The sequence below is a fragment of the Fringilla coelebs genome (assembly GCF_963513975.1).
Source record: "Fringilla coelebs genome assembly, chromosome: 3".
Taxonomy (NCBI): Eukaryota; Metazoa; Chordata; class Aves; order Passeriformes; family Fringillidae; genus Fringilla; species Fringilla coelebs.
The window spans coordinates 96,753,232-96,897,410 of NC_140030.1; the positions used below are offsets into that span (position 1 = coordinate 96,753,232).

Below are 144,179 nucleotides of genomic sequence, written 5' to 3' on the forward strand. Positions count from 1 at the left end.
ATGAAAATCTATCACCCTGTGAGATACAAGATTGCCATAAATAAATGTTGGTCTATTCCCCTCATTTCTACTTTCCATGAACAACACTGGAATGTGAAGTTAAACTCGGTGTGTTCTAACCTTGCATTGCAAATAAGGCCTTCCTGGGGCTCCTGGACACTGCTGTCACAGGCACCTGCCCAAGTGTGTCCTGGAGAGAGGGACACAAAGCCGCAAGATTTCTCAGCAGGATGGTGACCAGGAAGAGGCAGGGGTGCCATTCCTCAGCAACAGCCATGGCAAAAAACTGGATGTGGTGTGGAGAGAAAGCTAATGAGAACAACCACACTGGCTGTGCAGAGAAGAGCATTTGAGGGTCCTTGGACATACTACAAAGCTACATGAAACAGAAAATAGTTGAACCTTTATGTGCATCTTTGCAATAGGCAATGTCCCAAATTCAGCCCGATCTAAGAGTTAGGTGAAGGTTTTTTGATGGGTCACTAACTTCATGACACTGTACAGGATAAACTTTGTCTAACCATGAAGGACCTTTGGCAATTTAGATGACATAAAACTCTTCCCAAAACCTTTTTCATCTCTAAACCTTTTTCCTGTCACCAGTTCTCTGAAAGTCCCTAAGTGTGTTGTTCTGTTGCAACACTCCTGGTTCTATTAGTGGTGTTTGCTGTTGGGATAATGTAAGGTAACTCCAATTATCCTTTACTTATTCCTGCCAGTAAGAAAACAACCTGCCCTGCTTTGTTATGCTGCTAGACTGGTTACTTATGGTTGCAACAATGGTGCTGTACAGGACATTCAGATAATCCAAGGTAAATCCCAGGACATCTTGAGGAAACCAAGACTATCATGGATGATCAACTGGGTGAAATTTTGTAACTAAGGATGCATGAAATGCATGGTGGAGGTTTTCTAGCAATAAAATTCTACAGAAAAGATGGGATTTTTTTTTTTTAATGTGAAGATAACAGATTATGGACTTTGTAAATTTAAATTCAGTTTTCATTACCTATAAATGAAGGGTCCCAAAAGCTGTTGAAACTTGAAACTGTCTGAATGTGTATTTGAAGTTCAAGTTAACCAGTTTAACTTAAAAGAATCACACATGGTCTCTTGCAATTTAGGTGCAACACAACTTCCCAGAAAGCCTCAAGTAAGCTTGTGCCAGTTTGTGCTTTAAAGTGAATGTCGGCTTTGGAAAAGCAGATATCTAAGATATCTGATTCTAAGATATCCAGATTCTAAAAGATATCTAAAACTGGTAGTGTAGTTTTCCAAGTTTTAGGTGTGATACAACTGAATTTTAGAACAGGACCTTAGCTCTGGCAGCATAATCTGAGATCTTTCCCTTGAGCTTGATTATTGTCCATAAAATTCTGTTCTTATTTCTGTTTAACAAGACTTAAATTTGAACCTTTGATACATAAACCTATTTAACAGCGGGCTTGCTTAATGGACAGAGTAACTTGAGAGGAAAAGGCTAGCACAGGAGTTTGGGCTCTTGAAACATGAGGCAGAGGTGATTGCAGCTCACCCTCCCCGTTTTAATACAGCTTCTTGCAGCTCTTTGCTGCTAAAGCAAAACTGTCATTTCTAAAACGTAACAGCAGATTTGCTGATGGTGTTTCCACACTGTTGCTCTTCAAGATTTATTTTAACAGTGTTTTGTGGCTTCTGATACTGCAAATGTCTTGTCACTGTTATAAATTATCAAATCAGCAGCCAAATTATAAAAAAAATTAACAAAGATTTATTAGATCAATAACAAAATAGAATTTCGAAAAACCCACCACAGCCAAGGCAGCATCATCCCTGGAAGTTGGCGCTGGGTGAACCTGGATCCAACTGACAGAGTGCCAGCGTCTCCTCAGTGGTTCACCCCGACTGCTTCATGCAGCCAGCTTATATCCCATTTATTCTGCCTGAGGCAGAAATGACAGAAGGTTCTTTTGTGTCCCTTCGCATGTAGAACTGGGACCATATAGATACAAAAGTCAGTCCAGGTGTCCGGATGGCTGTCTGAACTTCCTCGGAATAGCCTTCTTTCACATGTAACAGAGTGGTGCCAGTACTCCAGATGGTAGATGCAATCTCCTCCACGTACAGGTTCTGGTGAAAGGCTCAGACATTCCTGGGAAGTTGACACTCATGGCCTGAGAAGGTTTCATTCTTAAGCTAACGGACTTGATATTAACGTTGTCCAGTTGTCCTGGAACCAATTGAATAGAAATAAGACTCTGTTCCCAGCCAGGGTGGTCAAAGACATGAGTTAGATTTTACAATATTTTATATACACATATATATATAGCATGAATTAACTCTAATATATATAACATGTTATATATATTAGAGTTAATTCACCATTTAGCTGCAGCCATAAATCAGCCTTATGAGATAAGAGTCTCAGTGCAAGGTAAGTGGAAGCACTGGGACAATTATAATTTTTTAAGTGTTCCTAACAGAAGCCGCCTACATTAGTTGCTCTTTATTTAATAAATGTTTTACTAGTTTATCTTCAGGAACATGGAGATAGTGAGAAAGCTCTGAGGGAAATGACATGGACTTTTTTGAGTGACAAAAGATACCTTGGGGTACAGAGTGTTGAAGATCAATAAATAATACAATGTTTTTCTCACAACGTGCTTTTGCAAATATGAGTGAAGTTTGAAGAATGTGACCCAAAAAACTGTCTCAAAAACTAAATACTGATTGCTGTTGTTCCAATATATCTCTGACTAATTTAATAGACTAGGAGTAAATTCTTACCCACTTGTGGCACAACACATCCTCTCCCTTTGCCCAGTCAGCAAGATTTAATGTGAAGTAGAGAAAAAACCACGAAGAGAAAGGGAGTTTTGTGAGGAAGAACATGACCTCAGTGGCATCTACTGCTTTATTTAAGCTAAAGGGATCCCTGGAGCTTGTCTTCTGATTCCCATTAACTGAAGCTCTTGTTTTTTGATGCATGGGTCTTGGAGCTGTCATTGGCTGGTGATTTCTGAACATGGAAAACTTCCTGCTTGGGCCATTACAAAGGAATTCAATATCCTGATGTCCCTAAACCAGCCTGCAGCATCCTCTTTTGGTCTGGGCAAATGTAGATTTTTTTTTTTCTCACTTCTCAAAGTAACCCAAGTGGAAACAGAAAGAACTTTGGCTAACTGGAAACATGTAAATTTACCTATATTCAGCAAAGCAAGTAGTTGGACATTAAAAAATAGTGATTTTCTTAATTCTTGCACTCCAGGTTCCATATTTTTGTTGCAGATTAAAGTGTTGGTCAGTATTCATAAAGAAGGTAGATTTGCTTTATAGATCAACTAATCTAATAAAAGAAGAATACTTTTATCCTAGTTGATATGCTGCTGCAGTAATTTCCTATGAGATACTTAATATTGTCCTAAGCTACTCTTGGTTACAGATTTCTGTTTGCTGGTATGCCTGAAGAAAGTGAGGGGAACCACTGGATTGTGTAAAGTACTATGCAAGACAAGTTTTCTGACACGTTTTGAAGGGGTATTTAAATTATGCTTTTGCCTGACATTTTCATGGTAGTTGAGAAAAAGCATGCCCAAAATTTGGGTTTACATGGGCCTGTGTGGTTTCTGACTAGCTAAACAGAATAAACAAAATTTTCCAGCTGCTGGGCTGTCAGTTAAAAATTCAAATCAGTGTTAACACTGTTGCCTCCCCTACTTTTTCCTTTTCCCTCCTTTTTTTTTTTTTAAAAAAAAAAAGTCAGTCTCTAATAGTTTTCAGCATGGGGATATTTAGAAGGTCAATATATTCTCCCAAAAGCTGTTTTCTCTCTCAACCAGGGAAAACCAAGACAGAAATACAATCACTGAAAACAGACATTTCATTCATCCACATGCAAATTGCCATCATAAGCCATGCTTGAGTCTCACAGGAAAGACTGGAAGTGACACAACCTCCAAAGCAAAACTGGGAGCTCAGTCTTTTTCTGCATAACATGTGCTGTGAGTGATTGAAAGTTGTTCATTTTTCATCTCTCTCTCTCACCAACCAGCTGCTGCGTGTCTCATTTCCTTGGCATTTCTGCTTTTTCCTAATTCCGGAATTGGAGAGTTGAATTTGTCACTTTTTGGCTCCTGCTGTACAAGCCAGTGGTCAGACTCAATAAGTGCTCCAGCTAAAACAGCACACTTCACAGGCCTGGCTGCACTGCTGGATGAAATACCAGAACTGAAATTATTTCCATTACACAGAACTGCTGTCTTATGATAATTCTGTTGCACATTAAGTCCCAGGATTTGTGAAAGTAATTCTGTGGTCAAAGCAGTGGAATTTATTCCTATTAGTTATTCTAGTTATTATCTGTGGGGGTTTTTAAAATATTTTTTGTGGGTTTTGGTGGGTTTTTTTGTTTTTTTTTCTTTTAATTTCACTTCTCATTAGAATCATATGCCCACTGGAGAGACAACTTTTACAGCTATACTGTTCCTTGTTCATGTTCTGAATGACATCTTTCAGTGAGAGCTGTGATTTTTTTGTTTCAGCTAAGGCTGCTAGTACTGTCTAGGGGAGGCTATTTTCCTGACTGTACATGATAAACCTTGGGAAGGAACAGCTATTTCCCTCATTAGTTTTGATGTTTCACTGCAAGACAGAAAATGCCCACACTGCCCACACAGAGCTGTGTTTGTCTTTCTCCTGATTTCATAAGTAAGCAAAGCATAACAGAGGAGGCTTGTGGTCAGCAATTTCTGTCTAGGTCATATCTACCCCATCCAAGATTTTGGCAGACTTGGCCAGTCTTCTGCAGCTTAAGGATTGACAGGTTGTCTCTCACTACTGCTGAAAGACAAATATTTTCTACTTGTTGACAAAAAAGAAAGAAAAAGAAATTCTGGATCCCAAGCTCTGTCCTTGCTAACCATTTAAAATGCTTTTTCTGGGGAATACCCAGTGCTCATCAAACTGGGTATTTGATGACTAATAATCAAATTGCTCAAACCTGAAACGAGGGGCTCTACAGTAGCATTCCAACAAGCCTGCACTAAATGCTTTGACAAAAACCACAAACTCTCTGAAATGAAATTTTATTTACTGTGGTGTTATTAAAGTGCTAAACAAACAGACAAACTCAGAAGGGCTGCTAGGATGTGGGTGGGTGAATAAGTAAGCTTTGATGCTAATGTCAGTCAATGCTAATTTCTATCCTTTGAAGAAAGTGTGATAAACACAGCTGTCAGAATTGTGATCTGAAATTGCCCTAATTAAATTAGATTTTTACTAGAATGAAAGAAGCATCTTGTTTTGTTTCCTCTTTAACCGGACCAATTCAGAGAATAGTGACTTTCCAGTTCTTTCATGGCCAGGTAGGAAAGGTAAGATTTGTTAAATATAAACAAGGATCTGAATATGCACAATTGTATACAATTCTATGTATAGAATTCCATATTCATATTCCTTTTGTTGTATTTGCTACCCACAATTAGCATCTTAATTTAGAATCTGAGACCTTCAAGGGGGGATTATCCGTACTGGCCATTAAGTGCTTTCTCTGTGGTATTATGGGGAGGTGACATAACTCTGTCATGTGCATCTCTCAAGCTTATGTGTTACAGTAAAAGACAGACAAGGGTGTTTCAAGGTTAAGAACTACTTCACTGGTGATGAGAATAATAACTAGCCATCACTGTAAAGAAAGGCATGAAGGGATAAAAGATATAAACCTGAAGTCAGATGATCTCTGGATAACCTTTCATCTTTTGTCTCTTCCTCAAAAATCACCTTGTTCCTTTTTGTAGATGGATAGAAAGACCTGTTACTGCAGTCCTTGCAAATTTACTGTGTAATTGAAATTGTCATTTGGCTCAGATCTGGGGGGCTCTCCTTTTCAGTAGAGCTGAAAATTAAGAAGGTGATAAATTATTTCAGTTCTTTTTTTTAACGAGACCACTATTTTCCAAAGCAATCTAATAAATTACAGAGAGCAGCATAGCCAAAATAAATAACTGATATATATACATATGTTTGATTTGTGAGTGCTATTGATTTTAATTTAATTAATGTAAAAGAGATCTGTGTCAGAATTTAGTGCTATAGAAGAAAAATATGAACTTCTATATCGCTAGATTTATATAGAGAAATATTATATTAATATACCTTCTACTGGTGCCATCTATCAATTTCCAAAATGCATTAATTATAGCAAATCGATCTGATGAGGAGAAATTCGATTAATTACACCATCTCTTCCATGAGTAGGCACTAGATGGCACTAAAAGATAGGAGCTGAGGTGTGGAAATTTTCCTGATGTTCGTGCACCTCATTGGAGGATCACTGGATGAATATCCTGTAATCTGTTCTGGGGGAGGGGGGGAGGAAGAAAGAAAAGAGTCATAGGAATTACAGAAGCTTTATTGCATGACTCAGTTGTTTCTTGAGTCTATGGAAGAAATTGGTGCAATTAGAGGCAAAGTGGCAGAACATGATATCAAGTGACCAGGGCACACAGCAAAGTCCTTTCCAGATGGGAGAAATGTAACTTTCCCTCTCTCTCTTGGTCATGTTGCTTCACAGAAAAATCTCCAGAATTCATATGCTCTCTCTGCGTCACCACAGCACTCCTTGTCCCAAACTTGACAGTGTTAAGAATATCAACTTTCAAAGCATTTTACACTCTAATTCTGCCCCGTCTGACCAAAGGCAAACCCTTGGGCTCGGGGAGGAGACACAGCAATGGTTGTGTTCAGGAGGAGGCCTGGGTCAGAACTGGAGATTACAACGAGCCCTCAATAAAAACCACTCCAAATGAACTCCAGGGAGAGAATTAGCAGGGAAGGAGGGGATCGGAGTCTGACTCAGGCTGCAGACTCCAGCTCTCAAACCATCAGCAGCCTGACCCGGATATTTCACATGCTTCAGAAGGGGTTTTGGAGAGCCAATTACCCTCAGGACAGGATGAAACAGCTCATCATGTGCAAGGGATCACTGCAGATTACCCCGTGTGTTACTATGGTTTTAAAAATTACAAAGATCTACTTTTATTCCAACTGCAAAAGGAAACACTCAAAAGTTAGGAAACTCCGCATCTGTGTTTTAGCCTATTCTGTGCACTAAATAAGAAAGGCGCCTTTTGGAACAGAAAAGTACACAACCATGTAATTAAAAATTGAGGCCTATGCACAAATTGGCACAGCTATGTCTGGAGCAAGTTTTTCCTTGGAATTCAGCACCAGGTTTATGCATACAGATAATGTTGTTTCCTCTGTGCAATTTCATGTGCAATATTGACATGTTTTTAGAGATGAAGGGTGGTCCATCACATGGACTCTGATCTGTGCCACTGCCTAGGATGAAACTGTCTGGGGGCCACTGTGGCTCTTGTGGTGTAATCTCCTAAGACTAACGGGGAATCCTTTCAACCTCAGACTCGACTTTCCCACAGTTTCGATACATTTTTAAAGTGTGTCTCTTAGGCTGCGTCTCTTTAGGGAGGTTTGGACACGCTCCGTTCACCGCAGCCACCAGAAGCCGGGCCGGCTGCGAGAGGCGGGCGGGTCTTCACGCCACGCTCAAGATGGCGGCCGGCGGGAGCCGGGCCGGGCGCCACGCTCAAGATGGCGGCGCCGGCCGCCCCACCTTCCTCCGCCCCGCCGGCTGTGACTTCCGGAGGGAGCGGGAGAGGGCGTCCGTCCCATGGTAACTGCGCCACGGCGGGGACGCTGCGGCCGCCTTTCGCTTCCTGCTCCCGCCTGGCCCGCGAAGACAGGCAGCCGCCGCCTCCGGGGTCGCGCCGCCGGCAGCCGCCAGGTCGCGAGGTGAGAGGAGCCCGCCGCGGCGGGCGGGCCGGCCGCACGGGGTGGTCTTTCCGCGCCGCCGAGGTACCAGGTCGGGCTGGCGGCGCCGGGGGAGGAGGAGGCGGTGGCGTCGGTGGTGGCGGTGGCCGCCCTGTGCTCGTGTAGTGGGGGAAGAAGCCCCGGTCCGGGGGCAGCGCCCCGGGGAGCCGCGCCCGCGGGACAGCGGCGGCCCCGCTGAGGAGAGAGCCCTGCTGTGGGCGGCGGTGCCCTTGTGTCGGCTGAGCCGTACCTTAAAATATCTTGTAAAAATTAATTAATTCTTCACCTTCTCTTCTGAATCTTTTGTATTTATTTTCTGGGACGTGGGGCCTTTTTTTTTTCCTCTTTATTTAAAGGTGTTCAAGCGCCTAACTTTTTTCATTCGCTACGGGCTGAGACGTGATCAGCCTTTCGTGTGCTCCTGCCCTTTGTTCAGACACACCGTGCTTGTAGTTGCCTATTTTATTTGTTAGGAGCAAAGACTCCTTGAGAGCAGGTCTACAGGCAGTGGTTTCGAAAGGGAGCTCATATGGCACCCTTTGTCTTGGGAAATAAAAATACGGTAATTCCCGACTACTGGTCGCACAACCGATGTTGTGGTAAGGTTGCTCATTGCTTCCAGTGGCGGTGGAAAACGCTGGAGGTGTTGGAGAGACCATTAGTGCAGAGGTCTGTCCAGAGAGGTGTGAAAGCCTCTTCGATTTCTGGATTCAGTGCGAGCAACCAGTTCCCGTGTCTTCTGTAGAGTTGGCACCTGCAGCCAGTGCAGGGGCTCTCGCTGTACCCCGCTTTGGGAATGGCTTATTTCCTGCATCAGGGGTACACACCTGCTGGTTCCTCACATCCTTGTCCTAGGAGAGATTGAGAGTATACTAGAAGTTTAATGAAAAACCTTTCTGTGAGTAAGGCAATATCTCTTTTTCTCAGCCTCTGGAGGAGATGGAAAAATAGATTTTTGCAGAATGGTTGATGGTTCACGTTGTAATGAGAACCAGCTCTTCAGGAGAGAGATGGAGTGCTGTAGTTACTCAAAGGGTGTCTGTAGCATGTGAGTGATTTAAATGAACAAAACCTCTCTGATCAGACTTGCAAGTAGCTTGTTATAGAATATCTGGCTTGGACAAACCTGTGAAATAGTAACAAACACTTAGGACAAGGCATCTGGGTTGTCAGTGAGTTTATAAAAGTGCTCAGCTTCAAGAGTGTTGACTGGTGGAACTACAGGCAAAAATAGGTGCCAGGATCAGATGGGATGAATTGAGACTGGAAGGAAGAAGGGATTTCTTAACTGAATAAAGGAATAAGAGCCTGAAGCAAGCAGCCTGCAGGGATGGGTGTGGAAGAGATCTAGTGTCAAACAGCCTAGGTGTGGCCAGGGAAAAGTGCATTAGAAAAAGATAAATATTTCAAATGTTGGCATGGCACTAAGGCTGCCAGAGTTCAAGTGTTTGGATAATGCTCTCAGGCACACGGTGTGATTCTTGGGGCTGTCCCGTGCAGGCGTTGGACTGGATGATTCTTGTAGTTCTGTTCCAACCCAAGAGATTCTGTGATTTGTAGTCTCTTGTGGCCGATATTTAAGCTTGTAATCAAACCTTCACACTATATTAGAATGTATATAACATTTACAGATTGTATTTATTTTACATATATTTATGTTTTTCTCTGAATATAAAATAAATTACTTGTGCTTCTTCAGTTTTTTAGTAGCTCCCAGAAACTCTTAACTACTATTGGGGGGCTGCTGCGCTGATTGCTGAATGCTTGTGTAAATTGAAACACAAATTAAAGAGGCAAACATCCAGGTGGGGGCTTTTTTTCTTAAGTAATTGTCTTTAAATGTTAAAATAAGGAAACAAAACAGCCTTTGACACTCATGTTCTGTTTTAGAATAGAGTGGCTCAACTTTATCATTGTTGTAGAGGTGGATATTTTGGTGGTCATTTAATAGAAAGAAAAATCAGGTTCCGCAGGAAGATTTTTTTTCTCCTTTAGAGTGAAGGGAGTGATATCCTGTAGTAAAATCATATCCTAGTTGGTGGACAGAGTTAATGTGAGATTAGAAGCTTAAATGTGTATGTTGGTTAGAAGCAGATGGATGTTGAAGTGGGGACTTGACACTAGAGTGGTGCCAAGTATGGAAGAGTGCCGTTAGATTTGAAACCTTGTGCCATCACTCAGGTGGGTTTTTTCCCCTTTTGAGGGACACAGTATATATGTAGGGAATAAAACTCTATGGTTGGCTTTTTCCTTTTTTTTTTTTTGCCTGCTTTTGAGCTCACTGTAGCAAAGTTAAGGTTGTTTGCCAGTAGTATGAAGTGATAAATAAGGCCACAGCGATATCTGTTCGCCTTCAAGGCTCGTGGGAGAGGGCAGTGTCAGTGGCTGGGCTTTCCTGTCTGTACAGCCAAACCTTTGCTTCAATGGATTGGCATCCTCCAGGGCAGGGGGAGACACAACTTCAGGATGAATCTTTCTTATCAGAGTCTCAACATTGCTGAGAATGGATTTTTTTTCTCTTCACTTCAGGTTTTTTTTCACTCCTTTCCAAATATGCTACCATCACACATTCCTGGCTCTGTTAGAGCATGCCATGTAAAGCTATTTTTGACTGCTCAGAGAATTACTGTAGCAGGAACAAAGGACAGTAATTGGGGCCTTGAGAAGAAGGTCCCAAAAGGCCTTGAGAAGAAAGAGATGGAATTCAGATTAGTGGCCTCCAAAAAAAATCTTGCTGTAGAAGAGGTGAAAAGTAAGACTTTGAATGAACAAAGGTAAAAACAGCATATGAAAATACTTAGTTCTCAAAATGTTACCCTTTCTCTTGAGGAGGCTTTTTGAATGGCTTTCATAGTAATGTTTCTCATATGTTGACCATAGATTTTTGTTGGGCAGTAAGCTTGACTTTTTCTCTCGGCCTTAAACAGAGATGATTGATTTACTGGCTTTGATAGAGGGATAGAATTACTTTCAAACTTTGAAATATATAATGAGCATGTCAGGTAATTAGCAAGCTTTCATCTATCTCTCTTTAAAGTGATCAATGGCATGAATTTGGTTTGGTAACCATGGCTATTTTCTTGTTCAGCTGCCATATGGTATTTCTGAGTTTAGTGTGATTTCCTGTACATGATTTTTACAGAGTCAGCTGGGCTTTGGTGTGAAGTGCAGCAAAAATTAAATACTATGGGAAGGTGTGAAAATGTTCTTATATTAAAAGAGAAAAAAAAAGGTGGCTTTAACTTTGGGGTAAAGGTAGATTGTAACCTCTAAATCACACTTTCAGGGAGACTGCTATGTGAAAGCAGTACAAATTTGTAACTGCTGCTTGTTTGATGCTGAAGTTTTTTAATGCAAATAATGATCAACAGATCAGTGTTTAGTTGTAAGCAAAATACTTTTTAGCTTTTCTGTGAAAAGGAGACCCTTCTTTCAGTATCATACCCTTTTAAGGCGTTTTCTTCTTGAGGTGTGATACATTAATGCTGTTGTTAAATGTGTCATGACATTAATAGAACAGCCACAGGAAATTTCCATCTGAGTTCTGATTTTTTGAGGCCTGCAGTAATGAAAAAAATGTGAATTGTATCTGTCACATGAGAAGTAGCTGAGGGAACTGGGGTTGTTTAGTCTGGAGAAAAAAAGGCCCAGGAGGACCTTACTGCTTTTTACAACCGCCTGAAAGGAGGTTGTTGACAGGTGGGAGTTGGTTCCTTCTCCCAGGTACCAAGTGATAGCACAAGATGAAACAGCTTCAGGTTGCTCCAGAGGAGGTCTAGATTGGATATTAGGAAAAATGTCTTCATTAAAAAGATGGCTCAAGCATTGAAGCAGGCTGCCGGGGAAGTGATGGTGACCCCATCCGTAGAAATGTTCAAAAAACACGTAGATGTGGTGCCTATAGATGGGATTTAGTGATGGACTTGGTGGACTTGTATTTGTTTAATAGTTGGACTCGATGATCTTAGAGGTCTTTTCCAACTGTAATGATTCTAAGATTGGAAATGAAGATTTCTGAGAAACTTTCTGGGCATCAAGGAGGAGCATAGTCCATCTGAGCTGGTGAAAGCTAGGATAAGAGTAGTCTGGTTGGGAAGCTCAGAGCTGTTTCTGAAGCAGTTTTATAAAGGTGAAAAATCCTTTTTTCTTTTTTTTTTTTTTTAAACTGACCTTTACTCTATGCTTATAAATAGCAGCTTAAATTTCTCTGTGGGAGATTCTCCAGCATGCAATATCAACAGAAATAAATCTGTCTGGGAGAGTTGTGGGAAGATGGTGTCAGATGGTGATCTTGGAAGGAGATCTGAAAGTGGAAGCATTCAAGTAAGGAGAGTGGGGCAAAGAAAAGCAGCAAAAGTGGTATTGGGAAATGGAATGGGGCAAAGTCAGGGATCACAGAAGACTGAAGGTTGCTGATGGTGTTGTAGAGTAGTGTAGACCTTGTGAGCATAGTTTTCTGGTTAGTAAAGGTGGGATTGAGGAGAGACAGAAAAATAAACTGTGTGGTATATAGGCAGGAAAGTGCCATTTAAAATTAAGTAGAAATACATCTGAAAGGCACCAAAGAAAGAATTAGTGATTGTAAGGTGCATGTTCTTGGAGTGTGTGGAAGGAAATGAGAATAGGGACCTGTGGAACCCATTCCTATGAGGGGGAGAACCTCAGTGCTGAGGTGGGGAAGCAGAGGTCTTGTGATATGGAGACAGCTAAACACTTGCAGCCCCAAATACGAGAAGCTGTATGGTAACCTAGGGGCATGTTAGTGTGCCATGCTGGGTGTTCTCAGAGATGCAGAGCCCAGAGTGCTGCTCACAGTGTGTGCTGCTTATAGAAGCTGTGAAAGAAACATTACTTCTGCCCTCTCTGTTCTTATTTCTTCCCCATCTTTATCCTCTATGGGAGTCATGAAAAACTTGCTTTCATGGGTTGGTACAGTCAACATATGACTGGAAATAACGTCTTTCTGCATTCAAGTCTCTGAAGAAAGGTCTTGCTGTGTATCTTTATGTATAGCATTGTTGTTTTTGTAGAAACAGACAAACACAGCATGATAAAAACATCTTTGTGCTGTCTATAGTACAGCATAACTCTTGTGCTATGTAACACAAATTAATAAAAATGACTGAATTAAGCCATAACTAATAGCAGATGGAACCTGTGGTTTAGTCTTGTGCAGTCTTTCCTTGTTAATGAACTTCACATGCAGATGAAGAAATGGGAGGGAGATAGGCTTTAATAAGGGAAAATGTTTGCCTTGTCATCTGAAAACACTTATGCTCCTGGGTGAAGCTTGTGTGCTTAGCAGTACTCCTTTCTTGTGCAGAGCCAGAGTCTTTAGAAATTAAACTTGTTATTCCTAGGTTGACAAGAATATGTCCCCCTCCTAGAGCTTAAATTCTTATCTTTCTTTTGTATGTAACCAGGGTTGGTCAGGGGCTGTAAACAGCCTTGTTTTAGACTTCCTGGTATTTCCCTGTACCATCCTTGCACGTGATAAGACGTGCCTGCTGGAGCTGAACCAGGAAGTCAGTCGCAAAGGCACTAAGGTTTATTGCCACAGCTAATACTGGGCTTGTGCCTTGCTTTTTCAAAGTATCCTGTCTGCTGTTTGGAGAGAGTCTCAAAGAGAATTGTTTCCAGGTTTCGAAGTTTAAGTACAGCATCATCTTCCTGTGACTTGTACATGTCTGGTCAATGAATATGCTTGAAAAATATTTTAGATCTGAAGTGACTGACTTAAGAAATTGTTTCTTTGAATGCATCTCTCTTTAAGGCTTCTTTTCCAATACGTTGTTTATTTGTAACATAATTTTTCTTTGTTTTAACTTAGAGAATATTTAGCTGCTGATGAGCTGCCTTTTGTGAAGTTTGTGATTAAGTATTTATAGACAGGATGAAGCATCAGTAGTGAGATTTGAGAAGATGCATTTTGTAAACACAAAATCCATTCTACCTGGAATGTGAGTGGAATGGTACAGCTCAGATTACACTTGTGCTTCGGGGTAGTGTTGGAATTAAAGTTGGGAGTTTTGGAGCTTGTTTGTTGTTTTTTTTTTGCAAAGCCTCATTTGTGGTCTTCTAAGTTTTGCACTTTCTTATTACTTGTTTTAAGACCTAGAGGGTGCTTGATACTTACAAGCTTAGACTGAAAATGCTTTTTAGACTTGATGTGAACTTAAAAGATTTCTTAGGAATTTTCTCCCTGGTGTGTTTACTGAAAGTAGTTGCTGTGCTCAGAAATACAGCTGATAAGATCCATTTCTAATGGTAAAAGTATTTAATATTGAAACATCCCTCTTGGGCAGCAGTTCTTGAAGTTGCATCAAAACTGGGTGATGTGGAAATATCTTTCGGTGGTAGGAAGGAAGAGGGGATTTTGAGAACTAGGTAATTAATTAATGATTGCTGTGGTTATGATGTTTTAGGCTTAGAAAATTACAGAGTGCTAGGGCACATACTTTAAATATGCAAGTAGGTTAAAATATTTTCTTTAATACATATGCTGTTCTAAATAATTATATAAAGCTGAAGGGAATTTTTACCTTTTGGAATAAACTTTACCCTAGTCTTAAACATGTGTTCTCACTTATTGTTGATAGCTTCTTTACTACTATAAAAAACTACAGTAGGTATTGCAAGAATTCAGTAACTTAACCCTTTGAAATTAAGTCCTGTGAAATGTATGTCATGCTGATAGCTTTAGAAAAACATAATGGAATTAAAACCAAAATCCATTATTAAAGCTAAAAGTAAGATCATTAATATGGTTTAGAACTCACTTCTGTGGCAGTGAAGTCTAAGATCTTGAATGGTCCTGGACACTTTCTGGGCCTGAATTAGGTTTCAGGTATTTTCTGTGACAGTGAAACTTTATAAACTTTGATTACAAGCAAGATTTGCTTTAAGGGTTTTGAAAATGTCATTGTATAATAATGTTTATACATCACGACAGCTGAAGAAAGTAGTTGTGGTTGACTGTGAGCTGTAACTGGGGGGTTTTTGTGTTACTGCTTAACTATTGCATCAGTAAACTGCTTTTCTTTGCTGTCAAACAAAGCCAGTTTGATCTGCTGCAAACTGAGTACTTTGGCAACTTGTTCTCTGTTAAAAAATGGTAGACATGGCATTAGTGGCAAAACAATTACTTGCTTTGTAAGTAGTGAAGTTGAGTTATGACTAAGTATATTGATTTGCCAGGCCAACACAAACTCCAGACAAATTTTTTTTTTTTTTCATAGCCTTTCCATAAGAGGGTCACATGGTGGTTTGTTATTTCCTTGTACATGGTTGAATTTTACAAACCAAACTTCTTTCTGGGGAAGTTGAAAGGGGTTTTAATTTTTTTTAATAGATTTTGGTCACTGATGTGTGCTGTTGAATGGATTGGGGAAGGCTTGCGCCTCTCTTAGCTTTTGTTACTTTGCGAAGCTCTTTAACATCTCCTCTTTTATGGCTTTACTAATTGCATACACAATAAAGAAGTTACTGACTTCCAAAAAGATAAGATTTTCTTTTTTTGTTTTTACTATGTAGGCAGAAGTTGCATGTTTGCTTGTGCCAAACATGATTTTGTTTTTTCTTTTTTCTTTTGTTTTTTCTGGCATCTTCTCCTCAAACCCCTAAAGGCAATTCAAATATGCTGTTTAGAGTTCTTAGCTGATTTTAGAACTTATGATGCTAAATAGGCAGAACCTGCGAGTTGAAGACTGCTAAAACTGTAAAACCCACAAACAGAAGCCATAATAACAGGATTATGAGACTCTGAGATGAATTCTTCATTTGAGTGCTCTCTCTTATCTACTGTTCCTCTCATCATTGCCCCCTCTGATTCAGGGAAGGCTTTGGTGGTCAGTGCCTTAGCGTAAAAGATACATAAGTTAACATTTAGTCAACTGATAATAATTGGTCTGAATGATAGCTCAAAACAGTTGTACTACTTTACTCTTCGAGAAATAACACCGACCCTTCTGTCAGCCCTGTTAAGAGCTGTTTTTGTCTTTTCTGGAAATTTGTGTTCATATCTGTGTAGCAAATTTTCCCCATTGTATTACAGCTTTGAGCGGAAATGTCTGGAGCAGAGTAGAAAACAGAAATGCAGCAAGTGAAAAGTTTAAATAAAGTAAATATTTTGGTAGTTGTGAATTGGATGTGGTTATCTCTTCTGTGAGCTGTTTCTGGGTAGCCTTCAATGGCATGGGGCATGTAATAAACCATGGGCCAAAACAAGCACTTGTGGCTATTAAATGGAGAAGGGCAGGTACTTTGTTCCACTGCTTAAATTCTTCTTTCTCACAGTTACCTCCTTCCAGTGAATTCAGACATCTACAGACAGCTTCCTGAGAGGCTTTCTATAATTAACAATATCAAGTAGTTTTAGGTGTAGATGTGGCTGCTGTGTGCAGTAGCTGTGCCCTGGTGATGTGGTTGTCCTTTGTCCGGTGATGTGGTTGTCCTTTGTCCTTGTAAGATCCTGGCTGGAGGCTACACAGAAAGAGCTCAAGGCATGGTGGGATGTAGGACAGGAGTCAAGAGACCTCAGCACCAAGGAGATGTTTGGTGGTCAGTGAAATCATTTGTGTTTGCAACATAAAACTTTTGTTTTCCTACTTTACCAGACTGGACTGTTGTTAACTTCAATGTGAAATGCTACCGGGTGTTTATAAATTGGGGTGCAGACAACTAATAAAAGACCTGAGTGGTGAAAATATTCTAAAAAATCAATTGGTTGCAGTCTTTTTGGAGAAGGTTTAAATGAACTTTCTTCCCATGAAAACACTTAAAATTCTAGACTGTATGTTTAGTATACTTGTTTCAGATATATCTTCATTACAGAATAAGCTGTAGTTATACCTAACCCAGAAACAGAAGCATAGGAATTTTTGTTATATAAGGAAGATGATGAAGAATACTTACAAAAGGAGTAATTTTGAAAGCAGGTGAAACTTAAAGGATAATTTAAGGTTCACCTGCTTCCTGGTCACAGAATGATTATCAGTTTCCATGTAGACAGATAAAGTTTTTTAAGTGGGGAGACAAGCCAAGCCAGGTACCTGTAGCTAAGTGGGTCAGGTAGAAAAGAAGCATGAGAGTTCTGGAGTCCATTTGCAAAAATATTGCAACAAATGTGAGCTACTGGATAAGTTTTTCGAGTAATAAGTACAAAAAGTGTTAACTAAACATAAGTGCGCATTTTCTCAAATCAAAATTCTCAACCAGTCAAATCTCCTTTTATGGCATGGTATCCAGTCTTTTTTGGGAGGAACAAATGTGTTCTGAGTTTAGTTAGTTATTCTAATGGCTTTTTCTGTATTGTAAGCAAGGATGTTTCTCTAAATACCATAAAGTTGGTGAAAAGCCTTAAATAGTTTCATGGATAACTGTCAGACCAGAGGATGTGGAGAATGAATGCTCACTGCAGGGTTCTGTCACTAATTTTGACTTAAGTGAAACGTTAAGGCTGTGCAGTATTAGCAGCAGATGGTATCAAGCTTGGAATTGCTGTGAGTGTGTTGGAAAATGTGGATTGGGTTCAGAGAGACTTGAGGACAGAGAAGAAGCAGTCTGGAAGGGAGAAAACCATGCCTTTTGGATGAGGACAAGATTCAAGATCCTCCATTTATCATCTTTGTACAAGAAGACCATGGAGGAGTAGAATGAGTGTTGTGCAGAGTTCTGGGGATGATGCAATTGAGAAGCCAGATATGATTCTGTTAACACAGCTGCTGCAGACAGCTTAGATGTACTGTGACATGTAAGCAGGATGAGTTTCTACAAAGCACATAATAGTTCTTCATGCCAGGCTTTAGCATTTCACCCCAGGAAAAGCTTGATTACAAGACAGTGTAGAGGAAAGTAAAGAATGAAGTCTTGAAAATGTAATTATTTTATTCACAGAAAGATTGAGAAGTGTTTCCCTTACAGAATGGAGGACTACAGAGGGAAGGAAGAGTTTTCTTCAGGTGAGGTATAAACACGAAGAGCATTTTTCAATTTAGTCTCTCTGACAACAGAACCACTGGTAATGTGCTTAAACTGCAACAGGGAGTGGAAATGCACACTAGAAAAGAACTGTGACCCACTGAAACAGATTGCTTGGGAGGACTGTGGTATTGCCATTTTTAGAGTGCCTCGTAAGGCACAGATTAACTCTGTCTAGACTGTGTTTTTCTCCCTCAGTCCTGAGAGGCAGGATTTATTGAGCTGCTTTCTAACCATTAGAGTATTAGAAAATCCTACAAGGGTTTCTAGAAAGCAGGGACATTCAAATTAAAAAGTTATCAAAGTGGTTAATAGCACTGGATGCATATTAATCACCTTCTCATTTTATGGTAATGAGTCTTGCTGTCAAAATTGCACCTCTGTACTCCCTCATTTCCACTCCCTGCTCTTCAGAGAATGTAATATTGCATTGGGGGAGAGGGGGAAATATTTTTATAAATCTTCTGGCTCACTTCCATTTCGCATCTGTAAATATCTTCCAGTTGGTACACCAAGTGTATACTGATGGCTACAAACTTCCAGAATAATCTTTCTTCCCTAGCTGTATGTAAAATTGCTTTGGGGATGAGGGAGAAATTAGACTCTTCAAACCCCATGGTAAGTTTGATATCAGATTCTAAGATTTCCGACTGTTTAGCTCATTCCTCTGAGTCACAATTAAGATATAAAATAAACTATTCCCTCATTAGCAAATAGCAGCCTTTATCTTGCATGACTTTCTTTTTTCTAAATCTGGCAATTAAAATGCATGAATAAGAGGCAGTGTACTCTGGTAGCAGGAACTGGGGCCTGGGAGACAGAACTGTCAGCATCTTAATCTTAGACATGTTCTTGAATTATCATTTGCTGAAAGGAATGTTTAATTCCTGGCCCCGTTTTCCACACACAGAATATAATGCTGCAAGGATTAATTTTTGTCTGTAGCTGCAGAGTTAAAACTCTCAGACGTGTCTTCCCACATTAAAAGTTAGTAAATAAGCCCAAGGTTTTCATTCATGAAATCCTAAGTTGTGTTTGAATTCTTCTGCTACAGTATTCTCTGGTTAAAGAACGATAATTTAAAATTCTGATAGGTTAAAAATATCTAACCTTGTGGTAATTTCCTTTGTTTTTAATATATGGAAAATATAATTTTTTTTCTTCCTCTCCTTTTTTGGTTCACTGCTGTTGTTGAAGACAGGTCCTTTCTCAAAGACTTCAAATGTACGGTGTAGTTTTTTACTTCATTCATGATTTATAAGGATACAGAAAGAATGCAGAATTCAAATTTTACTGGAATCCCAGTCCTGTTGTTTTCTAAGCAAGTAGGCTGCATTGGTATAAGCTGGTTTGTCTTGGAGCATTGATACAGCAATACAGCCAAAGGATTTATTTTTTAATTTAAGTTCCGTTAGAGGCTGAGGGCAGTGCTGTATGATATCATTCTGGTTCAACAGACCAGCAGTGTTGAAGAGGGAGAGGGTGTGTGGGGTCTTTAGGGCAATGCAATACCTTTTCCAGGGCTGGTAGCATCAGGTTGAAATCCCTGTGGGCTTCTTCCTGAAGGTGCTTGTTTTAAGTTAGGTCTGCACAGACATTTAAATTTATTACTGTGGTGTGACCCTACAGGGTTTATAGTTCTTTCAGGGAATTCTTTGTAAAAGGGCTGGCATTTTTTAAAAGGTTATGTTGAATTCTCGTTTCTTCATCAAGTTGCCATGGATATGTCAGGTTCTTAATGTTTGTTTACAGAGAAATGAGGTAGAGAAGGTTTATGGTAACTATTTTCAAATGCATGTTCTGTTTTCAAGTGATGCAATTCTCCCTGGAGCTAACTGGCCAATGAACGTGAATTCTGCTGTCGGTCTGCTTTGAGAATTAAGTTCACTTTGAAAAGAGTTAACACAGAGATGTTCATGTGTATATCCTTACTTTGCATTAACTTGTCAGGTTTCTTTATTCCCCCGGCAGTAAAAAGACCCTGCTGATTTTGTGTGCTCTGTGTTGTGTGTTGGAGTCTGTCAGTCAGCATTGAATAGGGAGGCAATGCACACACCTAGAACTAAGGGACTGCTGCTGCAAAATGCGCTGCATCTCAGGCACCTGCACAAAGCAAAGAGGTCCTGGACCTGCTGTGATTGGGAAAAGGGGATGGTGAATTTTTTCTGGCTAAGAACTGGCATAACAAGGAAATCAAGCCATAAAAATCCCGCATGCATAGATGAAATGCCTATGAGAGAGCATTTGTATGTTGTATTACATAACACAACGCTTGAAGTGTGTTTCTGGTCTGTTCTCTGCCTTCCAAGTCAGCTGCTTTGTTCCTTTGTAGCCGCACACTTACTTTTCTCCCCTTCCAAAATAAAGCCCACAAAGATAGATGTGTTTATGTAACCTTTCAAATCTGGATTCAGAAATACAAGCTGCTGGCTTTGGAGCCCATGCAAATGACCTGCACAGCACTAGATTCAGCTGTCAAGTAACCACTAGAAAAAGTATGCAATTAAACCAGAAGTCAAACTTTTATTTGTTCCTTTCCCAGGTCACACTGGAAGAGATGTGGGCAAGCATGTTTGAAAGCTGAGGAAAACGAGCCCTGTGTCACAGCGAAGGTGTCACTAAGTGGTGTACATGTCTCACTGTAAGCTGTGCAGCCCTTAAGGATGAGACAAACAACTGCTGCAGGACATTTGTTTCAGTTTTGGGTCAAATAGCCAAAAGAGTAACAAAAAGTCAAGAGGCAACATAGTGGAAAAGAATGAGAAGGTAAATATCCTGCTGTGGCAAGTGAAGGGTGATAGAGCAACGCCTGTTAAAGAAGCAGCTGCTGAAAATGAATGACCACTCTTAGTGGAGTAAAGAATTAGCAGCAGCTTTCTTGGTAAAATTGGTCCTTGTGTGTGTTCTGTGATGAATTTAGTTATGAAACTCCACAGCCACAATGACTCTGCTCCCTTCCACTTCGTAATCAAAGGTGGTTTCTTGACTGGGGGAGCACGCCTGGGCATGGTCAGTCTGTGCCAGTCAGTTCCCATATAAGCTCTACTGTCAACCTTTTAGAGTTACCTCACATATAAAGTTTATTAAAAGTATTTTGTGAAAAGTGTGGTAGTCTTATGCCTTGTGTGTTCCAAAACCTTGAAATGTCTCTACAAAGAAGTGTCTTGTGTGTTTTTGAAAGTGTAAATGAAATACCCTCAGTGTGCTAATTTTAGTGCAGTATGTCTGAGTTTCCAGATGAAGGTGACAAGATGTTCTCTGGGTTTAGTATCCATAGCAATAGCCAGAGATGCCTTTGTGAAGTGACAGGTACAGAAATAGCTGTGTTTGAAACTGTTTGTGTTTCATAGAAAAGCTCTTTCATTGCTTTTATAGATGTAGTGCAAAATATCTTGAGTGGTTCATGTAAGCTTAATACCAGCCCCATTAAACATTGAATGCATGGAAAATTCATTTTCCATTCAGAATGAGTAATGTGGAGTCTGTACTTTCTGCACCTCTTTAGAGATACAGTTTCATTGGGTCCTTCCCTGTAGTGAAAAATCCAGTCCGGAGTGTGTGCCAGGAAGGGAACCCTTACAGAGCAGTGAGACAAGCTGTAGTCTAGTTTCTTTCACACGAGTTCAGCTTCTTTCGGAAGAAAGTGGGCATGGATCTGAAGACTTGTCCAGGACTAAATGAAGTTGTGAGAATCTTTCCTGGAATGGCCAAGAAGTGGATTTCTAGCTTCACGTTGTGAGGCCTGATGTGGTACTGGCTCCACATGCTGCTCTAATATAGCCCATATCCCACAAGTGTACAAACTCAGCAGGATGCTAAAACATGACAGTGCCTGGGGATGAATGTCTTTTGCAGTTCTTTCATTTTATTAGATGTTGTCTTAACAATACTAATCTGTCTCTTCTGCTGATAATCACCAGTGACCAAATGCTCTTGGGTTAGAATGCTTTTATGGCAGTTCAAGCCTAATTTCCAAGCAGATTTCTAGATAAAAAGACATTATGTTTTTGTTTTGTGTGTTGGGGTTTTTTTACAATCGTCCCATATGTTGATTTTGCATACCTGGAGATTGTGCTGTACACAGGCTACTTGGCCCTAGTGACAGGGAAGAAAACCCAAAGTGCAGTGTACATCTGTTTGATTATCTCAGTTTTCATCAATCCTCATGGTCTGACCCAACAGCCAGCTTCCAAAGCTGACACTACCAACCATCAAGATCCTAATATTCACAGAGTAATCTCTATTAAATGCTTTTTGGTTAACCCTCAATACACTGTGAGAAAATGCCCCAGATGCAGAATGTTGGGATTAAAAAAGAGATACTTAGATTTTTTTTTTTTCTCGTATTCCAAAAGGCATGACTGCTCCCACGAGTGTGTCAGTGTGAAGGAAGCTGAGCAGCTACCTTGTTCTTAAGCTCTCCTTGCTTCCCTATTGCTCTTCTGGAACAGGTCATGTAATTTGGGTTATGTTTTGAACTGAATTAGATGAGGCTTTTAAGTGAAAATGCTCAATATATGACAAGTGTCAAGTTCTGTTTTGCTGCAAAATATTTAGTATTTATTTGGTTTTTTCCTCAAGGTGTTTTCATATAAAAGATCCCCTGTTGCGTGCAAGAACTGAAGCTTATTCTATGAACCATCAAAAAAATCAATCTTAATATTCTGAACTAACAAGACTTAATTCTTCAGTATTGCTGTTTCTCTGTAATCTGCTTTTGGTGTAATTATTTCCCTTTGAGAGAGAAATGATCATGAATTACTCTGCTTGAAAGAGTCATATTTGAGAAGTTGGTCCCAAACCATAGGTTAGGTTTTAAAACTTAAAAGTTCCCTTTGTATGCAGATGGGATGTGGGAGTCCCATGAGAGTTCGCGATTTGCACTTCTATGCTGTTTTGTCGAACAGTACTTGATAGCAGGAACTTAGCTTCAACTGTGTTCCTGCAGGAATTTGTTTTTCTTGATCTCAGGGGGTATTGCTTGTTTGATCCACGTGCTCTTTATTACTATTCTGTGCTGAGTGCATGAGAGAAGTTGTGATAGGCAGGTATGATCAGTTAAATAAATGAAGGCATTGTTGTATCTATTTGAAATGTCATAAGAGGACCTCTTTGCTGACTGGGGCTGTGACTGTTTTGTAAGGCTGCCAGGGTCCAAGAAAATTCACACTGAGAAATGTTATTTTTGAAGGTTCTTGAAGGGTGTGGTTGAATTCATAATTCTCTTATCCACATAAGAAAAATAACTATATAAACAGTATGCCATGATTCTTTCTTAAAGTAGTAAAGAGCAGGTATGTGGATTTACAAAATAAAGGAATAAGAAATTATTCTCAGTTGTTTTTGCGTTCTTATTTAAATTGCTGAACTATTTGATCTTATTTCCTGTTGCTTTTAGTGATAATTTAGCTGAAATTTGGAGAAAGGATTCTTTGCTTGTGGTGCTGTTGATATGATGTCCATCATCTTTAAAGTTGTGACCAGCAGAGACCTAAGGCCTTGGAAGACTTTTATGTTGCATTGGGTTTTTTTGGTAAAACATAAGTGTATTAATTTTAAGTATTCTTCTTTCTTCCTGTATTATTCCTTTCTCCTCCTTTTGGGATTAACAGAAGAGCAATTATCAGCTACTTAGTACCAGAATTCTGTATTCTAATTTCTGGGAAAAAAATCTCCTAAATAGAGAAATCAAGTGAATTACTGTAAGCATGGGGTTTTTTTTTTTTTTTTGAAACTCTGAATTAGGCATATAAGAAGTCACTCTTTTCAATGTCTTGCTGCGCTAGAAAGAAGCATTTTTACACAGGGAGAGTTCTGCATACTTTTGAAAGCATGGCAAGAATGCCAGTGTTCATAAGTAAAATGCCCTTTCAAATATAGTGGCAATGCACTTCAAGTGGAAGTTTACTTACTTGCTCATCAGTTATCTATAACCTTTACTTTCTTCTATATATCAGTTTTCACACATTTTGCAGAATAAAAGATTGATTATTTGAGATTCATTCATTTAAAATTTCTTTTTGGATTAGCATTTGTGCACTTGGTGTCACTCCTTGGGCAGGCTTTTTGCTCTGTTTTCTGTTTCTGGCTAAATAGGATGGATGTGCATGTTAGGAATGTATACTGGGAAGTCTCTGCTAGGGATTCCTTAGGTCTGTAAAACTCTGGAAGTGCATGGGCAGCCTGCTCACCCTCCTGGCCTAGAAGCAGCTGTTGCACAGAGGCAGTGGCATTCCTGCAGACAGAAACACTAACTTTTGAGTTTAAATGGTGGTGAAGGGAGTCTGTAAAGTGCAAATTCACGTTACTGGAGTATTGTATGTGTTATAATGATTCATAGTTAGCAAAAGACTGTGGCTTGCCTCAGTCCTGCATAGCTGCTGTTACACTTTTATTTGCTTTCCCTGATATTTTAGACTTTTTAGCAGCTGTCATTAATCATTCAGTTGAACAGTGTGAGAGCTAGTTGGAAACAGGTGGTGCATGCTCCAAATATCTTGAGATACAAATGGTGGTCAACAGTATTGTTACTGAAATGTAGATATTTGTGCCAGCTTGTGTTGGTTTTGCTTCAGCAGACCATCTGTATTCTTTGCTGTGGAGAAGTACGTACAAAGCATTCAAAAATTAATTTTGGCATAAAATGTTGCTGAAACATCAATTTATTTTGCATTGCTAAGGCTGCATAAAACCAGCATAGAATTTGCTGGCTTTATTGTAGAAGGTATGGATTAAAGCAGCAGCAGAATGTCACAACTCTCAGCTGAAAGACAGCTTTGTATGGAGCATTTCATTTAGCACGCTGCAATTCCCACCCCAAATATTCCCACGTCCAGTGAATGTGATGTGTGTATAACTGGGAGATACACTTGCATAGCACAGTGATATCTTTCACAAGCAGGCACTTTGGAAAGGCTCAAACTTCAGGCAGGATCTGGTATTTTGTACCTTATTTAATTTGCAGTAGTCTGTCCTGTAGCACAACATTAGTTTTTGGTCTTAAATCTGTTTGCAAATTGAGCCTGTAAAGTTGCAGCTAAAAGTGCATAGTTCTGAGTGTGCTGTAATTGAAGACTTTTAGAGAAGAAAACTGAAGCAATTAATTGGGCTTCCTTAATTGAATCTGTGGCTGAAAGACTCTTATTAAACCCTTTAAAAATATTATCCTGTATCTCTGTACAATGTTGTTTTGCTACTCAAGTAAATGAGGATTGATTCAGAGCTTTCTTTTAAGCAAAGTCCCTAGACCATTAAGCTGGCTAAAATAAATGTAGACATTTGGTTTTCATTAGTGCTGTAACTGAAACAAAAACATTTTAATGACTGATCCCATAGTGTTTTGAAGTTTGTGCAACTTTGCTAGGAAGGTATTTAAACTGTAGTATCAGTTGCAAGTTGGCCATAAGCCAGGGTTTCAAAGCTGTTTCAAAGCAAGATGTTGGCTTTCCAGAGTCTTACAAAACAGGAAAACTTTGAGAGGGTAGAAGTACTGGAAGGTAGTTACAATAAAATTTGCACTGAAATGAAATTTTTCTGCTAAAAGGAGACAGTGACAATGTTCATGCTGTACAACAGTTTGCTGCTTTGTTAAAGAGATGTTTCAGTTATTTGGAAAGAAACATGATTTTGAGCTTTAATACTTACAGAGAATTAACTTTGCCAAGAAGTAATGTGCATTTTTAGATGGGCTTTTGGTATCTTAAACTTGCACAAAATGAGATCCTGCTTCTAAGGGAAAGAACTTAAATATATTGCTTACAAGATCTAATTTTAAAAGTACTTTTTGGGAAAATATTTAAGTTGGTCTTGAAAAATGATGGCAGTGAAATTGGACAAATATTAGCATGTGGTCTTGGTCTTGGACAAATAAAATAATCAATAGCTTTGCATTTATGGGAGAAACTGGAGGTTGTTAAAGTGCTGTAAGATGAAGATTGCTTATTCTGTATCATGTTGTAGTCGCAATAATGTCTCAGGGCAAACCTGCAGAAATTGTTGAAATGTTGTAGGTGATCAGGGGTCAGTCAGGGGGGCAGGGACTGGATATCAAGAACTTCATTGTGGCCAGACTACATTCTTGTGGTGCTGCTTGGCTTGGGTACCAAAAGTACTGTTTACCAGAATAGTCTTAGTTTTTTGGTGTTTCTGTTTTATTTTTTCTCCTCATGGTTGATTTGGGCCTAAGTGGCAATTAGAAAAAGACTTCAGATGACTTCATTTAAAATATTAGAAATGGGAGCTGTTTGAGCTAGGGCAAACCAGCACTTCTAGCAAAAAACTACAAAACTTCTCAGATGGAATACAGAACGGTTCATCTGAGCATGTTTGAATTTTGATGGGTTCTTTTGCATAATTACAACCTTAGTGATTTGTATGTAGTTGACAAAAAACCAAGTGTTCTTACAAAAATCCCTCTGTCTTAAGCAAGAAGGAGAGATCTGAGAGTTTCATCCCAGTTTTCCAGTTGGTATGTTTATACTCCACTTTATATATTCACCTTCTAGGCATAGTGTTCTTATGTAGAGATTTTGCATCTCATAAAGATTTTATTTGAATGCCTGAATTAAAGATTTTTACAAATGTCAAATAATGAAAAGTTGTTGTCCTTCTGGAGTGGGTCAGAAAGGCAGTTTGCCTTTCCTCTTCTCCCATATTCTGTCTCCAGGATATTTCTTTGGTGGTTTCACTGTTGCAATGTTCTAGTTGAATTGTCCCATCTCCTAAAGCTTGTGGAAAACATTGTGTATTTACACCTTCATGTTCTGCAAATGGAAATAAAGGAACAGATGCAGATGAATGTTTACTTTGGTTCTTTTAGCTATAGGTTAGAAAGATATTCACATTAAAGTTGGTTTTGCTAGGCTGTGTAATAGTCATCTGACCACAATATCATAATAGAGATAAAAAATTTTGCTGAAGATACCTTGCCTCAGCTGAAGATTTTGGTAGTAACAGTTTTGTGTTGTTCTACACCTGAGAAGGAACAATTTGTCATAATTCAGTTTAAGAAAGATAACTTCTTCTTGTGATCATAAAATGCTAGAAGCTCGTCTATAATTACACTGTTCTTTGAAACCACTTCAGTCAGTTTTCCTTTTTTTTTATACCTTCCCCATTCCAATTGTCATTAGAGGTTCTAAAAAAAGTATTACTTTCAAGTCTAATTTTAAACTTAATTTCTTGAGAATGTTTAGTTGAGATTTACTACTATTTGGTAGCACCATAGTCTTGGTGTACTGAAAGGAAATACTAACTTAGTGGTAGTACTAACATGAAGAGAAGCATCTGATCTAGCCTAAGGCATTAAAATCCTTATTAGAAAGGGAAGAGCTGTTCAGTACCATTTCACTGTACCATTTATTCACTACTTTTTTTTGATATTGTGGTTGTTTGAGGAGAGATGAGATGGAGGTGGCAGAAGACTGAATAGCTGTGAGAAGGCAGAAAGAAGCCAAAACCTTATTTGTACAAGGCCTGTCAGAGTGTTGGGTATGTATAGGAGCAGTGATGTTTTTTGCAGTGTGGAGCAACAGAATAAGCAGGAGGAGAATGCGCCATTATTAAGCTGGAGAAAAGGCAAGTTGAGGAAGAATGTGGAATCTTACCGTCTTAGAGGGCGTGAAGTTATTTGAGCCAGGGGAATGAAAAGCGTAACATGTTAAACAGCAGATATTCACCTCTCTTCTAATAGTTCTTCTGTTGGCATTAATACTATGAGCAGCTAAAAGTTCCTGACAACCATAAAAATTTGCAGTGCACTAAACTTTGCCGTATTCCATGGTTAGCATCATGTGGCAGGGAATTTTAAAGGCTGATTGATTTCAAAGACATTAAGGTGCCAAATTTAGATTTTTATTGAATGTTCCCATGTCAGGAGCTTTGACAACTTGCTTTGCTTCTGTTGTATTTCTCTCCACTTCTAGGCTGCAACTGAGAGGAATATTCTTTCTAATGAGACTCCTGAGCATGGAGCTGCAGTAAGAGCAGCAACATCTGCCTGTAATAAGGCTTTCTCTCTTTCCTGCTTTGTTATTTCCATATTCCAAATGCCTGGTGGCTCCATGCAGCTGAATCTTGCTCAAAGCATGTGAAGTATGGGGAAGAAAAGGAAGGTGCTGTGTGCAAACCCAGGAGATGCAGGCAGCTGAGGGGGGGAAAGAATGTAAGGTGGGAATACAAATTGCAATGTCAGGAATGTGTGAGGCTCTTAAGTCTTTGAGACTATGAGGACAGAGTTTCCCCAGTTCTGATGAACCTCTCTGTGTGGTTATTCTCCATATAACTTTTAGTAAGTACAACACACTCCTTTGCAAGGGAAATAACTTCTCTAAGTTCAGTGTCTTTTGATATGGATGGGCTTTTTTTCCCCTCTACACCTGGGAAAGTCAGAATGACAGGAGTGTTGTTTTTTACTAGCGAGAATTAGGATGGAGGGCAGATGGAAATTCTGTGATTGGGAATTGGTTTCTTGATGCTGACAGGGAAGAAAACCAGGGACTCCGTGAAAGATGCTGCAGTACTGATAAGAATGTTTACTTGGAGAGAAGGACCAGAGGAATCAATCAAGAACAATGACAAAGAGGTCTTGGGTGGCAGTAATATTAAAGGTAAATTTTTGCAACTACATTAATTGACTTTTAAATAAGAACAGTCAAATGAGCTATTATTATTGCTAAAGAACTGGAAACAGCAAAGTTGAATGTATGGGATTTGAAAGGCAATTAAGTAATTGAGGATTCTTTTTACTGAATCTTTTTGTTATTTTCATTGTTCTGTTTGTAATTATTGTTATATCTGATTTGACTCTGTTAAAAGCAGGTAGAACAATTAAATTATTTAAAATACAGTGCAGACGTAAGTGCAACCTGCTGCAGAAGTGCAGACATAGTGGATGTGCTTGGGTGGGATGGAAGCTGGGCACAGGCTGTAGAGGGTGAGGTCCTGCAACAGGGGAGGGTGTGCCACTAAAATGACATCAATGCTTCACTTAAACATCGATCCTCTCAGTGGAAGCAGAACAATTTCTGTGTGATTCATGGATGTGTTGACTTGGTGGGGTTTTTTCCTTTGGTTTACCTCATTGCTTGGGTAAGTAATGAAGGTGGCTGTAGGAGTACTTACTTGAAATTTGGAATTAACCCTTTTTCATTTGATGAAAGAAGTACTTTGTCTGGGTGATGATACTGGCATGGTTTCTCTGTAGAAATGGAAAATTTATAAAGTTTTTAGGTGACAGAACTGGGAGTGAAAGTTGCAAATAAAACTTCCATGTGTGTGCTTTCCTCTTCCCATGTTTACATTACCCACCCAACATCTCTAAAGGGCCAGTGGCTGAAAATATTTACCTTCTACTTGTCCAAGCAAAACTGCACCTATATAATAATACCTAAATATTAGAGAGGTACTGTGTGTTCATGTAAGCCTTGACAGTTTTAGTCATTTAATTGCAAAGTAGTTTTGTGACGGGGAAAGCAGCATCCAGCATTAACTGCTTCTACAAATTTATTTGCTTTGTAGAAATGCAAAAATTGCAATTCTTTGTTTATAAGAGGCAGAGTTTGTTTATAGGTCGGACAATTTGGTTCCATGGTGCAGAATTGATGATACAGAGATACAACCTCTGCCATGTCTGAAACCTACCTTAAAAATGTCATAGACTCCAAAAGTGAAACATTATTCAAGCATTATTTAAAAAAAAAATCATGGTTATGGACTTACAGCTCAAATAACTCCTAGGGAAAGCATTCGCTATAGAGTTGTCCATTTTGTGGTAATTATACTTTTATCTGAAGAATCAGATATTTTGTTGGTTTTGAGGCTTATAAAGTTCTTATTTTGTGGATTGATTCAGCATAATCATTCCTATATTTCAATCACAGAAATGTAAATACCTACAGTTGTTTACACTGCTGTGTGTAGTATTATAGCTGCTTTCTATGACAGACATGATTTCATGAGCTGCAGAAAGCAGGAATGCCTTTTCTATTCCATAAACACATATGCTTTTGTATTGCTAATGTTTTCTCCTAACCTGATAAATATTGGAGAGAACTGTTATTTCTGTATGGATTTACGTGTGATTTCTCCTCCTAAAGATGCATGCCTGTCTAAAAACATGCAAATGAAACTAATCTGTCTTTAAAATCCTCAAGAAAAGAGACTTCTGGCTCACTTTTCTCCAGCAAGATGATTTTTAGTTTTCTTTTTCTTGTTGAGTGTTTACTTTCAGTGGCCCACTACTGCCACTGATGACATTTAAGATTCCAGAGGCAAAATTTTAACATGATTAAGCAGAGATTAGAGTTTCTTAAGCATTCTTGGTTCATGGAAAGTAGAGCAAATCAGCAGACTGTGAAATAGCAATCGGTATGCCTTGAAGTTTTAAGCTGGGAGTGGGCGTGCTGGAATGACAGATTTCTGCCTCCTCCCTCACTTTTACTTTTGAGACTTTGCACTGCACTTTTTCAAAGAAAGGTCATGAGTAGTCCCCTGCTATTCCTGAGTGCTCTGAGTCTTCTCAGTGAGGAGAGTGAGTGGGGTGATAAACTGCTTTCCCTCTTTCCATTACCTCATCCTCCCACCTCCTTGTTTTTCCAGTATAAGCCAGTGTTGCAGACACTACTTTTTTTTTCATCCTCCTACAGTGACCTGATGGGCTGATTGCATGTTTTAATGGTTTGGTACAAAAAGCCTAATTCTTGTTTCTGCTGTGCTGTAAAATAAAAGTGTGTACTTTGTGTTTTCGTTTAGTTTTGCAATTACAGGAGGAAGTGGTGTTTGTATTTGTCTTTTCATTTCTCAGAGCTGGATGAGTATCTATGCAGAGCTCATTTCAGGAGATGAAGGGGGAATGACAAACCACCTCACTACTTGCATCTCCTTTCTATCCCATCCAGCTCTGCTGCAGTCCATAAGAGCAGGTCCTGCCTAGGGAATGGAGCAGTTTCTCATATGCATTTTAGCTCTTCGTGAGTTTAGTGGCAACAGCTGCTTCCATCTGTGTCCATGTGCAGGAAGAGATGCTCAGCTGAACAGGCAGCTTGCCTTTTTATTGTGGTGTGTATAATGCTCACATATGGTCTCAGTTTGCAAAGCTGCAGAATATGACAGATTTTTTTATAAAGCTCACTGAGCAAAATATGACTGTAAGAGTGCGTATGTTTATATTTTAAAAACAAACAGCTTCAAAAAATCACCCTGGATCTCATAGTGGTAATTTGAAGCTATGACCTGTTTGGTCATCTGTTCAAATGAATTTCCGTTATAAAAGGCAGATACATTATTTTTCTTTCTATTCTATTCTACCCTAAAAGTGAAGTACTGTTTTCTGTCAAGGTCTCCAGAAAGGGAGCCAGGGCTTTTGGCCTGTATTCCCAATTCTGACAGTGTACCCAGATTCTATTTGCAACTGGCTGATGTCATCACAGGCAAAGTTTCAGTTCATTGAGTCTTTGCACCTCAGTATTTTTGATGCAAATATATGTTTGGGCATTGGCATATATAGGAACTGTGAATTTAGTTATTAAAAAAAAAAAGAAAAGAAACCAAACCAGAAAACTCAGAAGTAGAAATTCTATTTTAGGATAAATACAAGTTAGTTTTCACTTTTCCTTCTAAAAAAATCTGGATATTGTGTAGCACATAGAAGTCTTTTGCTTAAACAGTGGATAGTTGCCCTACTGCTTGTGTTACTTATTGCTTTGCAACATCAGCTAACCTGAAGCCCAGCAGCCAATTCTTTTCTCAAATACTGTGATTAAACAATTGTTTTATTTGTGCTTGCAGACAGAGGGGAAAGAATGGTGTAAGTCCTACTTCTCCATCAGACAAATTAATATACTGACAGTTTAGCTTTTGTGAAGAGGAGCTGTGACTTGGAAAGCTTCACACTAGTGAGTTCCAACAAGACAAGCTGAGGTGCGATGCTGGCTTAGGTCAGCAAGAGGGAAGACAGACTGGATCTTCAGTCCCCTTCAGTGTGCAGAGAAGGGTGAAGAAGCATGGCATGACTAAAGTTTAAAAGCACTCTAAATGTTAAGGTATTTGGAGCCAACAGCTAAGTTCTGGTGCTTCCAAAGAAGCTTTTGATACAGACATAAGTAATGTTAGCTGAAAAAAATTAAAAGCAGACCTGCTCAGATATTCTCTCAGTCTGTTCTTATGTTTCCTGTAGAGTACAGAATTTCTTAAATTCATGTTTTATTCAAATGTTGTTAGAAGTACTGGCTCCCTTTCTGCAGTACTGTGTGTTTCAGTGATCAGTATAGACATGTCCTGCTTTGAAGTGGTCTATATCTAATTGCTTTGTTGAAATTCCAAGCAGAGCTGCGCTTAAAAATTTACACTGAGATCCCCTCATGAGGCTGATCAGTTCAGACTGTTTACTTTCAATCCAGGTACAACTGCTATTTCACTCTAAGAAAAATTTGATTTCTCAAAAAAACTATGTAGAAAGTGTGAAGTGGCATGGTATTCTTATAATGAGAAACTTTGTTCTGGTCTTTCTCATCATTATCCTTTGCAGAGATGTCATTTTCCTAAATGAACACAAATACTTTGTACTAGTTTGTTTTCCACGTCAAATAAAGAATAGATAAACAAGAGATCATATTGCTGATGTTAATTGGGTATAAAGAGTATTAGAAATCTGCCATCAGTTGCACGCCTTTTGATTGTGTCATTTACACAGATTTGATTACATTTTGGCTTTTGAGTAAGGTACTTTATATTCATGTAGTAGGCAAGATTAACGAGATGCTTCAGCCAAGGAATTACATTTCCTTGGAACGCTAATTCATGTGGCTTTCCACACCCAGGACAAACTGCATCATAGAGGCCTTGACTGGGACATTCTTGGGAGTATTCTGCCCCAGTGATAATCTCTGAGGGATGTTGAAATAATATCAGGTCATTTTGAAGGCAAGTCTGCTCCCTTCCCATCACTCCTGATGTTTCCACTGAGTAAAGCTTTTTACTCTCAGTTCTGAAATCAAGTCATTTGTTCAGTTTGCATGAGCAGTCAAAAAGTTGTCTGATAATTTTTTTCTTTTATGGAGGCTGCCTGAAGCTGAGTATCAACTAGCATGCTAGAGATCTTCCTCTCCTACTCCTAGTATCTAAGCTTTATAGTTATTTTCTGAACCATTTCACGTGCATATATTTAGTGCTTTGGTATCTTTGTGAGTTCTCAATCCTTGTTTTCAGGTTAAGGCATTTAAAATTTTGTTTTTAATAGCTTTATAAATACTTAAATAGACACTTGTTGAAAATTGTTTTGTTGGTAATGTCTAAACTCAAATATGGAGTGTAGATATTGTCTGCTTTCACTGTGTTGTTTCAGACTTGAAAATTTTTGCTTGAAGATAGTATAGATGAAATAATAAATCCATACCAGTTACTCTGGGGGGAGAATAAGATTGTGATGATAATTCCTATTAAACTTGTTGTCTAAAACTTGCATCTTGGTCTAAAAGTCCCAAGATAACATAGTTCTGACAAGAAGTCATCATCCAGAAAATGCAGAAATTAGATTTTAATTGTATCAGACAAACCAAAACCGGGGGTCACTGGTGAAGCAGCACAAAAGGGGGAAAAAAGTCATTGTTAACCTTTTTGACAGAGGGGTCTGCAGGACTAATTTTAGGGAGTTGTACAGATATTGGGCTAGTAGTCTTTGGACTCCCTGTGTAATGGCAGGATGAAGCTTTGCTTATTGGCCAAACTTGGTTGGCTCAAAAAAACCTACAAAAATAAGTGTCGGAAGGCTGATGGATGTCTCTAGCTACCAGTAGTTCCAAGACAGACACCTGTTTTTCATAGCGTAAAATTTTCTGTCTTTTTTCAAGATTGACAGATGAGGAAATTGATGTGATTGTTACTTTCAGATAATGCAAATTATCCACACATCTTATCATTGTGACTTCTCTGAGACAGTGGTTTTCTTCCATAACCTCCATGATTTACAACCGTTTTCTTGTCTGCTGCATCCCTGCTGGTATGGATGTCACCAGCCAGTGTACATCTGTCCCATCTGTTGGGTGTTTCAGCTGACACTGCTGCTTTAACTTACAAAGCATCATCCAGATAGAAGAATATTTGTACCTAGCAGTTTCCAAAGTTAAAGGTAGCTGAAGGCCCAAGACAAGCAAGCTACTGTTATCCACCTATTTAAATGGCACATGTTCTTGTTACTACTGATGGAGAGAACAAGGTACAAAAAAAAGGAGTGGGGCCAAGAGCTGCTGTTGGGATTGGATGGAAATCAGTGAGTCCAAGGCAGGACATGCAGCTCTCCAAGCTCATGGTGTAGCAGTACAGGGAAAACAAGAGATATCCTTTGTTCTATCTTCTTTAGAGTTAAATGTGTAGATAATTGGTAACTTGGATTATCAAAATTTTATGTGCCCACACTTCTGTGGTCTGAGAGTTTATTCATAGGTTTGTGTCTCTTGTCTTCTCTTCCTCCCTTCTCTCTGACATGAGTTGTATGAGGAGAAGGGAGAATCTGCCCAGACCAAGGAATTTCTAAACGTCATCTTAAGTTTCTGTCAAGAGTGGGCAAAAATTTCTGCCAACACAGACGAGATGCAGAACTTGGATGCAGAACGTTGCACGTAACAGCAATCTTTGCAATGGATGAAAACAGTGAATCAGCGGTGCCCAGATAGCAGACAACAGCAGTCTCGTGGGATTTGTTAAAACTGCTTGTCATGCAACAGGATTTATGACTCAAAGTATCTCAGTGCATTAGGGCTGGTTCTAATGTACAAAAAAACATGCAAAGGTTTGCACGGTCAAGTGGTCAATAAGTTCTCCTTGTTAACCATTCTCAAGACAGCAAAGCTTTATATACAGCAGTTGAGACACAACCTCATTCCATATTCTGATTTAACTTTCCGTTCTGGAAACTTAGAGCAATGTATTTGCATAGATGTCTGTGCTCCCTCTGCCTCGTGATGTGTTGAATTGGTGCTGCTTATAACTTTTCAAGTAAAACAGATGTGACTGGCTAAGGACCCTTAATTTCTCTGCCTACTTGGAATCCATTTTGGATTGCCTGGGATGTAGGAGGGGAAGTCAAATATTGCAAAACATTGTTTTAAGCTGTGACAGTCAATGCCTGATTATCTTAAGTCTCTAATGAGTGGACTGATTGAACCAGCAAAATCCTTCCACAAATACTGGTTTGTCGCAAATTGATAAAAAAGTTAACTCAGACTCTTACCTGTGACAGGCTGCTTTGGGGATTTTGGCCTCTTTTTTGACTTTAGGGAGGGAAGTAAGTTTTGGGGATTTTATTATTCTCTTAGGTTCCAACCTGATGATGACATGCATTCAGTCTCTGCTCTTCTCTAATGTTACTCTTGCTTCCAGGGAGGTTCACCCCCTCCAAGTCCTTTCATTTTCTCCTCAGAAAGTTTGTCCAAAAGACCAAAAGAACGGATTTTCAGATGTGTAACACTTCTAGATGTACTTCCAGCAACGCTAGGTGTTTAACCAAGCCCATCACATTAAGGACAAATTGAAATCCTGTTTTGCCATGAGTATTGTAGTTTTTATTTGTCTGATCTCTACCTGTTTCTGCTTATTCTTGTGGCTATGAGCTGTCCTGTAGTGGCTGTACCAGTTTGGGTTGTTCTCCTACTGAGCCCCCATCACCAATTCATGGTGAATATCTGAGCTTCTGGCTGGCAAGCTGTATTTTTGATATCCACCTTGATGTCTGTTTTGTGGGGAACTTCATTGAACCAGGTCCTCGGAATGTGAGGTACTTGTGCACAAATAGTGGCTTGGGCCAAAATCCTCAAAGTACCTAAATGTGGTGTAGTGAAAACATGTCTGTAGATAAAATCCTACAATTCCTTCCTTGACAAGAATCTGTTTGAATCATATTTGCCTTTAGTTCCATTGATATGTAGGATTTTTTGTGTGTCGAAACAGTTCAATTCCACTTCAAACTCTCATTGTTCAGATTGTTTCTACCTGCCTGAGACCTATTACAGAATCCCAGACTTGGACCTCTGGAGATCACCAGTCCAACCCCCTGCCAAGACAGGGTCACCTGGAGCAGGTGACACAGGAATGTGTCTAGGTGGGGTTTGAATGTCTCCAGAGAGGGACACTCCATGACCTCCCTAGGCAGCTGTTCCAGTGCTATTGTGTTAAAGAATATTTGAAGAAGGAACACTTTCTATGACACTTTAAGGCAATGTTCTATATGATTATGTACTGAAAGATCAAGAGAATTTGCTTATGTTGTCAGTAATAATATTGATACAGAAGTTTTGACATTTATTTTTTCAATGGTAAATGCACTAAATGCTTTAAAAAGCCATTTCAGAATCATGTAGTGGGAAACTGCTGAAGACTTCTTTGTTTCTTTTTTTTTTGTTTCTTTTTTTTTTTTTTTTTTGTAACTGCTGTTGGAAACACAAAGCACATAGATGGCCAGATTGCATTCCAGCACGACCTGCTAGCAGGCAGGAGGATTTCTGCTTCAGTGCTGCAGTTCATTAAAGAGTTGTAAGCAGAAGTGCTGGAAAAGTTTCCTATGGGCATGTGATGGGAGATTTCTGATAACCTCAAGGCTGCCTTCCAAATGATCTTATTAATTCTGTGAGTAATCCGGGGAAAACCAGTAGGGTTTCTTTGACTTTTGCCCTCCAAGGTTGCAGTTTTTACAGCTCAGAGCAGCTATTAGTAACAATAGCTCTTGAAGTGTAATTTAAAAAGCCACAGGAAGTGTGTTCCTGTTTTTCTTTCTGGTACACTTAAAACTGACAACTCCTCTTCCTTTAGCCCCTAATTCAGTGTGCTGCTTTTCCTGGAAACCTGTTTGGAATGTTCTAATGAAGTTCTTCACTTGCCTGAAGTACATAAAATGTAACACATGAGCCTGATTTCCAGCAGAGACTTGAGTCTGTGTGCAGTCAGCTGATTCTCAAGAGTCACTCTCGTGGCTGGGTATGGAAGGATGGGGTTGCTTTGTGCAGGCTCTAGGAAATTCATTATTTTAATTTTGCTATATTGGAAAGATGCTGTTACAGTTGTCAGCTCACTTGTGTTCAAGGTAACTAATCCAGAACCAGAAAGTGATTTGTTCTTGCTTTTAGTGAGGAGCATTGATGGAAATTTAGATTATAGAACATACAGATCTAGAATGTCATGGTCTGCATTGATGATTGGAAGAAAGGGCAATAGGTATTTTCATCCCTTCTTGTGAACATGTTCTCTTTTTTATGTAGCTTGAGGTTAGATTTTTTTTTCCAGATTCCCTTATTTTTATTATCATTAAAATCTATTGAAGAGTAACACAAAGACCTGATTAACAGTGCTTTTTCTCCTTATGCAGCAGCTTTCATGTGTTATCATCCCAACTAAAACTGGCCTACTTCTTTCTAGGTGCCTTTCTAGGTGCCTTTTCTTCTCCTGTTCCCTTTTGCCTTTGCTCTCCAAAGTTGACATCATACGTTCTGCAGAGGGCAAGGTTCCAGAGAATAACACACTGTCAGGAAAGGATTGTATCTGTGGCCTGTTGTCTGGATGTTATTTATTGTGTACACAGAACTGTTAACTCTCTCTCTAAACATTTCCCATTTTAAGACTATTCCTTTCTATGCAAATTCACCTTGACTGCTCTTTAAAAGTGGTTTTCCAGCTGAAAATAGGACTCCTGCCTTGCTAGTCAGCATTAGCAATGTATTTATTTGCTGCATATCTATGTAACTTTAATGCTATTAGAGATTCCAGTTCAGCTAGCTGTCTTACCTCTCTTCTTTTAATTCAGTTTTGGAGAAAGCATATCTTTTAAGTCAGATAAAAGGGAAAGGCAGAATAAAGAGTATTAAAAAGTTTGGTTCAATCCTCAGTAGCATTCAACCTTTGGTTACTGCAGTTGGGAGACTATGAAAAGTTCAGCTTTTTTTTCAGCCTAAAATTTTCTCATAATTACTGGTTTTGAAGTCAGCAGCTATGTTACTTAATGCATGAAACCCTAACTGTTCAGCTATGAGTTTTAAATGGGAGAGGTAAACAATTGTTTTTTTTTTTTTATGAATTCTAAAGCAACTGTTATTAAAAAAAAAGTTTAAGAAAGATAAGTGCCTACAATTTGTGAATATCCACTGTTATTTTCTGAAGTTCTATTTAAGGGTTTAAAGTTCCAGCACTGGTTTTTAATATTTTCTAAAGACAGGAGCTTCTGTGATAAGTAAATATTGCTTGTTCAGTGGTCTTTTGAGAATTTAAAGTAGTTGCCTGGCTTGATCTGAAATAGTTGAAATGTAACTATATTGTAACTTACCAGTTAAGTTAAACCCATTTAGAAAGGGTTTTCTGAAGTGGTTTTTTGAAGTCAGTCTGTAAAAACAAAGTAATTTTAATGAAGACTTTGAATATTGCAGTTTCTCCCTATCTCGTGAATAAAACCTCAGATTTTGTTTTGCAGCGCTTTCCCTTAGGGGTTAAATAGCTTGGAAATAATCTTACCCTAAACTCAAGGAATTCCTCATGAAGGAGCATTATGGTGACTGGCACTTGAGTGTTTTGTGAGATGCAAGTGCAGAGTACAGGTCACTGCAATTATTAAAAGGTGAAAATGGTTAAGGGGGTCTATGGAACCTGTGTGCCCACAGCAGCTCCTTGGTTATTTGTTCAAACTGTCCTGCACATCTAAACTGCTTGCAGTGATAAGTAGTGTTTATGCAGACAGGTTTTCTACACAGGGAGATAGCCTGCAGGACAGAGGCAGATTTCTTCTTCCCTATTTAGACTGCTGCTTCTAGAAATTATTCATCAAAGTTTCTGATTCTTCTGATTTAGAAGGCTTTGTAATTAGGGAAATTCAGGACAAGAGGAGATAAAAACAGAAGCAGGAGATGAGAAAGAAGCAAACGTCCATGTAAAGTGAGGAGGAATGGTGCAGTACCAGGAGTATAAGGAGAGATTGCTTTTGATAGACTGGTGGAACTGTGTGAAGTGGCTTTGGCAATAACAGCCATTCCTTTGAAATATTTTTTGTCCTGTTTTTTTAAAAATTATGACTTTGTTATTTTGCTGCCTTAGGCTGAAAAGCAGATTGGGACCACCTCTGTTCCCTCCTTTTTTGATTTGCCCATGTGTTCTGAGTCCAGTATTGAGAAACTGTAACTCCCCACTGTGCAAAAACCACTTTTATTTTAAGTTTCTTTATATTCCCCTGTCGATTACCATGCGCTTGTATGGATTCTTAAAGAATTCTGTAATATGTGGAAACAATTATCTCATTTAGATTCTTATCCCCCAAGTTTTCAGCATCCATAAGGGGGCAAACTCCACCTTTATCACATGGAATAGACACACAAAGAAATGTTTGCTTTGATAACAAAAGAGGCTTAGTGCTCACAAAGATTTTCTGGAAGGATATTCTTTAGTTAGAGTGCATAATTTGATGACTTCAAAATAAAGAATACTATACTATGTTGATACAGTTATTCACAGCTTCAGCTAAAATGACACAATCAATGGCTTTAGCAAGTTTTAAAGTCTTCTGCCTATCCTTAGCAACAGATTTCTGTTACGTAGGAGGATATAACTCAGTGTGTGCTTACAAAAATAGGAAAACTGCTTTTGTCTCAGATTACTCTGTAGTATCTAACGTGTTTATATCTCCATTAGATTTACTGTAGCATGACTTTCTAGACTATGGTGTTGATTTAATAAATAAACAGTATATGGAGCATTTCTCTTGTAGGTCCCTTTTCTGAATGTGTGATGCCAGCAAAGACCAAGCTGACTTCCCTCCTTGATAACAAGGACTGAGTTGCTCCTATGGAGACTCCAAAAGATTCAGTGGGCATAAAAATGAAATTTTTCTTTTTCATGTTGTTTATGCTTGCATTTTGTTAGTACTGCCTTCACATTTTTGATTAAGCTTTTACTGAATCCTTATCTATAATGACAGTTTAACTTTTCAGAAGATAAATTTAAGTGACATATACAAAAAACTAATTTTTCAGTAGTGCTAAGCATTTCCAACTTTAGATGCAGTTTAATAATATCTACACTTTATGAAAAATGTACATCTGCAGTTCTCTAAGTAATGTTTCCTAATACCTTTAATGTTTATCATTGTACATAGGGTAGATATACATAATCCCTCTCTGTTAGAAAGGGACCTCAGTTTAAATTTATTAAAGATTACTTTCCCCTGTCAGGAGCAAAGTGTCCCATAAATCCAGTTCCCTCCCACGAAAGCGTGAGAATTTCTGCGCTGCTTGGGGTCTGTGCAAATCATCTGCACTACAAAAGAGCCCTGGCTTCTTCCATTTTAGGAATCTGAGAAGGTAAATATTTAGAAGTGCTGGCATAACAATAGCAGAAGCAGAAGGAAATTAAAGTTTAGGATCCAGTGCTGAGACACATTTGGCTTAAGTCTTGGGTGAAAAAAACACAAGCTTTTTGGTAATTTGGTGAAACGTTACAATTTTCAGCTGTGGAGTACAGAATCAGCAGGAACCATTCTATGTAGAATAAAACACCCAGTTTTGAAATGTGTCCTTTTTGTTCTTGTTTAGGTTTTTTGTTGGTTGTTTGGTTTTTTTTGGTCAGACCAGAGTGTGTTGTTGCTCAGTCCCTTTCTGACAGGTTGCAGGAGCTAATATTTCATTGAGCAAATACTAGCACTGTTAAGGGAACGAGGCTCTTTATGGAAGACAACTGCTGGTATGAGAAGTTCTTGAATATAAAGCTCAGGGGCTGTAGGTTGAATGTATATACGAAGTAAACTGAAATTAAGACCATGGCATAGAAATTGATTTCATTATAGGAACTCTGGTGTTTAGGTTGCAAAGTAATTTGCTCTATAAAAGATTTTTTGTAGAATCTCTTAGAGAGTTTTCAGCATCTGTTGTTTTCAACAGCTGTTCAATATTGAGCAGAAAGATTCATCTGTTCTCTGCATAGAAAGAAAAATGTATTCTTTATCTTGATAAATTCAATTGACCTTGAGTAACTCTTTGGATATTAAAACCAGTTTTCCTGGTGTGTTTCACTTATCTTTGGGAGATTTTTGGCACCATGTTCAAATACCTAGACGTGTCCAAAGACTGAAGTCTGTTTCTGCCAGAATTTGCTGTGTGACTTATGAGCCTATATAAAGACCATTATAGTAACTTAAGCTAATACTTGGCTTGTGTTTATGCAAGACAACTCCAAATAATCCTTTAACTTAACTTTGAGCAATGCTGTGTTTTTCAGAAAGAGACTATATAGAGTTGGCTGGATAGAGAGAACTGTACTTTTGGAAAGAACTTAAGTGTTTTGAAACTAGATTTATATTTTTCATCCAATTTAAAAACTAAAACAAAAAGAATCTTCATTTCATTGTAGAAGGAAATAGAGTTTAACCTCCACAGATTAGAGACTGCTTGGGTAGCTTTTTCTGATGCCTCAGGGCTCTTAGCTCCCACTCAACTTGCTTCAGGTTGTATGGGTCTTCAGAAAAGACAGGTTTTCAGTCAGTTGTATTGGAAAGTTTTCAAGCTTTACCATCACTGTTGTGTTTTAATAATATTTTTTTCATGTCGCTTCCTATAATTTTGATTTTTACAGTTTCCAGATGGCAGATAATTCAGCACAGCCCCTGACAGAGTTTGTTGGATTTTAGATCACCTAATGTTTGAAGGCTAGCAGAAGTTGCTCTGCAAGAGGACCTAGACTCCTGAAATACAATATAAAGTAATATTTGAAGATAGTTTAGACAACTCCAAGACTTCAGTGCCTCAGTTTCCTTGAAAACTTTCTCAGCATTTTGATTACCTACTTAAATTAATACTGTTACCTCTAAGTTTATTTAGTAGGATGAGAAACACTTCAGTATTTAAATGCCTGTCCTTTCTTGGCTTATTCTTGCTGAGAGTATTCTGCAAATTCTGAATACTGAGAGTATTCTGCAAATTCGGAATTAGAACAATTCAAAGAAATTCTTGTTCCTGTGAGGTCATTTGCCCAACCTAGACACTGGAGAATGTGGTAATTTTTTCAATTTAGTCACCTAGTGCCAAGAAGAAGTGGAATAATACAGTCTTACTCTCTACCACAAAGATACAGAGACTAACGCAGCACAGAGCATGTTTGCCTTCCTTGTTCAGAATCAGATATGTCCTATACAAAAGGTGGTACTGACTCTTACAGTTGATCAATCAAGCTCTTTTTCCAGTCTTTTGCATCTTTATCTGTTATGGGTATGTCTAGTTGTTCCATGAGATATAGGAGTTATTAAAACATACCACTTATAATAGTAAGCAGAAAAAAAGGAATTACAAAGAGAACTGAGTTCTTAGTAAACTGAATTTAGACCAAGAAGCCTGTGCTCTATGGTAAGTTAGCCTCTTAATTACAAATTAGTATCAGTCTGCTTCAGATTCAAGGTCTCTGGCAGCTGTGGAATTTTGGTAATAGTTCCACAGAAGTCGTGACCAGGGTTAGTGGGATTCTATGATCTTTGCACAATAGTGTTCCACTGGTAAAATAAGTCACAACAGAGCACATTTTAAATCTATTTAAGGCTTGCGAGACTATAAGGACTCTGTTAGGTTTCAGTTCAATACTAATGAACAGGGCTCAGTTGTGACAGGTGACCCTCATTTGGTGTAAGATTTACCAGGACCATTTCATGAAGTGTTCCATTTTTTCCCCAGTAATTGTTATAACCCCATTTTACCTCTCAATTCCTTATGAACCAGCAGAATTCAAGGTGTTTGTTTTACACTGTGTAAAAATAGACATGTCAAAATGGATTTGGCTAGGTTGGAATAGCATTACTTCTGGGAGTTCTTGAAGTAACCTCTGACAAAGTAGATCAGAAGTTGGGAGGGACAGCAGGGCTGAAGGCTCTCATTGCTTGTGGGAGGAGTGGAGAGCTTGGTGTAAGCAAATGTGACATCCAGTCCCTCTGTGGTCCTAGCAGCCAGGCAAACTGGTGTGCTGGAGAGCAGAGCTGTGCTCAGTGCTGCTCCTGCCAGTGCCCCAGTGTCCCAGCACCACACCAGTGTCTGCACATGCCCTGCAAAGCTGGGATATAATTGCTGCACAGCTGTGTGATAACCCTGAGAAAGGGAAGACTTGGATTTAACGCTGAAATCCAGCTGAAGAATTTCAAGCTGAGGTTTCTCGCCAAGTAGTGGACTCTTCACTCCTCAGCTGTTTACTGGATTGGGATGGAGGCTATCCTTTGTACTCCTAGGAATGCAAAATTTACAGGACCAGAGCAACAGAGAGCGCTAGTAAGAGAAACGGGACTTTATAATCTGATGGTGAGGTCACTTCCTTGGAAGGGGGAAGCACAGGCTGGACTTTGAGGACTCTGTATGTACTTTACATGAAACAGTACACAGAGTTTATGAACTGTCTTGGAAGATTAAGGAGAACTAAGTGTAACCTATAAAGTGATGAATTGAACAATTTCTGTCTAAGGTGCTTCATCAATAATTGAGTGAAACGTCAAAATGGTGGTAATAAACATAGAATGAAAGTAAGGTTTTTGTACATGTGGGGTTTTTTTTCAGATTCTTGATGTTGCAAAATTGATTCATTTCATAATAGAATTTTCCATAGTGAAAGCTTTTTTAATCCTATTTTAAGCCTCTGTATAATCTTATTTTAAATGTGCTAATCAAGCTATGGTTTGTGTACTTGCCAGAAAAATTATTCTTGATTTGTGTTACAGTTCAAAGAGAAATTAGCATATTTAAAATCAATAGAAATTCTACGTCCACAACTGTGGATATAAAAGGCTGATGTAATAGTGGTGCATGTCAGAACTCTTCTGTTTCTCAGTTTATAACTTCAAAGTGAAGAAACGAAAATGTATTGTACTACAGTGCATGACTAGATTAGGGTATTAAAGCAAGTTCTTTATTATGTTTCCCTCTAATTTAGTTGGTTTCAAAAACTCAGTTGTTATTAGCTAAATTTACAATGGCAGTTTTAGGTTTCTAGGAAGCTCCAGTGACCTCTGTAAAGAGGTAATTCAGTGAACCTGTCACTAATAATTTCATTCTGCAGCTAATATTAATGGATTTAATCCAGAAATTATGAACTGGGCCACTCTTTCCTGAGGGAAATATTTCTTTTCACCTTTAAATATAAGGAGGAGTGAGCATAGGAAATTAAACAGAACCTTTTCTTTTATTTTTGTAATCATGAGGCTTTTGTGAAGTACTGTGCAGAATCAGTAATGTACCGCAGAGTTTTCCTTGAATTACCTCCTCCTGAAGGTTTCACTGCTGCCATTTTAGTGGAATACAGCTTTATCTGCTGTCACTCACATGTTTACCTGAAAACTAGCTCCTGATGGCTATGGAGTCTTTGGGGTGTGTTCTGTGTACAAGAAGCCTGACTGCTCTCAGTCATGATCTGACTGATAATCTGAAAAGCATCAATGCTCCTGCTCAGTGTTTACAGTGGCCATGCAAGGAGCTTAGTACTGCAGCACTTGTGAGGAAAGTCATAGCAGATGATGATGATGTTGTTGAACAGTTGAGTTTTTTTTTTTTTTTTCTGAAAGAAAAAGTGCAGTCATTCAACAAGGAACCTGGAAAAATGCCCATCAGTGCCTTTACCAATTGTACCCTACTATGTTTTAGTATTGAATTAGAATGCTAATCACTGATTTGTTTTCCATCTTGTCCTAATGAAAGAAAGTCCTGTATGTAGGGAACTGGAATTGCAGTTTGTAAGTGTTTTGAACACAGGCCTTTGTTTCTGCTTTGTTATTTTGTGAGAATTCAAAACTAGTTCAGCAATAACTTTTTGTACAGAAAAATCAGAGGCAGAGATTGTGCATCATACTTATCCCTATGATTTGCATTTCTGCCTTTTAACTATATTCTATGTACTTCATGTTTTTTCGAAAGCATTTTTTAAAAGTTTCTCTTTAGTCCTGTAAAGACTGTTGCTTTTGCAGTTTGTACTCTAATATACACATTATATGCACGGGTTCTCCTAAGTGAACCTAAGTCATCAGTGCCGCTAAAAGAAATGCATCGCCCCCATCTGGTTATCCTTTCCTGCTGTAGCCACCATCCTTATGCCAGCAAACAAGTTTGTGCAAGTATGTGGGGAGTTTAGAATTGAATTTAGAAAATTTATTGGGATTAAAACTAATCTCTGAAGAGGAAGTATTTGGGTGAACATGATGAGCATGTTTGCATGATAGGCACTTTCCTCTTAAGATTGCCACCTAGCTCTGAAATTCTTTGTTCTCTGACCCTGGGCCAAGCATTCCAGGTTCCTTTCTCTCCCTTTTTCCGAGCCCTCCTTCCCCTTGATATGTGTGAGCAGTTTGCTCTCCCCCCTGGTTTATAATGTGCCAGTAACCAAGGAGCTCAGGGTCACTCAGTGTGCACAAAGTGTTGGTCCTGCCGGGCAGCTGACACTCAGCTGTACTGGAAAGGTGGAAGGAACGGTGGCTGGTATTACAGTCTGTACTAATGCCTAGCAATAACTCTGTGTGCTTTTGAGTACTGTGACCAGATCTGTGTGATAGTTTTTTTTTGTCCACTGTGAGGAAAAACATGGATGTGTCATACGAGTATGAAGAACAAGCCATGCAAAATTCATTGGGATGGTTCCCTCAAGGTTAGATTATTTTTGACTTTGTTTCTAAAGCAAACTCTTTGAGAAAGATTTTTTTTTCTTTTTTTCTTTTTTTTTTTTGTGGGTAGATTTATACTTAACTTGTTTTGGAAAGGGCATATGCAAAGATTAATATCTTCTGACAAATGGAGCAACCTTACTGAGGCTGGTCTTTCTTTTTTTTTTAATAGCTGGGCTGTGAGTTCTTGCTGGAAAGGTCAGTATATTTTGCGTGCATTACTCTTTAAAATTATATCTGCTGGTGACTGTTAAATCTGTAGACTAAACAAGGCTGTTCTGTGAAGTAAGATTTAAAATTATAAAAAGAATATTCAAGTTTTAATATCTGAATACTTGCTATAAAGGTTCAATGGCTTGGTAGTAAACATATTTCTCAGGTTCATTAAAATTGCCACCATGCCCTGGAACAAGTACATGGTGCAACTGAGGGAGCTGGAAGGGAGGGAACTGCAAAGGGACCAAACTTTCCTTGGAGCCATGGAATGGCTGTGCAGCTGCTGCTGCCTAGGGCTGCCAGGAATCTTCCACAGCTGCTGTTTCCTTGTCTCCATGTCTGATATGGAGGTGCTTTGTTGGTGTTAACTTCGTACAGCTGTGGTATTGCTGGCATATACCCAGGCACTCCTCTTTGCCAGGATATTAAAAAAAAAAAAAAACAACTGCACAGTTGTAGTCTCTAATGACCAACACTGAGTAGTGTTCTCTCAATTCTCATAGCCTGGCTTCCTTTGCAGACTGCTATCCGTCTTGCTGCTTTAGAATCCTGATCCTCAAATCCTAGGTATGGAAACATACTGTACTCCTAAACACATTTCAGCAGCTGATCCTCTTTAGATTCCTTAATTTTTGTGTGATGAGAGTTAATCTGATACTAGAGTTCATATAACCAGTACAGAACCAAATCCTCTTCCAATGAAACTCCTAGAAACTGAGCATGTGTAGCCTGTATAGTAATTCGATAAAATGGTAAAATCAGTATTGTCCAACTGAATTTCTACATACATCACAGATTGTATAAAGTAATCTAGTCAAAGTCTTCTCTTGAATTCCATCTTTAAGTAGGTATTCAGCTGTATTTATTGAATGTAAATCTCAAGGGGTACCTTTAAGCTTGAAAAGCACTTAAGTACCTCACCTTAGATAGTTTGGTCAATACTGGGTCATCTTCTGCATAAAAATCTGGTCTGTTAAATGGACCTCATGCAGAGAAGCAATTTATCTGGGTTTGTATTAAAAATGTAATGCAATGTTTCTGTACCATGTGCTTTTCTAAAAGATTTCTTGAGTCAAGCATTGATCAGGAATGTTTGCAATTGCAATTTTGTACTGACAACACAAGTTTTGTACTGTACAGTCAGAATTGCATGGCTCCAGGGAACCTGTGCACAGTAGAAAATGCCGGATCAGTTTTTTGAGAAGACACAACCCTTGGGCATAATACAAAAGGAATAGGGATAGCATATAAAAATCCATCATAGGGGAATGTTTTGTAGGTGTTTTGTAGTTTAGAGTTGTCTCAAGTTTTTTCTCGTAGAGTAGCAGTTGAAATGGAAGCGTATCAAACCTGGTGAAGAGTTTTGGAAATTATGTGACTTGCGTGATTGGCAACAACTGTATTTTAGTCTAAGTAGTGTGAAATCAGAGGCTTCTGCAGAAATCTGACATCTCCTTCTAAAGCCACGGAGGCTGAGGCTCTGAACAGTCTGGTTCTTGATTTATCTGAATGTTTGAGGAATTCCCAGGCTCACGTCTGTTTGCTAAGAGACAGGCAGAAAAGATTGACTTCACATTGCAGGGGCTGTGTTTGGGTAAGGCTGTGGCAGGCAAGCAGCCTGGTGAGCAAACATTGAGGTTGTACTCAAATACCATTTTCTCCTGCCTTGTCTGTCAGGCCTTTGTTAGTGTGTCAGTAAAGTTCACTTCAAATAAAAGGACCTCTGGGCTCTAGCAATGCTTGTTTACTTCAAACACTTAGATCTCTCTTTTTTTCTGGTGGGGAAAAAATATTAGCTCTGGTGCTTATTCCACTTTCCTGATGAAGAAAGGTGAAGGTGTGATGTTGGTTGAGTACAAAAGGAGGGGGAATTCTTTCATGTATTGTTTGAAGGTTTAGGCAGCTAATTTTGAAAATCTTAAGAACAAAAAAGCTGTTGGGGATTTCCTCTCGCTTAGTTTTACTAAGCCACGGGAGCTAGGCTAATCTGAAGGCTGAACGTGCAATAGGTTCATGTTTTAGAAATGTTTCAGAATTGCCACTGTTACCCAGTTTACTCTTAAATGAATAGCAAGAAACTTCTATTTAGCTCTCTAAGTGAATGAACAGCAATATGAACAGTGTTCTGATGTCTGCAACATGAAAGTTTATTTTGCACACAGCTGTTAATATTGCATAAGCATTATATGGCAATACTTACGCAGTTGTGTTAAATATGGATTCTGCCTTTTTAGTTTCCCTAAATTAATTTCAAAACAGTTGTACCTATCTTAAAAATAATTGATATCATTTGAAAGAATCCCATAAATTGCAAGACTTTGCTGTTTCCTGAACTAAGAATATGAATCTGAAAAAAGTGACATTTCTTTGCTTCCCTAACTGAAATGGGATTAGTGGTACTTGTGGTTTCTGGACTGTTGCTATATGAATTTTTCTAAATGATGGGAGAAATACAGTTCTTTGTTACTTCTTTGATTACAGACAAGTTAATGTGGTGGTTATTAAAACAGTATTAGTAAAATACATTTCTCCTGTTGTGGAAAAAAATTACACAGCAATAGTTGCTTTCACTGCCATCAGGCAAGTGGTTGTAATCTAAGTGCTGGTGTTGTACAAGTGGTAGAATTACTGCTTGTTATGTCACTTGTTTATTTTATACTCAGATAAAGCATTCTGTTAGTTTTTCCCCTGATCAGGCTGGACTATTTTACAAGTGACATTATACATGTGTGCATGTACATAAGATACATTTAAGTTTAGTTACTTCATTGTGGAAAAGGTACACGTGTGAGAAAGGAATGTGAATGAGAAAATATAACTGTGTGTAAACATGTCTATGCAGCTGTATTTTAATGGAACTTATTGTTGGAGCACTCTGTTTAGAGAATGAAACTTTTGCAGCTGAAGACAAGCTATTAAAAGTTCCTTCAAAACACTGTAAACTGTAGATAAATCAAAAGTATAGATACTCAATTCTACTTCCAGATTTATTTGGTTTTTTAACAAGTTTTCTTCGTATTAGTATCTGAAAACTGTTTGAGATGCTAATAAAACTGTCTTATAAATTTTCCATATTAAAGCTTTTTTGCAGAGTATTAAATCTAATCTTCTGGTTTTCATGGTTAATACACAACTTTCAAGGTTTTTTTAGTAATATGAATTCATCCAATGTGGGGAATTTTAAAACTTCGTAGCTTTTCAAGGCTTTTTCTGTGATGTGGGCCTTGAGTTACTGTGGAACTTCAGATATGCATTTCAGTTCAGAGTACATGTAGTTTGGAAACATGGAAAATAAAAGGTTTATGTCTGTTAGATGTCCACCAAAAAAAAAGTCATTAAATCTATATTACTATTTCTGTTCTATAAGTAGATAAAACAAGACAGTCTTATATGTCATAAAACTCAGCCTTCACATTTAAAATCTCAGAATCTCAATGAAAAAAAAGTTAGGAAGATGCTGACAGTGACTTGTTTCAGTCGGGAGAAGAGGGAAGGCTGTAAAATGTCATTATCATACTTTGAGAGCTTTTTTAAAAAAATCAATAAAGGCCAAAAATCAATAAAGAAAATAGTTTAGAATCAGGCTCTATTTTGTGGGGGTCCCAGTTGTCTGTTTCTCTGGGTCTGGATTGGAGGTGCTTGAAATGGTAGTTCATGTTTGGACTCAAGTGTTTATTATTTCTTATCAGTAAAACAGTCTCATTATTGTGAGTTTGGCAGCTTTTCATTAGAAGGCACAAAATGGCTAACAATCTCTTGTTACAAGAGCACTTTTAAGACTAAACTATCCAATTAAGAACTGACACCTAGATTATTTTCCCTTTTAATCCAATAACTGATCCCAAAGAGCCCGCAATGCGGACTTTTCTGCCCAATTACAAAATGCCCCCCAAACCCATGGAGAAGAAGGAAGAAGAAGCATGAAGAAGAAACCCAGGACAACACCCTCCATCTTGATTCCATCTGCAGCACACTAAAAATTCCAAAACCTAAATTTCTCACCAACTGATACACCTACACTACTCTCTATAATCTATTTCACACTTTTGTGGATTCTAGTCTATCTTGAAGTCTAGGAAACTTTCTCCATGAATGCAGGTCAAAGTCAGTGCTCCCCTGGGGGTCAGGGCACCCCAGAGCAAACAGAGAAATATTCCTGGTGCCCTGGGTTTCCACAGTAGTTGTTTGCAGATTCATACTGAAGTAACTTTTTCATTACGCTAGGGACTGAGAGAACATTGTTCTAAGCACTTTGTGGACAATGAAAGACCCTCTTTGCCTCCAGAAATTTATTTCTGTGCTTTGACTTTGTGTTATTTAAGCTGATGTGCCTTAAATGTCCAGTTTCCAGCATATTAAAAAGAATAAATTGGTATCTGGTTTATTGAATGTAGTGTGTGGATATTCTGGCTTCCTGCTGGACTGGTTTGCCCCTGAGCAGGCGGCACAGGGCCGGATAGCTCAGTCCATTGGGGACAGACTGTCGAGTACCCAAGCTGCTCTTAGCCGCAGGCAGCCTTAGCAAGCCTAAAGGATATCAGCTCATTACTGATTTATCAGCTCTTTTATGATTTCCAGCTCTTTTGCTTGCTAAGGTGCTCAGACTAGCCGGGAAGCAGACACGAAGAGAAGACTTGTTGTGGAGTTCCATAGTGATGGTTTTATTGGGGGGTCTGTGGAGGGTTCCAGCAATGGCTCTTCTGGCCAGAATGGGCTAAAACAGCCCATTATATAAGGCTAGAGGGGATCAGAAATTGTCCAATAGCAGGGGTTAAGGAGAAGTGACCTGGGGAGTTACAGAGAGATAAACTGGGGTCCAGAAGGCGGAAGAGAGGGACTTCTGGCTTTTTCACCATGACTTGGCATTTCCTCTCTCTAGGCTTCAGCCCTCCACGGGGCCCTAGCAGGCCCTAGCCTGCTACATGTGGAGTTTAAATTTTCCAGATCCAAGCCAGATGTCCTTTGCATATCTTAACCCCAAACAACTAAAACAAACAAACCAAAGCCCAAAACACAACCACAAGGAATAGAGCATGAACAGTGAGCATGTCTGAACTGTTCCCCTGTCACTAGCGCTGGAGAAAGACTGCTTTGCAAGGTTTAAAGATTTCTCAGCCTGTAAACTCCCTCAATTCTCAGCCCTTTTCCAGGTTATCAATTATGAAAGATTTTATGATAAAGTCTGGATGAGTGGAAGCTGGAGAAGGACAATCAATTTGCTTCATGTCCTCTATTGATCAGACAATATTTCATCTTTGTGGAGGCAGCAGTCTGTAAGTAGAAGAGTCTGTAAGTGTACTTAAGGCTTCTGCCATAGGTATATGATGATATTGAATCAGTTTTGCTTACAGTATTACATGTAATTATAAGAAGGTCTGTCTTCTACACTTCAAGGGGAAGAAAAAACAGTATAGAAGAATACCAGTGTAAGAGGATGCAGATTTTAATACCTTGAATTTCAGTCACTGCATTTTCTTCAGCCTGTATCTCAAATAAATAAACCTACAGATTGAAGTGCCAGATTTTCATTGCTGGCTACTTTTGTTTTTATATTTTGCAATACTTACTTTCTTCTCTGGAGGGTAACAGCGGTTGTCAATTAACTCCAATGTTCAGAGGCTTCCAAATGCCAATTTTGAGAGTTTCCAACTTCATTTCCTTATGGACACAGGCATTCTCTTTTCAGGTTCTGTTTATGCTTAGGAGCAGACAGCTCACATTGGCATGGCTGCAGTCTCAGGTCACTTTGTGTCTATGCCTCATATTTCTGGACCCAAGAGCGCTTGGGAACACCATGTAGGCTCTTGGATCTCTCTGCAGGTTGTCAGGTGTGAGTATCAGTGGCAGTCTAGACCTTGTAATCGCTGATGGATCAAGCTGACTCAGCCCAATTAACTTCTCAGTGCAGTGCTGGCATATCCCAAGTGCTGCTAGAAGCTGGAAGTTCCTGGTCTGTGCCCTGTGGGCCTCTGAGTAATTAAATTAGGTCCTGCTACGTTCATATTAGCTCAAGTGTTGCACAAAAATATACTTTAGTATGAAAAGTAGTAAATGAATGGTTGGTTCCTACCAACCAATATTTTTCCTGCTATGTTGTTTATTTTAAAAGGCATTTGGTAAATTGCCTACTGTGAGTACTGGGCTGTGGCATCTAAAAGGCAACAGAGACTTTTGCATCCAAGAAAAAAAGCCCACCAGCCAGGAAATTCTGGAGGTGGATAGGAATTGTAATAAAAATTCAATGTAGCTGTAATAAAATATGTGCAGAGTACATCTGCCACGTGCAGAATTCATTTTGTCATTTTAACCTTTAATTGGTTCTTTTATTCTGTATACCCTTATTCTCCCCAGTTCATTAGCAATTCATCAGAATTTCTACAGCACCTCTTGTGCCTTCTGTCTAGCTTTCAAAGATTTTGGAAGCCTCTGCACTTTTTTTCTGAGCACTTGCTGAGCCATTCATCACCCATTTGTCCGCAGAATACCCAAGACTTCCACTGGCTCTCTTATTAACATGCAACGTTCAAAGTCTTTCAGCTTCTTCTGGATCTCTCTTTGGAAAAGGGGCATTGTGACAAGAACCTGTAAATAATGTCATATTAAACTCAGAGAGGCAGGTGAGGGCATTCAGCCAGGAGAAGGTTCAAGGTGTAGCTGCACTTCCTGTGGTGGAAGGGTGGCTCTTGATCATGGGCAGACAGAGGTCAGAGGAGTGGATGCACTCAATGGCATTGCCTCATGTCTTCAGTTTAGGAGAGGCTATGAAAGGGTCATGGCCAAGTACTGCAGCTCTTTGTATCTTGTTTGAAGAGAGAAAACTTCATGCATTACAACACTCTGTCCTGCTTTGTAAATACAAGCTTCTGTTTTTTAGGCTCATTTTCTTGCACAGACTGCAGCTCATTTGAGTCTACCACGGTTATCTTCATTATCTTTTTCTGAAGTATAGTATACATAAGTCTGGGAACTGTATTAGTCTTTAGTCTTTTTACTGCTACTTGATTTTATTTGTATAAGTGTACTGTGAAAAATGTTATTTTAAAATCTCAATTTAAAAAACCACAACTTATGATAGAAAAATGGTTATTATAAGAGATGCTTTCTCTAAGTTAAAGAGTTTTTCTTTGCTGAACAATCAAAGTACTTGTAAAATGTATTGGCAGATCCATATGCCTATGGACAGAACTTCCTGATGCATTGAGGATCATTTTGAATTAAACCAAGGCTGAACTAGTAGTGCAGATGTGCTCCAGATTCCCTGCATAGATGCATTTCCAGGCAGTGAATAGCACAGTTTATAGAATAAACTCATTTATCCTCTTGAGGCTTCCACAGATCAAATCTGACATTCCTGGTCTGCCTTGAATCACATTAAGTTCTTCCATCCTTTTTCACTGGACCTGCATTCCATATGCTGTAGGGCTTAGTTGTATTTTTTAATCACTTGCAAATAAAGAAGTCAGCAGTTGTCTGCTATCACTGGAGATTAATGGTGGGATGAGTAGCAACATTAGAAGTGATGCAGAAGGGGATGTTAAAGGGTGGATAATGGAAATGTCCAAACCAGGAATGTGTTAGGGGTACCCAGGGCAACCAAGGCTCTGCAGGACCTAAGTGTAGCATGGGGAAAATGTTTCTCAGCACTTAATATTGAGTTTGGTTTTCAGATACTGTAAGGGCAATAATCTACTACAAGGCTGTAATTCTAATATATGATACACTATTTAAATCCCATTTGGATAAATACTTTTATTAAACAAATGTCTGAACATACATTATACATTTGTTTTACTGTCACCCTTGGGAACAAAGTATCTGCATTAAATTTATGTGCTAAGAAACTAACACAATTTTCTGCAGTACATATAATCTTAAGGGTCTTAATAGACTGTAATCCTTTAGATTTTTATAGTCCTTTTCCTCCTAGATATAAAAGCAGTAAGCAAATATGTGCCTCTTGTCATTTCTTTTAGGTGACTAGCAAATACAAGGGACACAATATCTGCAGTGAACTGATACACAGTAATATTGACACATTTCAGAAATACTTTTATTAGTAGGTATGTTTTTCAAAAATACATAGAGTTGTGTGAGTTTGGAAAAGTAACTTTGAGATTATTCTTCTGGTGCTTCCAGGCTATATTATGTGTTTCAGATATTCAGAAAGTGAATACTGTGTTGCCACCCTACTTTCATTTTGAATTATGGTTGAGTTACTTGCTTTGTAGTAGTGCTGTTTTGCTTAATAAATAGATTTGAGCAAAATACATTTCTTACATAAAATCTGTCCTAGATCATTAACAGTGAATGATTCTACCTTGGATAGAAAGCAAGTTTTCTGTTAGAGAATCCATTAATATTAGAAAAATTATTTTCTAGATGGGATACTGATGGTGTGGGGGAGGTGGATATGGCAGCTGATGCCAGTGAAATTCCCAGTTTAAGCTCAGTGAGAAAGTCAAGGAAGACAGGTTTAACAAAAAAAGAGTTTCCCCTTACAAGTGGGGAAGCAGCACAGTTTCTCACCACCTGTTAAAGACCAGATCAAATTCGCAGGAAAAGCTGCCTTGTGTAAAAACTTGTATCACAATTGGAATGCATAATTCTGAGGTCATGCTAAGGGAAATCACGCTTCAGTGTTTCCTTTGGTTAAATCTTTTGCTTTACAAAGAGTAAAGATGTTTATAGATGAGCAATTAATTTTGCTCCAGCTAGTTCAACTTGACCCTGAAATGAGAACTCCTGTATTTCAATAGAGAGTAAGGAGAGCACTTCTAAAAGCCAGTTAGATGCCTGTGAATTGTGATCTACTTTGGATTCACAGAGACTGATTCACAAGATCTGCCCCAGGAGGATGCCAGTTCTGGATACCCAGAGCTGAGGAAAAACCAGGAGTTGGCTCCCAAAACACAAGGCTTGTGAGCCTATGGGCTTTTGTAGTTAGTTTGAACATAATATCCTAGTAAACCACAGATTGAGACCTGTTTGTAGCAGCACTGCCTCTGGTAGGATTTTAAGCTCCTCATAGAACACCTCTGCTAAGTGAGCGAGTACCTTGTTCCCCACATTAATACCTAGAACTGAGGTTTTAACTGTCTCCAGACTTTGGTAATCTCTATTTTTTCATTTTGAGTTGTGAACCATGAAATTTTCAGTTTTTTGCAGTAATAGTCTGTAATAATTATGTTTGTATTTATAAAGTCTTATAAAGAATTGTTATCTGAGATGTATGTGGAGATGAACTGCAGGTTCTCAAGTACTCCTTTATGGGTGAAGCTTTTTTAGGTACAAATATCATAAAATCTGGTGGGGTAAAGGCCCTTAAATCCCAGTAGGTATTCCGTTGCTGGAGACTTCTTGGAGATGGGTAGCCACACACCAATATTTGGCCTGACAACTAAGGATGAAGTAAGAGCTTGGTGCTCGTGGCGGGGGGGGGGGGGGGGGGGGCGGGGGGGGGGAAGGGAAGCCCTTGCCAGGAGCTAATGAGGGCTGAAGTGAGTTTGAAAAGCACTCTAAATGAGCCCCGGAGCTGTTTTCAGTCTCCCGCCTTCCTCGGCTTTTTCCCTTTGTAGCAGCCGGTGCCAAGGCAGTGCCGCTCGTGTTCTACATGTGGAGAGGCAGGCGCGGAGCCGCGGGCAGCCCCGGTGGGCGCGGGCAGGTGAGGCGGCCGAACTCGGCCCCGCGCCCGAACCGATCCGAGGGGGCTGGGAGCGAGGGCGGGGAGCGGCCCGGGGCTCCCGCGGCAGGAGCAGGGAGGAGCCGCCGAGCGCTGCCAGTGCCCGGACCTGCCGCGGGGAGGGGCGGCTGCCGGCACTCCCCGCTTGGGGCCGGTGTTGGGGCGAGCGGAGCAGCGGCTTCGTCTGCGGAGAGAGCGGGCTCGGAGCCGAGGGATACCTGGATCAAGACCGGGCTGCCACCTCCTTTCTGCCCATCTGCCCCGATTTGTGGCTGGTGAGTGGCAAAAGCTGCGTCCCTTTGGGTCGCTTCGGACCTGGCCATGCCTTAAGAAAGCGCGGGGATGGAGATTTAACTCTGCGTTATTTACACTGCAGTGCTACTTTGTAACGTAAGTGGATTCTGGGGACTGTGAGAGACTTTTCAGCTGGGTAGAAATGCCGGAGAGCTTAGCGCAGGACTCTGCCAGCGCTGAAGATTTTGGTGAGAAAGCAAAGCCTCCTCCCTCGCCCCGAGTCGAGATCCGGCTCTTGGGGTAGATACGCTGTCATAAAAGTGGTGTACGAGGTTTATCATTTCACCTTCAGAGCGCGGCTCAGCAAATGGGAGACTTTAAACCCACTCACGCTTTGGAAATTAAGCGGGGGGGACGGGACCAAACAACTCCCATGTTTATTTTTCGAAGAAAATTACTGCTGGACTGATAGTGTAAAAGTGCTTTACTGTGTTTTCTGTAGCCAAGTGTAAAAATGCTCTGTGTTTATCAAATAGGTGTGACTGCCAGTGTGTACCTGCCTGTATCAAATAGGTGTGACTGCCAGTGTGTACCTGCCTGATGTGCCCTGATGGTCTCACTGATTCTTTGCCTTCTTTAATGTACTGTAGAGGGAGATTATATTAGTGCTCCTATTAAAAATGGAAGAAAAATGCTAATATTAGTAACAATTCTTATTACTATGTTTCTGTGTTCAAACATAGCCTTTAAATTTGGACAGAAACCAAAAAGTGATTCTAAGCAGATGGTGGAGAGGTTTTTTAACCTCTTAGGTAACATTTATATAGCCAGGGTGCTGGTAGGTATAGCTGGGGCAGTACCTTAAAGTGTTGCTTTTTTGTCTCTTTAAAGCTGTAATAATTTCAGTATTAGTCCCACAGCATAATTAAGTAGGAACCCGTGGAACTCTCAGTGCAAGTAACTCTTCTTACAGCCAGAAAGAGTAATATTTTAGTTTCTTCCAATCCTGTGTAAGCAGCATTAGAGCTATTTTGGGTCAGAATATTTGCAATTACAAAAACTTTGAAGTCTTTCATATGGTAATGGAAAGTCAGTAAGTTGTTTAAATAAGGTTTAAGATGACAATAAGATTTAAGATGACAGTGTGGCAGTTGTAAGCAATGTTTGGGGGTTTTTAACAGCTTTCTGGGCTCTTAAACTCTGCTGAGGTATACACCTGCTTTCCAGAACTATGCACATTTTTTCTTGAAGTAGTGTGGTTCTAATAATTTCTGGTTGTAGCTGTATCTCATTCCAAAACTCAGAGTATTTGAAGCTTTTTTGGACTTAAATACATTTTCTTCCATTTTCCCTACATAGATATGCTTTTTTTTCTTTTTTTAAAATTAAAACTTCTGGAAGAGATTTCAGAGCTCCTTGTTGTTGATTCTATCTATAGTCTGATTATATCTATGGTAAATTTTGACTTCTAAAAGACTCCGTAGTTAAAGCACTACCATTGATTTCTGTAGTTGAGGCCCTGCAAATGATTTCTGGAAATGGTCTGCTGTTGTTTTATTCTCTGTGCCAGAAGAAGGAACTTTAGCTTAAAAGCAAAGGAAAATCTATTTCTGAGGGTCTGAAGAGATTGGTTTTCCCATCCTTTGCAGTCTTTCCCAGCTCCCTCTCACCCCATAGCTGTCTTTGGTGGGTTGGTTCTTGTGCCAGCTTGGCAGCACTGGTTGCCAGTGCCCATCTGTACGTGAGCCATGGTGCTGGCATGGTGACATCTGGAAACTCCCTGTCACAGGAATTGCGGTTCCCGAGCCAGCAACACAGGAAATGAACTCATAGAGTCTCAGGTTCAGAACAGGACAGCTTCAAAGCCTCGCAGGCTGTGGAGAGGGATGGCAGGGACAGCTGGCTCTCAGAGCACTAGGAGGAGGGGAAATTTCCCCTCTCCAAACTTCTTCTGCTTCACAATTGCTAACTACTACCTCATGGAACAAGGACTTAGATTGCTGAAAATCTGCTTGTTAATAAGGTGACATTAGTTGAGAATATGGGTATTTATAGACTGTGAAGAAAACACACTGACAATAATGGCATTTCTTAAAAATAGGAGCTGTGTTGTACCAATTCTCAAAGTGAAATGGCTGCATTAATAAATACACCAGGTAAACTTGCTCGTTGATGAAATAAGAATTTGAGACTTCCTGAAGCTGAAATGCTTATATTTAAAGTACTTGAAATACCTGGAGGAAAAAAAAGGAGAGTACAGGGATGGCTCGTTCTGGGAAGAGCCTTTATTTTGTACAGAGAAAGCTTTTCAGGGAAGAGGTAGGGGTTAACAGCTGAAATGAAAGATCAAGATTTGAGGTATTGAGAAAAATCAAGCACCACATATGATAGCATTGGAGTAAGAGCTGGAGAATTTGAAGAATGTTTAGCTTGGAGCCAAAATGGAGATCAACAACCATGAAGCATTAAAAAGCTGTCTGACTTGCTAAAGACCATTGCAGTGATAGATAAGTAGACATCTCCCATGAAACCCAGTATCAAACACCAGGCACCACCTGTTACTTCTCTGGGCATGGAGAAAAAGCAAAGATACCAAGAATTCTGGTAATGTGAAAGAGGAGCAAACCCTCCTTTAGAGTGGCTGTGCACTGGCTGGCACAGCAGACAAAGGCTGTAGAGGATTTAACTGAATTTTCAGACTGTAAGACTATTGGCCACATTGGAAAACTTCAGCATCTTAAAGGACTGCAAGGCCATTATGGTATTTCATCTGGAAGGAGCCTTACCAGTTACCACTGGGATTGTTAAATGTTGCTTATTTTAGAAATGTACTGCTTCTAGAATCCAGGTAGTTTGGATGAATTTTAACATGAAAATACATTTTTGTTACTTTGGACATTGTGTTTATCTCAGGACTATGATGCTTTGTAGGTGACAGGTCTCTGAAGTCCATAAAGCCTGGGCTGGTTCAGCTGGCTGAGTGGTGCAATGCTGACTACAGCCAAAAAGCTTTAGATAACTTTGAAATGAAATTTGAATTCTTTCCTAACTTAAATAAAAATCTAAAGTCTTACAACAGTTTAGTTTTCATTTTGTGCAAGTTACAGATTTGGGGTATTTTTTTTTTTCTTATGTGGTTAAAATAACCCTCAACACTTGGCTGTTCTCTCTGTTGTCTTCTAAAAATCTATAAATTATCTGTACTAATATATTCGGTTATACTAAGTTTCCACTGCATTATTCCGTCTTGGATTTGCACTTCTATCATACCCAGTTGCAGGCATTCTGAGTCCAGATGGGATTTGTTGAACCAATGTTTTTTAAGTCTGGTTGGAGTTTTTTTGGTTTTTTTTTTTTTTCTTTTTAAGAAACTTAACGAAAAATTCTTTCAGTTACAGCCAAAGGAACAGGTGAACTTAATCCAAGTTTTAAAAGAACATGCTAGTTGGGGAACACCAAATCCCACATAGTTTGTGTTGTACAGGATTACTTTATTTCCTGAAGGGCTTGCAATGCTTGTCTACTGTGTGAGCTGTGTTCACTGTTAGCTCCACAAATAATAGGTGGATTACTCCATAAAATTGTTATGAAGGAACATCGCCACTGCAGACCGTGGTACATTCCGGATATGATGCTCTTCCAAGAGTTGTTTTGAACTGCATGGCTCAAGTCCTTTCTGAGGAGTTACTGCTATCAAGAGTGCAATAATAAAACACAGCTCTGGTTTTCTTCCCTTATCAGTCCAGCTGGCATAATTTTTACAGAGATGATCACTTTTAAAATACCTTGTGTATTAAAATACCAGCTAGAGACATGGGATGTATTAATAGAAGATTAAATACAATTAGAAAAACTGTTAATCTACATGTTTAAGTAGGACTGCCTGGATTAGAACCTGTATTTTCTATCACCTCATTATTCAGGCTACCTGTCCACTGCTTCAAAGCTTTCAGGTGTAAATTTTTATAAGTCTGAAGCCCCCACTCTACTGGAGAATGCTAGGTCCTAAAGCAGTCTGAGGAGTGCAGCAAAAATAAACTTCAACATTGAAAGAATTCAGAATTTTCAAAGATTCCTATTTTTACATTCTTTTTCTCATGGTCAGTATGTTCTTAGATTTCCTATCCCATGTAATATTAAAAATCTTACTATGCTTTTACTTGTCACATCTTAATTGGCTTATTTATTCATCCTCGAAAGAAAAGACTCTCAGTTAACTATTTCATTGGGCCATTATTGCAGCTCTCTAAGTTCCCAGTCACTGCAATTATGGCAGAGGAGACAAAATGCAGTGGAGAGTTAAGAATATATTTTGGTGTGACAGCTGCAGGTGAAGCTTTGCTGTCAGTGGATTTACAGCCGCTTCTGTAAAGAGGGGCACAAATGAAGTACCATAGTACAGAATTTTTAATCCTCTCAAACATGAGTGAAACAAAACTCAGATGACATTAGCCTGGTCAAATTCAATGACTCAAAAGAGAAAAGTACGAAACCAAATGAAAATGTACAGCCCAGCTCACATTCTAGAGAATTGGTTTGAGTCCCAGTTCTTCATAGATGTGACTGAATAAAATATTTAATCAGATGGCTACCTTAGCATGCAAAGTACTCCTGCTTTAATGCGTCATTGAAAGAACTTCAAGGCAAGCAGCTGCTTCCATTGCCTTTCTAAAAGAGACCATAAAAATGAACAGAACTCAAGAGTTCCTCAAGGCTTAAGAAAGGGTGAATTCATTCTTTTATCTGTTAAAATTTTAATGTTTGAAATAGTTCATGAATTGCTTGTTCAACAGGAGAACAAAGGCAGAATTATATGTTGCCATACTGAGGATCTTTTCTTCAAATTTAGTAGTTCTAAAACACTTCTGAACAAAAGGTAGAGAGGTAGCTGTTATATCTGTGGAAAATAAAGCATTTATCTTTGATCATATGAAACAGAGGCAGTTGAGCTGTCTGGACCAAAGTTACCATTGCCATGTCAGTGTTCTCAAGGGGCACAGATACACCGAAGGGCCAAGCCCACGTGTGTGCTGGGGTTGCCCAGCAGCTGCGGGTACGAGTTTGGGCATCTGTGTTTGGCACAGAGCTGTGGTTTCCTTCATGAAGTGGTTGAAAACAGCTACTAAAAATTAATGCTGTAAGTGTCCCAGTTTTAAAGCAAAAGAATGTGTTGCCTTAGATATCATGAGTTCTAACATCATTATAGTGCAAGGATTTAGTATCACCAGAGCTTCATATCTCCTCGATGTTTCTTGGAAGCAGCTCCTCTATGCACTGCCCGTTCCCAGTCCTTGCAATAGCCATCTCACCCCCTCCTAGTCCAGATCCCACCAATCCACTCTTTTATACCACATGTTCTTATTGGCTACAGGTGTGGCCTGTTAAGGTCAGGCCTGCTTCTAATCTTTAGTGATTGGTCCAGCTGCAAGTCATTGGGGCATAAGATTACCTTCTATACCACCTTCATTTACTCATACTGTATTCCCCTACAAGAATGTCTCTCTTCCTGAAATATCAGATATTTACAGTCACTCTGTCCCTTCTGTTCAATTATTACAGTAGACAGTAATTTTGAGCAGTGTACAGCAGTTTCAAGTGATGATATGGATGGATCCAACTAACTTAAAAACAAATGGAACAACATCACTGGGCAGCCTATCTCTTATGTGAGTGGATGTAAAAATTAGCAGCCAGAAATTCCAAAAAGGCTGCCAGACACCTGGAGAGGAGCTTTTTCTGCCTCAATGTCCAGCTCTCACTGTGTCCACTGAGGTTTGATGTTGCCTGCAGTGTGAAAGAAAGCCAGACTGCTGATACACAGTGGAATTTCACATAACTAATACATCTCTTCAGACCAAACTGAAGTTTAGCCAGCCCCTTGAATTTGCTCTCTGTGCTCAGCAGAAAGTCCTCCTTGGGCTTGACTTCCTGGGCCAGGGGAGGGGGTACCAGCAGGAATGTGTGGAATTGAAGGCTGGAAAAATCTGCTTGTCAAGCAGCATATTGTCCTGTTCTGAGTGGGTATCTAAATGAAAGTGATTTCCCAGGGCATCTGGCTCTGCACATGATCTAGAACAAATAGCAGAGGATTAATTTTCATTTCAGAATTGGAGGATTTAGTTCTGTCTCAGGGAGATGCTACACAGGGGGCTGCCAGGTGGAGCATTCCAGTCTGCAAAGCACTTTGCTCAGAATTAGCATTCAGGCAATTAAATAGCTCAGCTGGCTGGGCAGGCTTAGCTTTCTGAGCATTCAGCGAAGATGTCAGGGAAGAAAATGAGCTAAAAACTTCCTTGCTTTTCTGCCTTAATCTGTGTATGTTGTGTCTCCCTGCAAAGTTCGTGTCTGTAATGCAAGCCTTGCAATTTGGATTTACAATGATGTTAATTAAATTTGGTATTAAAAAGTCAAAGCTGTTGTAATTAATAGATTCCTTTTTTTCTACAAGTGTTGATTTATTCTTTTAAGTAGCACATGATTAGTGTTTTTCATGTTCTTTTTTCCTCCTCCCTCCCCCAGGGTCATGTAAATTGGGTAGCAAACTTTTACCTGAGTGTGGTGTTTGACCTTTCATGTTATTTATCAAAGTAATAGTTTCCAACTTATCAAAACAAAGTTATAGTTAAGATGGGAAAAAATGGCTGCTGGAAACACCTCACACAAGTTTTGGTCTTGAGCTGTGGTCACTTCTACAATGTTAATAGTTCTCATTTACCTACATCTTGCCTGAAAAACCTTAGGAGAAAATCTTTTAATATCCTTTATTTACAACACATTACATTATGCCCTGCCTTTAGAGTACATGTCACTGAGAAGCGAGAGCTTCTCAATCAACAATAATTCAATCCTGGGATTATTTTTTGTCAACTTGGGAAAAACATGTGGTTGTATTCTATCTTTTTAGTAGTTATAACAGTTCATTTTGAGCTTCTGCTAAAGACCTAGTCTACTATTCAGAAAATTTGATATATCTGCTGAAATGGCTTGATTTATTCAAATAAGGCATTTCAAAATTTCTTTATAAACATGAATATGTCTCATTTTTAACAGAAATTGGAAAGAAGGTTACTGAAACCAGCACATTATTGGTTATTAAATAATCTCTATTGTATGGGCTCATCTCCTGCAGTATCTCAAAGCACATGCATAAATTGCAGTGCAAGGTGTGGATGGTGGCATTGTTAATACCAAACTCTGTTTTTATAAATAGTGGCTATAGCTTAGTTTTGTGCACAATGATCTTGCTCTGTGCATGTCAGCCATTACTTGTTAGCTGTCACGCAGACACTGACAAATCTCTATTCATTTGACTTATAACTTGGTGTAATCATTGAAAATTGACATAACTTCACTCTTAACATTTCGTTGAACAAATTTAAGTACTTTAAAACATTCCTGGCGGTGTGCGTGGCTCCTTTCCCTGTTTCTCTGTGTTGCAAAAGGTGAAGCTCAGAGCAGAGTTTTACTCATGTTAATTTTAAGTTATTTTTGAGCATCTGAAAACACTGCAGCTCTCTAAACTATGCTTTATTTGTTTCTTCAGGAACATCAAGTGTCCACTGAAAACTTGGAGCATAGCTATGAGCAACACCAGTGACTCTGTGGTCCTGAGCAATGGCAGCATCTTGTCAAATGCTGCTGGCCCAGGGGTTGTTGCAGCGAATGACATCACGGTCCAACAACTCCCATCCAAGGAAACACCAAGAACAAAACCAAGTCCAAATGGCTGCCTGCAAATAAATGGTACAATCAAACCATCCTTTCTGCCTCTAGACAACCAAAGAACTCAGCAGATGTTGTCGCAATGCTGCCATCCTTGTCCATACCATCATTCTTTAAGTAGCTATAATTGCAAGCAAGAATGTCATTCAGTGGTTGGCAACTCAGCACCATCTTCTATGACCTCGTGCTGTATGCAGCCACACACTGAGTACTCAGCCTCTATTTGCCAAAAACACACCCCTGTCTATCAGCCTGCCTGCTGTCTTCAGCCCTCCCCATCCTTCTGCCTTCACCATCAGTGGCCTGACCATTTCCAGCATCAGCCTGTGCAGCAACACATCGCCAGGATAAGGTAAGCAGGTTGCATTATTTTTTAGTTCTCAGCATGGATAGTCTTTCCCTGAACTATTTTGTTTTCTTACAGAAGTAGATCTGAAAGGAAGATAAACCAAATTTCTTTCCCAGTGATTTTACAGATCAATTTTCAATGCATTACCAAGTCATTATTTCCAGGAGAAACCAAGTCAGGAGATTTGTTTTGCTGGGCTCCATGAATATTACTGAAGTGAAATAGTTCTTTCTTGGGAGAAAAAAAAGACTGGTTTTTTTTTTTTTTCTTCTTGGGGATTGTTTGGAAGCTCATTAGCTCTTTTAGAAGACACAGAGTACACCTCTATTGTGTAAAACAATCCAGTATAGATATAGCTAAAAATACACTGAAAGATCTGGTATGACTGCACAGTCCAATCAAAATACATATTTCCTTAAAAAGAAGCATTAAAAAATATTTTCAACAATTCTATTCTCAAATGTACAGGGTGTTTTTTCTTTGTCAGGTCAGCTGGTTCAGTGGGTTGCCCTCATGTCTTTTCAGTGTAGGTTATCTGCTAAACTTCAAAATTGTGCACGGATTGAGAAATTTGGGATTGGTTTTAGTCCTTTCTGTTCTCTATTTCATAAGAACCTGCCTCTTTGTATTTGTTAGCTTCGGAGTTCCAGAGCTTCTTGGAGCAACAAACGCAAGAAAAATCTTGTACAGCCTCCTGGTCCTGGGCAAAATCAGCCAATCTAAGAGGCTATTTCTAAAAAGCAAATTCCCATTGAAAGAAGACACTTTGAAGCTTTTAAGCAAGGTTATTATTTTTTTCTGAGTTGCAGTTGGGCTAAAAGGGGTGGATTTTCATGGGAGCATTAAAACTGCCCTTCTCCCTGTTCTTCAACGTCTGCACCCTTATTCAAGAACTTGGAGCTGTAAGTGTTTCTCAGTCAGTGACAATGACTTTGTCTTGATGAAATACATGAGCTAGTTTTAAACTCCTAAAAATATCAGACTGGGAAAAACGTGGAAAAACTCAAAGTGAATAAAGCTTTTCCCCCCTAAGATAAAAGCTGATGAAAATAGGGATGATACTACAGAACGCAAATCAGCTTTCTCCTGCCAGTTATTCTACTTACAAATGGAAAAAAATCATAGTTGTCAAAACTGCTTATAATCAGAGATGTGTTTTCCACCCCATTCTAGTTTGAATGTCAAGCAAAGACGTTGTATAATTTTGTATGCAAGGTATGTGGGAAGTTGAACTAAGGATCAGTCATACTTTTCAAACTGTCAGAATGGTTGCACTGATTTCACTGTTTTTCTCCCTGCGCATCAGGGTTGATAAACTTCATCTGTATTCCATAGTCATGAGGAAGGGAACGAATGCCATCCATAGTCTGGGTTTCTGAATTTAGTCTAGAAATAAAACCAGTAAAAATTTCTTCTTCTGGATATGATAAAATAATGTTTTCTGTCATGCTTCACAGATACAAAAACTGTTTGAACTGCTCTGATTGGACTCTTCAGCCAAGACGCTTGTTTTTCATCTTCCTTGCCATACCGTACACTTCTACAAAAATGTACAGGAATTATTAATAATGCTTTATGATAAATGGTTTGTCTTACTGCTAGCAGTCAAAACAAAGATGCAATCCAACCTTTAAAGCACCTATACTTATTTAACCAGCTCTATCTGTTAGCATACCCTGCGTATCCCTCTCAAATGATTACTGTACTGCTTCCATGCCTTTTCGTTCTGTAAACTGCCCATGGCTGCATAAATGGACAGTGTATACTGACCTGACTATCATGTAGCATGGAACCAAAGACTTCTTTTCTCTCTTCATACTCAGCAAGGTGTGTCTAAATACAATAGTCTGTCATTGCATTGTGAAGTTATCACCCAGAGAGGCCACTGTCAATGTGGACATGTTGGGAGATGGTAAAAACTGGGAGCAACTGGGTGCAGCCTTGCAGGTGTATGGATGTACCCTGAGGAGGAAGCAAAACTGCCTCATTTGTAGCTCCTTGGCCCTGCTAAAAAGGAGAGGTGATAAATGTGTATTTATTTTTTATGTGTTCAGGTCACTTCCTGTAAAGAGAAGAGTAACACTTAGGTGTGCGATCATTGTTCCACACTCTTAATTTTATTGCAGTTTGAGTTTATAATCTGCACAGCAGCTTCTTCTCCAGGTATTTTTATTACAAGGTTCATTGGAAATCACCCAGCTTTATGAAATGTGCATGTTTTAACAGGATTATTTAAAATTAATTTAAAATTATTCTCATACAACACATTAGTTAAATTCAGTATGTAGTCAAACTACACTTAATTTAGCTTCTTTCTTTTAAAAAAATTGCATTCAAATATTGTTATAATTTTAAGAAGGGGGAAAAGTTGTGATTAGATAGAGGAGGGTGAACACTCTTTACAGACTGTATCACCAATGCTTACAGCTCTGGGCAGGTGACCAATTGTTTCAGCACAAAAGGCTTTGTCAGGTTTTGAAGCCTAAGGCTTAGCATTTGTCAGTGACCTAATAGTAAAGGAATGTGGCTCTGGTATATCATTGCAGATTGGAGTGAGTAAAGGCAGATTGAAATAATGCCACACTTGTCCTATCCTCTTAAAGCTGGCTGGATCTCGAATTTTGTAGAGGGTTCAGCTTTGAAGTTTAACTAAATTACATGGAAACATCATCTATCCACTGCATCTTGAGAGTCTGGACAGCTGTTAGTTTTTTTAGGTTGGTGAGAACATTCTGTAGCATAAAAGGAAATATTTTTAGTGGTTGGTGCTTTGCAGCATGATTGTGGTAAAAACTTCAATTGTAAAAATAGGTAAAAGAGATCAACATTTGGTTGTAATGATTCTGATGATTTTTAGATATTTTTCTGAGGTTGGAAGATCTTGAGTAAAGTTTCTTGTGTTGTTTTGTGCACATATTTAAGAAGTAGCTCATGTAAACAGGTTCATACTTCTTTTTTTCAATGGCCATAATATCTTGACCAAACAAACAGTCTCTGGGAAATTCTAGCCATCTCTCCATATCACAATGCAGTTGTCTTGGGGTTTGATTTGCTCTAACATTTCTAAATTTACCTGTGTACGAGCATGGCACATTTAATTCTCTTCAGTACTGTTGGATGTTCTTTTTTGTTCCCCTACCCTGCCCCTTTGGAGAGCTCATGCTGAAGTATCTGTTTTTGTGGAATGCACTTATGTATCTCAAGAAACCTGGGAGCTTAGACACTCTGGAAGATATGAGTTACTGTCCCTCCTTTGCTGCTGCTTCTGTAGTCATCAGCAGCCTTCATCAGGGTGGGTAGAAATGGGAAAAACCAACCAAGTAAGGCTGTGAAAGAAGCATGAAGATTGAGCCATAACGACTGGAAGCACTGAGTTAGGAGTCCCTAGGGAAAAGTAAAAATGTGCAGCCCAGTAGCATGCTTAGTGGGTTGAAAGGAGGATAAAATAAATAGTGAACAGTTGAATAGTTCTCTAAAAGAACTAAATACTACCATTTTAAAAAAGCCAGAAAACTCTAACAATGTTTCCTGGTATTTTTCAAAACCTCTTCTTCATATAGGAATGTATGCATGTCAGTAGGAGTGGCAGAGGAAGGATGTGTGGAGATCATTTAGGAAGTTGTCTCAGGATTGAGGAAGGCATGGAATAACTGGTGGTATCTCTGGTGCCAAGTTGGATTGCTTCCTTCAGACATGTATGGGAAGTTTTTAGTGGGAAAACACCAGTTAAAAGCTCCCTGTGTTCTTGTTAATCTTGATGTCAACTCTGCTGGAATCTCTCTGGTGATAAAATTTAGAAAGCTTAGGTCTGTGGACTCAGAGATAAAAGGTAGGGCAGAAGAGGTCAGGGAGCTGTGAAGGAACTGCTGGTGCTACTGCTAAGGAAAATTCTCCAGACAGCCAGTGTGTGCAGTGCTTGCACTTTCACAATATCAAACCAATTAATTCAAACAAGCACTCTTGGCTCAAGGTGAACCTGCTTTGTGTTATTTACTTTTTTTAGACTATACTGTTGATGCTTTTGACTAAAGCAGACAAGTAAGGAAAACTGTTCTGAAAAGCATCTGAATTATCTGTGATAAAAAAAAACGGGCTGAAAGGATATATGGGATGATCTCCCTATGATCATGCAATCATCTCAAGCTGGAACAGGAAAATAAAATCTGTTTAAAGCCCCACAGAATCCTTACTTTGGATAAAATTTAAGAATTGCTCCTCATCCCCCACCAGCCTACTTTGGAGGTTTTAGCTCCCAAAGCTTAGTTAGTTTAAATTGCTGGATTCAAAGCTTTTGCTTGTTAGACCAATTTATATTCTAAAGAGCCAAAACACAACATCAGGAAACTGGTAATGCATCCAGACTTATTGTACATCTTGCTTTCAGTTCAATTTAAAACTCTTTTGGAGTGTTTTGGCATTGCAGATTTATGTGATGGTTCTGGGAATCTGGGTTTTGCTGTGTCTCAGCGTTCTGTACCACACACTGTTCAAACAGTAATGCAGACATGAGTGAATATTATATTTCATTTATTACTTTAAAACAAAGCTCTGTAGAAATGAAAAAGCTGTGAAGTGAGGATAGAACACTACAGCTGCCTCTTACCCATTTTAGATTTTTCCTTCCAGTTATTTGGCATAAATATTAGAACCAGAAAAAAATAAAATCTCCTGTTTTTTCAAAAGGCAAGGGAATGTCTGTCAAATAACAATCTTAATAATGAGACTTTGTTATGAAACAGTTCCCTGCTTGATTCCACGCAAAGGTTAATGGTTATCTAGTACATTCTGCATGGCTTGCAGAGCTGATTTTGCATATACATGTGTATAAAATATTTTCAAATAGCCTCATTTTGGCAACATGAACTGTTCACAAAAATTTTTCCACTGAGCTTTTTTAACAGCCTATCCTATTTTAAAAGTTGTTAGCTTCTGCTTTATTTGATGCATTAAAAGATATTTTAGTTTTCACTTTTTATATGAATTGTATACTAATGTCTTTTCTACAAAACACACGTGCATATAATGAGTTAAAATTAATAAAGGAGCCTTTCTGCCTTCCCCTAAGAAGATTGAAATAGGAATCTTTAAGAGGAAACCTTTAGGTCAGTTTTCTGGAAGTGGGATTTCTGAAATGTTTTATCAACCTTTAGCAACTAAAAAGCAAATACTGTGACCATAATTTAATTCATTGTTCAGGGTGTTGCAAATCTTTTGGTTCATGTTATAGATCAGGAGTTCCTGAAAAAAACAAATTCCGACTCTCTTCTCATTTGAACCATTTTTTCTATGCCAGAATAGGAGTTCTCCTTATTATGAAGCATTAACAACCCAATGGCATACTCGGGATTTTGATGTAGTTGAGAAAAAAGAAATGTGAAGCCATCTCATGCATCCATCTGAGTCCAAATGTGGGATTCTCTGTTGAGCATGTGTGGAAAAGTAGGTTTTCCCTGTGACCAAATGAACCGGGTTTTTTTCTTTCTTTGAAATAATTTTTCATGTCAGTTAATTTGAGCTGTGCTTCTTCATTTTCACACATTAGTCTTGCATGATCTCTGAGTGTGATGCCTTAAGAATTTTATTCTGGTTTTATTAATTCATTTACTCTTCCCATGATAAATATTGTGCATTGTTGGCAGTGCAAACAACTTGCTGTACTTTCTGGAACTGAAAGCAAAGAGCTGACACACAGAGACCAGAATGCAAATAAAAATGCTATTTATAATTTGGTGTCTGACCAAATTAAAAATAGCATGGCTAACAAAGTATTAAATGCATTTAAAAAAAACAATGTCATTCTGGGCTGTCCAGGGGATTTTTGCAGGCTTTGGAATTGTACTAATTAAACATTAGTGTTGGTCTAGACTTCAGGTTGTATGGAATCAAGCAATTTTGTCATAGGAATGTGGTGCTTGATACTTTGGTCTGAGTGCAGCTGAGGACCAGCCTGGCTGTGTTTTGCTGTGTAGGCTCTGCTCCTTAGGGAATTCAGGTCTTGTGTGTGCTTGAAGATGAATTTCCTGTGCCCTGTATCCCTCACCTTTCCCTGAACAACAGAGGAGCTCACTCATAACTAGCAATATGCTGGGCCTTTGAACCGCTCTCCTTAGAAGATGTAAAGCTGCGGGAGACTCAGCTTTATGGGAGGGAAACTGTAAAAAAACATGGCTCCTTTCTTTTGTACTAAATTGACTGGAAAACCAGCATCAGCTGTGCTTGTTCTGGAAAAGGACTAATTAGTGTGGGATTTGAGATGACTTTTAAAACTGAGCATTTATGTACACTTAGAAAAAACCCACAACATCCAAAATTATGTCAGTTTATTGGAATATTTTGATGATGTATGGTTGTTTTCATGTACTTTTAATTTAGTAGGAGGTTGTAGTAAAGTTCAAATGTGAATAAGACAACACCAGACAACAAAGAACAACAATCTAAACTATGCATGGCCAATGACCTGATTTTCATCACTCTTTAAGAGATGGGTTTTGAAAGATTAGCATATTCCTGCATAAAAGTTTTGAGAAAGTGCAAAATTACCAGCATCACCTTTAGAAAGCTCCTTGTGAGTTACCATCATTGTTTCTGTCTCTAACTTTTTCTAAAATTACTTGTTCTTCCTCTCTGATATTTTCAGTGTTGTCTTCATCTCCAGAATAATAATAGATGGCCACGCTTTTAATTGGTCAGTGGTGCTTGAATAGCAAAACAAAGCAAAACCCCTAAACATAGTGCAAGAGGGGCATACAGAGGGTACCTGAGCAATTTGGCATTGATTTTGCTACACAAAAATTGCAGTGGGATTCTACTGAATAAAGAAATCTCTTAAAAACTGGACTATCAATGCAAAATAGAATTGAGATGGTACCACTGACAGACCAGTGGAGGTAAGGGATGTTACAACTAGAAATCCTGCTGATATTTCAGAGAGCTTAGTCTCACATTTGGCAAATCAGGTTGTGTTTCGGTTCTTTTCTAGTAAAATCATAAATAGATTTATGTACTGGACTGGAAAAGCTTTGCATCACTTCTGCCACTTCTCCAATGTTTTCTAGCATGTTGATAGGATGCCTTGCCTCAAAATTTTTGTTACATTTCCAGTTTGAAGGATGTTTAGTTTGTTCTGTCAAATGGATGAACTTTTGCAAACATTCTGCTGAACATTGATTATGTTAAATCTGTTTTGTAGTCTCTTCAATCCTAGAGCACTTTTTTGGGGTTTTAGCTACAATACTGGATGCATTTAGCTACTTAAATGTTCAGTAAATATTTCCTTTTTTTTTGCTTGCTTGTTACTGAGCATACAAAACAAATTTCATGTCAGGAGATCCAGAAGATAATGTTGCATTATATATGTACAAGTTTTCATTTGCACTAGCAAAAGCTAGAGAGCCTTCTTTGTGCAATTGAATATTAAATCCTTTTAAATGTATTAATTGTGTTGAACAGACATTTGTTTTATACCACTTAAAAGATACAGCATTCTAAATTACAAAATTCACAGATATTGGAACAGGAGTTCAACACCAAAGAGAAATATTTGACTAAATTTAGAACAAAGATCTGAAGTAACGATATTTTCATTTGCTGCAAGAGATTAAATGTGCGGAAAGGTAAAAACTATTGTTTGTCCCCATGGTTAGATGAATAATCTGGATAAATTTTAAGTGTTTTTAGTCTATCTTTAGAAAAGCTCTCTGGTTGAAGAAGGTTTTATGAGAGCAAAACTGAACTCCCTGGTAACTTACAATCACAAAGTCTTATATCTGCACAGGAAGGAAGACTGAAGCATGTATCAGTTGATGTGTGATTTATGACACTCCAAGTCTCCCTACTCCAGAGCCAAACTTCCATGTGCTTAATGTCAGTCTTTAATACCTATAGGAACATGTACTTCAGCCTGTTTGGAGAGACACCATCATAAAAATAGGCACTCTTGGACATTTTCATTCTCGGTGGTATCATGAGATGGGGGTTTTCTTCTGTGTATGTTGTGATTCCTTGAGTCATGTTAATTTCCTGTCAGAGAAATCCAAGATGTGGCCATGACCGTGTGTTGCTCCATTCAACTGGGAAGTGTAATAAAAACAGCTTTGAAATAAAATATTTTGAAGGAAGGGACTTTTTGCCAGTAAAAATGTTGAAAACTGTTCTAGTCATCATTTAAATCCCAGAACATTTCTATTAATTTCACTGTAATTACCACGAAAAGAGAAAAGACTAATGGTTTTAGACTTGTTAAAGATCTTGAAATAATGTTAGTCTGCTCCAAATTAGCTGTTGGCTTGTTTTCAAATAATGATTCATGGTGGTATTTTACTAAGCTTTTTTAAAATTCTCTTTAACAGATCAGAACGTTTGTTTAATTTGCCAGGCAGTGCTCTACCTAGTCCTGCCTTGAGTGCTTTAAAAGTTTAAGGAATATATATATATATATATATATATATAGCTATATATATATATATATAGCTTCAATTAAACCTTTTGAAGAAGTATATACTTTAAATTGTGTATAAACTTTGCCATTTAAAGGAGGGAGAATCCAGTTGAAGTATGCTTGATGGCAATCTTGTTGGCAGTTTTGGAGCAGTGTTTAAAAGTGGCTACACTTGTTGGAGAAAAGTTTAGGGAAACAAGAATACATAAAAAGTGTTTGGAGGGTCTGTATGACTTGGCTCCTTCATATGCTCTCAGATTTTTCTACAGAGAAGATGATTTAATTCCTTTTCAAGACAGGTGAACCAAGCAGATGCTATAAAGAAAAAGAGCCAGCTTTCCTAGTGGTTGATAATACTTAGTCAGTTGTTGAAGATGAAAGAGGAAAGACATTAGAAGTCAGTATTCCAAAAATGGGTTTCTAAGGAGCCTTAAACTGAAGAATTGGTCAGTAAATCCTGGCTCATATGTGGATACCATCCCTATAGAGCAGTGAGGAAAAGGAGATGGGGGGAAAAACCCAACAGTCTCCTCAGCCTTGGAGATGATTATAATAGGATCATTTCAGTTTAAAATCACCTGTGTGTTATAAGTTAATAGAAATTTTCATTTTAGTATATAATGAGTTATACAGGGTTAGAATTAAATAGACTATTTCAATTGGGAGGGACCTGCAAAGATCACCTGACCCATTCAGGGCTGACCTAGTTAAAGCATCTTGTTAAGGGCATTGTCCAAATGCCTCTTGAACACTGACCGGACTGGGACATCAGCACCTTCCTAAGAGCGTCTGGTCAGGTGTTTGACCACCTTCTAGATAAAGAAATGTCCAGTCTAAATGTCCCCTGGCTCAGCTTTGAACCATTCCTGCATGTCCCAGCACTGGATTCCAGGGAGATCACCTCTCTACTTCCCTGCCTCAAGAACCTGTAGAGAGCAATGAGGTCACTGCTCAGCTTCCTTTTCTCCAAATTAGACAAGTCCAAAGTCCTCAACCCGTCTTCTTAGGACATCCCTCACAGTACTATTACTAAACTTGCAAATGAAAATACATTTAGTTTGTTAATAGGATTTCCATCTCTGGTGCCTTGATGGAAACATATTTCCCTGTTGTACTCTGGCATGAGCCAAAGTTTTGTCCATGGGAGGTGTCAAAACTCCCTGTTACTTTTGCAGAGTAGGTTAATAAAATTTAATATTGGTTTTATAGCAGAAAGGGAGTGAGTGAAATGCTGGCTTAGTTAAGGATACAGAGTTTGCCCCACTTCATGGAGTTTTATCCAGTGGGCATGCTGTAGGTCAGTAAAGCTTAAACTTCTATGCTGAATTTAAATCAGTAAGAGCAAGCATCAGTCAGACAATAATTTTACTGTTAACACCTTCCTTACAGTTGCTTTCTTCACAGAAAGGCAATCTTATTTGCTCCTATTTGCTGTGAAAATAGAGCAGATGCTCAGTTGGAACTGAAGAGGTAAGTAAGAACACAACAAGAAAAGCAGATGGGAACTTTTATGAAGCTTGATGTCTCAACTGTAAAAATGTGAATTGACATCTGTAATACAGTTTCCAAATAGCATATAGATTTTTGGTCTGCTAAGTTACATTTTGCTTAATTTTAAGTAAAAGAACAGTCGTGTGTACAACATTAAGAAAAGTTGCAACATTAAGAAAAGTTGCAACATTAAGAAAAGTTGCAACATTAAGAAAAGTTGCATTGACATTTTGCACATTTATTGGGATGAAATAGCAGTTAATTTCAGATAATTTCACCCTGATAATTTAGACATTAAAAAATATTAAATCCTTTTGGATTATTCCTTGATATTTTATGTGGGGAAAACCCCATGAAAATTAGTTGCATTCTTCTTTGATTTAATAAAACCTTAAAAAAGCAACTTACCAGAAAACGGAATTCTCTGTCTCCTCTACAACATCATTTTGCTGTGGGTTGTCCTGTTCCTTAGAAATCTAAACCAGTGCCGACAAATACAATGAACACTGCATGTTTAAAAAACATCTGGATAGAATTCATTATTAAAATAATGGAAAACTGCTCATCATAGCAAAAAAATTAAATTGGGAGGCTTATAAAAACTTTTTTGGCAATTTAATCTGTTGGATTTGTTGTCTGAGTGATTGTTAAAATGATAAAGCACAAAGGTGTTACGTCTGATATAACAGCAAAAGCTAACTTGATATTTAGGAGCAATTCAAATTGCTCTCTTGGGTCAATGACATTCTGAAAACGTAAGGATTTTCTTCCTGTGCAGGGATTTAGTTTGTATTGTATGTTCTGATGAAGAATGTACAATATGATACATATCTCGTTCTATCCTGCAGGGATTTCGCTTATCCAGGAGTATAATAATGACCAAAAGCTATGTTTTATCACTTCAGGTAACCAGATCTACCAACAAAGGGAATAGTTTCCCTCTGGCAAAATAAAGGATTGAGGTTAAACACCTCATAATCCTTGGACAGGAGAGTCTTTTTTTTTTCCAGTAAATACAGCTATTTATTGCTATTTACCGTTTTTGCTTCCAGTGAATCTTTAAGTGAAAAGCAAGAGTGCAAAATGAATCTGTTGCCCTGTGCAGGGCCAGGAGTTGGACTTCAGTGATCTTAATGGGTTCCTTCCATCTTGGGATATTCTATGATTCTATATTGAGTAAATCCTTTTATGGTAAATATCAGTAAACTGTGCATTTATTTTCAAGATTTTGTGTAGCTCAGCACCAAAATGACAGTGCTGGATATCATTGCTGGGGGAGCAGCCTCTGCTACCCTTAGCTCCTGTCTCCCAGGAGTGAAATAGAGGAGAAGCACCCACACTGACAGTCTTGGATTTATCCAATGCTGTTTGTTGTTTCCTTACACCTAAAAATAGGGCACAGCAATCACAGGCAGTGCCTTTGTGCTGCCCCATGTCAGGCTGGTAGGCATTGATTTCAGCTTAAAGTCTAACTGGCTTGTTGTTCCTCCAAAGAAAAAAAGAGGAAAAGCCTTTCTATATCCAAGTTCCAGTCTCTACATCTGCTCATGGTGAAATAGAAATTAATTGCAGCTAAGTGAAATGGCATAAATCAGAAATTGAGTGTTTAGCCAGGGCAGTATCCAGAATTGTAATAGGAATTTCAGGAAGGTAATGTTTGGATAAGTTAGTTCAAAGGTATGATTTGGAATGCGTTGATGCTTTTTGACTCAAAAAAAGACCCCAACCGACATTACTGTCAGTGTAAGCAGGAATGTTCCTATTTAAAATCATATTAATATCTCTTTCAACTTCTTCGGTTATTGATAGTTGCCTTTTTAACACTTCTTTGAAATGATGGGTGTTTCACAACAGTTAGAAAACTCTTCAAAGTATGCTTTAAAACAGAGCCTGTTTTCCTAATTTTCTATTCTATGGCTACATTCTGCATGGTTTCTTGCACCCACTAAGGAAGCAGCAAGCCTTAATTCTTTAGGGTGTGAGGCCAAAGGGTTGCTTAGATTGATACCTTTCTCACAACCGCGGTTTGTGAGGAAAGCCTGAAAAAAATGCCTTGCAATATCTAGATACTTTTGTTGTCCTCTGACACATTCAGGTTTGTATTTCCCTGAAATGCATTAGATTAATGAAACATGCTGCATATGAAGTAAATCAGCCATAGTGTTATTATTAAGTTCCGTGCTGTGGAATATGTTTTGAAATACTGCCTTGTGCCATGTGATGTCCAGGTGACATGAATGTTATGAACTAGATTTAATAATACATAGGATTTCCAAAAGCTTGTTTTCCAGTGTGATATGAAATTAGGATCAAACTCCCCTCTATGATGTACCGTATTAACTTCCATGAGAAAACTCATTCAGTGCTGTAATCAAAAGGAGGCTTTGGCTTCCCTGGGAACCCAAAGTCAGGATGTTGCCATGTGGCACAGCATGTTCCCCTCCAGGGAGCTCAAGAATTGGTGATTATCTTTCTCAGATTGAAAAATATTTAAAGCAATCATATTTTTTATACCTGTGAACTGCCCCTATTCGAGTAGGTTTGTTCACACAGAAACAAATTGTTCACTGTTCACTGTTCAAAATACCAGTAGAAACACTGAGGTTAAGTGCTTATTTATGCTGGAAAGGTGAATAATTGGAGCTGTAGTAGTCCAGTCCAAAGCTGATCAATCCTCCTGATACTCAGTTATTTCCTAGAGTAAATTTGCTGATATTACAGCAGCCCTTTTTAAAGACACCATTCCTCCTTTTCAGCATGTTACACAGAAGGATGCTGGGCATCAAAATGCATTTCATACTGAGAAACATCTGGGGGTTTTAACCAATCAATTTATCTTTTCTTTATGTGTTTCTTAATTGTGTGATGTTCAGACAAAACTTGCCGCTAGGAAAGGACAGGATGAAGCAAAGCATGTGTTGAGCAGTGGCTGACACTCACAGTAAATGGTGCTAGAACAGAACCTGTCCTTTTCTTCCTCTTTTCCTTTTCCCCTCTTGGTGCAGAGTGTTTATTAGATTTTATCAGTGACTGTAGTTTGTGCAGTAACTTGGTTGTGCTGGTCTTGTCGCCAACAACTGTGATTGTCACTTTCTGCTATCAGACTTACGGGAACTAAGTACAAAGGTAATTTAATACCCAGATCAACTTGGCTTTTGTCCCAGCAAAAGAGTGGAATTCACCACTTCTTTCGCACAAGAACTGATAAGGGCTCTTTTTGTCCACGCTTTTCTTTTTTTTTTTTTTTTTGGAGGCTGATGGTGTTACTTAAACTGGCTCAATGAAAGTATAGCACTTCAAAAATTAGGTACAGCAACATTCCTTAAGTGGGAAAGATCTGGTTTTGTCATGCATTGCTGTATTTTAGAGCATAACTAAAGAATTTTGGGGCATAGTTTTCAGGGATAACTTTTCCTATTGACCAATATAATAAAGTCATCACAACAGCTGCAAGGGATTGGTTACCCTGCTGGAATTTACCCGAGTGTACCCAGGTTTTTTCAATGCATGCTTTTCAAAACAAAACAGTTTGATAGCATGTGTGACCTTTAACCCTGCCTAGCTTTGAAGAACTTAATCATCATCATTTGTTCAGCACTGAATATGTTTTGCAGGTGGAGGAAACAGAGGGAAATGTAGTTTGGTTTTGATGGGACCGGGGGAGGATGAGGAATGACTGTGTTGGTATTTTTACCCACTGTGTAAACCAAATTAGACAAATTTAATTTTAAAGTAGTCCCCATGCAGAAGAAAACAATTTAATCTGCTAATATAAACCGGAATTGTCATAGAATCTTTTATACAAGTCAGCATAAATACAAAGCCTGTACTAATCGTTGTTGGGTGGCTCTGCTTGTGCCAAAGTGCTGCCTGATACTGTTACTCACGGCAGAGCCTATTATGGCACAGACAAAAACAAGTGACTGAATATATATGAAAATTCAGATCTTTACAAATGAAAGCTAGAAATTAATGTTTGAATTACCTTACTAACAGTAAGTATGTCTGCTTATATTTTACTCTCATCTCTCATCAAACCCAGGATTCTATGCTGCAGTTTAAAAAATTGTTATTCCCAACACTGTGACTTTGCCCCCTTTTCCATACAGTCATGAAGGCACATTCAGCGTGTCCTCTGCCTTGGTGCAAGCTCGTTAAAGGGTCTGTCTGTCTTCATCCAGAGTCCTGTTACTGTTCACTTCAGGTTTGAGTGAGTTCTGACTTCAGTACCTGGTTTCTGATCCTCCAGTCTAGCCTGAGTTGGGAAAAGTTGATTTGGTGGTTGAGGCTGTAGATCAGACAATGAGCAGTCCCCCAAGCCTGCCACAGCTTCTTTTCAGCCTCAGGGAATTTACTGTTCAAAGTAATTTCAGAACTCAGTTCAGTTGGGTTTCTCTACATTCTGGCTGCTGGTGAGTCTGTTGTAGTGCTACCAGCAGCTTTTAGCATCAATTGGAAAATTTGGTATGTTCTGTACCTCTGGAAGTCAGATTTGTGCACCTAGTCTGAAGGTTGGTGACACTTCATAAATTTAATCTTTTGTGGCTGCATTCAACCGAAAATCTTTGTCTTTACCTTTCATTAATCCTTGAGTTACTCTGCGGCTAGAGAATGGTGAATCTGCTTTTCTCCAATTTTCTTGTGGCTGAAGGGAGCAAATCTTACTCTTGTGTAGTAGTAAAAAACTCTTACTACTTTGAAGAACAGCAAATTTCATTTCTATGTAGTGGATTAAGTTTTTCTGAAAATCTCTGAGGCGTCTGACCTGTTTATCTATGTGAAAGCATGCAAATCTATGCTTTGGCAACCTCAGTGTGATGTTACTAAGTGATCTATATTATGCAGGTACCTGCTTCTTAACTCAGTGCTTTCCATACTTTTTAGAAGAAGTAATATTATATGTGTCCTTGGTGGTAAAACAAATCCATATCTTAACTGAAGCCATTGTATGGTTACAGCTTCGGAGTGATTTTATGTCACATTCTTGAAATGACTTGCAGATTGTTTATGTTTACTGTTTATGTTTTTTTAAGTGTTTATGTTTTTTAGGTGAATCTTACTGGTCCAGTAGCTAAGAAATTGAAGTGCACACTGAACAGTGTTAGAATAATTTTCACTTGGGTTTGCTACCTCCTTCTCAAAATAATATACTTTATATTTGACATTTAAGAAGTAACAAAAACTTGGATAAAAATATTTTTTAGAGGCATCCTGTGTTATTCTACTTCCTGTATTATGGCAAGACGGAATTTATGGCCAAAATAATTTTTTTAAATGAAATTACAAAGGACAACTATGAAGTTTTGTGAATGACACTCAAAACATGGTGTTGTGGTTGTCTGTTTGCATCATATGCAAACTTTGTCATGATTTTCAATAGCATTGAATTTTTATCGTATTAGTTTATTTGGTCTCTTGTTGAAAACTGGCAAAGCCTCAGGAATAGTAATCCCAAAAATCAGCTGCATAAAATTCCACTTTTGAAAACCCAGCTGTCTGTAGCTGTAATTATTCTCTGAACTACTTGTTTGCAAAGACTCAATTGAATATGATTGTGAGCCTTTCAAAATAATTAATATCCTAAAATATCTGATTTTTATAATTTATTTTCTTACTTGTGTATGAGAATAATTAAACAAATTGGTGTGTGCATGCGTATTTCATGCATTCTTAATTACTCTCTTTTTTTCTCTTCTTTCAGGCCAGCCAGACCATTGAAGTTACCAAAAAGGTACGGTTCAGTGCTGTCACAGCTGTGGTTTGTGGAATTATAAAGGTGGTAGATGAGGTGAGGCCAAACTGTTATTCCCCATACAAAGCAAGACTAAGGAATATTCAAAGAAAAAAGTAAACATTCAAATTAAATCAGACTTTGTAAGTATTTCTTTAGGCAGCAGGTAGTAAACTTCTGCAACTGCCATGGGAAACCAGATACTATCAGCAAGGTCAAACAACATTTAGAAGAATTGATCTGCAATGGTCTCTAAATAAAGTCTGAAACAAGTAGCCAGGGCCAAGTTCTTTAAAGTCCCTAAAAACACATCTGTGAATCCTAGGGGAGCAGGAAGGGGATAGAACATGCAGGATATCCGAACTCAGGCTCGATTTACAGACAGAAAAGCAGTCTCCTCATTAATACTAGGCCAGAAATTTAAAATCTATGCAGGTTTCAGTGCTTCTTGTTTTCAACTATTTTAGGCATTTTTATTACAATCTGTGCCTGTATACTCCATGCCTCAGTAGTCTTTTGGTTAAGGACTGCTTTGAGAAATGGCTTGGTTGTATCATCAATAGTGATAAACAAACCCGACAGACAAGTTCTGAAAATTTTGTCATAGTAGTTTTTAATTCTTCTAATCCCCCATGCAATTTAGAACACTGGGTTTGGATTATATAGGCTCTGTAGAATGGCCAGAAAAAATAACAGACCATTGTATCTAAAACTGTCAGTGCTTCAGAATGGCAATAAGAAACCATCTCAAGTGAAAAGACATTAAAAACACAGCCCATCTTTAGGATTTGCTTTCAGTAAAGAGCAGGCCTGTTTATTAAATGTCATATAATATGTAAGTATTTGAGTTACAGAATCTGTGTGTTGATATGATTTGGGTCATACAAATATCTATTGTTTATAGTGACCTTTTTACAATACAGAAACTATCTATGGTAAATTTCTGTCTGTACAAACCTGAGGAGTGGTTGAACCTGAGAACATCTGTATATAGGAGTTGAATTGAAAGGTTTTTCAGTAGCCACATATTATGCCTAAAATGGGAAAAGAACCTAAACATTCTCTTTTTTACCTTCTCCTTTTGAAGAAAACATTTGAGGTCTTGGATCACCTTTAGACAAATTGCTTTATAACAGAGATGCTTTTAGTTGTGCTAAATATAGATTGAATTACCCTATCTCCTAAGCATTTTGAATTACTTAGAGCATGAACTTAAAAAAAAAATACTACTAAAATCAAACCTTTTTTTGGTGTGTAAAACCGTGACATAAAAAATGGTATTTCACTCAGTGTCAAACTTACATGAGTTCATCATTCAGTGCTGGAATATTTTGGATGAAACAAAACCAAGGTGTAAGTGTGGCTGTATGTCTAGGTCATTGCACGAACAAAAAATAGTTTTAATTAGGCATTCAAAAGTGGGAGGTTTTATCCTGATTTAAAAAAGTACTAAAGAATGTGCTTAGCACTAAGGATATCCTTTCTGAATGTGATTCCTTGTCACGGTGAGGGAAGTCTTGGACTCTTAATGTGAGAATCAGCAAGCTCCAAATTTATTGATAAGCACCAGACTTTTATACACAACAAGTAATAAGCTCAAGCATATTCTGTAAGCTAAGCAATCTATTGGTTATACTGCAATATCAGCTCTTCCTCATTCTTGAGAAATTACATTTCTGTTTCTCACATCTCATCTTCATTACTGTTATCGTACCACAGCTACGCTCAAGGACACAAGTTCTTACAGGTGCAGAAACTCAGATTAGCTGGGTTTGGTACTTTCTCAGTCCTTGGTCAGCTAACAAAAGTATGTCAGAGTGACCTCTACCCTGTAGCCATTCCTCCACAATTCCTCAACTGAGGAATTGATTGAAGCATTTTCCTTGGATTCAGGCATTTTCAGGCAAGTGGTCGTTTATGCCAAATCTGTCATGGTGGTGGCTTCCTCCTCACAGAGAAACAAAAAGTAACTAAACTCATGTTAGAGTTTTTTAATGAATAAAAAAATTTAAAACCTTCCATTTCTTTACAGTGGGTTGGGGTTGAGGCTGGTTTTAGGCAACTTGGTTGGAGCTGGAGCCCTGAGCAGCATAAATAATGCTCAGACAGGTAAAATTAAAAATAGAGTTGTCAGTCCTCTTGTCAGCCCATGTGAGTTTTGCTTATCTTTATCTCAGTATGTGGTAAAAGAAAGAAGAGAAATTTGCAGGTGTAAACAAGCACTTCGCTGTTTTTTGTATGTGGCTTATTATCACATTAAACACTTAGGACAGAGTTTCTTTTACAGCTGAAAGAATTTACCCAATTTAAAAGTGCTCAGCTGAGAATGGAACTGTAGAGACAACATGTCAAAGTGGTAAATCTGGCACTAGTGATGAATAGGAAAATAAATCTTTTGGGTATAACTTTTATGACTTCAGAGCAAATGTCTGTAATAGCTAGTCAGTCTAGCTTGGAGTTAAGAAAAACATTTAGCCCTATAAATAGGAAAATTCTATTAGGTCATTTACTTCACTTCTGCTTTGTACAATTGCTCATTTGGCAAACTGCCCCTTTGTGATTGACTTTAATGAAAACTTTGACTTCAGATTGCTTTGCAAGCTTTTGCTAATTAACCTCTTGTGTGAGCACGTCAGAATTATTCCATGTTTACTTAATGGGAAATGGAGAAACACCCAGTGCTTTGGATTTCCTTGCTCCTCAAAGCTGTACTTAGACCCCTAGAGGTGCCTATTTCCACATGCTATGGAAAAACAGGAATAAGCTTGCATATGCCATTGATTTTGTAGTCAGAGCACTAGGAGCCCACACCTGGAGGGGGGAGATGGACAATCCCTCCCTTCTTAGCAGCAGGACAGAAAATTTCAGTCAAGCTGATAATTGTATTGTGATTAATTAGCAAGTTGCTCTTAAAACTGAAAAAGAGCCATAATCTTTCAAGACAGTAGAAATAAGTAAAGGAGCTCTCTGCAGTAAACTTTCATGTTATGCCGCTTGAAGTTGATGAGGAAATAAGAGTGGAGATCTTGATCAATATTTAATGTGTACAGGGACCATTTGTATAGGATTCATAGCCTGTAATTATTTTTCTAATGTCTTTATGGGACTTCCTATACACTCTTTGCTCTCAATGTTAAACAATATTGCTTTTGAAACATAAACTCTATGAATTCAAGTCTTTATTGTAAGAAAAATCATTTAGAAATGAAGATTTCTTGATTTCACTTAATTTCTCTTGAATTAACAAAAATAAAAATATTTTACAAAAATAATGAAAATAAGGTTTGCATATAACAATTCTTACACTCATAAGATTTAGAATGAATTAGGTGTTAAAATCCAAGGATGGATGTTATGCTGTAAGACTAGACAGTTAATGTTAGTTTATATATCATGTTGCCAACCCTTTGCATCTTTGAAATATAACAGATTTCATGGATCATGAGTATGTAGGGTTTGAATATTTTTTTAATGACTATTTTAAAAATAGAGGAAGTGTTTTCTTTGGGTTCTACTTTAAAACAGATCGTTTTCTTTCTTGGATATTTTTCTTTAAAATGCATAAGTTTAAAAGAGATCCCAAGTAGTGACATTTTCTCTCACTAAATTTTTGACAAATCATCTTTTTCTAGTGTCTTGCAATCATGGATAAGCTTGCATTTTTTGTCAAAATCCTGGGGAAAAATAATAGTCTGATCTGAAAAGCTCCTGAGAGAAGTATGGATTAGTTCTGTGTGCAGCTTTTGTTGCTGTAGCACCTTTCCCTGCTCCTCTCCCATAGCTATGCTGCGCTCATCGCTGACTGGCCTGTGGTGGTCCTGGGCATGTGCACTGTGCTCATAGTGGTGTGTGCACTCGTGGGAATTTTAGTTCCAGATCTTCCAGATTTCTCTGATCCACTGCTGGTAAGTCAATACCCATTAGTTGTCCTGTCAAATAAGTATTTTTTGTTTGCCATGTTTTCCATTGGAACCAGTAAACAGCAAATGCAAGTAGAGCAATTGGTACAGTATTAAATCTTGACATTGGAGCGGCAAATGATAATACAAAGCGGCAGTTGTCATCAAAGTATATCACCCTCTAGTTTCCATGCCCTCTGCATTTTACTAAGGTCATGTGTCCTTCAACAGAACTGTGTCAGATTGAATAATGTAAATTCTTCCCAGTTTTAGATGTACAGCACAGACCATACGTTCTAAATCAGGTTTCAAAGAATGAAGACCAGGATCTGTTAAAAGGAGAGGGCATTCTGAGTCCCTTCTGAGGATGAAGTGATAGCCATATAGAAAGGATAGAAGTAATTTTTATCAGATACTATTAAATATTGCACTCATTTTTTAAATTTTTATGAGTTGTCTAAAGCATGAGTAGCTTTCGGGATTTTTTTTCATTGAAAATATGGCATTAAATCATTATCCTCAAATAAAAATAAACTGTTCCTGTAAGTTATTGGTATTTGCAGTATAGAATGTTATCTGTACAAATCCATATGTAATGGATATTTCTTGAAAACAGCCAAGTTGTTAAAATTGTTTCGAAATCACTTTCAAAATTATTTAAATATTTGCCTTATTCTTAATTAAGAGTGATAATTGAGATACAGAAGAGTACTTTGTAGAATGCCCTTCCTCTGAAAAGCAAGTGTTGAACATGGACTAAATCATCTCTTCTCAGGGAGAGCAGTAATGCATGCAAGAATTTTTAATCCCTCGTCACTCTCTACAATCAGTCATTATTTTGTCATGAAGCATTTTACCTCTAAAAGTAGATGCCTGGAGTAATTATGCTTCATAGTGAAAGCTATCCATCACTTTGATCATGTTTCCACTCTCCGGTTTGAGCTGAAGAATGAAAAGCATTAGTGGAATTTTGTGCTTCTCTCCCCTTAGGGTTTTGAACCCAGAGGGACAGCCATAGGACAGAGACTTGTCACATGGAACAACATGGTGAAAAACACAGGGTACAAAGCAACACTTGCAAACTACCCTTTCAAATATGCAGATGAGCAAGCTAAAAGGTAAGGCTTTATAGTAAAAATGCATTTTGTTTTATTGGTGGTTTTGTATGTATATCATGCTTTCACCAGTACGCTCTGAAGTTAATATATGTACTGCCACTGATTTCAATAAATACAGAATCTAATATTCTACAGTATTTAAGGCCTTTCATACCAGGCTAGATATTTCCCACTGCAAGCTTTTTAAAAAAATGTATAATTGTACTTTTCTCTATGGATATTTTTGGTGCTGGACTCAATTTCCTTTCATTTGAAGTCTCTTAATTTCAAGAAGAAATTAAATTACTGTTTCAGTTTTTGCATCCAAAAATCACATTGGTAAAAATATGTTTTCTCAGGTGTAAGAGCTGTTAAGCTGTGTGACTTGTTTGGATGGTGCTTCTTTTAATGATTTCTTTGCTAAGGTAAAGTGAAACCCTTTGTTCTGGTTTAGTCATCAAGATGACAGATGGTCAGATGATCACTATGAAAGAGAGAAGAGGCAAGCAGACTGGAACTTCCACAAGGATACCTTTTTCTGTGATATTCCAAGTAAGTGGAAAAAATGATACAAAGAAAGCTAAAAACTTCTGACAGTTCGGGGTTTTCTGAACTCTTGTGTATATTGTATGCCATATTAGGAAGATATTTTTAACTTAATATATAAGCACAATAAATACCTTCTTTCTCCTTGCAGAAATCTTGATAAAATTGGACTGAAATGTTTCAAAGTCGCTTTCAGAATTACTTGAAGATTTGCCTTATTGGTTCTATACTATTGGTTCTTTCTCAGGAAAAAAAAAGTGTATTTACTTGAAGTGCTTCCTTTAAGTGTTTCCATTTCCTGTAAGGAATTTTATTAGTTGTTGATAGTACTGAACATTGTAAAATCAGTGTTTTGTGTGTGGCTAGAGATGTAGTTCTTAATTCACGTTTGGGAAGAAGTTATGTTTTGTCCATGCCATTAACTTAATTCTAAAAAACCTAAATCAAAATACTTTTCCTGTGTATGTCCTAAAGGCATCCCCCAATTATATTTTGTACAGAATATAGGGGTTTATGTACGGAAAAAAAGTAGACACAAAAAAAAACAACAAAGAAAACATCCCCCTCAAAGAACCAGAAATAAAATGTCCCCACCTTAAAGCACTGTAGGCTATGAAGCTGACTAAGTTAAACTAGAGGACAAAAAAGACAAGGTCTTTTGACTTTTTACAAGGCATACTGCAGAACAGTTCTCCTGTTCTGGCAGAGAGATGTAGATCTTGCCTCTGTTCACAGAAGGACCTGAGCTCTTATGTGGCTACTTCCATGTGTGAGGACTGATAACAGAGCACAAAAATGCAATTGTGAAATTATTTGTTTAGATTACTTGGTTTAAGAGGGCAATGACCAGGGAAAACCGGTGTGAAGAACAGTTTTTTATTCTTTTTTTTCAATTGCAGTACAGTCTTAAATCTAAGTGCAAGGATGGGAGCAAGGTCATCATTTCTGCTCCTGTGAACAGAACCAAATTAGCATATAATGAGTGAGGGAGAGAAAATGTACTTGGTACTCTGCTGAGTATTCTTCAAGCAGAATTGACTCTTCTTTTCCAGGCTGCTGCTCTGCACAGTCTCACTCTCCTCCTTTCCTCGGCTCTTTCTGCATAGTCTCAGTTGTGACAGTCATGAAGGAATTGAATTTTTATGGGAAAATTTGCCAGTCCATTATGTAAAGAAAACTGTTGATTTCCTCTTGACCCACTTTTGTCATTCCTGGTATCTTTCTTTGTCTTCTCCAGGACCTCTAGATTTCAATTCCCTTGATCATAAACCATGGTTGGAGATCATAAAGCACTGCCCCTGAGTCTTTTCATTGCAGCTTTGTGGAAGGCAGAAATTCTGCAGCTTCACAGCAGTGGGGAAAATTCAGCCTTTTGGGTTTTTTTGATGTTTTAATTAATGTGATCATGTTTTGTAACCCAGAGTACCATACTGTGTTAGCCGATTGTATATATTTGTGTTTATTTGTATATATTTGTATATATTTGTATATATTGTGTTTATTTGTTTCCCTTGTGAGCTCTGCAGACAGATCTCATTGCCACTAAATAATTATTTGCTTTCCTAAATCTGTCTTCTGATAAATGTGATTTAATTTGTAATTTAAGCTCCATGGGTCTAAACTATGGAATTCTTGAAAATGGCCTCAAGGATATCACAACAATTTTCACTGCAGTCATTTGCTTCTAAAGCAAGAACATTCTTGTAGAAACAGCTTTATAATTATTATTTATATTCCCAAATGACTTACTAAATCAGCCTTTGATTACTGTTATCAGTGTACTGCCATTATACTGTGCCAAGAATTTCATAGTTTGCTGATTAGATCTTCTGATTTTTGTTTGTCATATTTCAGAAGATAGTTTTCTTGAATAGAAGTGTGTAGAGTTTCTGAGTGGTGTGTAGTATTGAAGATGCCATATTTACTATAAGCACGTTAAGGAAATGGAAACTTTCATGTGGAGTGAGTCTTACAGATAAACAGCTCATCTTGAAAAGGAGGTGAATTCCCATGACTTGACAAAGATTTCCCATGTGCCATTTGAATGGTGGGATTTTGCCTCAGCCTTTGATACCAGGCCCACCCAAACAGTCAGTAAAAACCCCCTTCTGTAATTTCAGGTGATCGCTATTCACGAGTGGTGTTTACATCAACAGAAGGGGAGAATTTATGGAATTTGAATGCAATTAAGTCAATGTGCAATATAGACAACTTGAGGGTAAGTCAATTTGGCATTTGTTTCACTTGCAAATACAGAGCATGCATTTGAAACTTTGTTTTGCTGCCCACTGCCATCCAGTAATATATGAGAGGACTTTTATGTGGTTCAACTCCTGTCAAATGATCAGTCAGCATGTACATGCAGTTAAAAAACAACTTTGAATTTGTAGATCAGGTTATATATTGGGTAATTTCTTTGAGTTTTCTACTACTAGCATCCAGAATTGGGTAGAATAGGGTTGCTTCAGGAAAGGACTATCTTAACTTTTACTGTGTATTTCCTTATAGAATATTATTCTATGGAGTTTTGTTCTTGGGTCCCAGCAAATATTTGATTTTTCTTGTGTTTTCACCTCCAGGTGAACTAACTATAATCTCATAATATATGCATTTTTCTCTGACACCCAGTGGATCACTCAAATTAATTTTTTTTTTGTTAGTTTAGAATAGGCTGTTAAATGGACAGCAAAGGAACTTAGATCAAATAGCTAGAGATACTAATTTTCATTTAAACTTTATCTGTAAAATATAAGCTTGTCACTTGCTGGAGCAAACTCCTTTGAACTGAGTACCAACGAACTTCTGGTTCACATACTGATGACTTTGCATGGAAATGAAGCAATATGTTTTTCATCTGTTAATACTGAACAAATTATTTCCACTTTGCTCTTCTCCAAAACAAAAAGAATCTTAGACAACTTAATTCATATTTCTCATTTATTTAATGAGAAATATTGTCATTATTAGATTGATCATTGCCAATTAGACAACTGTATTAATTTAGCAAATTCCCAAACTATTTTCTCTACAACAGCCATCATTTGCTGGCTTAAAATGTTGAACTGTAGTGGAACATTGTATAATGAATCTCCCTTAGCAGTCTGCTGACCGACATTTTGTCCTGGTTAGCTCCCTTGTTGGAAGTGAGTTTTGTCCTCACATGCTTGTTAAATGTTCATTATTTCCCCATCAGAGATGATTGCACTGACAGGATGGCTCATGTGGTTTTATCTCTTTTTTCTTGCAATCAGAATGAGCCCGGTGAGCAAGAGTATGGGATCTAAAGCAGCCCAGCTCAGTTTTGAATGAGCTGAGCTAGGGAGTCATCACATCACCAGTTCAATCAGGAGATCCCGGGGAGAATAACCTTTAACAAGGGTAAAAATTGAGGCTGAGGGAGGAGATGCTAATTTGTGCACTTACTATAGAGGTTCAGTTGCACAGGCAGCTAATGCAGGTAAATCCTGCATCATTGTGCAGATCATTGCAAAGCAATGCAGTCTGAGTTAAAAAACATCATTCTGTTTAACAGAAGATGGTTAATTACCTCTGAAGAGTATCTCTCTAATGATTGCATTACTACTGAGAATTGTTTCTTTTGTTCCTCCCCATCTGCTCACCTTGATAAAAATGTATTATATCAAAAACGGCTATAACTTCTGAGGGAAGGATGAAACTACTTTACTACAACAAACAAGGCCCATAAAACCAGTTCTTCCTTTGAAATAAGAACACTTCAGAAAATGAAATGTTTGATGTGTCATCTACACCCACAACTGTGTAGATATTTATAAAGAATATTGTTGTACATAATGGCCTCGTAGATCTTTCTTTGTAAATTACTTAGGAATAAAGAAATTTAACACATCTGCTGAGCAGAACAATAGTGCATCATGGTAGCAGCATTGATTTTTAGCTAGTTAGTATGGAAAACAAGTATGGTTAGGTTTTGGTATTTTTGCTGGTCTGTGTATATAAATTTATTTTAAAAATTAGATACTCAGGGCTCAGAAAGGGATGAAGTTTTTTTCATAGTTTCTTTTTAAATGCTTGTTACTTACAAATAACATTTTAAAATATTTGAACACTTTCTGGCAATTTTTAAGTACTTCTGACACTTCTTAGAACTCACAAAGTGCTGTGATATGTTCCACTTTTAAATGCTAAGTTCTGCTAGCAGCCAATCCCTAGGGAGGCAGAGGATGCTGACTGGCACTGCAGCCATAACAAAAAATCGATGACTTTGGTGACCTTCTGGTCTTACAGACTCTTTTCTGGCTGTAGTTATTTTTGGTTTTGAGCTCCTGTTTGTTTAGGCCACAGTTCTGTTGAATTAAGTGGAAAAGCTTTCTGTTTCAAAGACAGGAAAATCAGGCGCTGCTTGCTGGAAGTGCAAACCTTTGAATTTATGTATCTTTCTGATGATAAGCAGGATATCAGCACCAACTAGTACTGGCTTTAGTATGGAACTAACAGCATATCCTCTATGTATTAATTGTATTCCCATCTGCTTGTAACTACTTTAACTATAGGTTTTACTGACATTTAGGAGCTCTACCCTGCAGCTGTTCAGCATATGCAAGTCCTATAATCATCCTGGAAACTTTATACACAAAATAGTTACAGGAGGTGTTCTCATTTTTTTACTACTTGGATAAGAGGAGCTTTTTTTTTTTCACCTGTTAATTGCAGAATGTTTTCCCTATAAACTGTAAACAGTTATTTTATAAACTTTAATGACTGTATATTATGTCTTAAGACTGCTTCCCCAAAGCAGTGGATTTTTGATTCCCTGTCACTGCAGAGAGCCATTTGGGCAGATCTGCCCCCAGATGTGTGCAGGTTGCACAGTTTAATTTCCTTACTTGTTCCAAAGTAAATTGAAGTGGTGCCAGTGGCAGAGCAGGTCTGGAAACACCAGAATGACCGTTCCAGTTCCTTTGGATCACCAACAAAGCCTAATGCTACAATTATTAACATTTTATGTAGTTTTTTAATGAGCTATTAGGACCTAAGTTTAGTATTTTACTTTCTAATTTCCAGCCACCAGCTCATGTTACTTCATCTTTGGCAGCAGTTACTTTGCCAGTGAATGTTTATGGCCTGCAGCAGGTGTAGAAGAACAGTGTATAAACCTCATTGTCCCATCTTGAAAGAAGACAATCAATCCTTACCTCCCAGTTTGCCTATTATATCCTCATAGGACTAACCTGGAGATGTGCCATGAAAAACACAGATATGCTATTCCAGATACGCTGCTTCCTTTTATTTAGTTGGTCGTTCAGTTTTTCCTGAGTTTTCATGTTTGAGTGTTTTTATCTGGAAACCATCAAACGTGAATTTTCCTGTTTTTTTGAAATGTCAATTTGTTATTGTTCAGAAACTGGTTGACAAAATTTGGTCCATATTAAAGCTTTTATAACTGCTTAGAGAAATCCCTAAGTGTATTTTTTGGTCTGCATTATGAAGGATTGCTAATAATAAGCCTGTGCAATTTTGCTGAAGAAAAAAAAGAAAAAAGAGGCTAAGTGGTTTCTTTCAGATCACTTAAATTTAAAGCATACATGGACAACTGTTTCAGTATGCACTCCTATAAAATCTGAAGAACATGGCTTTATTTATGTGACTGTATTAATATGTGTAAGATTCTGTGTAACTTGATCAAAACATAAATTTGACATATATCTTAACTATTTGAAGGACTAATTCTACTTTGTCACATATAACAGAAGTTCTGGTTTTGGAGACTTTTATTCCTTGTGCTCTACAAAGATTGAGTTTTCTCATCTTGAGAGAATTTCCCTGATCTAGCCTTGTTAGAGTTTCATTTCTGGTTTATAGTTACTTTCAGTTTGTGTAGAAATGTCTTGAGGTGATTTAGCTAAGTCATGCTCTTACTGTCTTCAACTAAATCTGGAGTACTCTGGAAATAAAAGAAAAATATCCCCATAAGGGATTAAGAGTCACTTGGTTGAGGAGCCTCTTTAACCAGAAGTTGCCGTGCAGTGTTCAGAGGCATGACTTGGTATTATTACGTCGTGCTTTGGAAATCCTGCACGTTTAGGGACATGCAGTGCCTGGGTGGCAGGCAGAGCTGTTTGGGGACACTGCCTGCCAGCTGTACAAGAGCTAAAAGAGATTAATAAAATCAGGGTTGTAGAAGAGAGATCAGGTGATGGAAGCTGTCACATCCTTCCTTTCAGGATGGTAAGTCCTTGCCTCGCCTAGGAACTTCGGGATATGTATGATTCTAAGCAGAATAAAACTTCACTGATGTATGGCTGATTGCTTATTCTCAGGGGTATAGCATGAGATAATAGAAGAGAGTTAACAGTCCTTAGACTGGAAAGAAACAAAACACCTCAGTGGATCTTCAAATAATACTCTTTAACACTTTTGCAAACTCTGTGGCACTGTGACAAGTCTGTATACTTGCTGGTTTGGTCTGCTGCATGTAAGAGGACACTGATCAAAAGCAGTGTGTGTGGAAATAAGAATTTAATATGTTAACACCAAACGTTAATGTAAACTGAATTTTCATAATTTAAAGTAATTTCTTGGGTTGGTTTTTTTTGGTTACTGAATATTTCAGACTGTTGCTTTAAATTGGATTTGTCTCCCTGTCTGTCTTTATACAGATCAGATCCCATTCCCAGTTTGGTGATCTCTGCCAGAGAGCCACTGCTGCTTCATGCTGTCCCAGCTGGACACTAGGCAACTATATTGCTATTCTGAACAACAGGTCATCGTGTCAGAAAATTGTCGAACGGGATGTCTCTCACACCCTAAAGCTGCTTCGCACTTGTGCCAAATACTACTACAATGGGACCCTGGGGCCAGACTGCTGGGACATGAATGCCAAAAGGAAGGACCAACTCAAGTGTACAAACGTGCCTCGAAAATGTACCAAGTACAATGCAGTTTACCAGATCCTTCACTACCTAGTGGACAAGGATTTCCTAAGCCCAAAGACAGCTGACTATGTATTACCAGCTTTAAAATACAGCATGCTCTTCTCTCCCACTGAGAAAGGGGAAAGCATGATGAGTATTTACCTAGATAACTTTGAGAACTGGAATGCTTCTGATGGTGTAACAACCGTCACGGGGATTGAGTTCGGAATAAAACATAGGTTGTTTCAAGATTATCTGTTGATGGATACTGTGTATCCTGCCATAGCCATTGTAATTGTCCTGTTAGTTATGTGTGTGTACACCAAGTCCATGTTTATCACGCTGATGACTATGTTTGCAATCATTAGTTCCTTGATTATATCTTATTTTCTCTATCGGGTAGTATTTAATTTTGAGTTCTTTCCATTCATGAATCTCACAGCATTGATTATCCTTGTTGGGATCGGAGCAGATGATGCTTTTGTCTTATGTGATGTTTGGAACTACACAAAGTTTGATAAACCTCATGCTGGCACCTCTGAGACAGTGAGCATCACATTGCAACACGCTGCTCTTTCCATGTTTGTCACAAGTTTTACAACCGCTGCTGCCTTCTATGCTAATTATGTCAGCAATATCACAGCAATCAGGTGTTTTGGTGTTTATGCTGGCACAGCCATTCTGGTTAATTATGTTTTGATGGTTACATGGCTGCCTGCTGTAGTTGTATTACACGAACGATATCTTGTCAATATTTTCAGTTGTTTTAAGAAACCTCAGCAGAGGGTATGCAACAACAAAAACTGCTGGACAGTGTTGTGCCAAATGTTCCACAAGATTATTTTTGCAGTCTCAGAAGCATCCAGGATATTTTTTGAGAAAGTTTTGCCATGCATTGTTATAAAATTTCGGTATATTTGGCTTTTCTGGTTCCTTGCCTTAACAATTGGTGGAGCATATATCGTGTGTGTAAATCCAAAGATGAAACTGCCGTCGTTGGAGCTATCAGAGTTTCAGGTGTTTAGGTCTTCTCACCCATTTGAACGATACGATGCAGAATATAAAAAACTTTTTATGTTTGAACGTGTCCACCATGGAGAAGAGCTCCACATGCCAATTACCGTAATCTGGGGTGTCACACCTGAGGATAATGGTGACCCTTTAAACCCTAAAAGCAAAGGAGAGCTGCAGCTAGATACCAGTTTTAATATTGCTAGCCCAGCTTCGCAGGTTTGGATTTTACGTTTCTGTCAAAAGTTAAGAAATCAAACCTTTTTTTATCAGACAGAAGAACAAGACTTCACAAGCTGCTTCATTGAAACATTTAAGCAGTGGATGGAGAATCAAGACTGTGATGAGCCATCTCTTTATCCCTGCTGCAGCCACTGGAGCTTTCCATACAAACAAGAAGTTTTTGAATTATGTATCAAGAGAGCTATAATGGAGCTAGAAAGAAGCACAGGGTACCATTTAGACAGCAAAACCCCAGGGCCTCGCTTTGACCTTAATGACACCATCAGGGCAGTGGTGTTAGAGTTCCAAAGCACCTACCTCTTCACACTGGCTTATGAGAAAATGCATCAGTTCTACAAAGAGGTGGACTCATGGATTTCAAGTGAGCTTAGTTCTGCTCCTGAAGGTCTTAGCAATGGTTGGTTTGTGAGTAACCTTGAATTTTATGATCTTCAGGACAGTCTTTCTGACGGTACTCTGATTGCCATGGGCCTTTCAGTTGCCGTTGCATTTAGCGTAATGCTTCTTACAACTTGGAACATAATCATAAGCCTTTATGCAATAGTTTCAATAGCTGGAACTATTTTTGTCACTGTAGGTTCTCTGGTTCTTCTTGGGTGGGAGCTGAATGTGTTGGAATCTGTCACAATCTCAGTGGCTGTTGGCTTGTCAGTGGACTTTGCTGTTCATTATGGAGTGGCTTATCGCTTGGCCCCAGACCCTGACCGAGAGGGGAAGGTCATTTTTTCTTTAAGCCGTATGGGTTCTGCTATTGCAATGGCTGCCTTGACTACATTTGTAGCTGGGGCAATGATGATGCCCTCGACAGTGTTGGCATACACTCAGCTTGGCACTTTCATGATGCTCATAATGTGCATTAGTTGGGCTTTTGCAACATTCTTTTTCCAGTGCATGTGCCGATGCCTTGGGCCCCAGGGCACTTGTGGCCAGATCCCACTACCAAAAAAACTGCGGTGTAATGCCTTCTCTCAGGCCTTTTCAGGACCCCAAGGGGGCAGAAGTCAAAACAAATCGCATCCTGTTAGCAAGTACCACCTGGACTCCAGAAGCCAAAATCCAGAAATGGAGCATGAGCACTATGAGCTTGAACCTCTGGCATCACAAACCAGAATCTGTAACCCTGCAGAGAAAGTGACATATGAAGAAACTCATATCTGCTCAGAGCTCTTCAGCAGCAGGCCCCAAAACTCATCTGTGCCTATGCATCCAGCCTATAATAGTGAAGTGAGTAAAGGCATCAAAAATGTTGCTAATTCATCTGTGCTCCAGACCTCTATTGACCAACACACCATATGCCCAGTTTTCTCTCAGAACAGGCAGTGTAGCTGTCCTGATGCATATAAGCAGGTGACAGTGAAGTGGAGTCCGCACTCCTGTCAGCAGTTAAGTGACACCTTCTGTTACCAGTGTTCTCCCTCCCCGGGGACCATGCAGATCCAAAGCTCTGTAGCTCCTATAAATGCTTTACAGCAAGCTGCCGAGGGTTACATACATCCAGTCCAGCATATCCTCCACTGCGGCTGCCTTCAAGGAAGGCTCAAAAGAACGATGACACAAAACTCTCTGCCTAAAAATTTTTTCCTCCAGTCCGTGCAACAGTTCCAGGCACATCAAAGAATAAACAGGACAGATGCACATGCTCATCAAAACCTGGAGGAAAATGTAAGAACTGTTCCAAAGGTGATGAGCTCCTCACAGTTCCTCTGCCGAAATGCAGCACCTCTAATAGTGTGTTGCTCTGAATGTGAGAACAGCGTCTCAAATAACCAAAAGGGATTCTGTCAGCAGACAGACAAGTCTGATGAAAAGGGTGGTACAGAAGCAAACGGGGTGGAAAGCAAGAAAGCCTCTGAGTCAAAGCAGAAAAAGAAAGCTGAGAGCAAGATAGATCAGTGTTCTTTGCAGAATGACCGAGTTTTGAAAGCAGACCAAAATGATAAAAAACACCTGCTGACCAGGTCAGGGAGAGAGGCTCGCTCTGAGGGTTGCCATGAAAGTTCACACTGTTGTGGCAAGGCAATTGCAGTAAAGTGCAATTCTGTTGACTGTCAAATGCCAAACATCGAAGCCAATGTGCCTCCTATGTTAATGCGCCCAGAACTTTCCAATGAAAGTTTGTTAATAAAAACACTATAATAAACCTTTAATTTGGCAATCCTGCGTCTTTCTTTTAAAAATAAGTTTAAAGCACTAGAAAGGAAAGTACTGAATAAATATGAAATATAATTTGCCTTTTGGAATGAAAAATGTATTTTATAGAACAATAACATTTATACATTTCATAAAGCCATTACATGTACTAAAACCTGATGTTGTCCAGAATGTTTTTTTGCTATAATCATAAGGTGGATTATGCTTCGTTTAGATTTTGTTCCAGGGCATTAGTGTTTGATTTCTCCTTATAAACCATCTCAAGAAATAAAGCATTACAAAGAAGCTCTCTCTGTTCTGAAGCCAGGGCTTGTGAGATCAATAACATTTGGGACAGACTGAGGTTGCCACATTTACTGAGTACATAATTTACCTGTATTTTTCTGCTGCCTTGGCAGGCTTCTGCACACTTTGAAATGCCAGCAGAACTGTAACTGTGTACTTTCAGGATTGTTTGACAGGCCAGCTCTGCAGGGTAGCCTGTTTGGGAAATATTTTTAATTATTCATCCTAACAAAATCTAAAGAAAAGCTCCTGGAGGTCTACAATCTTTGCACTGCCTGTGTTGCATTTCTGTATATATAGTGCAGTAAAACATTTTAAACTGCCTTTCTGGCAGTTACTGTATAGACTTTACCATTGCATACCAGAGAATACAGGTGGAAACAATAGTCAGTGAACATTATTGACTTCTCAGTGATGACAACAAAAATACAGTTTATGCCGACAGATGTATGTAAAATCAGGACTTGTAAAATTGGACATGAAGTGCCTTGCAATACTGAATTTCTTCCCACAGAGTTAATTATTGTGGAGAAAGGTGTAGTTAATGCACAGGCTCTAGACTTACTGCCAACGGTATCAGGTTAAGTCAACTCAAAAGGCTCACAAACATAAATTAAAATATTGTGTTCTGAGTGTTCTAGCTGGAGAAGTACCCAGATGAAGTTACTAAACTAAACCATGTAACCAAGATGTGGGATTTCAGATGTTATATCTGTGTAAGTACAGGGTTTAGTCACATGATACCTGTGGGTAATCATGGGAATACTTGCTGGTTTTATCACTTCGGGAGGGTGGATTTGAGAGCTGGAACTGTGTAGTGTGTCATAATTTCTGAGTATCTTAATGACAAATCTCTTCATTTCATCGCTTGGTTATGCTGGTGATGTTGATTTATGAGACACAGAAGATAGATTTCATGGGCTGATGTGATATCAGGTACTTGGTGTGTAATGAATCACTGGAGGAAAAGCTTGGATAATTCCGTCCTAGTGTTCATGTTGGAGGCATACAGAAGGTTCATATGCAACAAACCACTTTGGTTTGGCTGGGAGTAGTGATGTTAGTGCTTTTATGTCCCAGTGACTGGAAGAGGTTGAAATCGACAGAAAAACCTAAATTAGTTTTACATGGTTTAAGAAGAGTATCATTCTTTCTTAATTATAAAATAAAACTCAGTTTTAGTTTCCTTGGAACTTGTCACTCAGTTTAGAGCCTGATTCTTTAGCCGGTAGTGGGAGTTTTCTGTGCACTACAGACACGATTAAGTATAAGCTAACACTTGCAGTGCTAGCAATCTAAAGAAATTTAAGGGAGTAAGAAATAAAGTGGACTGTTGCTGTTGTCCAGCTTTTTTTCTGCCCGCCACACCTGCTTGAGTGTAGTTTGTCAGATCTTGTCAAAGCAGCATGTAATGCTTACCACAGTGCCTGTCACATGAGTTGTCATTCGCAGCTTTGAGACATGGGCCTTCGGGGAGGTCCCCAGCCAATGTGTCTACAGAACAGAGAACTTTGTCAGCTGATGAGCTCAAAATGAGATTTTTCCCTAAGCCAGTTTTCCATCCTGCATTCTGGGTAAGGAAACCACGTTCAATTGCTTGTATTAATAACTAGTTTTGAAACGGTGATGTAAGTGATAGAGATTATTGTTATGTTTCCATAATGATTTGTTCTTAAGAGCTGATACAGGGAGAAAAATGGGGCAGATAAGGAGTTCTGGTGTAATGCACTCTTAGGAAAGATTAAAATGAACTAATGTGCTTGGCTAGTGAGCAGGATCACTGCTGTATCTGCCTTTTGTTGTTGCAGTAGTATTCATCAAATTATAATAAGCAGCTAAGTTCAGCTCCATGAGCAGCCTCTGGGCTGACTGACAGAAGCTCATAGCCAATGGGAGCTTTCCTAGGATGCGGGCATCTTAGTGGTTCAGAGTCTGGAGACACGGAGATAAACCAATGACCTGCCACGACCTGGGAGTTTGGAAGGCGATAAAAGGGTGCAAAACACAATAAATGATGCTATTGTCTGATGACCAAAAGGGAGTTTGTCTTGCATTACATCTCAGACGTACAAACATCATGGATGCTACTTAATATTTTGTGCCATTTCCTCCCTGCAAAGTGCTTTATCTTTTCCAAATTGGTTAGCTGGACAAGGAGCAATTACTAGCTTAGATAAGTTTGATACTAATGGATGAAGCACCATGTTGTGTGTGTGCTGCATCTGTGTCAATTCAGACTCTAAAACCCAAGCCAGTGCAACTCCTGGAGAGAGGAAGAGAATAGGAATTGGTTCCAGTGACAGATGAGGGTAGATGAGGGTATGCATTACTCCATCCCTAGAAAATCCAGGAGAGAAATGAATAAGTGCTAATAATTAAGTTTTTACAGGCTACTGGGAGCAAGCAAGGATAGGTGGAATTCTCTTCCACTCTAGGAAATTTTAACAAGAACCATTACATCCTGCTGAGACATCTCTCAAAGACTTGCCAGTGATGGCCAAGTCCCAAGGGAAGCTGATTATGTTAAAATACTGGAATTTCCATTAACTAATTTCCTGTCACTGAGATCCTGCCTTGCTTTGGGGTTGCATGGGGTTGTGGATGTGTGCACACCACATAGATTGGCTTAATGAGGTGCTCCTCCTGTAGGCTGCCCGGGTGGGCTGAGGGCCCTGCCACTGGCTTGCTCTTCCTCTGGGAAGTAACGTGGTCCTGGATTTGGAAGATGCAGATATTTCCATGGATAATCCATACTGGGATGTTTGGGAATTGTTTTGCCAGTGATGACACATGTAGCTTGAGACATGACAGGTGAGCTTTCTGCCTTTCCAAAGTCTAGGAAAGACTTGACTTAAGTTACTTGTACATGTTACAAAAGAGTCAAAGTTACATCTCTTTGATTATTCAAGGAAGGAAAGAAACTTCATGTGAGAGGACAGTGGTTTCTTTGTGCGTCTTAAGTTGCAGGTATGCTTTCTTCAGGAATAAAGATTACAAGCCAAAATCTTCCCAAGAGTGGGGCTTGTATCTGAGACCAACTCACTCAAATTTGCAGGGGGAAAAAAATTATATTTAACATAATATATAACTTAGTTCTCTGTATTGTCCTTAGGATCTGTGTTTTTCAGGTCATAATCACATTTATAGTGTGGGTAATACATTGATCAGTTTAACAAAAAAGATAAAAAATTTACAGTATGTTCTTCAAAATACTAAACCTGGCTCAATATATAATCACTAGAAATGCAGCTACCTCATACAAAGGACTGGGGGCTGGGTAGGTAACTAATAGAGTAACATAAAGGAGTTTTAAATTACTATTTCATTGTTTGTGTTTTTAAAGAAAATTAAAATCAATCTTTTTACAATCACCCATAATAACTTAAATTTGATCTTTTTGAACTGATGTGGGAGAATTGCTTTGAAGTGCTTTGGATTAAGAATACCCCTCATATTGCCAGATGGAGTCCTGGCAGTTAGTCCAAGAGAGCTCTAAAAATACAGTGTAGCAGACACTGAGCTAGCTAAAGATAAGAAAATGCCAAGTCATAGTAACTAAGCCAGAAGCCCTCTCTCCTGTGCTCCAGGCTAGCTTATCTCTCTGTGATAGTGGCCCTACAGGCCACTTTCCCTAACCCTTGCAATTGGTCAGTTCCTGAGCCCTTGTACCCCTATATAAGGGGCTACTTTAGCCCATTCTGGTTAGAGAAGAGCTGTCACTGGAACCCTTCACGGATCCCTCAATAAACCATCCCCGTGGAACCACCGAGGCTGCCTTCTCCCTCTCTCTACGCCTACCCAAGAAGCCACTGCTAGCCAGCGCACCTTAGCAAGCTAAGAGCTGAAACTATACAAGAGCTGAGCTCACTAAGAGCTGGTAATCACTCAGCTTGCTAAGGTGGCCGCAGCTATAGAGCGGTTCGGGTCTCAGACACCCGGCCTCCGGAAGGTTGAGCTATCCGGCCCAAGCCTGCCTGCTCGCCCGGGGCACATCGACCCTGCAGGAATCCAGATATCCGGCTAGAAGCAGCCCCTATGGCTTTTCAATACAGGTTGACAAATGACAAAAATTTTAGCACCGTAAGAAGTGTCAAATGTGATAAAATTTGAGTACATTTTTTTTATACAAAGAATGTTATACTACTTAATACAGGTAGCAGATGGGTGATTCAGGCCAGAATCACACTGACTTCATTGAATTGGACCTTAAATTTTTTCCACATGCTGGCAAGGTGTATTAAATTTTGCTTCTGCCAATAAAGTCTGAAGTGCCTCTACATGCAGCATTTGATTTATGATGGTGAGCTGGGACACCATCCTACTAAGTGTTGCATATTCCCACAGTACAAAACAAGGCTTACCTTTGCAATAAAAAGCTCAGCCTGGAGAAGTTATAGTCTGGAAGAAAGGCGAGAGCTTCTCTGAGTGCGTAACAGATATCTGCAGACTCATGAATTTGGATCCGGTGTCACCATTGCAGAGCTACCCTCACTTTAATTGTGTTATCCTTTGACTATTTATTCACTCACTTTATCAGAAAAAGGTGTCTGAGGTCTGCAGAGCCTGTGACATAGATCATGCACAGCTTAGAGAGACTGCAGCTTTTAGGTAGTACTGTCTGAATACTAAGTGGTCTGAAACCAAGGACTCTTGACTTTGCTGTTTCCCTTTATTTGGCAGCCTGTATTCCAAGAGTTTTTCCTAAGATTCCCACCTCAGAAAGTTGCATGGAGTCAGGTGTTTCCTGGAGACACATAATTTGGGGTGTTTTGGTGCACTTGAAATGTATTAAAGGTAATATGTCCCGCTTGGGTTTGGATTCCGTTATTTTAAGTTTTGGTCAATGTCATTTTACCTGCAAATGGATAGACATATTCCAGAGAAGCAGTTGCTTGTTGCTTTTATTTAAATTCTGTTAGTTAGAAATGTATGTTGAATTTAGTTCCCAAGCTGGTAATTTAAAACTGATGCCCACCTGTCTTAAAAGCAGCAGGATAGCACTTGCTCTCTTGCTGAGAGCTGGTCACAATTGGTGGCAGTGTTCAAAGTTGAACCCTTCCAGCAGTGAGTCTTTAGAGCAGATGATGGCTTTGCTTTGAGGCCTAAACAAAGTTTCTTAAACCCTTGTAAAGCCATAACCAAAATTATCTGTAGATTAATCTTAATGGCAATTCTAGAATTTTTCTCTGTGGCTTAGGAAAGGAGCAGATCATTCATGGCTGACTAGTTATTTATGCTGGCTTTCTTACAGTGCCCTGATCCTTGGAAAACAGTGTGACTAAAATACACACTCAATATTAGCAGGCCCTTAAAAATTTGACCTAAGCCATGTCTCCTGCATACAATAACATTTTTACAATATTATTTAGTAATTGGAAATGTCATCGTTTAAATTGAAGATTGATGATGTACTGAAATTTACTGAGTTTTTGTGTATTTGAAATTATTTTCAGGACAAGTGACAGGTGAGGACAGCTTGTCTGATGACGTGGCACTTCTGGTTGTCTGCTCTCTCACTCAACCCTCCGAGCAGGTCACCTGACATCACCTGGCTGTGGTGGCAGCATTCAGGAGCTGACAGAGGAGCAGCCAGGTACCTGCAGCATGGTGGGGAGCAGAGGGGCAGCAACTGCATCAGCTTCCTCTTCTCCCCCTTCCTCGCTGGTAAAGTTCTCCACTTGGTAATAAAACAGCCTTTCAGTGTGTTGTGTGTTGGAGCAATAATTCACCTCTTGTTTTAGTGGTATAAATCAGAGGTAAGTTAATTGGAGTTATTTGAGCTATGTTAGTATAAGAAAGAAAGGTATCACAACTGCTGAGTTATTGGCTCTCATAAAAATTCCAAAGTGTTTGGCCCAAAATCCACTTTTGAGGAGATATTTTTATGTGCAAATGCAGAACCCATTAAAGTTCCTACAGTCCAGGTAAAAACAAAAATTGGCATGTGAACTGAAGGCATGTGAATCTCTGGAAAGATTTGACAGCACAGAAAAGCAGGTTTAGCACTGCTTTGAATGTAGAGATCTGTTGGAGTCATCCTGCAACACAAAATTAGATGCTATCCTTCACTTTTTCTTTCAAAAATAGTCTGTTTATATATATATTTTTAAATCTATATTTTTAAAACCTATGTTTTAAATATCTCTTTTATAATATTTGATAGTATTGTCCCAAAATTTTCCAAGTGGCCTGATATGCCACGGCTGAACATCAAGCCTTTTCCCTAAAAAAGGTTCTTTGCCTTTCTTAGATGCCCTGAGAGCTTTGTTTCCTGACAGAGTACTGAATCTGTTAAGAGCCAATTGTAGCTCGTGCTGTCATTAGTGTACATTAAAGGTAACTAATTCCCCTGTATCCCACGGGTTCATAAAACTGCTTGTAGCAGGCCTTCTCTCCTTTTATTGGTGTCTTTTGTCTCAAGTTCCTGAAGTGCAGCTTCTGTAGTGGTGTAGGATAATCTCTTTGAGCCTTTCTTATTAGAGAAGCTTTATTTACATTTGGGGAGTATAATGTGTCAGCTTTTTAAGACTTCACAGCAGTATTGCACTACAAAATAGGGCAGAAATAGAGAGGGCTGTGTTACACTGACACTGGTTTGAATACTTGGAGCAGTAGGTAGTTCCAGTACATGGAGGTTTTTTTATTTTGCGTAGCACTAAAAGAGTATAATCCTCACAAAGACAGGCATTATGAGTCTTGTAACATAAATACAGATAATAACTTACTCTCACATTTTGTGTAGCATAACCTTCACACAAAGAAACTTAAAAGAAGTAATTCAGGAAGTATTAAGCAAAACAACATAAAATTGAAAAGTGCTTAAATTACAGGGGTTTGCCAGGAGGTAAACTCTGCTGCTTTTTAAGTTCTGTAAGGACTTTTTAACTACCTTGCTTAATATGTCCCAGGTGAACATCATGCTGTTTTTGAATGAGAATTCAAGAAACTTTCCTCTGATAACTCTACGCAGTATCACTTTCCAGAGAAGTTTGAATATGTGAAATAAAAGGCCTGGGGAATGATACCTTACCAAAATAAGGTGCCGTAATGAAACTATCATTCAAGAACTAATCTGGCTTTTTCATCATTTGCAGCTGAGAAGTATTATGGGACTTGAACTAATGCATTTTGACTGCAAGGTACACAAGAATTTGAGACAGCTCAGTAGGTGTACTGGATAACTTAGATATAAAATCTTCAATTATCTTATAGCAGGGGAGAGAGAATCCCAAATCCTTATTTGTATTTAAATACTCTTGTACACCACACAGAGGGACGAAATGTATTGAAAATATGTTTAAACTACAATATTTGAGACTGCAGTAACTTTTATGATCTCAGAATAATAAGCATGAAACAGAGTTACAAATAATAGCATGTATAATGTGATTGATGTTTAATTAGGGAATGGGAACTTCTGTGCATTTGAAAACACCAGTATTTGAACAGGGAACATTCAGAGAACCTGCAGTAAATCATAGAATCGCTTAGGTTGAAAAGGCCTTTATGATTATTGAGTCCAAGTGTTAACCCAGCACTGCCAAGCCACCACTAAACCATGTCCCCGAGTGCCACATCTACATGTCTTTTAGATACTTCCAGGGATGGTGGCTCAACCACTTCCCCAGGCAGCCCATTCCAGTACTTTACAACCTTTTCTGTGAAAAAAAAGTTCCTAATATCCAGTCTAAACCTCCTGTGGTGCAACTTGAGGCCATTTCTTCCCGTCCTATTACTTGTTACCTGGGAGAAGAGACCAACGTTCACCTTTCAGGCAGTTGTAGAAAGTGAAAAGGTCCCTCTGAACCTCCTTTTCTTCAGGCTAAACACCCCCAGCTCCCTCAGCTGCTACTCACAGAATTTGTGCTCCAGACCCTTTACCAGCTCCACAGCCCTTCTCTGGACACATTCCAGCCCCTCAGTGTAATGAGGGACCCAGAACTGGACAAAGCGTTTGAGGATTCACTCCTCCCATCCAGATCACAGATAAAGAGATCAGTGACATTAAACAGGGCTGGCCTCCGACACGGAGCCCTGAGGAACACCCCCAGAGACTGGCCACCAGCTGGGTGTGACTCCAGTCACCGCCACTCTGGCCCTGGCCACCCAGCCAGGTTTTACCCAGTGAACAGTGCACCCATGCAAGCCATGAGCAGCCGGTTTCTCCAGGAAAATGCTGTGGGAAATGATACCAAAGGCTTTACTGAAGTCCTGGTAAGTACATGTACTGCCTTCTCCTCATCCACTAAGTGGAACACTCATCACAGAAGGAGATCAGGCCAAGCAGGACCTGCCTTTAATCAGCCCATGCTGGCTGGGCCTGATCCCCTGTTGTCCTGCACGTACCAGGTAATGGGAACCTGATCTGCTTCATGGTTTCCCTGGCACTGAAGTCAGACTGACAAGCCTGTAGTTCCCTGGAAATTCCTTCAGCCCTTCTTGGCAATGGGCTTAGTCATATTTGCCAACTTCCAGAAAACTGTGACTTCCTCAGTTAGCCAGGAATGCTGGTAAATGATAAAAATGGCTGGGGGAGCACGTCCACCAGCTCCTTTGGTATCCTTGGAGGGGTCTCATCCAACCCCACAAACTTGTGTGTCTGAGTGGTGCCGCACATCTCGTTGTTCAAATAGTTTTCAGTCCTATCGATTTATTAAAATTATGGCTATTGATCTAGTATCGATATCCAACTGTGATGGGCAAAGACTCTCTAACAGTTGAAAGTTAGAAAGTGTGTGCTTATTGCGATGCCAGGCAGCGTGCGGGATGGCTCCCAAATACACACCGCAACTTACAGGTGATTACAGAGTCCTTTTATCTATACCAGTGTTGAATACCCAAGATACAAATGCATATTCATAACTTTGGTACATCCCATTCCCCACTTCGTATGCTCATCAGTTCAAAAGCTATTAAGCATGCGTAGTTTGTTCCTCGAAATGGGTCGGTGGTCTTTCTAATGGGGAGGGGTCCCAAAATGAGGAAGCAAATGAAGTCTTCCTCGTTCTGACCTTTCTACCTTTTCAATGCAAATATGACAAATGAACCCTTGGTAGAACTCCCATTCCCTGTCCTCAGTTGGTTTCAGAACAGAGGAGGCCTACAATTGTCTTATGCTCCTAAGAGCTGTTTATCAGTTTTTATATTCTTCATTAAAAACCTAGCTAAGCAAACATCATGTTGACAAGCAATCAATTATTAGTTAACTACCAACTCTGAACTTCATCAAGGCCTACCCATTTATTTTTATTAACTCTAATAAAGCTTATCTCTAACCAAATCCTCACTCCTCTAACATCTCTAAATTCCTTAAAGGTTATGTCTCACTATAACTTCTATATACTCCACTTGGTATCTGTTACAAAGGTTCACAGGTACATCAGTGCAGTGAATTCAGCTGTCACCAGTCTGAACTTTGGATGGGGACTGAAGTGCCTCCTGAATGAGCAGCTCAAAACTGAGAACACCTCTGAAAGCAGAATGTGAGTATGTCTGTTCAGCTTATACCAGACTGTGGTGGGCAATGGAGAAGGGAGGTTGAAATCTCTACTTCTGTTTGTCCCCAGAACACAGAACCTGATAACTTTGGCCAGCATAGATATTTCAGAACTCAAAAAGTGAGTCAATGAAGACCTTGTGGTCCTGTGTAGCTGAAACTGTGTGTATGGGCTGGGATTCTTTGGTTGTTCCAAATAAATACTTAGATTTTTGTAGCTAAGAAGTTGCTTATGTTCAAATTTATTTATTTTTCACTTCACCCTGTTAAGTGTAAAAGTTGACCTGATCGGTTTCTGCTTTGGTGCTGTCAAAGAAACACTATGCTCTTATGTTTAAATTCAAACTTATTTTAAATATATAAAAGCCAGAATAACATTCCTGGCTTAAACTCCTATTATTATAACTGATGTTTAATGTTATTATTACCTCAGTATTTTTATAAATGGGCAAGGTCAGTAGAGACATATAAACTCTGATTTAATTTACCAGTTTTAGTACTTTGTGATTGTATTTCATGAGGCCTTTAAAATAATGAATTTGAAAGGCTAGGCCTGAATGCATAGATGATTCGAAGTGCCTGAACTTGCATCCTAAAAGACAAGAGCAGGTTATGATACAGCAAGGGGCCAACCAGTTCTGAGGGGCTGCACTTATGCCAGTGTATGCCTGCTTTTTCAGTGGGTTTCCAGACACAGAACTTGAAAAAGACCCACTGTTATATCTCTCCTAGAGCTTTGAGCAGAGGGAGGGGTTGATCTCAAGCAGCAGAGTAGGTGGTGTGGCCAGTGCAGCAGGGGGACACTGGGCCATGCAATCCCTGAGGATTAGAGCTCTCAGCAATTTGTCCGTCTGATACTAGGTCTAAATCTGCCTTTTGTCCCTTGCCATTGGGTTACCCTGCAAGTTATTCCCCTTCCTTTGGGCGTCGGACAGTGGCTCCCTCCTGGTGCTTGTGTTCCTCAAATCCCTGCAATTGCTGCTGCCTGCAAGGAGCCCCCACTGAGAAAGAATCCCTGCTGCTCCCAACATTGTCTGCAGCCTTGTTGGAACCCCTTGTTGAGGGGAAAAAATGCTGGTGGCATTCATTTATTTCAGTGGCCTTGCCCCAAAGGTAGCTGTTAATTATACAGTCACCTCCTCTGCCTCCTGGGGTCTGGGAAAAGAGCAGGGGTGCTGTGAGCTGCTGAGGTGGACTGTAAATGTAAGGGCTGTGAATTTAAACCTCTTGTGTCTTCCGATCTCAGAAATCGTTCTCACAGCTCACATCTGCTGTCTCACTCCTGGGTTTTGATACACTATTTTAGTGTATCCTGAAAAGCCTGATTGATGTGAAACCCTGCTGGAGTTTTCAGTTTCTGCACTTGCTCTGGTTTCACATTGCATTTTAAGACCAGAAGAGCAAAGATTCATGTCAGATGTTGCTGTTGGTGTCTTCCTGCTTCCCTCCACACAAGCCCATGCTATCTGGAAATGGGTCCGCCCTTCCTTAGGAAACCCAGACTGTGAGGAAGCCACAGCCTCTTCATGTTTTTACATTTAGGTGTGCCTGGCTGAATATAGATTTCCTCAAAGCCATCACAGCTCTCAGACATGTTTTTTTTTTTTACTTCAGAGGGTTTGAATATTTCAGTGTATTGAAATATTTCATATTTCAGTATATTGAACTAGAAGCAACTCTTGTTTGTAACCTCTTCTACAGTGGGAGGGGAGAGAGGAAAGACACAGAAAGACACAGAAGCAGTGTCAAAAGACTTAGTCCTTCCATCCCTTCTCTGCAGAGCAGTGGCTTATTTGTAGCTGATTATCTGAACTGGGAATTTGACTCATAGCTACCAAATTTGGCCATATAGTGAATTAGTGAAGGAGATCTTGGAGCTCCAGCCTGCCTGGATATGGATGCAGCACCTGGAGCTGATTGCTGACATAAGGAAAATGATGTGCATCCTGGGCTGTGCTGCCTGAAATCCCTCTGTTCTCACTGCAAAATACTCCAAATTAAATGTGGGCCAGGAAGCTACTGACTATGGAATAGTAACATGAGATGTACTCCCCTTGTCTTCTGCAGACAACCGGTTCAGGTACAACCTTCTGGAAGCACATGTTTCTTTTCCTAGTGACTGTCCAGAGAGCCCAAGGTCCTAATTCAGGAGCAGCAAATCATACCTAACTTGGAACATCACCCTCTGAAGGTTTTCAGAGGTTGCAATGTCTTTCTTTTTTTTTTTTTTTTTTTTTTTGCTAACATTGCAGCATAGGCTCTTTCCTGTTAATTCACAGACAAGCTGATTGACACCTGAAACTGGAATAGCATGGCAAAGCTGGAAAAGCACAGGAACAGGTGACACACTTCTATATTCTTTAAGGCTGCAATATATCAAAGGGGCTTCCATAAATCTTTCTGTTTGACCAGGCAAAGGAAAAGGACGACAGCCTTACCTGAGATATGTGCTCTGCTCCCCTTAGCTACCAAAGGAATCCAGCTGGGACAAGCTCTGGCTGGGTTTATTTATCCTGCCTTCCCACTCAGTTCCCACAGGTATCTCTGTGCTGTGGAAATTTAACTCTAAGCCAGTGTTGGCTTCTGTGGGAAATCATCTTATGCAATGGTCTTTAGGAGTTGCCTTTTAGGGACAGAGCATCTCCTTTTCAGGGTAACTGCTTACCTGTGTCATAATAGGGTTGAATCAATGGTTTTGGTAGTCCCTGGCTCTTAGCCCAGCTCTTGTCTCTTGCCTTTCCTGTGTTGATGCTTCAAATCCAGTCCATCTTCCTCCCAACACTCAGCCCTCAACCATGTGCTGGCTTGGGAAAGCTTGATTCAGTTGACCAATCTATTGTTCCCATTTGTTTGTGTGTGTAGTTTTTAACAGGAAAAGGTGTGGGGTTTATGCATGGCATCAGACAGCACTCACCCAGCACAGCTGGTACTGCTCCTCTGTGTGCAATGTGCATCTTAACAAATCTTGTGTGCTCTTTGTAAACTAAAACACTGGATTTCCAGTTCAGAATGTTCCAGTTCAGAATGTGTGGAAATACAGATGTTAGGAAGTACAGGTGATCTACTCTTGTTCTTAGGAATGAGCAGTTTTCTTGTACACCTCTGTACTTTTATGTCAGAGCCATTATTTGATTTAGATTTTGAACAAAGCCTCTCTGACTCTGGAATTTACAGTCATCCTTTCTGTGATGAGAAATTAAATGGGAAATAGTTCTTCTGGTAAAGTTCAATCATTATATACACATATATAAGTGTATGTATAAAAATAAAAGCTAAATAACCAGGCAAAGCCCTGGATTTCTTTAAATGTTAGATCTGGTCATAAAAGTTGTGACTCTTTAAAAAAAAAAAAAAATCTTGTTCTTACAGTTTACTCACAGCGTTTAAGCCAGCTGAAACTTTGAGACACATCAGCATACTTTACTTGAGAAAGCTCAGGTTTATGTTTGTTTCTAAAATTGTAGTCTTTCACTCCCAGCTTTCTAAGAAAGAAGGCAATACAAGGTATCTGCTTCATTTCTGCAGTATTAAAGATAGGGCAGATGTGAAAAGAATGCCAAAATAAGGTAGATTTGATTTGGTTGTCCAGTATTTTTTGTTCTGTATTTCTTCTGCAGCTTTTTGTGGATGTTCCAGGATTGATAGGTAAATATGAGGTCAGCTCTGGAAGGAAAGGTTATTAAGAGGAAAGAATTAGGGAGGGCTAGGTGACTAATATTCATATTAACTACTCCTGATTCAGAACTTGCAGAGCTCCAGGTGAAGGCAGCATCCCATAAATTACGTCTCCACTGTGATTGCATTATTATAGTCATTAAAAGCCATGTATGAAATAAAAAGGCAAGCCTAATTCTCAGGTAATGGGTTAAATCTATAGCCCTGGCAGCCAGATAAATCCTTCTTCTGCCTCGTAAATAAAACAGAGACAGAAGTGGCTGTTTAGAGGTGTATTTAATATTGATTGCAAGAATAAATGGGAGAGAGAGAATAGGAGAGCCTGAGTTGCAGATTTGCCTCTGAGAGTGTGTATTGGTTCCCCGGGTGGTTAGGGGGTCTTTAATGTGTTGAGTTAGGAAGAAATGCCCTGGAACAAGTGGAGTTAAGCAGTGTGTGCTGAAGTGTGACACGGGGCCCTGGTGGATGTGCAGACAATATGCTGCACAGTAACTGGAGAAATGCCTTCACACACACCCATTCCTGTGTTGGCATGGATTGCAGCATGCAGCCATCTGGGGTTCATCTGCCAGCATTTCAAGTGGAAAGGCAAAATTCCTTCATTATCTCGGTCTGGATTGCTGCTCTGCCTGGAATTTGCACTGCTATACAGAAGGGGTGAGTGAGTTGTCTGGTCAAGATTTTTCCTGACACTGCTCCCAGGTGTGGCTGTTTCAAGAAAGGTTTAAGTGCTGATTGTGTTCCCATTGTAATCACACTGAAGTGTTGTATGGCTGAGGGTGGGGAAGCTATTTTTTCATGTCTGGTCATCAGTTTGTCCCTTGAAGCATGACAGTTAACACCTCTGGCCATTTTTCATTAGCCAGTGTAATATTAGATACTATTCTTATTCCTCTTAATGTCTAATCCAGCTTTTGCTCCCTGCCAGAGGATATCCAAGCAGAAGGGAGAAGAAGAACTAGGAAGACACTGTGCTGATGTGGTGTGACTGATGTTACCAGGAATCCACAACAGTAATTGCAGGGTTTTCCTGCTCTAGTTTCTTTTTCCTGTTGGTACTGAAGCTAAGAAGGATTTGAAATAATTCTTCAATCTTGTGCTTGCATAATAATTATTGCTATTCTGAACAATGAAGGCAACAGAATGATGTTGGAAACGCTAAGTATTGTTGCTGGGGGGCTGAGTGGGCCATACAAAATACAGTGCAAACAAAATTTCTTCAAGTAAAGCAGGAAGTCAAAACCTTCCCCAGGCCTTTATAGTTCAAGAATGCATCCTAAATTTTGCCAAGAGAGCAACTTGTCTAAGAAAGCAGTTTCTGGAATAAATCAAAGTCCGTGTTGCCCTTAGGGCCTCACTGAGATGTTCTTCTCAGATATCAGCTGTGTGAGAGATGAAAATAAGTGTGTCTTCCTGACTGACTGCTGTGGTACCTTGTCTTTCCAGCAGCCTGGAGAGAATTTACAGAGTGACAGGTCTGGAGTGAGTGGGGTTGTCAGAAACTGCAATATTTGGGAGTCTTGATCTTTAAGGGAAAACCTCAGAACATGGCTGAGCTGGAAAACTCTAAAGAGAAACACAAATACAAGAAATTTAGCCATTTAATGAAACAAACTCAGTTTATTAACCCTGGGAATTACTGTCTATATCTGTGTCTGGCCACGGATTGGCAGTAGCAAATGTTTTCTTCTGCCATTCAGTGTGGGGCACTAGGCAGGAATGAGAAACAGTGAGCCCTGTACCCCACTGTTATAAATGATCGAATCTGCAGCCAAATTTTAAAATAATTTAACAAAGATTTATTAGATCAATAACAAAATATAATTTAAAAAATCCACCACAGCCAGGACAGCGTCAACTCCGGAATTTGGCGCTGGGTGAACCTGGATGCAACTGACAGAGTGCCAGCGTTTCCCTGGTGGTTCACCCCGACTGTCTCATACAGCCAGCTTATATCCCGTATATTCTGCCATGGGGCCAGAATGACAGAATGTCCTTTGTGTCCCTTCACATGTAGAGCTGGATCATGTGGATACAAAGCAAGTCCAGGTGTCCCAATGACTGTGTGAGCTTCTCCAGAATGGCCTTCTTTCACATGTATCACTGGGTCTATATGGATGCAAAAGCCAGTCCCAGTGTCCGTATGGCTGTCTGGATTTCCTTCCTTCACATGTAATCGAGTGGTGCCAGTATTCGAGATGACAGATGTAATCTGCTCCCAGTGCTGGTCCTCTGGTCCTCGTGAGAGGCTTAAGCATTTCTGGGAAGTCGAGCGTTGTCCGGGAAATAATTGAATAGAAATAGGACTCTGCTCCCAGCCAGGGTGGTCAAGGACATGAGTTGGATTTTTACAATATTTTATACACACATAAATACACAAATAACAAGAATTAACTCTATATATATAACACCACTAAATGTCATTTTTAAAAAGAGAAGGTGGAAAGAAAATAAGAAATAAACAATAGTGTTATGCTCTTTGTTTTCAAACTGATGCTGAGTGATACCTAAATCCAAGGGCTTGACCCTCCCAAGATTATGGTTGTTTCAAATATTATTGCTATGATTTTATTCAAGTGCAGTTTGGACAATTTTGAAATGTCAGAAATGCTTTATATGACTCAGAGTGTTATTACGGAGCTTGTGAAGTACTGAGGATAGAAAAATTATCTTTAAAAATGTTTCAGTTTCAAAGACCTTTACATTCAGCATAAACACCTTATTAATTCAAAATATGTCACCAGCATTTATGAAGAAAAACTGCACATTTATTTGTGCCTGCTTGACATTTTCTCTTTCTCTCTGAGTCTTTCCATTTTGCCACTGAAAAAGTGTAAGAAGAGGGAAAGAGATAAAAGAAATCAATCAAACAAACCAACAAACAAAAGAGACAAGAAAACTGAAGCTTCTTTAATAGAGGGTTCTTTTTGTTTCAGAAGATGATTCTGAATATATGATTTTTGCTGGAAACAAATATTTTAAATATTTTCTGAAATGAAAAAAAGCACCTCAATCTGATAAGAAAAGCTTGTTTTGTTTAAGACTTTGATCTTTTTCCTGCCCTTGGCCTTTGTCTCCTCTTTTGTAAATCACAGGCTGGGTCTTTTCCCTCCAATTTGGGAAGAATGTCAGGTATGCCTGTGTCAAATTGTCCACATAACCTTCTCTGCTTTAAGGCCCACACTGACATTAAGGTGTCTCTGTGTAACAGTGTACACGCTCTCTGGTTTATCTCTGACACCTCAAGGTAAAGTCTCCTTCCACACTTTTCCAGGTAACAATTAAAACCAGTAATTGCCCAGACGTCTCAGCTCTGTCATGTGTGCCTGATGTTTGGCAATGTGAATCTCTGTGACCAGAAACTGCAGAGGAAATCCAGCTCCAGTGAAGTCTGGATTCCTGCTATTTTTAGCACCAGAGGATATGAAAAAAACAGCATTTCTTTCTCCTATACTGCCAGTCTTTCTATATGGAGATGCCTGGATCTCCCAAATCCTTCCATTTATTTCCTTCTTTTCTCTTAGGAAAAGTTGCTACTTTGTCCAGATGCTGGCATGCACACAGTTTATCAGTGCTAAAAAATATCTGAGATCACTCTGCTTTCAGTGAATGTTTTTGGGGCAGTTTTGATTCCCATCAAGATGTTCGTACAGCATTGTGCCAGGTTCCCTTGCTGCATTCCCTAATTTCTGTTTGCAGCTTCCCTCTAATCTCAAATTAGCCTATCCCAGTAATACTTAGTTCTGCTTCTTTGCTTATTTCCATGTTTCACACAAAACCTGTTTATGATATTTTCCTTGGCAAAGGCACTTGGAAATTAGGGGTGTTATAAGAATAATTCTGCAATGCGATGACTTTTTTTAATCTTGACCAAACCTCCCTCCCTATGAACCAAAAGCTTTTAGAAGTTGAAACAAGACTGGTCATCAAGACTGTACAGTGAAATTGCAGTCACAGAAAGTTACTTGTATTTCCTTCTGAGGTGTTGAATGTGTCCAACGAGTTCTTGGGCAAAAACTGAGTTTGATGACTCCACTCAGCAAAAATGGAATTATTTGATTTTTCTTCCAAAATATTTTGGATGGTCCACGTGGTGGTTAAAGCAAGAAACATAGGGATTGTGATGATGGCCCTGACTCTAACTTTTCCAATGACTTGTACTACTTGATTTCTCTGTGCTCTCAGGTCTGAGCAGTGGGGGGAGGATAATGCTCATTATTCAGGAAGTTTACAAAGTACTCAGGAACTGCAGGCTACTGTTACATGCCATGAATTGTGAACAGTTCACCCAAACATTCCTAATCTGCCCCTGGAAGGGACTACCTGGTTACTAAAGCCCCCTTCCCTAGAATCCCAAAGGAAAAATATCAGTGGGATGACATGGCCATGAAAAAACAGAGAGAAAATGTGCAGGCACATAAGCAGAATTTCATGTTGTCTTTCATCTTGGCATCTTGGAAGCCAAGAATTTCATCTTGGTGTCCAGAGCCAGCAGGACTGAGACTGGGTCTTGTCTGTATTTTGGACTTATCTTTTTTGAAGCACAGACTGAAAACAACAGCCTGAATTTTTGATGGTTTCTTGTTGTCCCCCACCCCGTATGAATTCTTAAATTATTCCCCAAAGTTTTGTAGCCAATTCCATTTCACACCTTGCACTTTGCAGCTCTTCAAGAGCTCTGTGTTGACATGCTTGGAGACACTTCACCTTAGATACATCCCACATGTCAGATATTGCCTGGAAATGAGACAGAAAACAATGGGTTGGAGTGTGATGACTTCCACATGATAAATAAATCTTATATGAATTTATATAGCACGTGATAATAATGCTATATAAAAAGTTATCACAGATGCTGAAAAAGTTCCATTACCTAACAGACCTCTCAAGGTACTGTCACTTAAGCATGCTGTGATTCTTTGCCATCCCAGTGGATACTTTGTCCAAGGTCAGTTATAGATGTGCTTAAGTTTTGGAACAAATTTTGGTTTGTAGCATGTGCAAGTGGAGTGGAAGTCACAGAAGCCACTGTGTGTAATTCAAAGCCAAATATTTTACTCAAAACTCGAAGAATTTTGCCTTTAAAGTGCCCTTTATCAGTTACCTGGTTCTTCCTATTCCAATAATAGCTTTTCTGATTCTTTCTCTGAAAAGTGAAATCACATTATGAAATTACATTAGTGTGCATTGAGAGAGCTCCAGTTATCTCATCTGACATTTTATGTATTGATTGAAATGCTGAGAGACAAGAAAGTCATGATTTATAAGAGTACAATGAAAAACTGAGAAACAGGTGAGGGAAGGTCACAAAACATGACCAGTAAATGGGGTCTGAGAACACTCAGATGAGTCTGACAGGGCTATTCCATGATGAGAAGGAAGGAATATTGGCAGGGCAGGAAGGGGGGGCTCTTATTCCCCAATGCAAGTTTGGTTTGCTTAGCTGTTTTATTTTTCTAGGTGGTCTTACCAACTTGTATGGAACAAACCCCACTGATTGTAAGAATTTATACTAATACCTAATGCAGAACTTCTTATTCAAAAATAGTTCAGAAAGTTAAAATAGTCAAAAATAGTTCAGAAAGTTAAAAGCAGCAGATATGCCCCAAGGTGATTACCTAGTAGGCTGCTGGGGAAGGCAGGAGAGCCCCCAGCACCCTTGAACCCCAGCCAAGGAGTCCATCCTTTTGGCTGAATTGCCTCAAACATGAGACCAAGAAGGAGTTATATTGTCATCTGCAGTTTTGAATTGCTGACAAATCACATTTAACTTGAGCTGGTTTCTGAAACATGCTTGGCTTTGTCAGTCCACCAGCCTTGACCACTGGGTAAGAGCACAGAATGTATTTTAGGGGAGGGTTTTTTTAAAACAAGATTTTGCTTTAATTGCTATTTACACGTTCCACCCTTCACCCTTTTTCAGCTGCAGGGAGATCTTTTTTAAAGCTATTCTATTTTAAAAGCTCAGGCAGGAACTTGATGCTAGAGACTGCAGCCAAATCAAACAGGAATCTCACCAACCCCAAAGATGGCTGGCTGATAATAAAGGCTATCTTCCCAAGCCTTTAAAGCTCTCTTCTTCCAAAGACACTCCCTTATCTGAAGCCTCTGGCTTCCCATGAGAGGGTATAAACATCTTTCTATGCAGCAGGGTACGCTTTGACATTAAGAGGAAAGCACAACTCAAGATAAGTTGAAGAGGCTTTTATGTCTAATCTCAGTAAGCAGAGTCTGTGAATGTCTTCTTATCCTGAGTTGTTGAGGTTTGTTTTTGCTTTTTTTTCCCTTTATCCAGATGAGCTGTCAGTGCAGTACTTTTTTGGTCAAGACTTTTGTGTGTTTACTTGGCATCTTCACTGTATTAACCACTGCTGTTTGCAGGGCTTCCATGTAGTCAATTCTGCTAATATTTTAAGGCTCTGGCTAATGTGGCTTGAGGGTAAATGTTTTCTGACTTTAACATCGTACCTTGCTCACAGGAGCAAATTCTGATGACATCCTTTAATTGGCAGAGGTTTCAACTTTGTCAATTCATTGCTATTCCTCATTAGACGTTTTTTAAAAGGTGTCAAAGATTTTATTCTTTTTTTTCATAGCTGTTGTGATCCCATGAATGAACAGCTCATAGAAAGTCCAGCTCATTTCACAGAAATGCATCCTCTGTGACTGCTGAAGGCAAGATCCCTGTGCTCCCTTTACAGTAATAATCTCCTCTTCCAGGAGTACAGATCTCCAATGTGGCCCCCAGGACCTCTTCACTGATCCTTTCCCAGCTTTTATATCCCAACCACCCTTCTCCTGGCTAATGCAGAGCAAATGAGGTCTCACTCAGAGCCTGTTTTAAGTGGCCCCACTGCTGTTCTAAAGGACAGAGGCTGAAGGATTTGGGAGGTTCTTAGTGCCAGCCCAGGGCTGCACACTCTGCTGCCATCCAGCCTGTGAGGCTGGGAAGACACTGGAATTGACCTTCTCCTCCCAGCAGCAGTGCCAAAGGCCTTCCTGTTCTGCTTGCCAGGAGCCAATTAGAGAGAAAACAAAGACCTTTCAGCCTAAGATTGACCCCTGTGACTTATCATCAGTGCTGTCTTTACTCAAAGGCTGTCTTATACCTCCTCCTTCTATCCCATGGATAGAAAAGAGTGCCTCACATGTTCCCAGTAACTACAACAGGCCTTCCACACTGAATCTACCTTCATGTTCCAGACACTTTCACTTCTTTCAGAAGGAAAACATCCCTCGAGTTCATGGTGTGAACCTGTTTTTAGATAAAGAACATGTATCCAACCACTATAATTAACCATCCATTTAAAAACTACCAGTTCCAAATCAGTTCCCTACAGGCTAATTTCTCTGTTTGCAGGAATGCATGAGTGATGCACAGATGCTCTGTCAGGACACTTTACCTATTCATTAAGTTTGATTAGATAGCATTTGCACTCTGCCATCTGAGTGTGCCACTTTCTGATATAATTAGTGTTCCTCCGATTAGGAAAAATGGCTGTTTCATTACTTTAAAGTGGATCATTAAAGTGCCATTCATGTCTCCTGCCTCTGAAGCTGACATTCTACCTGCATGCTCCTTTTTGCGAAGTCAAACCTAACTTCAGGAGGCTAATGGGGAAAGTAATGTAGGGCAGATGTTGCTCAGGGCTCCTGATGAGAGCAGTTCCTGGGTAGATGATTTTCCTGTGTGTTTGAGACTCTGATTTGAGAAACAGAAGTGCCTGATTGCCAAGACAACTTCAGAAGAAGTTCCTGGAGGCATCAAAACCTGGAAATTATTTAAAATACATATTGATAAGCTTCTCTTGCCAAATGAATTCCTGTTATGACTGTGGAACTGTATTTTCATGGGGTAAACAAAGACATCATGCCTCATCAAGACCAGTCTTTGTATCTTTGTATTCCCATCCCTCATTCATCCACAAGGATGTCTTCTCTCCATGGTCAAGCAATTTGCGTGGAACATGGGTATAGCAGCCCTTTTTGTTTCTCCAAGAGGCCTTGCAATTCCTTTATCATTAGATACTACTGTGTTAAAAACATAATTTTCTGAGAACTAGAGTGCAGATTTCTGGCCCATATCAGAGAATTGTGGCTCACATTTTGGGAAGGAATAGAGACATCTCTTTGGTAAGGGAGATTTGAGTTGTGAGTCACCATGCTGGTCCCTTTCTGTAAATTTTTCCTTTGTAGATATGGAATTCATAGACAGCCGTATATTTTAAAAATGCTTGGGCCCACATCTGCAGAAGAATAATCCTGACAATTCTTGAGGCTGTAAGTCAGAAGACGGTCCAGCTCTGAGATTGTCTGATTTGCCACATCAAGATCTAATACTGTTTTTAGAAATTTTTCAAGAAGGGCTAAGATTTTGGAAAACAATGATTATACTTCTTACTGCAGGATTAATCTACTCAAGATGTAGTAAAAATGCATTTTAAAAAACCCCAAAATATCTGCGGAAGTCCCTCTGGATCTTTCTATTGATGAAGCTGGGTCAGACCTTAGATTGCTTTAAATGTAAAAGGCCTATTTGTTTTTCCCTGCATTTTATGTTTTCCTCTAGCTTTCTCTGATTTTCAAGCCCCTTTGTTATTTTCTGACTCATGATCGCTGTTTCTCTTTTTACCACACCATAATTGTGTAAGACTTATCCTCCCCAGTTCATCCAGTTTACCATCCACATATTTCTTAGGTTCACATCTCAGATGAATCATGAAAGCCAGAACATCCATTAACCAGTTACCAACTTATTGATTGCATTTATTTCTTGTAAGTCTGGAAGAAAAAACGAGTCAAAGATGTTTTTCCCATCTTCCTTGAAATCAGTGGGTATCAAGCAGGTGGGCGGCAACCTTTATCCCCTTCAATGACTTCTCAGTGGGTAGAATGAAACATGTAGAGCAGTCACAAAAAGCCAAGTGGGAACTGGGGAGGAGGGATTAGATCTTGAGGAATTTTATTTAATTAATCTTTCTGCTAAAGTAATCCCATCTCACTTTTCAGACTCTTACCCTTCTAGGTCATGTTTTCTCTATCAAACTGTGAAATAACACAAAGAATTATATAGCCCTCTTGGTATCTTTGATTTAAAATAAAAACATAAATAATTCTGAAGTGGCATTAAAGTATAAATAGATGGGGTAAGAAAATATTTACTGCTGTGTAAACAGCTATCACATATTTAGCTGATGGATCTCAGTGGGAGGCAGCCTGAGCCTTGCACCTTGAGCCCCTTGTGACAAAGGTTTGCATTGATCCCAGACGCTACATTGAAAACTGAGGCTCAATACATCTCTAGTCTTTGCAGGAAGTCAAAATGAACCCAGCAGCTCCTGTCTCCAGTCTGTGCTGGTTTTGCTGTGGAGGGTGTAGCAGCTTCAAGTGAGGACTCTGGCTCCAGTCGCACATTCCAGAGCAGACCTGTGTTTTGCAATACCCCATTTGGTGACCGAGGCACCAAGCACATAGGGGTAGATCATCAGGTATTATCAACGCATTTATCCTGAAGCTCTTGAGATGAGCTCTGGCCTTAGGTTCATAGGTTCAGGCAGGACATGCTGCTTTGTCATGCCAATGAAACACAGTCAACAGGATATGGCGAGATCTCCAACCTCAGTAAGGGCTACCAAAGGGTCACTGGAACAAAAGCTGTTCCTTCTGTATGTGAAGTACAAGTATATCCCTTCAGAGTGTCTCCTGCTAAGCTTTTCCTTCAAAGGGGTAAAACCAAGGTCAGGGAGCAGTAAGTTATTGAGTTAAAAACTCTGGATTCTGAGGCCATCTGGGAAGTCTACAGCATGGCAGTGGGAGAGGTGAGGATTTGCTGGAGAGAACAGCTGTTGTGCTGCTGTTGATGCAGGTCTGCTCAGTGAATTGCATCACCCATTGCCATGTCTCATGAATGTGAAGCATAAGCCAGCTTCTGGATAAATGTCCTGCTCCCATGGGAGAACGGACATCTGAGAAATACATTTCTCTGAAAATTGAGAAGGCAGAACAGGCCAGCCATAATGATTACTTGCAGCAACCTGCTTTGCAAAATATTTTTTCTCCAGAAATTCCAGATGGTCTCTAATTCATAGTGCCAGGCCTCTTTCCTAAGGGCTTGCAAATACTGAGTACATGCAAACCCGAGGTGTCATGGATCTTTCCTAAGTTTTGGATCCTGCAAGGAATCCATGGAGAGTAACTTGAGCGGCAGAAATTATTGTTTACTGATAAGAGTGTCCCTGGTGCAGCTCTCTGAGGTCCGTCAGTGGTGTCTGTGCAGGTGTCCTATGCTGCCTGTTGGATGGAGAAGGATAAAGCTTGTAGAGTGCCACTGCTGCACAGTATCAGCAGGATGGACTAAAGTTAATCTCTGGTGCCTCTGGTAGATCCCAAGTATGTTGGAGCTCTGTAGAAAACTGCAGTTATTGTTTTTATTCCTCAGGCTTATACAACTGGGCAGCCCTTTTATCTCCCAGTGATTTTAGGACTGTAATACATATGTTGGCCTAGTGGTGTTGAGCAGAGGAGGTGCCTGTCCCTTCAGCTAACTCCAAACTATCTTACAGCCCATCCTGGGGCAGGACAAAGTGCCCTGTGTACCCTTCGTCCTTGCAGAGCACAGATGTGTCCCCTGCATGTGCACTGTGATTGGCCACCTGCAGCCTGCCCTGCCTCTCTCTTTGGAGTCAGGTTCTTAGCTGACTGGGTCAGTCTTCCCCAAATCATTTACTACAGCCTCTCTTAAGCATTTTATGGGCCTTCCTCTTTACTGTTCACCTTGCAGGTAGCTTATTCCTTCCCCATGAGGGGTACGCTCTGTGTTCTGACAGCACACGTGGCCTGGTGTGGAAACAGTCATGGTGCCAAATCCTCTAAATATTGTAAAATTCCAAGACTCAGTCCAGGTCTCCTAAAATAGCATGTCTGTGCAAACTTCCTGAGGCTTTTTAAACAGCCTTCTGATGTGCGAGCTGGGGTATGAATGGACCTGTGGATTTCTGAAGTGTCAAGGGGGCAAATGTGTGTGCACCCAAATGAGAATATTATGAATGAGTCTCTTCAGAGAAGAACACTGATGAAAAGGACACTGTTAGCAAAAAACAACCACAGAAGTATGAGCAAATATTCAAAAGGAAGAACACCCAGGGGGAGTGGGTTCCCACTTTCTAGTGAACTACATTATTTTCTTTTCAGAAGTCATGCTAAATAGGAAAGATTTTCCAGTTTTAGCAAAAAAACTGAAATAATGTCTGTCTTTAGTGTAAGTCCTCCTGGGTGTGAAGACAAGTCCCAGTGTACTTCCATGGCCATAGGACAAGCCTCTTATTTAACTCTTAGGAGGAGTTAAGGTAAAAAAGGCTTTGCTCTTATCTATTTTCTGTGTTTACTTTGCTTCATGAGCATGTCGTTTAATCATCTCAGTTTTAATATCTTTACAATTATAGCACCCTCACGATATAGGGCTTGTGCTGTCTTTTCACAAAAAAGATGAAGAAGTGAAGCATGAAGAGGGTGATTTGCACAAGTTTCTTTAAAAGTTGAATTTGTTTCCATTATTTCACATTACTGGCCTCTCATACCATTCTTTGTCTTCCGTTTGGTCATCTACCATATGAAAAGACAGTGAGCTGACAGGAACAGTGCCCTCTGTAGTAGTGCAGCTCCTCTTCCATCACACTGAAAACTTCAACTGGCTTCAGATGAAATTTTCCTGCAGCTGTTGTTGGTAGTTCTGCTTCTCTGGGTTCTTCAGCTCTTTCAAATCAGACTAAAGATCTTTCCTAACCTGTGTCTTGAGTGATTTGTTTCCATCTTCTGCAAGGAGAATTGCACAAAAATGGGAAACAGGGCAGAAAACTGCATGGGCTTTTCTGAAGCATGTCTCAAGTTTGCAAACTAAAAAGAAGAAATTCCCCCTTTAAACTGACCAAACGCTGTCATTCCCAGCTTGGGTCTGCTCTCCATCGGGTCACATTCCAAAATTGCTCCTGATAAAGACTTGTAAAGACAGAACTGAGCGAAATACCACTGACTTTGTACTAACCAACAGCCTACATTTCCTCTTGCTGGATGTGGCCCTGAAGAGTATCAAGGGATTTGGGAAAGGTGAAGTGTGTTCTGGATTTCTCTTTGTTCCACACCAGCCTGTATTTTCCCTCGTGCCATGAGATTTGTCAAGGGCACTACGGGCTGCTCCAGCGGAAGACTGAGCTGGCATTCCATAGAAGGTCCAGCCTCTGGCAGGAAAAGTGCAGCTCAGTCTTCAGAGACATGAGGAAGGGCTGTGATTAATCCATGGCTTTTCTCTGAAGCCTGGTGGAGTATGAAGTGGGTAAATGTTTTGCAGGTCTTTCCTAACTTTTATTTAATCACACAGACATTCATGGTACTTGTCAGCTGCTCTCAGTCCTCCCTTGCAGCACAGGATTGGCTTTTCCTGGGTGGCTGTAAATCTATTTATAACAAAAAATTGTGCAGGGATGTTTGATGGTGCAGAACAAGGAAGGTTACAAAAAAGGAGTTGCAAAGCAGTTAAAGCTTGAAATTAAGGAAGCTGACACTGAAAACTGAAAGATTGCTTCCAACAGGCAGTTGGGATGCAGCTTGAGGGCTGTTCTAGGAAAAGAGTGAGAAATTCAAGGCCTGATTTTTGGGAGCTGAATGTTTGTCAGGAGGGCTGCAGATGCTAGAGCTCTTACACAAAGTCAGTGATTCACCCTGGCATTTTTCACCATTCCAAAGGGAAAGGTGGGTGTATGGTCCTGGGGTTTTCCTTTCTCATGAGTTAAAGTGGACAAATTCCAGAACACCAGATCTTTGGATAAAAGGAGGTTATATTAAGGATAGTATTGTTCATTTCTCATGCTCTGTGTTATAAATAATAAATTACAAAGCTAAATTAATAATAATAGTGAAAGATTTTATTTTTGTGACCGAAAATATGATCCTCGATAGCTACAAAGAGACAGCATCAAGCCCAGTATCGGCGCTGGGTGAACACTGATTCGACCTCTATCATCAAATCCCCTCTGTTCACAAATGTCATCTTCTTTGGGGCTGTTTTTTTACAGTTTTTTCTGCCTGAGGCAGAGGTGCCCCTATTCTTTTGTTACTCCGCATATGCATGAGGTCTCTTTTCTCTGTGCAGGGCTGGACAATGCTGTTCCTTGGGAGGTGTCGGGTGTTGATGTGAGTAAGGGGAATCTGGTATTCAGATGTACGTTCCTGATGATTCTGGTTATCTTGACTGAAGACGATTATCAAGCGTTCCCAATACTCTTGGGAAAGGCCCATCTCTGCACTGGCCACACCCTTTTGCCTGCTAATTAGGCTTTATTTTTTTGCTGCTATCTGGAGTTTCCCAAGTTCAATGTGGCAAACTGTCTCCTGAGTGTCAGTGGGCTTAGGCATTTGGATTTTTGTTACATACACAATTTTATTTACAACTTTATTTCATATATATTTCATATAAACACAAATTATCTCACACCACGTATTACACTCTGTACAATTTATTGTTTCACCTTATTTTTTTCTTATTGACATTAAATTCTTAGGCATCATTGTTTTGAAGTAACATATCCAAATGGTCCATTCCAAAGATTTTTCATGATTACTGATGAATTTTGGTACCTGAGAGTTCTCAAAACAGACTTCATGCATTTCAAATTATCTTGCCTTCTCCCTATTCTCCCTACTCCATTGCTCACTTTCCCATAGGTCCACATTCATGAGGACAATGTCCTTACCGGGGTCATATGTTTTTTGTGGTTTTTCCTATCATTCTTAATTTGCAAGCCCTCATCACAAATGCCAGACCATGAGGGTACCTGAAAAGTGTCAGCACCTCCCAGTGAAATGCCCAGTGGATTCTGGCTCCCATTCTGAATAGGCTCAAATCAAGTTGGTGACACTCTTCAGCCGCCTTCTCCTCCCTGTAAAACCAGTTCTGACCCACATGGGCAGACTGACAGCCATTAAGCAGAGGCCTTACACTGTTAATTAGTTCTGCTGATAAACAGAAGACTTTAGTTTGAAAGTTATAAAAATACCCATTGTTAAACTCCTACTAAACTGAGCAAAGAGACCTAAGATCTTTGACAAAGCTGAGCTCACTTCCCAGTGCTGCCCATGCGCAAAGGTACATAACTTGATCCTCTCTGCCACAATTCCTCCATCTTTATAGAGGAGATAATAACATGCACTTGTTATATATATATATTAGAGTTAATTCATGCTATATATATATGTGTATATAAAATACTGCAAAATCCAACTCATGTCTTTGACCACCCTGGCTGGGAGCAGAGTTTTATTTCTATTCAATTGGTTCCTGGACAACGCTAAAGATAATATCAAGTCCATTAACATAAGAATGAAACCTTCTCGGGCCATGAGTGTTGACTTCCCAGGAATGTCTGAGCTCTTCACAAGAACTTGCACCTGGAGGAGATTGCATCTACCATCTGGAGTACTGGCACCACTCTGTTACATGTGAAAGAAGGCTATTCCGAGGAAGTTCAGACAGCCATCCGGACACCTGGACTGGCTTTCGTATCTATATGGTCCCAGTTCTACATGTGAAGGGACACAAAAGAACCTTCTGTCATTTCTGCCTCAGGCAGAATAAATGGGATATAAGCTGGCTGTATGAGACAGTCGGGGTGAACCACTGAGGAGACGCTGGCACTCTGTCAGTTGGATCCAGGTTCACCCAGTGCCAAAAACTGGAACTGACGCTGCCTTGGCTGTGGTGGGTTTATCGAAATTCTATTTTGTTATTGATCTAATAAATCTTTGTTAATTTTTTTTTATAAATTTGGCTGCTGATTTAATAATTTATAACACACTCATCTTTAGAAAACACTTCTAGGTTTACTGCTACAAAGTCCTACATTTGCCAAATATGTTTTGGTACTGCACCTGATCTCAATGCTGAAATTACATTGCCAATCCAATTTTTAGGAACAGTGTCAACAGACTTCATGACTTGAAGTACTTAGCTTTAGGTAGCAGCATGAACAGCCTGATGGGTATGATCCAGATTCAGCAATCTCCCCCAAATCTGCAATTCTGATGTCTTAAACTGTTGTTTTGCATGAGGATTCTCCATTTGCTCCACTCCTGTCTATCAATGCCCTCCATGAAGGCTTGAGGCAGCCTGATTTCTTACACTGTGGAATCTTGTATATGGTGATCAACCCAGTAGAATGACTGCTCATAAATCCAGTTTTGCAAGAGATTGGCAAACTGGTAAAAATACTCTAAACAGCATTTGGGACACACTAAATAAAGAGTGAAGCCTTCTTTGATACTTACTGATGTTTACATACCATGCAATTATTATTATCATTGAAAATCCCAACTTCCCCTCTTTGAACACAATGTCTAAACAGGAAAAAGCTAACCTTCCTGTTTGTAGAATTGTTAGTTTCAGAGGACCTATATTTTTTTTCTGTCTTGCTTGCAGCTCTCAAAGATTTTATTTTTAATACAAATGAAAAAGACAAACAATAGACTATCTAAAAGGAAGGAAAACCCCATGTCTGAAACAAACAGTCTGCTTTGAATAGATAATCTTTGCACTATGAAATAACTCATGTCATACCTACATTTTGACTTCTGCATATTGGGAAAGGAAATGTAGACTTATTTTTGGCACCTACTGCACTGTATATACACAATACAGAAAGCTAAGTTAAGGTTAGAGAGGGAAGAGAAGCCTCCTGTCAATCTGTACAGAGAAGAGGAATCATATAGGCATTGGCCTGGCCCAATAGTAATTTCTACATGTGATGCAAGGCTGAATTTAAAACTTGAGGAATGTGCTTGGCATACAGTGTTCTCTGGTTCAAGTCAGTGCTGACATGGCCTTTTGGGTAAATCTTACCTCCTGAACACTGCTTCTGCAGCTTTTGTTTAGTTAAAGGAAAAACTGGTGCAGGAGCACCTGCAGCTCTGTTCCAGGTGTGTGGAATTTCTGAATGCTACCAGGAGCAGCACAGCGAGGCTGATGACTGAAATGCTCTCCTCATCTTTGGGAGGCAGAAATCAGAAAATAGCTAACTGAAAGCTGACTATGAAAAAATGCTCCTACCAAAGGCAGAACAAACTGTTTGGCATTCCAAAAGTGCTTTATACTTTCCCAGAGTCTGATGGGCAGCCTAATGGAATAACCACCAGGAGAGGCCTTGTGAGCACTGCTGATGTCAATTTGTCAGCATGGGAAGTGTTCATACTGTCACTCTCCTTCACGTTATTTCATCACAGGCAAGGCTGTAGTCTTGCTGATCCTGTTTAACAGCAACTGCTGAAATATTTTGTAGGAATGGAAGATGATATATATGATATAAGATTGCTGCCCACAGAGGGCTGGGAAGATGGAAAGGCCTGTCTTTTCTCCATCATCTTCCTAAAGTTCAGTATTCCAGGCCTGACTAATTTAGATGTTCTTAATTACTACGGAGAAGGCCTGAAATACTTGGGCAATTTCTTGGCTCTTGTATTTACAGACTGTATGAATATCTACCAACTTTTGATCATGTAGAAAGTGTGAAAATGTGGTCTTACGGGGTCAAATACCAGACATTTATAATTGTTTTCTATTCCTTGGAGTGTTTTTACACCAGTCTCTGATTCTGGAAGCCTTATTTTACAGAACTGCCAGCTTACTGTTGGCAGTCCTGTGCAAACGTAAAGAAACCCTGCCAGTATTTTCTTAGGCTACTTCCAGGTGGATCTTCTTACTCCATTAGGGCATTATGCTTGCTCATATTTGTAGAGTCAGACCCTAAAGACATATCTTGTTCCTCGTCTGTCTTTGCTTGCTTCATGTTTGCACTTCTCATAGAACCCAAGTGTGCGCCCTTCCCAATTTTGTGCTTTTCCAGAGATTCACAGGTGATGCTCCAGCTCCATTTGCAACCCCTCACTCCTGCCACTCAGTTTTATCCTGCACTTCATCTGTATTTCCCCAGGTATGGGCTTTGCTTTGGGATTTAACCGGACTGTAGCTGCAGCAAGAAGAGAACATGTTAAAGCTGTTGTAAAATAATGGGCACCACATGAAATTGAGAAGGTGGGGCCCAATGATCTGAACTGCAGACGGTCACTGGCAGGGAGAAGGAGAGATGTCATGCTGAAAAAAAGACCCAGAAGGCAGCAAATGAGCTGAGTTAATGATGTGACACAAGAAAATTAAAAGCAGTATTTCTGGGCAATGTATGCAGGAGTGTCCCTCTTGAGACTGAGCTCTCTGTAGTCTTGTCTATGCTCGTACAGGTATTGGGGTGGAAGCAATCTGAGTGCTAACTGTAGTAGTTAGATGTATCGCTTCATTAATTGACAACATGATACTCTACGAGCACGTGGAACACTTTCTCTGATTGGGATTAAAAAGTATAATTAGACTTCACTGAGAATACTATGCATGTCAGATGGGAGGGGATGCCTGATTTCACAGCGTGGGAAATAGTAATATTAATGTCAAATGTGAAATAATACGTGGCCATACAATTGTTTCCTTCTGTTAGTCTCCATAGGGATGTTTGTAGAATCTAGATTCTGGTCCTGAGTGCCTGGGTTTCACGGAGGAGCCCATGCAATCCTTGGACTCTGAGAGGCTGGCTAGATGTCACTGTTGAACAACACTGCTCCTTTGACCAGTTAGTGTTTATAATATCTATTGCAATGGTAGGACTGGACTTTGCTATTGAATATCTGAGCTGACACCATGGGGCGCTGAGTCACTGTCCTCCCCTGTGCTGCTACTGCAAATAAATTCACCAGCTTCCATCTTAATAGCTTCCTTTAGAGCCAGTGCCACACTTCACATCCTCTTCTGGACCCTCTCCAACAAGTTGATGTCTTTTACTGAGGAAGGTGAGTAAAAATTATAAGAGTACCCTTAACTAAGGAGCCATAAAATTCTGATAGAGCAGTAATGTTCCCAGTGAGCCTGAAGGAAATCTGATCAATAGTTATGAGGTTGAGGCTCAATTTATGGCCTGAATTCATCAAGCATAGTAATTCTCCATTTTTGTACAGGATGCTTTTGTGGTTCCTGCTGAGCAGAGGAGTATAAAGTCAGCACAAGCTCTTTCTCAACAAGTCCCCAGGCTTTGTAATTTAAGATAGCTGACTCTACAGAGGTGGTGATCAGGGTCCTATGATCGATTCGAAGGCAATTTTTCATCATATAGGATAAGCTGTACCAACTGTTATGTGTTCTGAGAGTCTCAGGTTTGGAATTCTTTCACAAAGAGTAAAAAATAAGGTTATTTTGGATCTCTCTAAAATTTGATCCTGCAGTTATTTATTTCCCTGCAAACCACTCCACAGTCAGGAATGGTTCAGTAGCGTATTTTCCAAAAATCCTTTTACTGCTTTTTGTAGACCCCTTGCAACAGAATTTTCTAGATGGAGGCTAGACTATTTCTACATTTCTAAGCTGCCTCTGTGGAAGAAGTTCTCCCCTCTGCTTCCAGCACAGGTGCTATCTCTTTAAGTTTTGAAATTGGTTTTTAAGGACAAAGGCAGACAATGAAATTTCATCCAAGGGTTTTATTAAAACCTCCATGTAGAAAGTCAGACCTTTCCAAACCCTGAAGTAAATGCAAACCTTATGTAGCCATCTCCCACCAGTGCCATAAGCATTGTGAGAAACAACTGCTCACTTAGAAAATTTAAAAAGGTTTATTAAACCTTGACAAAAATACAACAAAAAGACTACATGAGGAAAAATTCACAGCACTAAGAACCACCTCAGCGGATACCACAAGGGCAATTCACCTTCTAGATGGACGCTCGGTCTTTTATACCCCTGGGGGTTGCATCAGCCAGCCCTGGCCCCTCCCGAAGTCTGTCAGTCTGTCAGCTCTTCTTGGCCATTTATGGGTGGAGACTTCTTTCTGGTAACTTGATTGGAGGTCGGGTGTTGCCATGCCGCACCCCCTAAGTGCCAAGCTTTTCCATTCCCAATGGGACACCTGTGCATGCCTTCTTTGTACCTGTCCTAGCCCACCACGGCTGTCTGATGGTAACAATGGGGGATGAAGGGACTATGGGGAGAACAAAGGGCATCCAAACCACAATAACATAACTATACATCAATAAAGCTTTTCTTAATATTCACACAATAATTATCCCTTAATTGCGAGAGCCAATCATCTCATTATCCATCTATAACAGCGTGAAATAGACAGAAGCTTTTCAGATTAAATGGAAAAGCGTTGCTTTAAGCGATCTCCTGTATCTACTTGTCATTCCTGCATATGCAGCTTAGCAGGAGAAAGTTTTAAAGTCTTTGAAGTGGCAGGAGTATTTTGTGAAAATATACAGTAAGGTCCTATGCCGTCCTATACAGACTGCTCTAAATTAACACTTGACCAAAAATATTTTGTGATACTAATTCAAATATAATTTCTTAAGGCTGCTTTTAAATCCCCAACTCTTACACCATGCACACAGACTAAGCATCTGAACCTGCAGATGATCTTCACTGTACAGATTCATTCCTGCTTTGGCTATCTGCCAGTGGGTTTTATGTGAAATACTCCCTGGTATAGCCTCTGCATTTAAAAGATGCCTATAAATACCTGCACTGGCTGACGGGACAAAAGGCGAAAGAGTTAGACATTCTTAGAGAAATGTAAGATGTGCAGAGAGCTGAAATGCCCATGGTGGCTTTTCTGACGGCTCAGGGGGGGCCCTGGGAAGCCAGGGCTGCTGGTGCTTTCCCAGCCGCCTCCTTGCAGCGAGATTTTCCCCTCCTGCCAGCAGCTGCAGGGGCAGAAGACAGAAGGGGCTCAGGAAAACTGGGCTGTTACCTGAGCCAACAGCGACACCCAGAGCTCCAGCAGCACAGTCAGTCCCTTCTTACATCGGCAGCCCCGTGTCCATGCTGCCTGGAAAATATCCCAAGGATTAGCTCTTTTTGCCTTCCTGAATGACTACACTTATTGAGAAGGAAGACATATTTTGCTGTAGTAATTTTATCAATAGCAATCGTGTATACTGTGCTGAGAGTAAATAAGATCAGCCACAGGCACATCTATATTCCAATGCCTGCCTTCACACAAAGTGGATTATGCTCTTTCATCTCTATCAAAACAGTTAAGATGATGTTATTTTTTGCAGCTAAGGTCGAGGCAGAAAACTTATAAAACTTCCCATTCCTTCTTCACTACTGCAGGAAGTCTCACTGAGACCACACTGGAATTATATTGGTAAGCTTTTGTTGAATAAATGCACAAACAGAGGCAAACAGTACATGCAAGAAGTATGTCAAGATCAAAATAATAGGTGCAAGTTTTGTAACAGTGAACACTAAGTCAGAGTTTTATTAAAATGACTTTAAACAACCCCTTGAAGACACATATCTGAGCAGTGGTAAAATAATTAGAGAAGTAAGAGAAAGCCAGGCGTTAATATCTCTAGAAAAACTTTTCAATAGAAGCATGAAAACACCTTAGAATTGATCAGCACACAGGGTGTGCTGAGGACAACCCAAATTCCACAGGACAATTACAAAGTACAGGTGTATTTCCCACTCCCAGAATACAAAAGCCCTGTCACCAGGGTACAGCCTGCACAGCTGCTAAGGTAGTTTCTTGTTTCCTTTCCAAGCTCAGGCTTGCCTCAGATCCAAAGGGAATACCAGTTCCTCTCTGCAGGGCAGGAGGCAGGTCAAGTGAAAAAGCATCAAAGCTGAGCAAGTAGCAAATGCCAACGACTGTAGTTTGACCACCAAGAGAAGTTGGTGGAGGGGAAGGGCATAAATGGCGTCCAAAGTTTGTTTGGTCCAGCTGAGCTGAGGTTAATTGAGAAGAAAATAAATTAAATCTGTGTTAAACCAATATAAAGCATAAAGGTGCAAAACAATGTGAAACAGAGCAAGAAAAGTTACCAGTGCAGCAAGCACAGAATTAAGTGGTCCAGGAACCACGGTGATCAGGGCTTGACAGTCCCTGAGAGCACTTTTGGTCACTCCTGGACAGTATCATAGATTCTCTTTGAGAAAACAACCATGAGCATCCTTGTGTAGCTGAAACAGACCATTAAGCAGTACTCCAGAAATCAGGGCTAAAGTGCCTGAAGATGCATCCAAAATGTGAAGCATCTGTGATTCATTCAGTTCTTCGGAAAATGCATGATGTAGTCCATTTGCACTTTCATAAATCTGCTGGTTGCTTTGTCTCTGCGTTCTGAAAGATTTATATTGAAACAGTTACCATTCTGCATGTCTTTTCAAGGAAAGATGAAGCCAACTTCTGTTTATTCCTTCCATGGCACAGTGAGAAATGGGATATTTGCCAGGAACTCACACAGTCAATGTGAGACAGTTGCTACAGGCTGCAGCTCTATACCACCAGTTTTCCTTTGAACTTTTTTTTCTTTCAGAATTTGGCAAGAAAGGTTATCTAAAAACCACTCTACATATTGATAATCTTCAGGCCACTGCAAATACTGATTCCTTTGTAGGAAGTTTCAAATTGGTTTTTGTTTCTTCAGTTGATACTGAGAAAGTGACCCAATCACTATCATAATGAGGACATCCTTCAGATCACAGAAGTACCTGTTCTGGGTGAAATTAAAGGCTTCCACACACCACCCATCTTTGAAAAACTGCCTGGTCACAATGCACATTGTTTTCCTGCTGTTCCAAATGGCATCACGAATATTTTTCATATGTTCTTTGCCAGGCATGAAATCTCTTTCTTCAAAACACAAGGTAAATCTGTGGTTATCAAAATACTGTGAGTCTGGGTGCTTTAGCAAAGAATTCTGAACCCATTCAAAGTAATTTTTTGCTGTAGCACAGATATGCATGATATTTGTATTCATTTTTATCTACTGATTGTGGTTGGTTGTCAATCAGTCTTTCTGTGGTGGTTTTATACCAGATGAAACAAATCCCCCAGCAGTGAGTAAAAATTGACTGCCACCAGAAACATGAGAAGAATGACCAAGAAGAAGATGAAGAGTGCGAATCTGAGTGTCTGCTGGAGTTCATCTTCATCACAGCTATTGTATGTCATATTTGACAGGGGTGCCCCTTCAAAGGCAGGGGGGTATACACGGTACCAGTCAGACTGGGAGCCAGCCAGGGTTACATTTATTTCATTCAGCTACACTAGCAGGCTCATTATAGCACCATCATAGACATAAATATTATGTGTTATATCCAGAATACTCAAAGTCATAAAGACTTCAGGCTCAGGGGAAAACAGCTGGTTTCCAGATAAGTTTAGGTTTGTTAGGCTTTGTGGGAAAAGCCCAGGAGAAAGATGAGACAACAGGTTGGAAGCCAGGTAAAGTCTTTTAAGAGATGGTAGACCTCTAAAAATCTCCTGTGGAAGATCACTGAGTTAGTTGCTATTCAGATGTAGAACAGGAAGTTCGGGCAATGCCCCAAACACATCCAAACACAAATCTCTCTCCCACATCAGCTGTAACATATTTTCACCAAGATCCAGATATACTAACTGATTGTTTTCTATAAGATTAGCACTCTTCACACAGTAAGAGAACCGGTTCTGTTTTATGAAGATATACTGCAGATCTGGAATTTGGAAAAGAACATACAGGTCACCTAGTTTTGCCAAGCAATTTCTTTCTAATTCGACGTGTGTTGCAGTTATTGCTCTGTTACCTACAGACATTAGCTTACTGTCACCTAAAAAGGCAAAGGTCAGATGTGGAAAGGAAGGGAGTCTTTTAATGGCATTGTCTTGGAGATCAGTTATTTTCAGATTTACTAAATACCTGAATGATTAGTCACCAATCATCCCAATATGATTTTGCTGTAAATCAATATAAATTACACTACATAGACCCTCAAAAGTATAATCGTACAACTCACCCAAAAGGTTACTTGAGAGATTGAGAATTTTTAGGTTGCCCAAGTCAAAAAATGCTTACCTTTGGATTTGATTTATCTTGTTTTTGAAAAGGTTCAGTGATTCCAGATTGCCAAGACTTTGAAAGTCTAAAGAATTGAGAGAGAAAATGCAACACTGTGAAATATCAAAGAACCTTAGATTACTTCTTCCTAGTTCTGCAAAAGTAGAATCATCTGGATTTTTTAAATTATCAAAGGCAAATCCTGAACCCATTATAGGACTGCTAAATATTAAAGAAGTTATTTGAGTCCCTTCAATGGTTGTACAGAGATGCTGGACTCTCTCTGTGCTCCAGCCATTGTCACTAAGGTCTAGTGAGCTAAATGTAATATTTTTGAAAGGATTGGAGCACTTGGCCCAGGCCACATCTTCTGTCTTGTACAAATTATTAGAACTGAGGTTAAAAAATAAAGAGTGTTTTCTTGGAAGCTGGTAAGATTGGTTTGACAAAAGTTGGATATCTTGTTGAATTTCAGGTTCACACTTTTCAAGGCCGTTAGATTATAAAATAAGGGGTGGGGATGAAGTTTTGTGATTTCATTCATTGAAAGATCCAATTCTTCCAATGATCTCAAATCTTGACAGTAACATTCTTCCAGGATGGAATCTCCAAGGGAATTGTGAAACAGATGGAGAACAGTCAGGCTTGGCAAGTCCATAAAAGCATCAAGATGCAGTTGAAGAATCTTATTGTCTCCCAAGTCTAAGACATGAAGGTTTGGCAGGTTCCTGAATGCTCTTTTTCCTATGGTAACAGGATGGACTAACTGGATTCTGATTTCTAGCAGCCACAAGTGCTCCAGCAGTGGGAACGAAATCACTTTTCTGATATAGTTTTAAGTCAGGAAAAGCTTCACTGTATCCTTTGGCACAGGTGGAACATCTGTGAGGCCACAGAAAAAATATATGGAGAGCTGGGCTTCTGAGTAGCACCTTCTATATGCACACACGCCACTAGCTAGTGACAGCCCAAAGAAAAGGAGGAGCACAACATCATGAACCTATGTGAAAAAAAGTCACAACAGTGAGAATTATTTCAGGAGTTGGCTGGTTTTGCAGTGAGTTTCAGAGCACATTTTTAACAGCTGTAGAATAGAGGACTAATGTCACCCTAAAAATGACTTGTGATTTGGATTTATCCTTTCTCTGAAATCTAACAAGCATCACCTGATAGTCTGTTTGGTCACAACATTCATCCCAAAAAAATGTGAGGACCTCCTAAAATCTAAAAAGTAACTCTCCTTTATGTTCCTGTCCTAGGGTGACCTTATGATACTTGTAAATCCAATCAGGTGTTCTGTTTATGCTGGATGTTATATTCTGTGCCTTCAAGACTGGCTCTGACAGTGAAGGCCGGGAGAAGAAGAAGAAGCACGGAGTTTTGTTATCAGCTGCCCTCTCCCCCACAGTCCGCTTGCACACAGAACTCCACTGTGTTGTCTGGGCACTGACGGAGCAGAACAGAGTGCTCCTTTGCTTTTTAGTTGGTTTAGCTGGCGAAGGCAGAGTTTTCCCAGGACTGTTTTTTTTCCTTTCCCTTTTCTCGTAACCGTCCAAACCTGCTCCGCACTGGGAGCTGAGCAGCACCAAGAGCTTGCACTTTGTGGCCCATGGGGACCTACACTGGGCAGCAGCCTTTCCCAGTGCCGAGGGATTGGTGACAGAGCGAGCACCCACAGGAGAGACTTTGTGATTTGTCATCTCTTCAGAGCAGCCAATGAGTTTTGTCATCTGGTATTGTTCATTTTTTGTGCTGGGGAGTGCTCTGCCTGTTAAATAAACAGGTTCTTTCCACTTCTCTCTGAGGAAATTCTGCCAGAACTGGTTGGGGGGAGGGGCTGTGTGGGCTTGCTTTTTGGGGGGGCTCTTTTGGAGGTTTTCTCCCAAATTTGTCCTAAACCAGGACAGTTCTTTAAAACCCCACCAGGTAAGAGTAAAAATCTTGGCCTAGCTATTTAATCTGCACCATGGAACTGGTAATGATGGTGTATTCGCTTAACTCTTTAATTAGTTTTTCCAAAAAGGCTAAAACAGTTTTGATTGTCCAAGTAAAAGTGCAGCCACCCAGTCATCTCAACAGAGCAGGCAAATGGTGCTCTATTCCTTGTCACCTGTTTGGAATTCAGATTGTTATCACACAGAGGTGCCTAAAAGTCATGAGTTCTTAAAAAGGGGAACATCTTTTGGGGCTCCTTGGGCCTCAGATTAACCTGACAATGGGAATTTGTTGTAAAATAGTTTAAAAAGTATAGCCAGGAACAAGACTAACAGTGATGGAACAAAACAAAATAAAACAAAAGCAGTAGCCTGAAACTGTGCTGCAAGATTTCATGTTTTATGGAAAACTACATTTCCCAAACTGTAAATTCCTAAATTATACAAAAAGGTGCATAGCACAGTTTATGCAGCTTACTGATGAATCTATTTATTCCCACTCTCTACTTTTCTTGCATTATGCTCTCTGTCTGCCTGTTGCCCTTTTTATCTGAGACAAAAACCTCTTCAGAGCAAGGAAGGTCTTTTTTACTGAGCATGGCAAAGAACAGAGCAAATTAATAGCCCTAAAATAGTTGTTTGTGTAGTGTGGTTTTAAAAAAACTCCTAACCTTCTAACTAAGATCGCAACCATCTGCTTCTGCTTTTAGCCTAGCATTTATTGAAATGAAATGATGACTTAATGGGTGATTTTTTTGTGTCCTCCAGCACAATTTGCTTAAAGATTGGCAAGTGTGAATTCTTGTAGAACTAAACCCCCATCTAATATCTGCAAAGTAGATCTACTTCAGAAAGGAAAACAGTGGGGCTTTGAGCAATTACTGTTCTGATTTGTGCATGCCTCCCTCTTTAAAGGGCAAGAACAGAACTCCATCTAGAATACTGCACTATTAAATTAAATTTAAATTATGCTTATTGCTGCCATACAATGGGATTCCTGAGAATTCAGAAAGTATGTCAGTAGAAGCCACTATGACATTCCCACTGCAAAAACCAAAGGAAAGATCCAGCCAATTTTTAGAGACTATCTCCTCCATAGAAAGTACAAGGATACAATCCAGTCCTATAACTGACATGACCCCACTGTATCAAACATTTTTGGTGATGTTCTCCAAGTCACCTGATTATATTAAAACCTTCACTTGTAGCAACTTTGATTGCTGGAATGAGGTTGTGAACTTTCACCCTAGAGGCTCAAACACTAAGTGGGAAACCCACATAGCTCACAACTTAAAATAGTGATCTTGTAATTTTTAAGACAATCTCATGTGCTTGAGACAAGCTCTGATCCTTGAAAGTAAAAGAGATTAGGGATGTACGATAAGAGTTGATGTCTGAAGTCCTGGCATTCAAACTTCATTCATGTTTTGTCTCACTAAGAAATTTAGGATGTGCTGCAAAGGAAATCAAATTGCAGGCAGTGAGCATCATAATTCTCTTTTATTGAGCATAGTAAAGAACAGAGCAATTTATTAGCCCTAAAGGGCTTGTCTGTGTACTGCACTTTAAAATAATCATGAAGAAATGTTAACTTCTTCTATGGGGAATAATTCCAAGTACTAAAAATAATTGTACCTACTAACTTCTTTTTTGACCTAGCATGCACGCTTAAAGGGGACTTCATAAGCAGTAAACTATATAATGTTTGTTGTGATTACAAAATATTGTAGGTTATTAAAAAAAGACATAGCTAAACATACAGCAGGTCATTCAAGATCTTGTTTACTTTTGTACTTTTCTCTTTGCTTGAACTATGAAAACAAAATACCAAGTGACCTTTTTAATATTTGATAACTATTATATTGCTGCTTCTTGACACCTTGATATCAGAGGTTTAGCACAAATAGTTTTAAATTACATTTAGCCTCAGACATTTACATTTGCATCCCAGATTAGATGGATGCTTTTAAAGTTTGGGCAAAATCACAGCATCATCAAAAGGAATGACAAAGAGAAAATACTTTAAAAGTCAATATTTAACAGATACGTGTACAATAGACAGCTAGAAAAAGCTCAGAATGTTTAGAGTGCAAGAATTAGAAAATTTTGGTTTTAAATTTTAAAATATAGTTTTATTATGAGAATACAAGAAAACGGGGAAATATTTTTAGAGATATTTTCTTTTATGTTGACCTGTTTTTCCACATTTTTGTGAGCTAAAAAACCATCTAACAATCTTTCAGCAGTTGTTACACTCCAACTTTGCTCTGGTTTAGTATCAAGCAAGATTTCACTTGTAAACTCTTTGCTCCCTTTCTGCCTAAGTTATTACCTTTTTTGCTGAATCCATGAGCAGCAGAGGGACGCTGGCACTAAGAAATGCCTCTTATTGCTCTCCCAAAGACAGCAAAGATTTGTAATTATCAGAATCCCATCATGTAGCAGTTTATGCAACCCTTCACCACTGTACATTAGCATGTAAAACCTTTTGGGAAGAATGTTCTTCCCACAAAATGAGGATCATGGAGATGAAGGGATGTGTAAATGCTCAATTCACAGAATCATAGAGTCACAGAATCTTTAAGGTTGGAAAAGACCACCAAGATCACTGAGCCTAACCTTTGGCCAAACACCACCATGTCAACTAAACCATAGCAATAATTGCCAGGTCCAGTTGTTTCTTGAACACTTCCAGGGATGGTGACTCCACCACCTCTCTGGGCTGCCATTTCCAATGTTTAAACACCCTTTCAGTGAAAAAATTCTTCCTGAATGTCCAGCCTGAACCTCCCTGGCGGAGCTTGAGTCTATATCCTCTTGCCCTGACAATTATTGAAAATTTTCTTTATTGGAAACTGGAGCACTGAAGTTCAGAGAAGCAGAGCCCAGCATGTGAGATTTTTTCTCCTTCTCCTGCACTGATGTTGGAAAGGGTAAGTAGTAAAGGGAGGGGGAAAAGTGGGAAGGTTTTGACTCATCTGGAGCTGATCTTCCCTATTGTACTCACTGTTTTAAAACCTGATTTTGCTCACCTGGTTTCAAACCACAGCAAAGAAGGATGGGAATTAGCAGTACCCGAGAGTGGGTGCTGTAGGAGAGCCTGTCTATCTCAGCATCACTATGTTGGCCTGAGGACACCCAGAGGGACTGTCAGTAAGCAGGGCTTGGAGTAAAGCTGAGAAGGAGGGCTCAGACTGTATCTTTTTGTTATTCATGGCAGAGCAGCAACTCTCTTATGGAAATTTAGAAAGCACTTGTTGCTCGTCTTGCCACACCCCCAACAAAAATGTGCTGGAGAAGTTGCTGTGCAATTGCTGTCTAAACCCATGAAAATTCACCTGAATAGACAAAGATGTCTCAATCTCCTTCTTCAGATCTTGGTCACCTTCCAGCCATCCAAAGGAGTCTCCCTTGTGGAGCCTTCTCTTTATAGTTCCAGGTCACAATTCTGTAGAGAAATGAGAATCATTCCTACTTCTTGGAGAAACTGCAGAACAAAATATCATTGTCTGATGCCCTAGTATCATTCGTATTTTCCTCACTTGTGGCAAAAATTATGATTATCTTTCCCAGAGGCTGGTGATCATCACTGACTATGAAGGACTATTTGTATTTGGTGCTTGGTGAAATTTCTAAGGAAAAAAACGCACAAAGACCTTCAAAGAGCATCCTTTTTCTTTTAATCTAACAGAAAGCCTACTGACAAGGAGTTTGTAATATTTATTTAGGTCATAAAAAAGGTCTTGAAAGATATATTGCAAAACAGGAAGCCTTTGTTCTTAGACTGGTCTGATAAAGGCCAACTGCTATTGTGAAAATTTGTATTGCTGATGTTATCTGACTAGATAAAATCTACTAAATGAAACAAAAATAAAGCTCCAAGCTTTTGACTGGGCTTTAGGCCATCACAATATATGCATTTATGCTCATAAAAAGTTGTGCAGTGTAAACACACTTTTTGTCATGGGGCCCCTCTAGCCAATTAAGATCTAAAATAGAAACTATTTCAACTATTTCATTCATCAGATGATTGATGTATGTGCCCCATCCTGCCCCCTCAGTTTCTCCCTTAAGTTGCCAGGATGTTTAAATCAAAGATAGCAAATTTGCTCTTAAAATCAGGAAGCATCTTACAAGGAAATTGTGCACTGTGACAGTTCCTATCATTGATGGAGAAAAGCATAAGGCAGTAAGGGATTTAATGACCTGACGGAGCAGAAGGACTATAAAAGCCAGTACTGGTTTGGGTGTAATGATCTACTTTCTGTTTGTTTGTTTTGATATCCCATCAGATTATATGATGAGATGCAAACACACAAAGACAGATGTGATTCCACTAATTATAATGTAACAGCTCTTTACAGGAGAGCAGTCCCCAAAAGGACAGGAAAATAAACTTGAAAACAGAGACTAAAACATGCTTGGGCTACTCTGTGGAGGACAAGAGTAAATTGAATATGCTGAGAGAGAGTCCTAGCCCCAGACCTCAGCTTTTGGCCCTAGCTCAGCTGTTTTTAGCCTCTAGCACAGTTTTGAGTGCGTCCCTGGTGAGCTGGGTCAGGCTGTTCATGTCCCTGCCCAGCAGCCAGCTGGGTGGTTTGTCCCAGTATGGCCCAAGCACCAGACACTGGTCCGTGAGCCAGCCCTGGGCAGCCCAGCTCTGCCCTGTGTGTCACAGGACAGCATGAGGGCAGAAAGAGCCTCAGCTGGGCCTCAAAGAGGACCAACAACCAGTCTTCCAGCTCCTAAGGAAATACAGCTTTAGTGAGGACAATGAAGATTCATTTGAAGGTTTGGGGGGTTTTCGTTTGATAGGGGTTTGTTTTTCCAAAGTTCTTGCTATTGTTGTTTACCAGCAGTGACACTCATTCTAGGCTGCACAAGCCACCTGTGGGCAGTCACGGTCACCACTCAGGGATTCTTACCTCACATGTTGAGCCCATGTTTTCCTTATTCTTTGAAACCTGTCATGTGAGAACTGCCTGGTCTACACCAGAAGCCACCCTGGGGGAAAAAAAGTCTCCTTCATGTTAGTTTCCCCTCCTTCTTTGCTATAGCTTTGGACTGTGCTTTTCAGAAACTGGATTTAGACCAGGGACACAATGTTCTTTTTTTGTGCTCGCAGGATAATTAGAAGCAGCCAGGATTTAAGCTCTTACCTGGAAAAGATCAAAGTGATAATAGGAAAGGAGTCTTAGGAATGACAGCTAAGTTTTTAAGTTACAGGAAGCCAGCTCTCACAGATGAGATAGAAATCCTTCAGGAAGCAGTGAATTCTTGACAAACTGGAGAAGCAGCAGTTACAGTCTGAAGATTGTAACTCCTGGGGTCACGAGCAGAGCTCTGTACAGTCCTTTTTAAAGGTCTCACCTTTTTATAAGGCTCATCAGTGCTGTCATGCCTGTGAAACAGTTGTCAGGCATAAAACAGTGGTAATGGTTTGGTAGCCTGAAGTCAGCAAAGATGAGTAACGGTGATCAGCCAGAGGGGGAATGGCATGGTTACCACTCCTGCACTTCTGGGACCAAATCTGGGCACATTATTTATTAGAGAACTGTTTAAAAAGTGTGGAAACAGTTTCCTGAATATGGGGAGCCAAATGGAACAAATTATAAAAGAGATGTTTGCTTTTTCAAGTGGTTTTTTTGCACATGCATTTTAAAAAAGCAATCAAAAGATAACAAGCTGCAAATGTGCAGTGACAACAGGACCATAAATATAATACAAAGAGAGATAAAATCTGCCCAGCTTTTAGGTGAAATTAGAAACTGCTCCAGACTTTCCTGGAATCGATGTTTGAATTTATTTAAAATAGGATTTAGATCTGAATGAATTTGAATTCGCTCTTGGTGGTGGAGGAGAAAAATGTGAAAATTTCACTCACTAGTATGGCTGACAAAACTCTGGATTGTCAAACCTGTGATGCAATGAAGACCTACTAAGTAAAGAAGGTAGAAAAGGAGCTGGTGGCCTTCCTGAAACCATTCCTGTGGGAGGCTATTGGTGAGGGAGCTGTTCCATCAATTCCCAGCATGGCAGGAGCATCCTAGGGCTCACCCGTATATACATCCTAGATCAGTTGCTTATCCACTGATTATCCTTACACAAGATAGTCCCAACCCAACCAGGAAGAAAGCTGTCACACAGTCTGAGCTGATGAAAGGTGTATAGAGTGGAAGCATAGACTGAATGACACACTCCATGCAGTGCATCTAGAAGAACATGCACCTGATTTCTGAATCCATAAAGACCGACAGTCAGACACCAAGGGACTGCCAAAACAGAAATCCCTATGCAGGTTATATTTTAAATTTTCTCCCTACACAGCTCTTTCCATAGAGAAAGCCAGCTATGCCTTTATTTAGGACATTATTCTGTCAAGTAAAATAGCTACAGTCAGCACTGTTTGCTTTGCAATGCAACACCAAACCTTTTTCTCACACTCAAACCCACTAACTGTGGAAGCATCGGTTATTTTCAACAGGAGGCACTCTCCTTTTCCATTATAGCTCTTCCAACTGAGTGAATAATGTTCAAGATTTTCTAAATCATGTTTCAGCCTAATGAGGGGTTGGGAGATGCTTTGTATGGGGCGAAGGGAGGAAAGAGAGAAGATCTGCTCTGGGCTGCTTGCATGTTCTCATTATGCATGTGTTCAACCCAGAAACCATCCTTAGAGAACACTGTGGAGGTCCTTCTAGCCCTGTCCTCTAGTTCCTGTCTTTCACCACCTTACTCAGCTTCCGAAAGTTCTTGCATAATGACACAGCTTCACAAGGAAGCGGGAGACAGCCAAAATTAGCCTGTTGCCAATTAAGAGGAAGACATGTCTCATTCAGCCTTGGGCAGAGATTTGATGGACTGAACTCTCCCATGACCCATGTGAATGCTCCCAGTCATGGAATTAAAGAAATACAGCAACAACTCACTGCTCCATTTTACAATGCTGCTGTGCTTTATGCTAGGTCAGAGCTAGAAGCCTGCCTACCTGACAACACCTGTGCCACGTTAGCCAGGTTAGATGCTGGCCAGTCAGCCCTGCTAGACTGGGGCACTGCTGGGTGTCTGCAAAAGCAAAACACTTTATGCTCCAGTTCTCAAGTACTGAAGTCCAGGGTGGAACTGCTGAAATCCCACAAACTGGACTCTTCAAAGGCCAGATGCAGATGCAGTCTTGTTTTATCAAGTCCCACCTCCAACACCTTTGTGCCTCTTAGGGACTTTGTACCCCGCAGATCTATTTTTTCCCCCATTAAAAAAAAAAAGAGTGTAGTAATCCTTGTCCGCCTCAGGCCGAAAAAGTGAATGAGTGCTAAGTTATATAGTGCTCTGAAAAATTCAAAGTGAAACCCTGCTGCCAAAACATTCTTCTAGGGCTGGAAAATCTTATTTCTTGGTGGCTTAAAGGGACAGTGGAAAGAGGGGCGGTCAAAGGTGGGAAGAGGGAGTGAAGACTGACCCTCGGAGTGCCATGGGCTGTGACAGACCCGTGTAGGGCTGTCGCTCTCTCGGTTCCGTGTCCCGATGCCAGCGCTCTGGGGCAGAGCAGCCTTGCACGGAAACCCGGCCGGGAAGAGCCTCCCTGTTCCCCGCGTTGTTCCCACATACACACTGGGCGGCTGGAGCGGGAGAGGATCCTCCACCTGCCGGGAATGGCTGGGGTGCGGGTTCGGCGGGAGAAGCACCGGCCCAGGGAGAGTGGGAAGAAGCGGTGTGGCTGAGCGGCTCACTCACGCCAGGGAGCGGGGGGCCACAGGGGTTAGGACTAGAGGGAAGTGGTGATTATGTGGATATGGAAGGGGAAAAAAACAAACCAAACAAAAAACAAACCAAACAAAAAACAAACAAACAAACAAAAAGGTAGAATCATCAGGGAAGAAGCACTGGAAGGTAAATTCCCCAGCCGAATGGAAACCCTCCCTGGCTTTCCAAGATCGGCTGCTGGATACAGAACTCTAGGGCCCCAATAAAAGAACGAAGTGAAGTGTTGGAGCAACTCCAGAGGAGGGTCACAAAGATTCTTAGAGGGCTGGAGCATCTCTCTGTAAAGACAGGTTGAGACCGGTGGAGTTGTTCAGTCTGGAAAAAAGAAGGCTCCAAGGAGACCTCGGAGCACCTTCCAGTACCTAAAGGGTGCCCACAAGAGGGCAGGAGAAGGACTTTTTACAAAGGATGTAGTGATAGGACAAGGGTGAATGACTTTAGACTGACAGAATTTAATTAGGTTTGGATTAGATGTTGGGAAGAAATTCTTCACTGTAAAGGTGGTGAGGCACTGGAACAGGTTTCCCGGAGAAGTTGTGGATACCCCTTCAAGGCCAGGATGGATGGGGTTTGAGCATCCTGGTTTTGTGGAAGGTCTCCATGCCCATGGCAGGGGAGTTAAAACTGGTTGATCTTTATGGTCCCTTCTAACCCAAACTATTCCATGATTCCATGGGAGAGGGTCAGGTCCAGGAAAACCAGGCTGAGGGGTGCAGCCAGAGCACAGGAGGCAACTTTTATGGGCTTTGCTGCATTTTAATCTTTAGGTGATTGTCAGACTGACTCATCTCAGTCTAAGAAACATGAACATTTGTGTTTGCTAGCTGCTTGGTGGTTGGGCTGATTCTTCTGGTCCTTTTTCAGGTGGAAAGAGCCAGCACATCTCTGTCTCTTACCTCCAGTACAGCTGACTCTCTGATCCGCACTTAATCTGACCCCAGATAACTGTAAGCAGGTGATCCTCCACTCACATTATTATTCTATTTCTAATGATCATTCTATTCCATTTCCTGCATTACCCTTGTGGTAAATAGATATGATTTGTGCTGACAAAATTGAAACAGTAATCAATATTGATACAGTAATTAATATTTGGAAATAATAAAATAGTTAAAAGGTGTAATGCCAAGACAGAAAGGGAGAGGAGGGGTTCCACACCCACCCCCACCCCCACCCCCCCCCAATCCTTCCGGCAGATGTTCAAGGCAGGAAAAAGCAAGAGATAACAGTTACTAAAAATTAACAGAAAGAAAGGAAAATCTGATTGGGTTCCAGGAAAATGTTAATTATATGAGATTTATTGCTTGAATGCTTAAATATAATATTATGATAATCTTGGCTTACATTATACTAGCCTGGTGCGCATGTGTAACTCAAAGGAGAATTAAAGGACATAGAGGAAGAGGAGAGGCCTTCATCAGTGATGACCCCCAAGAGTGGTGCAACCACCTAAAAAAGTAGTGGAGCATGCACAATAAAGGTGGTGATGAGGGCAGAGGTAGAAGTGTGATGAATCAAAAATGGGAGGAGATGGCATTGACATATGGGATAAAAGGGGGAATTTGTGTTTGGCACGTTTGTACGTGAGGTGGCAGGAGTCCAAGGACCCTGCACTCCATACCCCACGCGGTTTTTCCTTATGTGCTATTATTGGAACCAAATTATCCCTTATTTTAACCGAATTATATTGTTAATATTTCAAGTGTATCTGATTATATATATTTTAAGCTACTCAATTAAAATTGCTGCTACCTTTAATATTGTTTGGTTTTTTTGACGATGGGATAATTGGGCAAATATAACACTCTATACTAAGTGGAATACTTAGGCTTCCTAAAGAAGTTAGGATTGAATGATAGATCAGTAACTGAAGTGATTTATTTGCTGGTTACTGTAATTCTTAGAGAGCAATCCAGGAATGAAAAGTAGAGGTAAAAGAGAGGTCAGGGTAACTTTTTATTTTTTTAAAAATATAGAAATTTAGGTTTTCATGTTACATTTAGATAAAATTTCTGGAAATTGATGCTGTTTGAAAAAGTGACCACCTCTGAGCTAGCTCTTGAGCTCACTTTTGCATGGCTATATCCACAGGAGAGAGCTGGGGATTCAGTAACATTGCACGGGAGACATGGTAGCCTAAAGCCCTGGATCTACAATATACCTCTTGTTAACCAAAGCATCACCTAATCTGGACAGCTGGAAATGCAGCACTGAGGGCCATGTTTTAAAATTATTAAATAAAAGGACTCTTGACTCTCTTGGGGTTGCCTAAGTCTCAGCGTGTTTTGGAATTAAGTGCCTAAGGCAGCTCTTGCTTGCAAGTCACACCAAGTTGTGGACCCTTCTCCTATCCAGATCACTCCTCCTGGAGCTCTCCTCTTTGTGAACTCTGCTTCTGTCCCTGATGTCCCCTGGTCTCCCACCAGACAATGAGAATATCTAGGCAGGAAATTCTTACTCTTTCCTTCTTAAGCTGTTCTGCGTTATATGGAATCAACTGGGCCGGAGATGACACCAAAGTGCCTATTTTCATACTAATCTGTGTTATGTACCTTTAATTACTTATACCTATGTCACTCCTGTATTTAGTACTTATAAGTGATTGCATAGCATAAAGCCTAGGCCTCCAGGGACATTGCAACTGCAAAAGGCATGCAAAAGGGAGCACTTCATATAATCTCACTACACTGGATTACAATCACTTAATTCAGAATTTGCTTTTATTTCTTTAAACTGAATTTCACTTCATTATAACTTCACCCCAGTCAGTTTGTTTCACTTTGTTCTCTGACTTGGAGATTTTATATCCTTTCATATAAGGAAATTCTTTATTACATGAAAGGAAATGAAATCTTGTGATTCCAATGAGGATCCATTCAGCAACATTTGGTCCATTTCCCTGCACTTGAAATCATGAAATCAGAGAAGAAAGTGTAACAAACACTCGGGAAAGGAGGATGAAATAAAATGCAATTGAAAAAAATTCAGAAACAGAATGACTAAAAC

The 144,179-nt window shown here is 39.5% G+C and overlaps 2 protein-coding genes across 3 annotated transcripts; one reads left to right on the forward strand and one right to left on the reverse strand.

Moving 5' to 3' along the window:
* The first annotated feature begins 7,671 nt into the window (after nucleotides 1-7,671).
* DISP1 (dispatched RND transporter family member 1) lies at nucleotides 7,672-95,163 on the forward strand. Of its 2 annotated transcripts, XM_084202922.1 has the most exons (9): nucleotides 7,772-7,791; nucleotides 45,594-45,619; nucleotides 63,094-63,624; nucleotides 79,251-79,280; nucleotides 83,062-83,185; nucleotides 84,170-84,297; nucleotides 84,731-84,828; nucleotides 86,943-87,040; nucleotides 91,461-95,163. In XM_084202922.1, exons 3-9 carry the CDS (start codon nucleotides 63,131-63,133, stop codon nucleotides 95,103-95,105), a joined length of 4,617 nt encoding a protein of 1,538 aa, XP_084059048.1. In that variant the 5' UTR covers nucleotides 7,772-7,791; nucleotides 45,594-45,619; nucleotides 63,094-63,130; the 3' UTR covers nucleotides 95,106-95,163. The 2 variants fall into 2 exon arrangements, with proteins under 2 accessions (XP_084059047.1, XP_084059048.1); XM_084202921.1 differs by lacking the exon at nucleotides 45,594-45,619 and having other exon boundaries at nucleotides 7,672-7,791.
* Nucleotides 95,164-129,900: 34,737 nt separating this feature from the next.
* On the reverse strand, nucleotides 129,901-133,086 carry TLR5 (toll like receptor 5; the record flags this gene model as incomplete). The annotated part of the gene is given in 11 exon segments (XM_084202659.1): nucleotides 129,901-130,059; nucleotides 130,063-130,374; nucleotides 130,376-130,508; nucleotides 130,510-130,700; nucleotides 130,704-130,940; nucleotides 130,944-131,345; nucleotides 131,349-131,489; nucleotides 131,493-131,896; nucleotides 131,899-132,310; nucleotides 132,314-132,475; nucleotides 133,045-133,086. Coding segments are annotated over 11 exon segments (2,595 nt in total).
* Nucleotides 133,087-144,179: the final 11,093 nt, after the last annotated feature.

Bases quoted from the DNA above. Each gene is read 5' to 3' on its own strand.
- DISP1 (XM_084202921.1), top strand. From the start codon at position 63,131: ATGAGCAACACCAGTGACTCTGTGGTCCTGAGCAATGGCAGCATCTTG. The intron at 63,625-79,250 runs GTAAGCAGGTTG...CTCTTCTTTCAG, and splicing joins CAACACATCGCCAGGATAAG to GCCAGCCAGACCATTGAAGT. The intron at 83,186-84,169 runs GTAAGTCAATAC...CTCTCCCCTTAG, and splicing joins ATTTCTCTGATCCACTGCTG to GGTTTTGAACCCAGAGGGAC.